The sequence below is a fragment of the Hakea prostrata genome, chromosome 10 (genome assembly GCF_041222555.1).
Source record: "Hakea prostrata isolate BN-2017 chromosome 10, UWA_Hpros_2, whole genome shotgun sequence".
In the NCBI taxonomy this organism is placed as follows: Eukaryota; Viridiplantae; Streptophyta; class Magnoliopsida; order Proteales; family Proteaceae; genus Hakea; species Hakea prostrata.
The window spans coordinates 8630475-8774653 of NC_142609.1; the positions used below are offsets into that span (position 1 = coordinate 8630475).

The 144179-nt window shown below is 40.3% G+C and overlaps 5 non-coding genes and 1 pseudogene across 5 annotated transcripts; 5 read left to right on the top strand and 1 right to left on the bottom strand.

The window, feature by feature from the left end:
• Positions 1-14298: 14298 nt before the first annotated feature.
• On the top strand, positions 14299-14416 carry LOC149001805 (U5 spliceosomal RNA). Its single transcript, XR_016170465.1, has one exon. It is a non-coding gene; the product is annotated as a U5 spliceosomal RNA (small nuclear RNA).
• Positions 14417-73066: 58650 nt separating this feature from the next.
• Positions 73067-73262, top strand: LOC149001806 (U2 spliceosomal RNA). Its single transcript, XR_016170483.1, has one exon. It is a non-coding gene; the product is annotated as a U2 spliceosomal RNA (small nuclear RNA).
• A 474-nt stretch (positions 73263-73736) lies between these two features.
• LOC149001807 (U1 spliceosomal RNA) lies at positions 73737-73884 on the top strand (annotated as a pseudogene).
• A 4682-nt stretch (positions 73885-78566) lies between these two features.
• Positions 78567-78728, top strand: LOC149001808 (U1 spliceosomal RNA). The gene has a single exon (XR_016170609.1). It is a non-coding gene; the product is annotated as a U1 spliceosomal RNA (small nuclear RNA).
• Positions 78729-101818: 23090 nt separating this feature from the next.
• LOC149001809 (U5 spliceosomal RNA) lies at positions 101819-101937 on the top strand. Its single transcript, XR_016170469.1, has one exon. It is a non-coding gene; the product is annotated as a U5 spliceosomal RNA (small nuclear RNA).
• A 33917-nt stretch (positions 101938-135854) lies between these two features.
• On the bottom strand, positions 135855-135973 carry LOC149001810 (U5 spliceosomal RNA). Its single transcript, XR_016170466.1, has one exon. It is a non-coding gene; the product is annotated as a U5 spliceosomal RNA (small nuclear RNA).
• Positions 135974-144179: the final 8206 nt, after the last annotated feature.

Here is a 144179-nt window from a genome sequence, read left to right on the forward strand (position 1 = left end):
AATAATAAGGCAACATAGACTGGACTGGAGAGCCATGGCAGCACCTATGAAGATTTTACATTCGTCATGAGCATTATGTTCTCAGTTTCGAGATACGAGTAGATGAGATTGCATCGCTTGAGGTTGATATGGCAGTCGGCAATAATGGTGGCATATGTATCACTGGATGGTCAATGATGTGGTTGTGAAGACCATTGAGGTCATCTAGGAATTACAGTGGACTATTGGTAGCAAAAATTGTCTATGAACAGCTGATCGAGCTTGCATTATGGCTGATACGGTATGTTAAGGTGGTCAATGTAATGCTCTTGTGTTACAAGATATTGCAGGAGAATCTAGAATGTGTAATGTGTAGCTATGTGGCAGCCTAGCAGATTTTATGGGGCAGATGTGGAGATAATGTAGCAGCAACTTCAAGATTTTTTCTGGTCATCATGCAGTTGGAATTAGGACGAGCTGAACAGAAAACAAATGAGGAGCAGTGATGAGCTATGGGATAATCTTAGGCAAAGTGTGTGCACCTTCTGGACATCAGTCATGTTCAATCAACATTATGGAATGCACTCACGTTCAGGTTGGGTTGAGGATTTCTTATCTGAATTGAATCTTCTTTTCAATGTTGCTGGAATCAGTTAAAATGGAACTCAGATTAGGGAGTTATGGCCAGTTCTGTAGAGATATATGCATCTGGCTTCATCAGTCATACATGGCTTTAATTGATAATCTGCAAACTCAAGGAAAAATGTTCATGATGTGAAGGTCAAAGTCAGGATGGATTTCCATGGGTTGTTTTTCAGTTGCAAGCAGTCATCTTTCATATAAAGCAAAAATCAGATAATGTGAGGTACACAAAGAAGTTATGCGCCCAACGATGTCAATCTGTCCAACAGTCTTTGTCAAATTGGGTGTGATTCTTTTCTTGAAACTTCTGTACCCACTAATGAGTTAGCCGTGTGTTCGAAGTTTTTGAACTCTCAAAACAGAATCAAATGGAATCTTCATATTGAAATGCAATTGTCTGAAGTTCCAGTCGAAGTCAAATGCTGGAAATTTCAGAAATTTGGGTGATATGGAGGAAATATGATGGAACCCGGGTTCATACTTGGTTTGACCCTCGACCCCGGTCGAGACGGGAGGGAATCGACTCGCTTCCGTGCGAGCCAGGTCTAGGAGATAGCTTGCTGAGGAAGAAAACTAAATCTGCCACATGCACGCCATAATCCGACTTATGGATTATGTTAATTACCTTAATGATGGCAGACTCAACTTGGCGGCTGTCATTTATCGCTATTGAAGGGATAATCATCGGATAACCGTGAGGTTATCTCAGGAGTCCTCTACTAGTTCAAACTAGTAGAAGTCTATCGTTCAACGGTGTTAGAAAAAGAAAATCTAGTGTAATCAGGAGCACGAGATACCAGTATGATAGCTGAAGCTTCTAGGCACGTTACTATGTCGCTGTCCTTAAGACGTAATTCACCCCTCACGGAAGGTGCTATGAGGTACCAGCGAACCGTCTCCCAGGATACAAAGAAGCCCAAACTCAAGGTTGTTTCTCGAGTTTTGCAAAGCACAGACAAAACTCAGAACAGAGAAAACTTCGGATTTTCTTCTCTACTGCTGTTGAGAAACTAGAGGGGATTTATAGGCATTTAGGTGCCTCTACTAAACAGTTCATGACTCTGTTCATATGGGTGCACCTCTCTGTAGGGATACAAATGCCAACGTTCAGATCTGAGCCTTTGGATCGTTCGGCCGCACGATCTAACGGTCCAGATTGAACCATCAATATGACTTTTATGGATCTACCATACTATTCCTACTGATGTCCAAGGACAGAAATGTCAAAAGGACATTCCCCAGTCCCAAATCATACATAATCAATCACATTCCCAATTTAGTCACAACATACACAGCCGATATCTCATCATATAGAGAGATACGTATAAACATGATCAATTGCATATGTAAATGACAAGGATAAGTAATCATACATGAATCAAGTAATAAAGAAATACATGAACAAGGTACTACTGTACTTGAAGTACTTACAGCAGTAGCATCATACTATGAAAGTATAAGAATGGTATGAATCTATGAAAATCCCAAAATTGAAACTAAGATTCACGCAATCTATGTTAATATGGAAACAACTGTCCTTACCTTAATTAACTTCAATGGATATCCGAAGATCAAAGAGAATGGTTCCAAACTTAGCAAATAAACCCTAAACAAGCATAGATACAACATTAGGAAAGAGGCCTAGAAGATCAGAGGTCAAACGAATCAAATCGGACAAAGAACACAACTACTATCAGCCTTGGTTGATTGGGTGGTAGCTTGGTCCAATTGACCAAGCAATCGACCACCTAAACAGTACGTAGTAGAAATCTGATTTTTTATCCAAAACTCATCTTCCAGGATTCAAAACACTCTGAAATTTCAAGGGATCATTAAGAACATTAATCTAAGACTACCTAGCATAGATTAGACACTAACAATGGTAAAAAACAATACTTACTAATTTGGAAACATGACTTTCTAATTCGGTAAAAATCATAGTTTTTAATGAAAATAAGCTGTGAACTCAAGAGAGAAACTAGAGATGATAAGATCTCATTCTAGTAGAACATAAACAGTAGATCATACATGAAACTAACATGAAAATAGATCGAACATGCTAGAGGAATCAAATAGAAAGAATGATCATGGCTTCATGAAGAAATCATAAGAACCAAGTATGAATATCATAGCATGAATGGAATGAATGGAGATTCATTCCCATCATAGGAGATTGTAGAAGAGGTGTTTGCAAGGTTGCAATACCTTCTTCATAATCACAATAATAAGAACTTGATTATGCAAGAGTAAATCAATAAGAAAATAAGAGATTAGTAACCTTGAAGATGAACAAGAGATGAAGAACTTGAGATCTTGCAAAAGTTCTTCACAAACACCAAGGAGAGGCTTTAAGAGAGGCTTTCCCCGTTCTCTGAGGGTTTTAGAAACAAAGGAGGCTAAGAAACACGTACTTCTATTATATAGAGCACCAAAAGACCTAAATAGAGGATCTTGGCAGATTCTGTCCTTGTTGGTCGATTGGCTGGTCGACTGGCCCAGTCGACCAAGCATGTCAGCAAGGCCAAAATAGGGAAATGAGGGCCTAAACCAAATCTAAATCCAATGAGCTTCTCCCAATACAACATATGACTTACCTAGTATAGAGGAATGCCTTCAAATCATGTCCAACTACACTTTAAGTCCATCAACTAGTCTCATCTTCATCAAGGTGCAATTTCATTTCCAAATCTGTCAAAGCTTCCAAGTATGGAACACCATCATCAACTTACATGGGTTCTGGGTCGAACACCATGTCTTCCACTGAGATGGCCCATAGTTGGCTTCTTCCTTTACGGTCTTCGGACCTACAAACAACAGGGTTTCCGAGTCAAAGTTAGGCTGTGTTTCACAAGTAAAGGATCCTAACGAGTCAGAATTTATGGCACTTGTCCAAGGGTCAACGTTATTGCTGGAATACCAACAAAAGTTTGAAGAACTATTCTACTTTGCTCCTGAGTCAATAAAACTGGATATAGAGAAATGAATTTTTGTTTTTACAAAGGACTCTGACCCTCTATTAGGACATATCTATCAGTCTAACCTATAGAGAGCTATTCCTAGATTGCTCAGAATTCAAGAAAAGTGAAGAGTTAGAGAAGAAAACCTAACGTCTACAGTGAGCGGTGCAGAATAGGAACACTGGTTATGTGGATAGAAATGATAGGGGGTTTAACCGACCTGCTCCGTACCCCACTCTGTCTTTTCAGCCAAGGGGTGCATGTTATAGTTATGGAAATGGGTAGAGTGGATACAGTGGTGTCAGTCGACGTGTTGGTACTGCTCAAGCTCTAAGGCTTGTTTATGCTAACCCAAGGCCTATAAGTCAGAGACCTCCTGTGCGAGTGCAAGATATAGGGCAGAAATATAATACATGTTTCATCTGTGGACTGACAAGGTGTGATGCCCTGCATCTCGTTATATTATTATTTTAATGTTGTGTCAGTATGCCCCAATACCCTAGATTAATAATGACGTGTGGATCCTTGGTCTATAACTGGGTCAAAATGTGTTTTCATCTGCCAGTCTCCCTTACGACGAAATTAGACTGAACTCAATGACCATTGTGATTTTTTGCACTCAGAGGTACTAAGAGGTTAACTTTGAAGAGACCAAATAGGTGGACCATAAGGTGGGCCCACAACTCTCTAACTAAGGTCCATTATTGTAGTCATAGATTTTACTACATAGATGATATTATATGTGGGTTGACCAATGATTTAGACGATGACATGTGGCAAGGGAAGAAAGTGTAGGAGAGTAGTAGTATCATGAGACTAAAATTGGAAGGCTATAGTGATTACACATACCAAGGATAGGTGTCACCATGAAGAGAGATAGAGATTGAGGTATCAAGAAAACTGAAAAAGTAAGCATACATGTGTCACTTAAGTATTATTAGTAAAGTGATAAAGTGATAATGAAAGAGAAAATGTGTCACATTCCCCTAGCCGGTACCCTATTACCTGAATACCCGGAGGTGTGATCCACAGCCCCAAAGATCAAGTCTCAGACAATCATCCAACCATTCCACATAATAATCCAATCATAGTAAGAAGAAATCAATGCATTACTATAATTAAATAATTAAATCAAAGGGTAAGGATCTCAAAACTAATATCAGAGTGCGGAAGTGAAAATAAACCTTCCTTATACAACTGAAAGAATAAAGGAACGATCAAAACTACCCTAAGTATTCTAACAGTACGCTATCTTCTAGTTTTACTTTTTTCTCCGATGGCTTGTACTGTTGCATCATAGGATCAATGTCCAGCTCGTAGTCCCATCGGCGTATGAGGTGTCTTCTACCGTTGTTAATCGGAGCCGTAATAGTGCTCATACTGGTACATGGACAGTACCACGAGCTACCGTTAACTCCCATTACTTACTTAGCTGTATGATGTATGGAAAGGATCTCCAAACTGGAGCTTGGGATCTCTTCTTCACTTGCAAAGTCATCTAAACAAACGGTGTCCCCGAAGGGTGAGCTCAAAAGAACTTAGTGAGTAGTTCACATACAAATAAAAAATTACAATCCAAATCAAGACATAATATGATGTAATATGATATGGGACAAAATGCAAGAATGCAACTAGACTCTAACAGATGCTAGTCTATAATGGCAGATATACATTAAGATCGAACAACAGCCTCCTTTGGGAAGGTATCGCCACTCTAATCTATCATGGGTTGGTTACCGGTCTTGAGATCCTGGGTAAGGGGTCAAGGCATCCTTCTCGGACTATAACCATGGCTAGGGTTTAAGTCACCACTCTCTTACCACACCATTGGCATGAGAATTGGCTCATGTCAGTGAGAAGCCTAACCTAATGCAAGTCATCTACTTAGTCACATCATACTAGGTCCAGATACCTCACCTCATGCTTCTTGCCTTCTTGGTTCAATATCCTTTCCTATCTAGAGTCAACGTCTTCTTCTCGGACTACGCATCCCCTTAACCCTATTGGTCATCCATATATAATGGGCAGGAAGCTCTCATGTCCCCTCATGCTTCTCGCATTCTTGGGCACCCAGGAGCCTAAGCATATTATATGCAACCTTACCAATGAATGACCCCCACGGCAATGTTGCATGTCCCCTTATGCTTCTTGCACTCTTGGGTGCCCACCAACCAAATACTATTGCCACAGGTCACTCGGCTTCAATACCCTGCCGATAGGGTGATGATATGATGGGGTTTCTAACCAAACACAACTCGACTTCCTAGTTTTGTCATCTAATAACTGTGAAAAGTGCCAAGGGACATCACAAGATTGTGACCCATATCACCTCTACAGATGTCCCAAGACAAAAACACCCGAACGAGGTATTCCCCAATTCACAATCACAACCTACAGTCGCATTACAAGATGTTTTCAATCACAGTATCAAGTCACATGAAATTCCAAGTCCAAACAGTCACGTAATGATCATATAAGAGTAGCATCATTAATTGTCTATAATCTAAAATTTTAGAGTCATAGTAATCATGCCTAAACCCTAAAAAACCAATATGTAATCATGTATTCAAATTTCACAACAATGAAGAATGTAACTATGGTTATGTATAAATGAACGTCCTCACCTTGTTATCGAGTCACAACCTTTGTGAAGTAGGCCAAAGAATGAGTTCAAACTTGTCAAAGAGTCCTAACAACATGATGATTCAAAGTTAGAAACAACCCTAGAGGTTTAGAGTTGAAAAGAGAACAAATAAGGCTCTGGGCAATGGGTGGTTGCTTGGGTGGGTGGCCTGGGGCGACTAGGACAATCAACTCAGCCACCAATCTACCAAAACCAGGCTTGGTCGCCTGGAGAGACCAGGGTAGGCAACCACTGCTCTGTGTACGAATATAAAATGTTCAGATCGACATGAAACTTCTCGTTTGGGTTCCAAACTACTCTAAAATTAAATAGAAAATTCTGAAATCATGGCAAGACATTATTTAGCATAGTAAAGAGATCATTCATAGCATAAAGAATGAAAACCTAACGAATCTTGTATTAGGTTTTCACCGAAATCATACAGTAAGATTCACAGAAGAGATAGAGTGAATGGGGATTCACTTTAGAGTAAAGAGAGTAGAAGATACGGGTCTGAAATCATAATAGATCATGGTTTGACAAAGTTTGAAGATCAAATCAAACAAAGAGGATTAAAACCTAATGGATCTATACTAGGTCTTGGCCAAAATCTTACCGTGAAGTTCACGGAAGAGCTAGAGTGAATGGGATCACTCTAGAACCAAGAGAATATAAGAGATAGGTCATAACAACCACTATAGATATTCATCTAGGTCTATATATACAATACGTAGAAACAAGCAAAAGAGAAGAATTAGAACGAAGAAGATGAATACTAACCTTTTAAAAAGAGAATCGACGATCGAAAACCTTGATGGATACTTCCACAGCTTCCTTCACCTTGGAGAGGGTTCTCTTGAGAAGCTTTGACATTCTTTGATGACTTTAGAACATTAAATAGGGCTTCGAAATCATCAATTTCCCTAAATAACCTTTTGCCATGAAACTGGCTAGTCACCTGGGGCAACCAAGGCAGGCTACCAGAGCCTAGTACTTTTGTTCCAAGAATGGTTTTGATGCGCCGAAAGCCCCAGCTTCTTCTTGGGTCATTTTCTAAGTTATAGAGAGTCTTACCTGGTTTGTCAGGACCTTTTACTTATGTCATTATTGTACTCTTGATCCATCTACCAATTCTGTCATGTCCAAGATAGTTCTTCTTCCATATTCTGATAGAATTCCTAGCTTAGCATCATCCCATCTACTTCCATTGGTTCAGGGTTTAATCCAATGGTTTCAATTTGGATGGTCCATAATTGCCTTCTTCCCACACTCTGGATTTTCGAACCTACAATATGGATTTTTGGATTAGGGTTTTGTGGGATTTCACAAAAGGGGAGACACCTAAGTGTACTTGTGTCACCTAAGTATCATTAATAAAGTGACAAAGTGATGATGAAAGAGAAAAGTGAGAACACAGAAGTGTACATGTGTCACCTAAGTATCATTACTTAAGTGATAAAGTAATAAAATATAAAAGGAGAGATGTAGTATGCTGACACCTAGCAAGGATGATGTTAGCAACCAACATAGGTATCAACAAGAGAGAAACTTGAAGAAGAAAGTAGACACTTTTTAGAAGAGAAAGAAGTTTAAAGAAAAAAGTAGAAGAATGTAGAAACTTGAAGAAGGAAGAAGTTTGAAGAAAGTGGTAAAAACTTGAACAAATTATTATTATCAAATTTCCATCCTTTTTAAATAGGAACGTATCTCCCCATTTGGAAGGAAACATTTCTAATATAGATCATAGAGTGAGAGTTGCATGGAGAGAAATTTGAGAGAGAGAGAGAGAGAGAGAGAGAGAGAGAGAGAGGATTAAAATGATAATTTGTGAAGGATAGCGTTCGGTTTAAAAGACAAGAACAAATTGACATATCTTTGGGTATTATGATTAATTTGTGCATTGCCACATTGGGATCCAACCGGGCATTTCGAGGATTGCTTTACTTGGAGCATTCCTTTGAAAAATGGTCATCGGTAGGGAAGAAGAAGAAGAAAAGGCATTCCATTCAAAATCCGCCAGGTCGAGTAAAGTAGGGCAAGAGGATCAAGTTACTACATCCAAAACTAAAAAAGTGTTTGTTGTTTTGGGTGCTATATAAAATTTTACTGTATTTTTAACTATCATGACTTGTTTAAAAGATATGCATTTTGATGCAATGACATATATACAATAATAATTTATTGATAATTAATTGTTTCAACATATAATTATTCTATGCATGATTTATGCACATACACGCATGTGTTTTACAGTTTTTGTTATGATTAAATTACTTAGGGGATTTTTTTAATTATGATTATTCATTATTCTTGCATTGGCAATGATTAAGTGAAAATTTTAATAAATACAAGGTTGAAATTGAATAAAAGATATCATATTAATGAGTATTGTCCTTGTAAGTCTTGTTAGGCGTTGTGGCCAGAGTTAAAGTGGAAAGATTGGATAGTAAGTTATGAGGTGTACATGGCCTTGTGCCCAAAGAGTGAAACCATTTTAGTGGTGTAACTATTTTTGTAGTGTAGAGGTAGTCACTTCAGTGGTGCAGAATAACCACCTCGATGGTATCGCTACTTTTTTTGTTTAGGGAGATGTATATAATGCATTTTCTTAGGCTTATGACTGTAATGAAATAGAAAAAGAAAAGAGAATATTTTGAAAAGTTTGAATATTTTATTTTAAAAATATTTTTCAAAACATATATTATGAGATTGAATGTTTTTATTATGGCACATGCATCGACACGTATTTGAAAAAGACTAAATATTTTTATTTTGAAAATATGCATGTTATGTTTTATTCTTGTATGTAGCCAAGGGCGGAGCCAGGATTGAAAGTTGGGGGGCCGAATATACGTGGGCCAATGATGGACCCACGGTGGGTCCCACAATTATAAGTAAAGTATAAAAAATATATTAAAATAAAGTAAGGACTAAAATTGTGGGGGAAAAATTTTGAAAAATCTTAAAATTTTAAATTGCTATTAATAGGAATCGAAACTTTATGAGAAAGTTAAAGTATTCAAAAATAAAATTAAATGATTTTTAGATATGATAAAATTGATTGCTGAAATCCTAAATGAGATTTAAATTTCCATTAATAGGAAATGAAATTTTAGGAGAAAAATTTAGGATTAAAAAAAAATCAATGATTATGATTAGATATGATAAAATCAATAGCTGAATTCTAACGAGATTTACATTGCTATTAATAGAATAAAAAATTTAGGAGAAAGAAAGAACAACGGAAAAAAAATTATACTTTATGAAAAGAATATTAGAAAAATCGTAAGTGTGTGAAAGAGAGGAATAATTTGAGAAAGAGAGAGTGAATACATGATAACTGTGGAGAACATTTAGGAAAATTCGAATGTCTGCTAACTAACTACTCCACTATTTTGTCAGATGTGTGAGAAAAAGAAAAGAGAAAAAATAGAAATAAAAGAGGATATTCATGAGAGAATAAATATGAATGAAAATATATGAGAATATATAGGGAGAAATTCATGGATCGTGAGTTAGTTTTTAATTAGAATTTAACCTTTTATTCCTTAAAACTAGGGATTTAATGAAAACCATGATTAAGAATGACATTTGTACCCATTATCTTTATCTTAAATTTTTATTTTTAATTTTTGGAGGGGGGCCAAATAGTGGTATTTCACATGTAAAGTGAGAGAAATAACGAAAAATATAGGTATAGTTTAAATTTTCAAAAAATCCGGGGGGCCATGGCCCCCTCCTGCCCCAACGTGGCTCCGCCACTGTATGTAGCATGATTGTTTTATAATATTTACTGGGCTAGTTTAGCTCATACACCATTATCATGTTCAAATAGACAACCAAAGAATAAGGGTAAAGACATAGCCATCTAGAAGTAGGATTTAGAGCCGATATCTCTTTTGATTATGCTAGCTATTTGAGTTCGTAAATGACAGGTTTGTTTTGAGTATATATTTTTTAAGGTTCGTATAGGGCAATAAATGTTTAGTTAGTAGTGTGTGTGGTTTTGGAATATGGATGACTATATTTAATGGTAAATAAAATAAGAGTTGTAGTTGCCATTAGATGATCTATTTTTTGTAGTTATTTACCCACTCTTGATAAATTAATGTTTTCATTGTGATTATTATGATATTTTACTTGTATTTTAAAAGAAAGGTTAAAAAAGAGATAATTGTCATGTCACACAATAGGGTTTAGGTGCCATGGGCCCCGCCTTGCCCTAGTAAGTGGGGGCGTGACAGAAGTTAGTATCAGAGCATAGTTTTAGGTCTTGTAGATTTGATTAGCTGATGGCATAAGAGAGAGGGACTGAACTAAATTAGATTTTATCACTTTAATTTGAGGTTGACTGAACTTAAAAGAACTAGATTAAGATTGAAACCTAGAATGTTTGACTCCCAATTGTTTGTGGCCACGCCATCTAGTGGCATTGTGGAAACTTGGGAATTGATTAAAGCCTGTGAGTTAAATTTTGGAGACATGAAGTTGACTGCAGACTTAATGATCCTTGATCCTAAAGGATTTTGACATCATCCTGGGGATGGATTGGTTGATTTGTAATCATGTCAATCTTTTGTGTTTCGAGAGAATGGTAGTGTTGAGACCCCAAAATGAACCGAAGATTAAATTTTTGGGAATGAAGTTGGGATCCCCAGCATGAATGATAATTTCAGCCTCGTAGGCTAGGAAGTTGTTAAAGCAGGATTGTCAAGGATAACTGTTAACTATAGTGAACATCGAAGCTCAAGAACTAAGTTGATGGATGTTCCTGTTGTGACGGAATTTCCTGACGTCTTTCCAAAAGACTTGTTAGGTTTACCTCCAGAAAGGGAAGTGGAGTTTGCCATTGAACTGATTCCTGGTACAGCTCCAATCTCTAAGACACCGTACATAATGGCTCAACAAAAGTTGAAGGAATTGAAAGAACAATTACAAGACCTGTTAGATAAAGGTTTTATTTGGCCTAGTGCTTTGTCATGGGGAGCTTCTATCTTATTTGTAAAGAAGAAAGACGGGTGTCCATAGACTATCAAGAGTTGAACCTGGTAACTATCAAGAATAAATACCCATTGCCCAACGTCGATGACCTATTTGATTAATTGCAAGAGGCAAAAGTTTTCTCGAAGATTGATCAAAGGTTTGGATGTCACCAATTAAGAGTGAAGGAAGAGGATAAACCAAAGATGACTTTTAAGACTAGATATGGACACTAAGAATTCTTACTCATGCCATTTGGATTGACTGATGCATCCGTGGCATTTGTGGACCTAATGAATAGAGTATTCCGTGATGTTCTTGACCACTATGTGATTGTCTTTATTGATAATATACTAGTGTACTACAAGAATGAAAAGGAGCATGAAAAACACCTAAGGGCAGTATTACAAATCTTGCGGAAGGAGAAAATTGTTTGCCAAATTTCAGAAATGTGAATTTTGGCTTGATAAAGTGGTATTCTTGGGTCATGTGATTTCTGTAGAGGGTATAATGGAGGACCCTAGTAAGGTTGAAGCAGTGATAGACTGGCTCTACCAACCAATGTAATAGAGATAAGAAGTTTCTTTGGATTGATTGGCCATTACAGGCGATTTATTAAAGGATTCAACATTGCTATTCCATTAACCCGCCTCACTAGGAAGGGAGACAGATTTATGTGGACTAATGAATGTGAAAGGAGTTTCCAAGAATTGAAGCAAAGATTGGTAAAGGCACTTGTTTTGAGTCTGTCATCTAGCGCTGGAGGATTTATTATCTATAATGATGCATCTATATTTGACTTAGGGTGTGTTCTGATCCAAGATTTACACCTAGGTTCTGGAAGAGTTTGCAGAAGGCATTAGGTACTCAACTAAATTTCAGCATTACATTCATCAATAGATTGATAAACAATTTAAAAAACAATTCAGATTCTGCATAGATATGCTTAGAGCTTGTGTGATTGACTTTAAGGGAGGTTGGAGTGACCACCTATATCTGGTAGAACTTTCATAAAACAACATCTACCAGTCTACTATCGAAATGGCACTCTATGAAACATTATATGGGAGGAAGTGTAGATCTCCAATATGTTGGCGTGAAGTTGGTGAGAAGCAAGTGTTGGGGCTATCTTATACACGAGACTAGTGAGAAAATAAAAATAATTCAGAAGAGAATGAGGGCTGGGTCTATGAGGACCATGATTTTGCCGCTTTACACTATTCTTCCAAAGAGGTTATTTTGCACAAAAATTTAATTAGAATGGAACAACCTTGCCAGTACCCTCTTTTATTGTACCAATCTCAAGAAACATTTGAATGTAGGGTCATAAATGGATAACCTAAATTCATTTTTTTTTTATTTGCTTCCATATTGATTCAGGGGTATATGAATTTGTCTGATTTCTAGTAGGATATGGATATGATTATTCCCCTTTCCGATCAACAATTATTTGTCCGACTAGTTATACGGTTAAGTTAGTTTGGGTTTGTTTTCTTATTTTCTTAAATTTATAACTTAAAATATCTAAATATTTTTCTTGGTTTGCTATTAAAATAATATAAAGGAAGATAAAGAGTGAAAAATGTAAGAAAAATTGAAGATTAAAAATAATAAAAGAAAGGAAAGTTGCTAAATTCTTCAATTTCAAAGCATTTGTATTTCCACCCAAAAATAAGAAGACAATTTACATAAACAAATTAATCATTTGAATGTTATTCGAATCTAGTTGCGGATGCACTTCTAGTTCATTGGGAGGCAGCCTCTTGTCAGAGGTCTAAAGTCCTAGGAGGTATGTGATTTGATTATCCGTTCCCTCCACACTTCTCCCCCCTCCTCATTCCCATCCCCAAAGGGCTTGTGGGCCCCTAGTCACGATGACTGGCATCAACTTGGTAAAAAAAAAAAAGAATCTAGTTGAATACGTCTAATTAACTAAATATTATCAAACCCCATTCAAATATGGATGTGGATATGATATTGCCATCATCCCATCCATTTAATAGTGAGAGACTATCTTAACTCTTAATTCCCACAATTTTTTTTTTGCCAAAAAAAATGACTATCTCAATTCTTAATTCCCACACAAATAACATGATAATCTTCCTTGCTCGTTTACTTTAGAGAAGTAGGGGTGTCAACAGGTTGAGTTGGGCCGAGCTAGCCTTGAACCCTAATTCTAGTCTCGAGATTGAAATTAAAACCCAAGTCCAACCCAACCCAATCATGGTTCCAAAATCCTCAACCCTAATCCGACCTTGACAAGGCCCGACCCACCTTGCTTGCCCTGATTAACCCTGATAGGGTTGGGTTGGTTTGGGTTGGCTTGATTAATCCTGACGCTGACCCTAATTTTTAGTGGAAACAAAATTAATAATAATATTATTGCCAAGTAAAATCAAGCAAATAATCATTTTGTTGAAAGTTGTTGGTTTTACCAAGCAACACTACATTGACATGCAACTTTAGTATTAGGGCCTGTTTGGTTACATGAGTCTGGAGATTTCAAATATCTAGAGATTTCAAATCTATAGACTTCAAATCTATGGAGTCATAATTTATAAAATTAAGTGTTTGGTTGTGGAATGAAATCTGTAAATTCATCCTAAAAAACTATTTGATCGGCGTGATTTTTGTGAATGTACAAATGTATAGCTTTTTTGAAATCTCTGGATTTCACCCCTTACCCATAAATCTACAGATTCACGTTTTTAGTGTAAAAAGGTGAATCTATAGAATTCATGAATCTAGAGATTTTTACAACCAAATGGGTATAATTCTCACATTCATGAATCAGGAGATTTGAAATCTCTGGATTCATGTAACCAAACAGGCCCTTAATAACTTTTATTAAATTAAACTAGTATATGGTCAGGTTTGGCCCGAACTTGACCTAACACTATTAGGGCTCATTATTTTTTAACTTAAGTTTGCCCTCAGGGTTGAAAAAATTGAACTAAAATCGAGCCAGATTTGGGGCAAATTTGGGCTGGGCTGAGTCAATAGGTTTTTACTGACACCTTTCAAGGAACTAGAAATTTGTCCCACATTGAAACAAGAAGTAACTTTGTCCTCCGAGGACCCTATTTAGAAGCACTCGATTTCGACTACAAATCACGCAGCCGCGCGGTGAGCACAGAGCGAACTATTCTTTCGCCTTTTACTAAAGAATACCGTGTGCTCGCCGCACAAAGCGGCATACGCCAATTTTTGCAGAAGTTCTCTTTTGGGGAGAACTTCACAAATACTCTAGTTTTGAAGATTTATTGCAGACCCTCTTTCTCTCTGTAGCTGTTAGCCAACTCTCCGTCGCTGTGAGCCAAAGAGTTTAAGATGATCATGAAGCGCTTGTACGAGTTGAATGTGCCCAGAATTGACCCTTGGCTTCATCGCTGTGTCCGGGGAGGATTCATCTGCGAGCTACCCCTCTGGGGTTTTGGACAGGCAAATACCTCTCAACTGATTCTCTAAGGGCAAGCTGAGCGATGAGAAGATCGAAATTTTTTTTTGGGTTGAAAGGAAGAACTCAACTTGCTTACTCTGCTTCAATGTGTTCATTGTCAGTTGTGGTTATCACTGGATTCCAGTACACCTCTGATTGTGTACGCTGCTTACTTTGCTTCGGTGTTTCCATTGGCACTTTTTTCACGTTTTTGGCTTCTCCACAAAACACCAACATGTCACATAATGTTAAAACTCCTGTTGTCCCTTTCAAGGACCAATGTCTAATTTTGATAGGTTTATTCATCTTGCCAATTCCCAAGCACTTGCAGTTGTATTACTATCCCTTCCAACTGATTGCTCTCCCTTTGCGACAGTGTGATTTTCTGAATAACCAGCAAAAGTGAAGTCCCCGTAGTTGCATTTGCTCTGTTTTAGGCCGATGAACCCCTTGGACTTCCTTCCTTGTAAGAGGAGTAATATTCTTATCCCCTCTTCTGTTGAACCGTTGTGTCTATCCAAGTGATGTCAATCACCAAACTTCTTTCCAGAGGCTCAACATTACACCGGACCTTTACTCCATTTTCAACTAATAGGGGAACTCCTACTCTTATCCTAGCTACCCATCATGGAATGCATATTACCAATTAGTGATTGTCGAAACTGAATTAATAAAACACATTTTCCCTGAAAAAAGAAGAAGAAAATATTCACTTCGGTTCTTGGACAGACATTCTTATAACTGTGGTCTACAAAGTAGTATTTATTTTCTTTTGGTTATACAAAAATAAAGTTTAGGGTTGGCATTATTTGGCCCATTTCTTCATTTGGGTTCAAGTAATGCATTCTGCATTAGAGTCTCTTATGATAGAACTCTGTTTGCATATGAATTGTGATGTTGTTGCATGTCAATAGCATTTGTATTGTGACAATCCCTGAAGGCAGCATGCAGGAAACTGGTGTAGAGAGATTTATTTTTATTTGTTCCATTTTGGTCAGGAGCTGCAATGGAACAACTAGTTATTCCAGTATCCATCTTTCTAAGTGTATCTGGACTGACATTGATAACAAAAAAATTTCTGAGGAGTATATGATCAGGTTTAGTTGTAAGAAAGCTCTTCTAGTATCTTAGTTCACTTGATCATATTGAGAATAGATCCTACTTGGCAGCTGGATTTTGTTTTTCCATGAAGTCCTGATGTAGCACATAGGTGCTTATCTGGGATTTCTGACAATGTCTATTTCCATTTATTTCTTTATCGGTGTATGACATGTGTCCAAGTAAAGATTCAATGGACATAATAAATTTCATTCAAAATTATTTTTAACTCTTGACAATTCTGTCTCCTCTTTATAGCCGATTTGCAAATCTTCACCACTGCTACTCCAAGATATGAGAGACTACTGAGAGACTCGTCGCTGCCACCACTCCTGTGACCAGTATTGGTAACATTAGTAACAACAGAAACTGAAGGCAGACATCTCCATTTATTCTCTCAGCCTCTTAGTGTTGGTTAAAATCAGGCAATATAGTTTCTTCAAAGTTATTGCTTCCGTTTCTGCAAGTATCCTCCTGCTCAGTCTCCTTCTGATTAGCCAGTCCTGAATGACAAACTCAGTAGAATGACTATGGATTTTCCTATTTCTTCTATGTTTCTGCTTCAAATCATATGATCAGTAAAATTCTTTGCCTGTTAACTGATGAACCCCTAATCAAAGATTCAATTCTCAAACCACCACCCTTGATAAGAAGACAAAGCCTTTTAGCAGAAAATTGAAAAAGAAGAAGACAAATCCAATGATATAATAAAGCCCAAACCTGAGGATATTTGCACCCTTCACATGTATTTTCTCCACCCAGCAATGATTGTTCGTGACCCTTCCCCCTCGAGATTTCTTTGTTTGTAGAGGAAACATCAAAGAGAAGCGAAAAAGCAGGGAAAGGAGTGAGGATTTTAAAGGTTAATAACATTTTTGAAGTGAAAAAGCAGGGAAAGGAGTGAGGATTTAAAGGTTAATAACATTTTTATGTTGCACTGATGTTAGCCATGCCGGTCATGGGAGTAGAAGCAGTGCTAACCGATAAGTCTCTCAGTAGACTGCCTTAATTTTGGGTGGTGTTGGAGATTTGCAAGTCGCCTCCAATAAGGAGGAGAGAGAATCATTAAGGATTGAAAGTTATTTTAAATTTTTTCATGCCCATTAGATTTTTACTTGGACACATGTCAAAACATCCATAAAGAAATGGATCGAAATGGACCATGTCAGAAAAGGACTAAATATATATCTGCTTGTAGTTCTTTTATTATGAAACGCAACACTGTAAGTAAACCTGATGTTCTCCTCAACATTCCTCTTTTTCTGCTCAGCAACCTGATGTTCTCCTTTGGAATAGTACCTCTATCAGGGTCTTTACTGTTGCCTCAGCCTATTCATTCTCTTTCCTGAAGAGGAGCCTTATATGGAGTTCTGTTGGTTAAAGTTGACACCTGCCTTTGCCACCGAAGTTGATTACCTTCAGCTGGAATCTGCTTCTTCAAAAACTTCCTATGGCAAGTACTCTTAGAAGGAAATGATGGAATATACCTGGAGTCTGTACCTGGTGCATGGCTCAAGATATTGAACTTGATCACTTGTTTCTAAGGTATCCTTCTATCAAGACAGCCTGGAGTTACTTGAATACTCATTTCTGGACTTGTGACTTCTAGGTTCACTCTCAAGTTCAACAAGTCATTCCTGATTGTGGTAAGCAAAAAGAAATGTCCTTTGGCATCTTGCTTCACTTGAAGATGTTGTGGACCATTTGGATCAACTATACTTTTAAACTCTTTGTGAGAAATGCAATATCAGCCTTCAGTTGTTTCAGACATGCTACGCAGCTCATGCAGGAGTTTTTCTTGGTATCTTCTCATCCCGAGATTCCATTTGATAAGAAATTTGTGAAGTGGGAAGCCTTAATTTGTGATTGGATCAAAATTAACGTGGATAGATCTCCCCTCCCAGATTCTGATAAAGCAGGCTTTGTTGATGTGGAAGGGACAATTCAGGTGTTATGAAGCTCTGCTTTGCTGAAGGATGTGGATCCCAGAACTCTCTAAGGAACATTGTTGAGAACATATGGACATTGATGTATTCTTTTGATGATATCCCATTCAAGCATACTCTGTGTGAAGGGAACTTTGTAGGGGACAAGTTGGCCTCATTTGCAGCCTGGACCCAAGATGTTTTGTTTTCTGATACTTCCCCTCCCCCTTTCATATGTTTCCCTAACTTGTTTGGTAACTTAGGTTGTAAAGTTAACTGATGGATTTAAATTCAAGTAAGTTTCTGTTTCACCATAAAAGAAGAAACACAACATTGTTTTGTGCTGGTAATTATAACCACAAAGATTGATTCTAACACAGCCCATAAAATTCGTTTCCTCCATGCAGGTATAGCCATGATGCTAGGAAGAGAACCAATCTGAATCAGATTGTAAAAGATCTGGATATGTATAATCACCAATCAATGCTGAAATTTTTCCTGGTATCCTTCTTGGTGGGTTTCTTTGTGCTCACTGCATTCACATTGGGCCACCCATCTTCAACCTTTCTGTGTTCTTCTAGCAGAGGTAGAACCTCCTGTATGTCAACCTGGGATCAGCTCTTAGCTTCTACTTTAATGGCTCTGCTTGATGGATATGGTGATGCTTTGTTCTCTCTGGTAGAAATCAGCTATAAGATTTTTGAGGCTGTGGGGCGAGAGAAAATTGCTAAACAAGAAGAGGGCTTTGAGCACAGTTGGTGATTAGGATAAGGGTCTTCTTTGTCGGTGATCAGGATAAGGTCATCAGTCTGCAAACCTATGCTGCTGAACCTGCAAACCTATGCTGCTAAACCTACAATCTAAACCTGCACTTGTGGTTTAGCGGTAACATAGAAGTGAAGAAAAAGAGCTTGCTGTACCAACTTGTAGCAGTTGCTATTCTCTTTAAAAATTCTCCTGAACATCTTTACGTGTCATAAAGCCTCTAAATGATGTTGACTCTCCTTTCTGCCAAGTCCTATTTTTGTTTTATTCCTACCTATCTTCCCTATCTTGCTTGTGGTGCAGCTCTTCTTGCAGGCTAAAGGATCAGGCCTGAGGGCCATGGAGATGGAGTGCCTAATTCCAAGTCAGTGATGGCTGAAAATCGGTGACACAATGGAGGATCGGAATCTCTGATGCGTGGCTTCCCAGTATGGCTGAAATGGATAAGATTGCAGTGCTATCCCAATCAACCTGTTTTGTCACCACCATTTATGACAAGCATGATTTTAACCTCTCATTTTAACCAACCACATCGCCCTCTTCCATCCACTTGTTCCATCAACCCAATGTTCTCTCTGCAACTCGTTACCCAAAAAAAGGAAACAACTTCTTTTACTTTCGGTCACTACATTTTATCGTCTTGCTACTAAAGAGCTAGTACATTTCTGTTGGTTACCCACGCTGGTCACTATTCTTACATGAAGATTTAGTACATTTTTGCTGGTTACTCACGCTGGTCACTATTCTTACAATTGAAGAGCTAGTACAAATCGTACCTTTACGGGTAAATTTTGGTTTTTCATTTGCTACTCTTCTGTGATCCCCAGGAGCTGTCCTTTTGTTGAGATAAATCGACAAAGTGGACGCGTACATCACAACTACCCTCCACAGCGTCCTTCATCTTCACTTGGTCCCCACAATATTGGTGCTAATCGATATCAACATCCTAGAAATTTGGATGGAAGGAAAGGCGTTGAGGCTGACACCTGGATGGCAGTGGAACCTTCTGGTGGTCATGCTCGCCTAGTCAACTTGCAGTCCACTGATCCCCTCTCTTTTGGTTTCGTTCTACACAGTTACGCACTGGGTTTTCCACGGGAACTAATTTCTGTTACCAGGAAGAGACTCATGGACCTCTGGTCTCCTTTGGGAGCCACCTCCGTGACCTACACAGGAAGGGAAAACTTCAAAGCTTCCTTTACAGTGGAAGAACATCAGAATCATGTCATTTCTCTATCCCCATGGTGGAGTGGGAATCATGTTTCTACACTTGGCTATGGAGCCCATACCGGAATGTAGGAAAAATACCCCTCTGCCCTCGATTATTATCTGGATTCAGCTAATAGGTGATCGAGCTGAACTTCTTACGTATGAAGGTATTCTTATGGCTACTTCAAAAGTGGGTAAGGTGATTGAGGTTCAGTTGAACCCAAGAAATGTCCGAATGCCACGTGTTACTGCCAGAGTCAGAATTGCTTTTGACATCAACAATAAGATCATGACGAAAACTGCGTTCAGATCTTTCAATGACGAATGGATATCTCTAGATGTCAAATATGAGGTAAAAGTGCTATGCCTCCGTTGTGGGAAAATTTCCCACCAAATTGGCTTTTGTAAAAGTATGAAACCGAAGTTACTCTCCACCCTTTCGATGCTCATCTCTCAAGAGCCTATGAAGGAGCGATGACAGACCCTCTGACTCGTGGATACCCAAAATTATCATCCACAGAATGTCTTCGCAGCTTACTGACTCTGGAGTAGGAAAACACAGCAAATAACAGTATGGAGGAGACGGATGAAATGGAAGGCATTCAGCTGGTACCTAAAATGCAACCTGCCGGAAGATCAAGTCTCACCATCTGAAGGAGAAGAATCGGCAAGCAGCCACATGAGGATTGATGAAGGAAAATCAGGGAAAGGGGCCAAACTTTTTCATCAGCAAAAAACGAAAGGTAAAAAGAGTGTAGGAATTAATTTGGCAAAGGAAGTAAATGATCGAGGGGATGCTGCAGAAGAAATCATAGTTAAAGAAAAAATAGTGAATGGAGTGGAAAAAAAAAAAAAAGGAAAGCAAGTCATGATCAAAACTGGTGAAGGATCTCAAGTGGATTGGCAATTCATTATTGAAAGGCAAAATGAAATTGAAGCTTTGCTACACACTCACGCTCGGCCTCATCAAGCGATAACTGCTGAAACTGAGAAGAAGGATCAAGCTACCAACCTTTTTGTTCTAGCACAGTTGATAGATAGAATTGATTGTTTAGAAAAGAAAATGGCTCATAATGAAGCAATCATCGACAACACCAAGGAGAAGGAAGAAGGTTTTAACAGATCAGATTAGCCACCCATTGATGAGTTACAAAAAGACCAGCAAGGTAGGAACTCCTCGGTATTGGGTGACCCAGATGATAATCTCTTTGATGGTGATTTAGGACCAAACCTGCGCAAAAGAAGAAGAGCCTCTGAATTTTCTTCATCCCAGAGCGCACTAGCCTCCCTCTGCTCCAACTTAGACCAAACCCTCCACAACTGCCCTGAACCACTAACTGTATTCTACATGTTTAAGACTGAAATGGAAGCCCGACATCAAATATTCGAGCATCTCAATAACATGCATAACATGACCCAGCCTAGGCAAACAGGAGATGAGCAAGTCATACAGGGTCACACTGATATTTAGCCAACTATTCACCAGTCAGAGGTTAGGACTCCGGCTCCCATGGCCCCTCAGGTATTTCCTTACCACTTATATTGTGAATTTTTTGATCAGTGCCTAGTATATTTTATGCTTTTGTTAGCAATCATCCTTAGCTAGTTTAAAGCATGAGTCCGATTTTTCTACTGTTTTAACTTCTTCCAGTAATCTTGCTTTAGTGTATTTGTTCCTTGTCTAAATTGGTACCCCTGTAATAAAAATCTGAATTTTTTCATCCGTTCCTAAATGTTGTTATTTCGTGATTTGTGCCTAGCATCTTGGTTGGTCAAGTAATATTTGGTAAATTCTTTTTGTTACTGGTGATGTTCCATTTTTAAAGATAGTAACTGCAACTTGTTGGTGGCACCCTCTTTTTTCATAAAATACTTATATATATATATATATATATATATATATATATATATATATACATATATATATATATAATGAAAATCTTGTCTTGGAATGTAAGGGGTCTCAATGGAGTCTTCGCAACTCAATGTCTCTCTAAAATTCTCATCAAGCATTATCCCAATTTGGTCTTTTTGTGCGAAACAAAAAGTAGTGACCATGAGACTCTTTTTATGAAGAAGAAAAAGATTTTCAAGAATTACTATCCTATTGGTTTTACCAATAGTTTAGGGGTGAAACAATTGAAAGGTGGTGTGTGGATGTTGCAAAGGATCGGATCTGGTTGCACCCTCTTAAAAAAATAAGATTCCTTCATAGCCATCAGCTGCTCTGTAGGAGGAAAAGAATGGATAACAATCTTCATTTATGCACCTCCTACCTACGCTCCCAGAAAATTGTTCTGGATAAACCTTCTTTCTTTCATCAATTCTGTAACCAAACCTTTCATCATTATTGGCGATTACAACAAAGTCTTGAACCAAGATGACAAATTCGAAAAGCCTTTCAAACCCTCTCCAACCCTACCAGCTCTTCAAAACTTAATCTTCTGCTTAGACCTGCAAGACATCCCCATTCCTGGGGTATCTTTCACCTGGTCCAACCAACAAAAACCCCCAAACTTAATCAGAGAAAGACTTGACAAATGCTGGGCTTCCCCTTCTTGGTTTGGCCTCTTTTCAGATGCCATCCTCAAAAAATTGCCGGCGTCTGGATCGGACCATAACCCAATTCTTCTCTGCGTTGCCAACCCTAAACCAAATTGCATGGCATTGTCACCCCCTTTTTACGGATGCAGTTGAAAAAGCTTGGGTAAGTGAAGGTAATTTCTCTTTAAATTGTAAACTTGCCAACCTATCTAGAGTTTTAATGCAATGGAATAAAAATGTGTTTGGAAACATTGACAATATTTTCCACAATATCTCTGATGAAATTGAGGTACTGGAGAACCATCTTTTACCAGACTGGGATAAAATCTTCCACAAAAAGCAGCCCTTTCAATGGCACTCACTGCGGAGGAACAATTTTGGTTCCAAAAGTCAAGAGGTAAATACATCTCAAATGGAGTCAGAAACACCAGGTACTATCACCTTTCCTCTAAAGTTTAGCTTCATAAAATGAAGATTGAAAATATTGTACATAATGGCAGAACGGTAAGTACCCCCTTCAAAATTGCTGACGCTTTTTTGTGCCATATGCAACAGCTTTTCACTTCCTCCAATCCCTTGGATCCTTCATTCATAGAATGTTTATTTCCAAATATGTCCAACCAAGTCTGCCTTGAAGAAATATCAGGGCTTCTTACTGTGGAGGAAATAAAAAAAAACCATTTTTTCTTTGGACCCTTTCAAAGCCCCTAGCATGGATGGCTTTAATGCTTTCTTTTACCAGAAAAACTGGGATTTAATTAGCTATGACCTCTATGAGTTTGTGCTATCTTTCTTCAATCATGCTATTCTCCCTTTTGGTGCTAATCACACTCTTCTGTGTTTTATCCCCAAAAAGGAACAGGCAAAGTTGGTTGTCGACTTTAGACCAATTAGCCTATGCAATGTTTGCTATAAAATTGTGGCAAAAGTCCTAGCCTGTAGGCTAAAACCCCTCCTGAAGGATTTCATTTCCCCTTGTCAAGGGGCCTTTGTGGAAAATAGACAAATTTCGGATAACATTATGTTAGCCTAAGAAATTTTCCACTTCATGAACAAAACTAGAGAAAAATCTAGATATGTGGCACTCAAATTAGACATGTCTAAAGCCTACGATAGGGTTGAGTGGAAGGCTTTAATTAAACTCTTTGAGTTTTGGGGGTTTGATAAAAAATGGTGTTCATTAGTTGAATCTTTAATCTCCAATGCAACATTTTCCATTAAACAGAATGGAAACCCGTACTTTTGGTTCTCTGGAACCCGAGGATTGCGTCAAGGATGCCCTTTAAGCCCATATCTTTTTCTCTTTAACATGGAAATCCTCTCTCGGTTGTTAAATGAATACATAGCCCTTAATCTTTTCAAAGGAATTAAGGTGGCAAGAAGAGCCCCTGAGATTTCCCATCTCTTCTTTGCGGATGATACTTTCCTTTTTTGTAAGGTGGAAAAGGAGGATGCAATGGCACTCAAAGTTATGTTAGAACTATTCTCTGATATTACGGGCCAATAAATTAACTTTGAAAAAAGTGAGGCCTTTTTCAGCAAAAACGTTCCCGTTAATGATAAGAATGTGATCTTAACATCTTTGGGCATCAATGAAATGAGAAAAGATTCAATCTACTTAGGCTCGCAATTGATACACGGCTGGTCAAAATTGAAGAATCTTCAGTTTGTAACCAACAAAATGAAGAAAAAAATGGCAAGGTGGAAGGCGACAAGTCTTTCTTTTGCTGGAAGAGGGGTACTGCTACAATCTGTTTTGCAAGCACAATCCTTATATCATATGCAGTGTTTCTAATTCCCAAGGAGTCTATGCAAAAAAATTGATTCCTTATGCCAAAAATCTAGCTGGGAGACCCAACAAAGCAAAGGCAACTAACACTCATCTCCTAGGACCGATGTTGTCAATCAAAAGAAAATGGAGGGTTGGGGTTTAAGAAAATGGAAGAAAGTTAATGAGGCCCTATTACTTAAGCAAGGCTGGAGAACGCTCAAAAACCCAGATGCCTTGTGGGTACAGACTTTAAAAGTGAAATACTTTCCAAACACTACACCATTCGACCCTAAAGTACTGAAAGAAAAGGGATTGTGGGCTTGGAATAGCATTTGCGGACATCGTTCTGGTTTGATCCCTGGATAAGAAATTCGACATTTCGTTCCTACTCACCACCGGACACAGGAGCTCGCCAAAGGAAATCAACAGTTGCACAGGCTGCAACCATTCTCAACACTCAAAGTAGGGAGTTACCTTTTCCTCAAACTTCTCATTTACGCAATCTCCAATATAATTTAGTCTAATGAGTTTGATGCTTGGATATCTCTTATTTCAAACAATGGAGATTTCTCTGCCAAATTGGCAAGGAAAACCCTATCACAAACTAGACAAATTTCAACATCTTTGAACCTCAAAAGATGGTGGAAATTTTTCTGGAGTTTACCCCTTCACCCGAAATTCAAGACCTTTTTTGGCATCTTTTAAACTCGGGGTTACCGGTCAAAGAAATCCTCGCTAAATGGATGCGAATGGATCCAACATGCGAACTCTGTGGAAAAAGTGCCAAAACTTTATGGCACGTCTTCATTTCTTGTGATTGGGCAAAACGAATCTTGGCAGCTGGTTCTTTAGGGTTAAGAACTGAAAGATGGATTTATTCATCTTTCACGGATCTGTGCTGCTCTTTCTTTTTAGACAATGGAATTGATAGAGGAACAAAAAAATGGATGGTGTATGTCTTTTTAACAAAATCAATCTCAACCCCAATAAATTGTTACACAACACTTTAACTTGGATCCATGATTTACAGCTTTTTGTAACTAATGTTGTGGAAAGAACAAACAACATGACTCTTGTCACAATTGATAAACCATCTACTTGCTTTTGGAAAAACATCTCTAATCTAAATCTTTTATCTTTTATGATTTGTGCAGGGGCATACAATCCAGTATTAAAAAGCACAGAATGGAGTGTTGGACTTTTTTGGAAAGGAGAGCTCCTGTACGTTTGTACTTGCAACTTAGGGAAAGGAAGCATAGTTGAAGCCATGCTTGTTGGGATGAAACATGGAATAAATCAAGCAAAGGAAAGGAATATACCACTAGAAGAAATATGGTCCAATGAACAAGAAGTGATAGATCTACTCTCATCACGGAATCACAACAAATGGCCAGTAACATATGTCCCGATTTTGGTAGATATTATATGTAATATTGATGCGTTCAAAATCTACTCAGCCCCTAGATCTCCTCGTGATGACCTGCAAAACGAAAGCGTCAGATGTGGCCCGAGTGTGGGGGTCGGGAGTCCACCTCTGAAGGCTAAGTCAGTTGATGAACTTAATCACAAACGGCTCTACTAGAAGCACCGAGCTAAGGAATGAAGAACTGGGAAAGGTGATCTAGATCGTAAGCCGCTGATAGTTTAAGTCTATCAGTATGTATCTGAACCTGAGTCTCAGATTGTGTGTTTTCGATCCTTCCATCTCGTATGGTAGTGAGGTTTATATAGAGTGTACCTTCGAATCTCCTTCGTTGGATGCGCTTGAGCCTTCTTCGGGTAGTCGTTGGATCTTAACAGATAGATCCGTTGAGCAACAGACTTCTACTAGTTTGGACTAGTAGAAGACTCCTGAGATAACTCTTTAGGTTATGCGATGATTATCCCTTCGATAATGATTAGCCGCAGCCGTCAATTCGAGTCTGCCATCATTAGGGTAATTACCCTAATCCTACTCATAAGTAGGATTAGGGCGTGCTTGTAGCTGAATTAGTTTTCTTCCTCAGCAAGCCATCTTCTGGATTCGGTTCGCTCGGGAGCGAGTCGGTTCCCTCTGCCTCGACCGGGGTCGAGGGTCGAACTAGGTATGAACCCGGTTTGATCATAATTTCTCCGTATAACGAGCCCCCCAGACCAAGCGTTCGGTCGATCCCGAGGGCTTGGTTTTTAACTGGGTTCTTTGTCAGGCGATAGACTCTGCGTGCTCCATTAAATGTCATATCACATTTAATGCGGTGGTCACTTTTCCTCGAGTGTTGTGAGGGTAAGGCCACGTGTCACCTTGCAGTCGATTTGTCGTGGCTCAAGTAATCCAAGCGACGGTTTCCGAACGCCTGTTTCGGATTCGTGAGTTCAAACTTTCAAAACGTCTTTCAATCTCGATCGTTTAGATTCCCGAACACTCGTGCAGGTGTTTTAAAAGCGGTTCATTGTCTTCGTAGGTTTCATTATTCCTGTCTGGAATTTGAACCTTTGTTGTCTGCTTCGCGCCTTCTTGCTCTCAAGCTTCTGCCTCACTGAATCAGTAAGTTTACTGGTCTTTTTCTTTTTGTAGTTTACTGAAACAAGTAATGGCGGATAATAGGGCTTCTCTGGTATCCAGTGTTGGTAATAGTAGTGAAGCTTTTGCTTCTCCTCCTTCCGAACAGTCGGATAGTGATAACAAAACCCTAACTGTCCTCTGGCGTGAGTTTGCTGAAGTTTCTTAAAAAGGTTTAGAGAGAAAAACTGAAACTCCTTCTGCCTTCCTCGAGTCTGGATCTTCCAAGATTGTCGAGTCTTCTAGGCAGCCTCAAACTTCCAGGTCCGATGGTGGACCTGGCTCTGTTCCCTCCATTTACAATGAGGAAACCCTTCTTTCAACCATCCAAGATTTTGATTTTCCTTCCTCTTATCAGGTTAGGGCTCCCCTTTCTGATGAGAGGGTTGATTCAACCCTTTCGGGTGAATTTTCTCTGTACATAGATGCACTGGAAAGCGGGGTTCGCTTTCCCTTTTTTAATCCTTTGTTCTCCGCAATTCTGAATCATTGGGACATTTGTCCCGGAATGCTCCTTCCCAATAGCTGGCGTCTCATCGTCGGCTTCTTGGGTTTGTGTTTTGAACTTGGCATTACGCCATCTCTTTCTCTCTTTGTACATTTTCATGTTCTTTCTATCTCCCATCCTCCTGGATGGGTTTTTCTGTCCAAGCGCAATAAGGCTGAACTTGATTGGAGGGGCAGCATCCTTGCCAAAGGAACTTGCCCTTCTAACCACAAAAGATGGCGCGAACAATACTTTTTCTGTCGAGCGCCTCCATCGGATCTTAACTTCCCAACCGCCTGGAGGCGGTGTACTTCTTCTTCCGAGAACAACCGAGGCCTCCCCTTATCCAAAGAAGACGAGGCGGCCGTCAGGAAGATCAAATCCATTCCATGGTATCAAGAGATACATGGATTTGAGGTGGAGTATAACTCCATTCTTCAGTATTGGGGCTTGGCTCATTGTGAGCTTCTAACCATCATCCTTTAATTTTACTGAAGTGATATGTCTTTAATTTCGACCCTTGTTCTTCTTTGCAAGTGCCTCCAAGGATGAACCCCGAGAACTCGCGAGTGAAGGCTGCTAGGGCCGTTGCGACGACCCGAGCAACGATCACCCGTGAGCCTTGACCGTAGATCAAGAGGCTTCTGCTCCCTCTCCCGACCCCTCTTATAGGGGTATCAGGAATATCAGGCCCGTGGCTGATGCTTCGGGTAAAGGGAAGAAGCCAATGGTGGAGAGGTCCAATGTCTCCTCCTCCGCCAGAACCAAAAGGAGGCATGATACAATTGATGCTTCCTCCTATAAAAAATCCAAAGCTTCAACGGATTGTGAGGAGGTCTTCACCCCCCAGTGGACTCTGAAGTTGACCGACAGGGTGACTCGGGACCCTGAGAAAGCGGCTGAGTGGAGCTCCCTCAGTCTTGTTCCTTCTGATCGCCAGGAATTTGAAAACCTGGATGATGTTGCCCCTGTTAGTCAATCCACAAGGTTCCAGTCTTCTTGCTTACTTATTTTTTTCATAATTTCTTATGACTTCTTCTGATATTTTTCGCCTTCCCAGGAATGCCGTGTTGAGCTTCTATCAACACATGGAAGCATTGAGCCGGGTTGGCCGCAACAGCTCTTTGCTGCAAACCTGTGAAGAGAATTTGGCCAAGGCCAATTCTGAGATAGACCGGCTGACTGCAGCTGCTGAGGAGCTGCAGAGAAAGCATGAGGAAGAAGTGATCTCCCTCAAGGAGGCCCTTGATGCTTCGAAGGCTCGGGCCGCTGCTGCCGAGCACGAGGCCAGGAAGTAAAAGGAAGCTGCCACGTTGTTCGGTGACAGGCTTGAATTCCGATGTAGGGAGAACGAAGAATATCTGAAGTTGGCGATCCCTAGCAAGCCCGACCATATAAAGCCAGAGCTTCGGAAGGAGTGTGTTCGGAAATACCTGAACAGCGTACCTTTCTCCGAGTTGCTAGGTGCCTACAACATTCAAGCTTATCGCTTGGGGCAGAATGACGTTTGGGAGCGGATTCTCGCATCAATCCCTTCCTTTGATACTGCTCCCTTTCGTGAGGTGTGCCATAAAGAGGTCTTCGGGAAAGTTGGCATGGATCTCCCAGACTGGGCTCGGGAAGAAGATGACCCTTTTCCAGCTGACCCTCAATATGAGGCATACCTGGCTGACGAGCCGGTGCTTCCAGAGGAGAAATCACAAGCCGAGTCTTAAGTTGCTGCTATAGAGGACTCAGCCAATGTCATTCTTGAGGAAGGCTCTTCTCAAGATCCTGAGAAAAGTCCTCCCGACTAGGGTCCCTCGGGCAACAATGAAGAAGAGGCTTAGGGAGTTATCTTTTGTTTCTTTGTAAAGATTGACCTCCTTGTTAATGAATAGACATTTCTTTTTCATGTTGGCCTTTCCATTTCCCTGTCTCCTGCCGAAATCTTGTCTTGAATATCAAAGTATAAATGATAAAACTTATCACTTAACTTTACATTCCTCGCCGAATAATAATATTGTAGAAATATTGTGAAGATGCGTTTCAGAAAGATGCATTAATCTTCCCCACTACTTCATTTATTGCAAAGTCCACACGTTTCCCTTCTGCGAAGTCCAAACGTTTTCTTGCTTTTGTACACCATTCACCGTTTCCAATGAATCGGAAATACTCCCATAATTATAATGGCGGTGCAACGATTGGAGGTATCTCTGCATCGGGTGCTCGCTTCCACATGTTTCCATGTGGCATCCCTCCGACCGTTGATCTTGCTTTCTGCGGATTTCGAAGCGTCATTTCGATCTGGGTCGTTGGTTGTCCTTAGCCTTCAACCGTCGTCTTAATACCTTAGGCTATTTAAAGCCTTCATGGGTACTCTCCATCTATCCTGCTATCTGCAAGTTAGATTTGCTAAAGTGCTAAAGCGACATTCCGTCCTTCTGCCTGCTTCCGTATTCCTCGTACTCCAACAATAGCTCCATCAACTTCTGAACAAGTGAGTATTTTTGTTTTTAGTCATCTCTTTCCCCACTTTCCCCCTTGAGTAAACTGCATAGTAGTATTACTTGGGGTTTAGTTAATCGGGTTTTTCTGAAGTGATAGAGAACTAGGGTTTTCCCTTCTTTTTTTTTTTGTTGTTGGATATCTGTATTGATACGGCTTTTCTGTTTGCATAGTGGCTCCCAAGATCAACCCGAACTTTATCAGAGCGAAATCTAGCAAGAAAATCGTTCCGTCGGTGGTGGTTGGGGCCAGTGAGGTGGTTTCAGCTAGTGAATCCTCCAAGCGTAAGGCGACTGCTGTTGCTGAATCTTCAAGTCAGATTCCCACAGTTTCTATTGATGCCGCCCGTACGCCTCTTTTGCCCGAAGTGATCGCTTGTCTTTCTCAGGAAGATCTTGATCACTCCGTTGTTGATGGCGCTGCTGACGCTCCTGCTGCAGAGACCGTTGGTGCACCCCCGAAGGAGACTCTTCGGGCATCTGAGGCAACTATGTTGGCATCTGACAAAGGTGTGGTCCCAGCAGGCGCTGCTCCTATTTCCAACTCCAGTGCTTGTTTGGCATCCTCCTCCTCTCCTTTGGAGTTGGAGGATTTTGCCACCAGGAAGCGCCGTCGGGTGATAGGTGATGCAGCTCATCCTTCTCTTGATGTAGCTCATACTTCTCATCCTTCGCCCGAATTAGTGTCAAACGAGTTTGACAGAGCGTTGGAATGGTGCACTGCTGCTCGAATGACTTCTGTGAGTGCAGTGCTTTCCAAACTCTCGGGATGAAGTCTTTATGAAGTCACTGGTGATGTAAGTCTTTCTTCATTATCTTTTGATTCTGAAAAATTACTCTTCTGCTCCTTTTTAACTCGGAAGTTGTTTGCAGGAGTATTACTGATAACTTCCACAACCAAGTGGAAGCAGTTTCTAGGCTCAGTAGGTTGAGCAATGAAGTTTCCAGGCTTCGGGAACTCTCTGAAGCTAAAGATGCTGAGATTGCTTGCCTTCGGAAACTAGCTTGGGAGGTTGTAGGAGAAAAGAATTCGATGATCGGTCGTCTTCAGTCGGACTTGGATGATGCCAGGGAGAAGATTCGGCAACTGGAGCGAGCAGTTGGAAAGTCAGGAGCCAAAGGATCTGAAACGTTACCCCAAAGGCAAGCTGTCGTTCCTTTGCCCGAATCCCTTCCAAGCGATGTTCGCAGAGCTGCGTCTTCAAGTATTTACACAAGTAAGCCCTTTGTTGATATGCTGAATGCTTATAACTTGCGGGCGCATCGGGATGGTGAGAACGAAGTATGGGAATCAATATTAAGGAAGGATCCTCATTTTGATACGACTCCCTACAGTGCTGTTTGCCATCCTAAAGTATTTTTCGACCTGGGTATTTCTCCTCCTGACTGGACCAAAGATAAGATTGATCCTCCACCTTCCGATCCAGATATTATGCATTATCTGGAAAATTCTCCTGTTTATTCTCCCCTGGAAGAAGTCAATTATGACGAGCTCGTCTTGAATGCAAGTTTGGTCGAGGACCATACTTCTCCTGGACAAGCTGGACAAAGAGTATGAAATTGCGGAGGATTTTATGCATACCGAAATATTTTTTGTAATCCTCATTTCTCCTCTTCTTTTCCTTGAATCCACACCAATGGTTGACTCATATGCTTGTTCTAGCAAAGTCGTGTCGATCTTGTATAACTTCTTAACAGTCACCGATGATGACTTTCTTTTTTGACCGAAGATTGTATCCAGCTCTTGTAATTGTTTTGATGCTGGCCTCTTTCGATCTTTTGAAGAAATAAGAAATTAACTTCATCTTGAACTTTGCTAGCCCCTTGAATCGCTGTTGAATTAGGTCTTAGTTGTTTAAAACAATGCCTTTACTTAAAGATTTCCGGAGAAATACAGTAAGTCTGAGAAGGAACTCACTCGGGTTTTAAACCGATGCCTTTACTTAAAGATTTCCGGAGAAATACAATAAGTCTGAGAAGGAACTCACTTGGGTTTTAAACCGATGCCTTTACTTAAAGATTTACGGAGAAATACAATAAGTCTAAGAAGGACTCACTCGGGTTTTAAACCGATGCCTTTACTTAAAGATTTCCGGAGAAATACAATAAGTCTGAGAAGGAACTCACTCGGGTTTTAAACCGATGCCTTTACTTAAAGATTTCCGGAGAAATACAATAAGTCTGAGAAGGAACTCACTCGGGTTTTAAACCGATGCCTTATAGTTGGATCTTGTTCTTAAATGTGGTGTATGATGCCCCCCAATCAAAAGATAGTTTGTTGAAAGCCAAAAATTGCATTGATTGAGTTGAAAATGTTTACATCGTGAACAAAATTGAAATAATCATCAAGGATAAAACTTTTTGAGATGCCTGGCATTCCACGACTGATCCAACTCTTTCTGGGTGTTGATGTTCTTCAGCCTGTAAGCTCCTGAACCAACTGGTTTTACAACCATATAAGGTCCTTCCCAGGAAGGGTCCAATTTTCTTTGGTGACGTGGGTCGGAAGCTAGGGTGTTTCTCAACACCAAATCTCCGGCTAAGTATCGGCGATTCTTCACTCGAGTATTATAATGAGACGCTATCCTTCTTTGATAATGTTGAGTTCGTGCTATTGCCTTTGCCCGAACTTCGTCCAACAGATCAAGACTATCAAGCAGTCCTTGTTCATTTGCTTTTTCCTCGAACTCACGATCACGTAATGTCCCCGCCATTATCTCCACTGGTGCCAATGCTTCGGATCCATATGCCAACCTGAATGGAGTTTCTCCTGTGGGTGTTCGAACCGTAGTTCTATAGGCCCACAGTACATTATGAAGTTCTTCGACCCAAGAAGCTTTGTCAGCTTCAAGTCTTCTCTTTATTCCTTCCAGTAGCGTTCGGTTAGTAACCTCTACCTGTCCATTGCTCTGGGGGTATGCCACTGAGGACATACGATGCTCGATCATATATGTTCCGCAAAATTGCTCAAATTGCGGACAGTCGAACTGAGTACCATGGTCAGTGACGATAATCTTTGGAATCCCAAAGCGATATATGATTGATTCAAGTACGAATTTCTCCACTTTTTTCTTAGTAATTGCTGCCAGTGCACTGGCTTCAACCCATTTCGTGAAGTAATCAATTGCTACTATCAGATATTCCCGTCCTTTGACGCCTTGGTGAATTTGCCCATGATATCAATTCCCCACATCGCAAAGGGAATGGGATCTAGAATTGAAGTCATGGTTTCCGCCGGGCGCTTCGATACTGTAGCATGAATTTGACAGTTACCACACCGACGAACATATTCCATAGCAGCCTCTTGGACCTTAGGCCAATATAACCCAAGTCTCAGAATTTTGTGAGCTAGGGCTCGTCCACCCATGTGAGCTCCACAAATTCCTTCATGAACCTCAGCAAAAGCTGATTTTGCTCCTTCGGGGCCTATACATCTCATAAGGGGTCCAGAATAAGATCTTTTGTATAGTCTCCCATTCTAAATGACAAATCTAGTTGATCGAATCTTGATCAACCTTGCCTCTACTGGATCCTCGGGTAACTTGTCATCTCTTAGATATTCAATTATTGGATCCATCCAGCAACGTTCTGCTTCAATATAAGAAATTTCTTTCTCATGATAACTTGGAAAAGTTACCTCTTCAATGTAGACCGAAGGGTCTAGATTCTTTTCCTTGGCATTGGCTAGTCGGGATAGATCATCTGCCACTGAATTTTCATTCCTCGAAATCTGAGATATCTTCAAATTCCGAAATTGGTTTTGAAATGCCTGCACTATCTCTTGATATTTCTGCAAGCGAGGTTCTTTAATAGCATACTCCCCCTAGACTTGGTTGACTATAAGTTGAGAGTCACTATAAATAGTAACATCTGCAATAGACAATGCTTTTGACAACCGAAGTCCAGCTATCAGAGCCTCATATTCGTCGTTATTACTTGCTTCAAATGCAAATCTCAAAGCATATCGAATAATAAATCCTGCTGGACTTTTTAATAGAATTCCAGCTCCTGCTCCATCTTTATTACTCGAATCATCCACATATACCTCCCAAGTGGTTGGTATAATGGGATCCTCGATGGTGGGTTCCACCGGTGCAGTAGTTTCTACTACAAAATCGGCTAATGCCTGAGCCTTGATTGCAGTTCTAGGCTTAAAGCTCACTTGGAACTCACTGAGTTCAATTGACCAGGACACCATCCTTCCAGACAAATCAGGTTTATTAAGAACTTTACTAAGAGGAAAAGTTGTAAATACCTCAATTGGATGAGCTCCAAAAATATGGCCTTAGCTTCCTGGCGGCCATCATGAGAGCCAGAGCCTACTTCTCAATCTGCGAATATCTTGTCTCCGCATCTAGCAACATGTGGCCTACATAGTAAATCGGCCACTGTTTTTTATCTTTTTCACGAACAAGTACAGCACTGACCGCTGAAAGGGACGTCGCTAGATATAGCTGTAATACTTCCCCCTTCTCTGGTTTGGACAAGATCGGTGGTTGTCCAATTGCTTCTTTTAACTCCTCGAAAGCTTTCTGGCACTCTTCAGTCCATTTTGCTTCCTTGCTGCCCTTCAAGTCTTTAAGTGCCTTGAAGAAAGGCAAACATTTTTCTCTAGACTTGGAGATGAATCGATTCAAAGCAGCAACTCTCCCTGTTAAACACTGCACATCACGAACAGTTTTGGGAGCCTCCATATCAACCAGAGCTTGTATTTTGGCAGGATTAGCCTCAATTCCCCTCTGTGATACTATGAAGCCCAAAAATTTGCCCGAGTAGACTCCAAAGGCGCACTTTTCTGGGTTTAGCTTCATTTGATACTTTCGCAGTACTGAGAATACCTCAGTCAAATCTGCAATATGATTTGCTTTTGTTAAGCTTTTCACTAGCATGTCGTCAACATAAGCTTCAACATTCTTTCCTATTAGCTCTTTGAAAATCTTGTTGACGGCCCTCTGATATGTTGCTCCTGCGTTCTTCAGGCCAAAAGGCATGACCTTATAATAATAGCTTTCACGATCAGTCATGAAAGCCGTAAACTTCTCATCCTCCTTATTCATAAGGATCTGATTATACCCTGAGTAGGCATCCATGAAACTTAAAGTTTCATATTCTGCAGTCGCATCTATCAAGAGGTCAATCCGAGGCAACGGATAGAAATCTTTAGGGTAAGCCTTGTTAAGATCTGTGTAGTCTTTACACATCCTCCACTTCCCATTCGCCTTTTTTACCATTACCACGTTGGCCAACCAAGTTGGGCATTCAATTGGTTCTATGAAACCAGAATTCTTGAGTTTTTCAACTTCGCTACGAACGGCTTCATATTTTTCAATGGAGAAATTTCTCCTTTTCTGTATCACTGGTTTCGCCTTAGGATCTATCCAGAGTTTATGCTCTACGACAACCCGATCGATTCCTGGCATGTCTTCAGTAGACCATACAAATACATCTTTATTCTGTTGAAGAAATAACTTCAACTTATCTTTAAATTCCTCCAGCTGTTCAGACCCGATATAAGTAATCTTTTTCTCATCCTCGGTACACAGCTGGATTTGTTCCAGCTTCTCCACTGGTTTGGGTCTTTGCATCTCTGCCTCTTCCCGATCGTCTCGAACTTCTATAGGTAGGGCAATTACCTTCCTCGGGCCCTCCTTGTCTTTTAAATAGGCAACGTAACATTGCCGAGAGATCCTCTGGTCAGAGGAGACTTGACCAATTCCCATATTAGTCGGGAATTTTATCTTTAGGTGTTTTGTCGAAACAATAGCACCTATCTTGGATAAAGATGGTCGCCCGAGGATAATATTATAAGCTGGCAGTTCCCGAAGCACCAAAAAGTTGATTCGGACGGTTGTTTCCTTAGGAAAACTTCCAATAGATAAGTCCAACTGGACCGATCCTTCCGCCACTGCAGATGACCCTGCAAAACCATATAGATGTGTGGATGAAGGTTTCATCAAGTCCTGATCCACCTTCAATTTTTGATACACTTCGTAAGAAATTAGGTCAGCTGCAGACCCTATATCAACCAAAACTCTATGCACTTCCCGACGTGCAATCTCTACCTTGATGACTATGGCATCATCATGAGGTAAACAAACATCTCTTTTGTGCTCCTCGCTAAAGGTGATAGAATCTTCACCATTCAGCTTTTTTCGCTTCTGCATCTCTCCGGGTTCCAACAAATTTGGATTTTGTTTTCAGACTCCGGAGTGATTCGGGCTCTGGTCCCCCGAAGATGGTAAGGATCGGTGACCGAGTAGCTTCAATCACCTCCTTGCCCTTCTTAGACTTCGGGGCCTCCCTTGATCGTTCTGAACTAACCGAACGATCCCTTTTAGGAGCAGCCGCACGTGGCTCACGTGGCTCCTCCCTCCTTCTGCTAACAAAACGGACAAATGTCCCCGAGATATTAATCTCTCAATATCTCGCTTTCGATGACGACGTCATTTGTATAATGACCATAGTCCTTGTGGAATCGGCTATACTTTTCTCGATCCTACTGCTCTCCGGGTTTCAAAAGAATTTTAGGCGGCCACTTCAAGATATATTTTCTTTTGATGATATTTAAAATATCAGCCCGAGGAACATTCAATGGAGTATACTCACTTTTACCGGGAGACCTTTGGCGCCAAGCTTGAGATTTTCCAACCCGATCATGGACATTTTTCTTTGGCTATCGTTTCCGCTCAGAGCCTTCGTGTTCCTTATTGGAGACTTTATTATCTCCTTGGTGCGCGTCTAGAATCTCCATGACTTCAACCTGCTTCTGGCATCTCTGTACCAACTCAGCATAAGTCGCAGGCATATCCTGTAGTAATAACTCCAGGAGTTTCCGATTAGTGAGTCCCGTGAATAGAGCAGTTTTGGCTACTTGCTCATCCAAATTTTCTATCTCCATCGTTACTTTGTTGAATCTTTTCAGAAACTCTCTGATTGATTCGTTCTTTCCTTGTTTGACAATAAACAAGGTTTCTTTCGTTTTCTTGACCTGTATTCCACTCTGGAATCGCCCTATGAATTTGTGCGCCAATTCATCAAAGTTTACGATCCTTCCAAAGGGGAGGTTTGAAAACCACTTTTGTGCTGCTTCAGTTAGAGATGAACCAAAAACCCTACATAAAATTTCATCAGAATTACCTGAAACTGCCATGGTCTGTTGGTAATAGCCGATGTGAGCTGTTGGATCTCTGGAGCCATCGAATGTAGAAAAGGTAGGCAAACGGAAGTTATGGGGAAACTGATATCCCATAATTGGCTCGGCAAAGGGGGTCTTCCGAATGACTGAGTAAATATCCTCAGTGATCCTGCCCTTAGCCAACTGCCCTAATTTCTCATTGATGTTGGCCAATTCCTGACCAATCTGGGTCGGGTGATCTTCAGCAATATGATCACGACCTCGATTAGCACGATCATCTCGTGCTATCCGATCATCACGAACAGCCCGTCCTTCCCGAACATTCCGATCGTCGCGAACGATACTTCTGATAGTTGGTGAGTGAGTTCTTACCCCTGTATCCAACCTTGTATTTGAATCAATTGTACTCTCTTGCGGTCTGTCGAACAGATCGTCTCGCCTAGGTTGATCATCAGTCCTCCTAGGTCCTCGGTCTCCTTCACGAAAATTTTGACCGATATTCCGGTCTTCAGCCAATCTTTGATCACGTGGTAACGCACGTCTCCCTGAATCGCGTTGATCAAGTTCTTGTGGTAAAACCACTCGTCTGGTGAGCAGGCGGAGTGCTTGGCTCACCTCCAAAAGTTGAATCTTTACCTGATCCAATTGATCTTGGAATGTATCAGGAGGATTACGTCCTCTCTGACCATCATCTACCTCGATAGGACTTTGGCTTCCCTGGGGAATATCTGGATTATTCGCTCCAGGGATCTGAACACCGGAATTGCGCTGTGCAGCGGCTGTTGCGGCTGCTGATCTAGTCACCATGGCTTTTCAAGTCGTTTCCCACAGACGGCGCCAAATGATGCGTTCAAAATCTGCTCAGCCCCTAGATCTCCTCGTGATGACCTGCAAAACGAAAGCGTCAGATGTGGCCCAACCGTGGGGGTCGGGAGTCCACCTCCGAAGGCTAAGTCAGTTGATGAACTTAATCACAAACGGCTCTGCTAGAAGCATAGAGCTAAGGAATGAAGAACTGGGAAAGGTGATCTAGATCGTAAGCCGCTGATAGTTTAAGTCTATCAGTATGTATCTGAACCTAAGTCTCAGATTGTGTGTTTTCGATCCTTCCATATCGTATGGTAGTGAGGTTTATATAGAGTGTACCTTCGAATCTCCTTCGTTGGATGCGCTTGAGCCTTCTTCGGGTAGTCGTTGGATCTTAACAGATAGATCAGTTGAGCAACAGACTTCTACTAGTTTGGACTAGTAGAGGACTCCTGAGATAACTCTTTAGGTTATGCGATGATTATCCATTCGATAATGATTAGCCGCAGCCGTCAATTCGAGTCTGCCATCATTAGGGTAATTACCCTAATCCATAAGTAGGATTAGGGCGTGCTTGTAGCTGAATCAGTTTTCTTCTTCAGCAAGCCATCTTCTGGATTCGGTTCGCTCGGGAGCGAGTCGGTTCCCCTGCCTCGACCGGGGTCGAGGGTCAAACCAGGTATGAACCCGGTTTGATCATAATTTCTCCGTATCAAATATTAAACATATTAACCCCAAGGCCCTAGGACGCCCAACACTCCAACAATAGTTTAATCACTTTGCACTTACAGCATCAGTAGACTATCCACAAACATTTGCTGTACTAGATATTAACAAACTATGTCTTTGCTACCATAATTAATAGAATCTTTGTTTAGCATATATAAAAAAAAAACTGCCAAGACTACGAGTGTCGACAATGTGTGTTGCTGTTTCACATTCGGATGACGATCCAAATCCGGTTGACTGTGGTTGCAACTTAAAAAGGGCAGGTAATTGCTGGGATTCTCCGCGGAGAGTCATGTCTACAAGCACAACCATTAGTCAAAAATTTAGGCCCTGTTCCTAACAATTTGAAGTCTTTCCATGATCTCCAGATTTCAAGCTTGCCAATGGTGTGGATCATACCTCCTTGCTTTTCCAGTTGTGTGGCAAGCTAAACGGTCATATAATCGGTATGTTTGGCCAACTATTTCTCAACTGTTCCTAGCTGCGCGGCGGGCTAGACACTATATCAGCTCATGAAATGTATCATTTATTCTTTGTTGATGACACTTTTGTTTTTCGTTGAGTTATTACTGACGACATTCTCACAATCAAAGTTGTGTTAGAATTGTTTGTTACTAAAAAAGTGAAACATGGAAAAAGAATGGATCTCCAGAACATGGTGTGAAATGGATATAGTTTGGCCTTAGACTTGCCCATCTCCTTTCCTAATCATATATCTCAATTTATTTTGATTTTCAATCTACAGCCCTCTCCTAGTACTTGGGAATCCAGGATTTCTAGAACCAGTGTTTCTCTACAAAACTAGTTAGAAAAGATTTGTTCAAAATGAAGAAATTTGCTAATCCTAGGCTCTTTTTGGTATCAATTCTCATTTTCTCTTATGCCTATTTAAAAGAAATAAGTACAAGAATTCATTATTGGTCAAGAATGAAAAATGGTTTGGTGAATTTTATCGAAAATAAATTATGGAATGAAAAATAAGTTTGGTATGTCAAAATAAAAATTGTTAGTAAATAAAAGTGAGCAAGTGTGAAGAGGAAAAAAAATATGGTTTTTAGAAGAAAAAAAATGTGTATTGACTATTTTAACCTCATCTTAATCATAAAATTTTAAGTAAATCTGCATAAATGAAGATAATGAAATTCTTACCATAATTCATAATAGACAAAAAGTTCATTATGGATTTTGAAAGTTTTTCTATTATTTTAAATAAAAATAAAACTGATGATTGATGCCAAACAACTTAAAATAATGAAAATACCTCATAATTGAAAATGATAATTGATACCAAAAAGAGCCTTAATAATGAATTTTCGGCTTGGTGGAGTTTCTTTTGGAAATTGAATCTTCATCCTATACTCAAGTTTTTATTTTTTTGGGCGCGTCTTACATACGTGACTTCCAATTAATGACATCTTATCTCAAATGGACTTCAATTCGATCTTTTAGTGTTTTTTGTGGCGATTGTGTAGAGGCCGTATAGCACCTTTTTATTTCTTGTGAATGGGCTAAACTTATTTGGGTGGTGGGACCCTTGGAATTGAGAACCGAGTTTCTCTCTCAAAGGTCACTACTTCACCTTTGCAACTGAATCATTTATGAATTCCCTCTTGATGATCTTGATTCCTTGTGGATGATCTTTGTTATTATTATAACTTGTTACTTTATATGGTGGTTGTGTAAGATATGGTGTTCAATAGGGGATGTCTTGAGGTAAGGGTTATGAATTTGGTTTCTACTTGGTTAAGAGAACAAGATATTCATCCTCTTATCCATATTGAGAGTAACTATTATAGTTTTCATCCTATCATGATTGAACTTTGTTTTGCAAATCATTACTGGCTCTAATTACTGTTGGTTATACTATTATAATGTTGCAGGAGTTCATAATCCACGGTTAAATTGGATAGAGTGAGTTTGTAGACTGTTTTTGAAGGGCTCTTTCCAAGATATGTCTATGGGGTATTATACTTCTGAAAACTTTTTCTAGGACCTGCTTTCGTGTATTTGATAGGGATTAGACCATGTTCAATTCCTTCTCACCGAATAAATTTGGTGTAACGAGAAAGAAGTTCTTGATCTTTTACCTATAATTGAAAAGCAGCCATAACCTCTTAATCTAACTGAAAAACTTTCAAGTATTTTGGTTTTGTCTAAAGATGTTGAATTTGGGCCCGTGGGGATGACTTCTTGCTTATATAGTTCTACAATTTGGATGAGCAAGCAATGTATAGCTCTAGGGGTGTTTTATGGAAAGATGTATCCGCATTTGACCTATATATATGTTTCTAAAGGTCTTTTGGGTATCAATTCTCATTCTCATTTGTGTGTGTGTGTGTTTGGTATCCATTTTAAACTCTATTTTAGTTTAGAAAAATAAAAAAAAAACCCAAAAAAATCCATCCATGACAAACTTTTTGTCTAATATGAATATGAATTCTAGGTCAAAAACTCATTCTATTCATTTTTGCGCAGGCCATTTAAAATCCAAACGCAAATTGAAGGTATAATAAGAAATAATAAATTATTTTTTGAATTTTTCACATGAGGCCCCTCTATTTCCATTGAAAACAAGACACACCTCCGTTAGATTCAAAACATTACATAGACCCACTTCCATCCTTCACAGTGTTAGTGATTGTACATGATTAATTGTTTAAATACAAATTGGTTTTTTGCTATGACCATATCATCCCTATAGGGTTAAAATGACCACAATACCCATTATCTTAGATTTTATTTTCCCTTCACCCAATCTTCTTCCTTGCTTTCTTCCACCATTGGATAATAACCTGATTGACAAAAGCAAACATGCTCAGATTCATTGTTGGAGAAGATAATCTCATTCAAGCTACAAAATCAATTTTTTGCCACCTTTAGACCCTCATCGGCTTCCTCCATCTCTATCAACCACCGTTTTCCTTTTTTCATTCATCTTCGCTTCCTACAGCCTTATTGCCCCCCAATTCCATAAGCTCAATTTTTTCTCTTTTTGTTTTATTAGAATTAAAACATATGTCACAACCATGGATTCACTAGATGCGATTGCAAAGCTTACATTCCATCTAGATTATATGGATTTCATTGAGTACCCCTTTCATGATTGTCAACTGAAGCTCCACCTGTTTCAACACTTCCTGCAAGCCTATACAACTTACTAACCATATTTTCCAGCATTACAACCATGGATCCTCTTAAAACCTTGAAAACTCCACCTTCAGATGACCATCTGAAACCTTTAGAATCCAAAGTACTCAATGAAATCATATTCTTCTTTAGATCTAGCACATTTCTAACCCCAGTTAAAGTTTGCAGAATCCCATAAAAAAGGCGAATTCACACAATCCCAACTCCGACAACCCTGTGTTCTGCATTATTTGTCATCTTGACAGTACCACCCTCACATGCATGATATGTAGTAAATTAATCCATGATGTGAAATGAACACCTAGGGTCTAAAATTCAATTTGAAGTATCCAAACCTGGTGATGAAGTCAGAAGGACATCATCTCCTCCATCATCACTCCATAACACAACAGTAGATGATTCATCACTCTCCTTGTCCTTCCTTTTCCTATCCTCCTTACGCCTTGGACAATCATTCTTCATATGAAATTCCTCTTTGCAATAGTAACAAGCTACTTTGTGACCAACAGACTTTGAGTGACCCCTTGACTTGCTTAACCCCTCCATTCTCTCACTTGATCTTCCTCTATTATGACCACCCCTTACAAGCAAGGCACTACTTTCATCTGACTCCCTATCACCACTATTTTTCTGCCTTGTTTCATTCATCAGCAATGCAATAATAACATTGTTAAGTTCAAAGTATCTTCAACAAAAAGTAGTGTGGTCACAAATGTGATCAAATGACTAATGCAATGATGCCAACAAGAGTAACGCCTTGTCTTCCTTCTTGGTCTCCTCATCAAGAACCGACAACTCTATCAAAATCCTGTTGAACTCATCCAAGTGTTTGTCAAAATTTGCTCCCTCTGACAACCGAGGGCCATATAATTGTTTCTTTAAAATGACTTGGACTTATACTTGCTCTCCAAGTTTGCCCGGACTTCCTTTGGATTCGCCAAGCCGATGACTTTACGAAGAACATTATCATTAGATACAACTGGATTGTACTATTTGCTAGATCCCACAACTCTTGCCACTCGTCTTCTCTCATCTCCGCTGGCTGTTTGCAAAATAAAATAACCGCAAGCGCACAGTATCGTGTAGCTAACGGGTCGATCTCAGGGAGATATGCCACCTAGAAATTCAACTTCTTAATAGTAATGCGAGAGTGGAAAGATTCAATTTTTGTTAACTAATTACTTAAACTAAACCAAAAATCCTAATCCATACATCTAATGCAATCGAATTGAAACGAAAAAATAAAGCAAACATAACTAATGCATAAATAAAAGACAGGGGAAAAAAATGCAAATGCAACACCACCCGTCACCAGAAACAGAGGCACGACTGTAGGCTTGCTCCGGTTATGTGGTCCAAGATAATGAATGAATAGGCAGAAAGTAAATAACATAAAGTAAATAACAAAGCAATAAAAGGAAAAGAAAGCCTTAACCAAAGAGAGGCACGACTGTAGGCATCTCTGATCAAGGATCCAGGGGAAGGGAGAACAGTAAGTAAATGCTGAAATTTAAATCCTAAATTAAGAATATGGAGGGGTAGATAGAAGCGGGAATGGAGGGGGGAGAGAAGACTATTGAAGAATCTTACTTACTTGCATCTTCCAAACAAAACTTGAATAAACGATTCGAATCTCAACCAACCCTAACAACCAGATCTAGAATAAACTAGATCTGCAATTGCTAGACCCAGAGAGAAAGTGAATCCTCTTGAAACTTGAACTTGAAATTGCATTGATAAAACTAAAGGAATTACACTTGCATAAAAGAAAAATTACACAACTTCAATCTTCCTAAACATTCAATCTAAAAACTAGAACTAGAGCCCACAAATTAATCAAAGAACTAGAGCAAACTAGAGCAAACTAAAGAGAATAGAAAGTGCAAGACTAAAGTAAAACTAAAGAGAAAGTAAAAGTGTAAAACTAAAGTAAACTAAAGAGAAAATCAAGTCCTTTAGACCTAAGAGGGAGGTAATATTTATAGAAGAATGAGAATAATTTACAAACAAGGAAAAATAATGATAATAATAATAATAAGAGTAAAATAGAAAAAGAAAAAAAAAACAAATAAAGAAGGAGCAAAAAAAAATTCGTTAGAAAGAAAGAGAGAGAGAGAGAGAATAAGTGGAGAAATAAAATAAAATAAAATAAAATAAAAACTTGCTTTTGAAGTTCACTTGGAGACAAGGTGGAAGAAAGAAAGAAAAGTGGAAGAAGGAAAGAGAAAGAAAATAAAATAAAACAAAAAATATATATATTTTGTTAACAAAAATATAGGTGTGTTGGTTATTAAGGAAATAAGAAAGTAAATAAAATAGAAAGTGGGAAGAAAGAGAAAAAACTAATTAGAGAAATAAATAAAATCTAACAAAATAAAATATTCTAAAAAAATAGAAAATCCTAGTCTTTGATTATTTGTGGGCCCCATACAATTCTCAATTACAATAAACAAAAATAAAATAAAAATCATAATCTAATTTTACAAGATATTCTGGAGTTGGCCCATAATTACATCTCTAGCCCATCATGCTCCAAATCAGGTCCACTTTCGCACTTGAGAATTTGAACGGACCTCTTGACGTGTAAAACTGCATGTTTAATACCCAAAACTCCAGATATTCGCTCAAGTCTTAAAAATTCATAAAATCTGCAAAAACAACATAAAACCCAAGGTAGCTCTACTCAAAGTGTTAAAAATGCATGATTTATGTCCTAAGATTTCACACATAAATGTGCTCATCACTGGCCTTTTTTATTTTTTCCTAAAAGCCTTAACAGTCCCTTCCTGCATAAGGATGTTCTTCACCTGTTGTTGCCACAAGGTGAAATTGTTATAACCATTAAAAAGTTCTATGGAGAAATTAGAACTCTTCACCACCATTTGATTTTTGCCCTTCATACTTGTCATCAACCTAAAGACCTGTCCGTTGATCTCTGTATGAACCCACAAAATCAATACCAACAGAGCAAAATTTCCTCGATCCGTTACTTCCACCGAGTCCGAAACACCCAAAAACCTCAAGAATACTTGACCCAAAGAATATCTAACACAGTACAAAACGCCTTCACGCAAAATCCTGTGGAAACAACCTGTACGGCACCGATGCGATAATAAAAAACAAAAAGAATCTTTCCTTTTTTGTCTTTTCTCCAACCAAATTTTTTTTCCTCACTATTTTTGTTTCTATTCCTTTACCTTTTTAGTTCCACATTCCACCACCAACAAATTCTTCTGCAAACTTTTTTTTCTTCTAATTTTCCACTATAATCATAACATTACATTAAACAAAGAAAGAAAAAAAAAATTCCAAAACCACATCAAGCGAACGCTAAAAGTCCAACCGTCTCACCTCACGATCAAGCCAATCACAGGTCTTTCCCTTTTTGCACTATTGATCTCAAACCAGATCATTTGCGACTTTTTTTTCTTTCACCAATCCAGTCAAATCTAACAAAAGACAAGAAAAAAAGATTAAAAAAAATTCACAATTCTAGATCTAGAATCATACCTTCGATCAATCCGTCAAAGCCTTCCTTGTTCCCCTAGCACCAATCCTCTCCTCCCTAGATCTTCACACACCTTCGGTGATGATCCACCAAACCTTGCTTTGATACCACTTATTGGAGATACAGATGCACAACCACAAACAGAGAAGAACCACAAGCAAAACACACAAGAAGGATTTAGCGTGGTTCGACAAAACCTTCCCTACGTTCACCAGTGAGAAAAGAAATTTCATTATTTTCATGAAACCTCACACCACTCTCACACCAATAAAGTGCTACCCTTTGCTTGCCTTGTTGCCTAGGTTATCCCACAAAGACTATTTATAGAGAGACCTAAAACCCTAATCCCATATAAAAATAATTTTAACCCAGTATTAGTAATTGAACCAAACCTTGTTTCAATTATAAATACAACTAAAACTTTAATTACATAGACTCACAGAGTACAAGACATCCAAACCCAACAACAGCCTGGATTACTTTATGATTTTTGAAGTTTTAATTGGATGTGTGATTAGGTTTCTTTTGTGGTCCTTTCAAACAATGTATTCCTTCAACCTATCAATCACTACACCACATTCCCCTCTAGTTAGTATCCTTTGAAACGACCTTTCCAAGACTAAAAGTACATGATGTACGAAATCCTCAATCTCAGTAAGCTTGCAAACCATGAAGTCTTCATTTTTCTTTGAGTTGGTTTACCAAAAATTAGTAACTATTTTTTAATTGCAAAAGACTTTGCAAGATATTCAACGACATACTAAAAGGTTGGATACCTACTTTTTCTGACTAAACTAAGATTCTGTTGCATACACATCTCTCATGGGACTAAGGATGTACTGGTTCCAAGAATACAATAAGAAAAGAACCTTAACTGTTTGTGGAATCATTGAAGAACCACCCTTTTCAAACTTGGTTTTAATGCAAGAATCAGGGCCTCTACTGTCACATCCTCCCAGCCGGTACCCTAATTGGCATACCCGAGAGTGTGATCAACAGCCCCGAAGATCAAGTATCGAGGAAATCATCCTCCCACATATACAATAACATAATCATAAACAGGAAATAATAAAGGTTTAATATTATAACAAATGATTAAAGTCAAGAAATGAATAATCAATATAATCAGAGTGCAAAAAATATGATACCAGATGTAATCACATCAAAAGAAGTAGGGTGAGGCGGAAACTCACTCCACAAAATACAGCGGAACGCAATATGTAAGTCTAAAAGAGATAACAACTAAATCAAAGGAACTAATAAAGATAACTAAACATCGGAGTTTTCTATTCTATAGATGACGTCTTCAAAATAGTGGACTTCATCAATCCATTTGAGACGTTCCACATATACGTTGTCTTTAATCGTAGTACGCAGCTTAATCAACTGAGGGATCATCAGAGTAATCTTGATTGTTGCCAACACCTTGCGTGAAGTACGCTTCATCGGCTTGCACTTCATCGTACTGTTTGCCATAGTAATCAATACCTGTAGAATAATCTAACAAAAACAATGTACAAAAGGAATGAGTTTCGAAGAAACTCAGTAAGGTAGTTAATCCATAACAACATAAATAACATGAAATCAAACCATAATAAGATGCAATGCAATATGAAACAAGTAATGTATGTATGCATCTAAACTCTATGTATGCTGGTCTTTATGGCAGACATGCTTTAAGTCATAGCACCGTACTTCTTTGGGTAGGTCACGCATACGGCTCCTGTTGGTAGTGGGTCTGACATCCCTCAGGACAAACCATGGCAAGGGGTTAAGTCAACACTCTCTCTCACAACCATTTGGTATAAGTACCGGCGCATGTCAGGGTAAAGCCTAGCCCAATGCAAGTCATCTACTCAGTTACATCAACTCAGGTCCAGATACCTCCATTCTTCGCCCCGGGCGATCCTTTCCGGTATCCTTTCCACTAGAGTCCTAATAGTCCCGGACTACGGATTCATCAACCCTATTGGTTATCCACATATGGTAAACGGGAAGCTCTCGTGTCCTCTCACGAATATAACTCACCGGTCTTAAGCGCCCATGAGCCCAAGTCTAACCATATGCAACCCTCCAATACATGGCCCCCACAATGTGATTCCCGTCCTCTCTCGGATATAACTCACCGGTCTTAAGAGCCCGTGAATCCCCATTGTTGCCACGGGTCGTTCGGTCTCAATACCCTTCCGAATTGGGTCTGATATAATGGGGACATCCTAGCCAAACACTGCTAGACAGCCCTAGGTATGACAATCAATAACTCGGGAGAGCGTCGATGGACAACCCCGGAAACATCCCATACTATTTCCGATAATGTCCAAGGACAGAAGTGTCAAAAGGACACCTCTCAATCCCAAATCATACCTAATCAGATACAATCTCAGATCAGTCATGACATACATAGTCAACAGTTCATCATATACCAAAGAGAATATAAAGTCATGATCTAATCATTAACAACATGATAATAACCAATTCATATAAGTATGAATAATGAAAAGACAACCTAAACAAGTGCTACTGTTCTCACAGTAGTATATCAGAAGTAAAAGTATACAAACAGTAATTAATCTCATAGTTTCATAAAGATAAAAACTAGAGAGTATGTGATCTATGTAGTTAAGGAGATAACTGTCCTTACCTTCTAACTTGTAAAGGAACTTAGAGAATCAAGTAAGACCTTGACTAAACCTGAGAAAAGAGTCTTAAAAAAGTGTATACAATAAGTTAGGAAAGATACATAGAAGGAAAGATCACAATTCAATCAAAACAGACCGAGAAAGGGGTTGCTGTACCCATTGGTCGACTGATTGGTCTCATCGCCTGATCAACCAATGAGTCGACCAACAAAGACAGTAGCCTTAAAAAATCAGAATTTTTAGAATATGAATCCGAATTTGGTGGTTCAAAAGGGTACAAAATAAGGGGGAAACTTTAATGGAAGCATCTAAGTCTATAGAGGACATCAAACCATAAGTCAATTCAAGTTTCCAAGTTACAACTTAGGAACCAGAAAGTTAACCTAATTAGGTCAAATCATAGATCATGAAGGAAATATAGTATGGATCAAGGGTAAATAATTAGAGGATGATAGGATACAATTCTAGTAAAGAAAACACATTGATTGGATGTTAACAGGGTCAATAACATGTATCCAAGAAATTAGGGTTTCACCCTTTTTGGCTCCCATGGAAAAGGTTGAGATCACAGGAGGGAGGGAATTAATGATAGGCCAATTACAACAAGAAGAATTAAAGAATATTGAATTTAGATCAACCTCCACGTTACCCATGAGGTTTCCCTCACATGGGGGTTTACCAAAAAGGTTCTCATGATGACCACACAAGGTTAGGGTTTCAAGGGTTTCAAGGGTTAGAGTTTCCAGGATTCAATTGGCAAGGGTTGAGATCATGATGATGATCATAGATCTCAAAGAACATGATGAGATCATGGAATAGATGGTTGCAAGAATGCAGCATCATCTTCCTGATCTCAATCAAGAATAGATTAAAGGAAAGAAAATCAGAGATAGAGAGGAAAGAGATCATAAACATACCTTTGATGCAGGAGGATGAAGATTACTTGAGTTCTTGCGAGATATCAACCAAGGATGCAAGGGAATCGATTAGAATAGGGTTCTAACTCGTTCCAGAGGCTTAGGAGGCAGATGAGGTGGAGTATTCCTGAGACTAAACTTAAATAGAGTAGCCATGACCTAAATTTCAAAAACAGAATCAATTGGTCGATTGATTGGTCGACTGGTCCAGTCAACCAATGAGTCGACCAATCAGAATAGCAACTTTAAAACAGGGAATTGAAGGCTCAGATCAAGTCCAAACATCAATGGGTTTTGCACACACCTAAAGTGACATACCTAGTAGGTAGAAATGCCTTCAAATCAATACAGAGGGCACTCCATGTCCATCAACTAATCCAATCTTCATCAGGGTGTAGTTTTCATAGAAGGGACATTGACATCCACACTCAAGGATTCCACTCTAGCCATCAAGTCTTCAACAGAAATGGCCCAAAGCTGAGTTCTTGCCTTACTTCGGGTTACTGGACCTACAAACAACAGGGTTTCCGGGTCAAGGTTAGGGCTGGGTTTCACATTCTCCCCCCTTAAAGAAATTTCGTCCTCGAAATTGAAAGCATAACTGTGCTTCCAAAGAGGTGAGGAAACTTCTCCTTTATATTTTCTTCCTTCTCCCAAGAAGCTTCTTTAGGGGTATGGTTCTTCCAACCAATCTTTACCAAAGGGATGGTGCGATTCCACAATTGCTTGTCCTTCTTATCCAAAATTTCGGCTGGCTCTTCATCATAGGTGAGATCAGCACTAAGTCATTCAGGTTCTTGCTGTAGAATGTGTTCCGGATTCTTTATATATTTCCGGAGCATCGAAACATGAAACACATTATGCACAGCAGAAATAGACGGAGGTAATGCCAATTGATACGCAATAGGTCCAACCTTCTCCAAAATCTCAAAAGGTCCAATGAAATGGGGGCTAAGTTTTCCTTTAACATTGAATCTCATCACGCCCTTCATTGGTGAAACCTTCAAGAAAACTTTCTCTCCAACTTGAAATTCTTGATCAGTCCTTCTCTTATCAGCATAAGATTTCTGTCTTGACTGAGCAGACTTAATCCTTTCCCTTACCATATCGACCATTGCGCTAGTAGCTTCCATCATCTCAGGACTTAAGACTTTTCTTTCACTAGTCTCAGTCCAGTACAATGGTGTCCTGCAAGTACTACCATACAAAGCCTTAAACGGAGCCATGCCTATTGTTGCTTGATAACTGTTGTTATAGGCAAACTCAACCAAAGCTAAGTGTTCATCCCAATTTCCACCCATATCCACCACACAAGATCTGAGCATATCTTCTAAAGTCTGAATTGTCCGCTCAGATTGTCCATCAGACTGTGGATGATGAGCTGTACTCAAATTCAATTGGGTTCCCAAGGCCTTCTGCAAACTGTTCCAAAACCTTGAGGTGAACCTAGGATCACGATCAGAAACAATACTCATTGGCACACCATGCAGACGAACCACATTATCCACATAAAGCCTTGCTAGCTTATCCAGAGTATGAGTGATCTTCATAGGAATGAAATGGGTTGATTTGGTCAACCTATCAACAATCACCCACACAGTGTCATTGCCTTTACTTGTCCGAGGCAAGCTAGTCACGAAGTCCATAGAGATATCTTCCCACTTCCAACTAGGAACAGGAAGGGGCTGAAGTAATCCAGATGGAGGTTGATGAACAGCCTTCACACGCTGGCAAGTCTCACACTTGGCAACAAAATCATCAACATCGGCCTTCAAACCAATCCACCAAAAATGTTCCTTCAAGTCCTTGTACATCTTGGTGTTTCCAGGGTGTACAGTAAAGATCGACTGGTGTGCTTCCTTCAATATTTCCTTCTTAACTTCATCATTTTCCGGCACACACAATCTACCTCTAAACAGTAAAGCACCATCCATGGATATACCAAAGTCGGGGTCCGACTCAGGATTCGAAGAAATCTTCTCTAACTTATCCTTAAGTTCTTGATCAGAACACTGCAGAGTAACAATCTTATCTCTAAGACCAGATCTTGCCGTCATGGTAGAAAGAACAAAGTCATAATTCTCAAGGACAACTTCCAAATCAAAACCCTTAATAGAAGACAACAATGGTAGACTCAAAGCATTCAAATCCAAAGTCTTCTTCTGAATCTTCCTACTAAGAGCATCCGCAACAACATTTGCCTTCCCAGGGTGATACTGAATATCACAATCATAATCCGAAACCAATTCCAACCATCTTCTTTGCCTCATGTTCAACTCCTTTTGGGTAAAGAAGTACTTCAAACTCTTATGATCTGTGAAAATGGCAATTTTCTCACCGTAGAGGTAATGTCTCCAAATCTTTAAAGCAAAAACCACCGCGGCAAGCTCTAAATCATGAGTGGGGTAATTCTGCTCATAATCTTTCAATTGCCGAGAAGCATAGGCTACAACCTTACCATGCTGCATCAGTACACAACCCAAACCGATCATTGACGCATTAGTGTAGACTGTTAGACCACCGGAACTATCAGGAATAGTTAAAACTGGGGCACTTGTCAATCGATCCTTCAACTCTTGGAAGTTCTTCTCACAAGCGTCAGACCAAACAAACTTCTCTTCTTTCCTGGTTAGCTTAGTCATAGGAGCAGCCAACCTAGAAAAGTTTCAATAAACCTTCTGTAGTAACCCGCCAATCCAAGGAAACTTCTTATTTCCGTCACCATCTTCGGTCTTTCCCAATCAGCCATTGCTTGGACTTTCTTAAGATCAACACGAATACCTTCAGCTGAAACCACATGGCCGAGGAATACTACACTCTTGAGCTAGAAATCACACTTGCTAAATTTAGCATAGAGCTTCTTTTCTCGCAGTCTTCGCAAAGTGAAATCTAGATGCCTTGCATGCTCTTCTTCACTCTTCGAATAAATCAGGATATCGTCAATGAAGACAATCACAAACTTATCAAGCACATCGTGAAAGACTCGGTTCATGAGGTCCATGAACACTACAGGAGCATTAGTCAATCCGAAAGGCATGACTTGGAACTCAAAGTGGCCGTGCCTTGTTCAGAAAGCTGTCTTGAAAATATCACTAGGCTTCACTTTCAACTGGTGATATCCAGATCTTAAATCAATCTTCGAGAACATGGCTGCACCCTTCAACTGATCAAAAAGATCATCAATTCTAGGCAGCGGGTATCTATTCTTGATAGTCAGCTTATTCAACTCACGGTAATCAATGCAATGACGCATACTACCATCCTTCTTCTTGACAAACAAAACCGGAGCTCCCCAAGGTGACACACTAGGTTGCACGAAACTTCTATCAATGAGCTCATTCAACTGGCTTTGCAACTCCTTCAGCTCAGTAGGAGCCATCCAATATGGAGCCTTACATACCGGAGCGGCACCAGGGATGAGATCAATAGAAAACTCAACATCCCTATCTGGAGGCACTCCCGATAGATCATCAGGGAAGACATCAACAAAGTCACAGACAATTTTGACTTCGTCAATTCTTTTCTCCACTTTACTCTTGCCTTCAGATGAAGCATCATCTACAAGGGCATAGATTTGCATCAGTGCGGACAGTATATTCCTACAAACTCTTCTTTTCTCACCTTGAAATTCAAAAACCGGACTTCCACCAACATGGAACTGGATCTTCCTTGAGGAACAAAGAAACACAGCTTTGTGGGCTGTCAACTCAATTCCCAAAATAACATCAAAGTCCTTCATCACAAGAAGTACCAAATTGGCTTCCAAGTTCATCTCACTAATCAACACAGGACATTTAACTAACCCTTTATCTAGTTTCACAACAAGACCAGTAGATGTACTAATCAATAAACAACTAGACAATTTCTCAGGGATTAGATCAGTCTTCTTGATAAATGCAGATGATATGAACGAATGAGATGCACCCGTATCAAATAAAACAAATGCAGGAATAGAAGCGACTAATAATGTACCTGTAATCACTTCATGGCTTGTATCCTGTTCAATACTAGAGATACTGAACACTCTACCAGAGGGAGGAGCAGGGGCACTCTTCACCACTGGGGCAAGCTGCTGGAAAGGCTTCTTCTAACATTCGCGAGCAAAATGACCAGTCTGCTTACAGTAAAAGCAAACAGGGTTGCTAGGTCCTACTGAAGTAGCCGCAACAGAGGGCTTCTGAACCAATGGCCTTGGATTCGCATTCACTGGTTTTCGATTCCTATCATACTGCTTAAACTGGCCGGGCTGCTGAAAACCAAGGTTCTGACCTAGACTCCTAGGCTGAAAAGCAGGAGTGGGATAGGGTGTAGGTCTCACAAAACGCCGATCGTTACGATCCACCAATCCAGGGTTCCTAGGCTGCCAGGGCCTTTGCACACGAGCATTCTCCTTCTCAGTTTCTTCCAACTTCGAGTTCTGCACCACTTGAGCATAGCTCACTCTAGGCTGGACAGTGAGGTAAGCTTTAATGGCAGGGCGCAGTCCTTTAAAGAATTTCTTCGCTTTGGCAAGATCAAGCTTTAGAGAATCAGGAGCAAAGAAATGAAGCTCCTCGAATTTCTGTTGGTACTCCAACACAGACAAAGATCCTTGCGCGAGAACCATGAACTCAGCTTCCTTCGCATCTTTCACTGCCTCAGGGAAGTAGTTCATGCAAAAAGCTTCCTTAAACAACTCCCAAGTTACCACACCTGCATGCAAACCTTCCAAAACAGGCCGGGTAGAGGTCCACCAAGCGTCAGCTTCATGTTGCAACTTCTGCTCAGCAAACAAAGTCTTCTGGGCTTCCGTACATTGCAAATGAAGAAAAGCCTTCTCCAACTCACGAAGCCACTTGTTAGGAAACAAGAGGTCTTTGGTAACACCAGTAAAGCTGGGCACTTGCATCTTCAGAAAAGTTTCCATCAGACGAGTATGAGGAGTTCCAGCTAAACCTCCTGCATTCGGGATAACAGTATGAAGATTTCCATTAACACCTGCACGAGTCTCATTACATAGAGTCATGAAACTGGTCATCATTTGGTTGAACTGGGCTGCTTGCTGCTGCATCATATTACCCATAATATTGGCAATATCACGAAAGCTTCCAACATTCGGGGCACCGAGTATGTCCTGGGTACCCTGGTCACCAGTATTAGTACGCTGATCATGACCATCTTCTGGTATCTCACCACGACCATGACCACTAGATTCCCCACGTCCACTTCTCAGAGTAACCATTCTGCAAAAACTGAAAACGTCAGAATACCAAATTTTGAAGTTTCAACATAATCCACAAGTCCAAATGATTTGAAAACTTAAATCATGCTTAAAATATATCCATTTAGTCATCCAACAACAAATCATAGGGCAAAAATCACATTTTCCAAAAATTCAACACAAAATGAGTTCACTGGGTCCATTGGTCGATTGATTGGTCGACTGCCTAGTCGACCAATGAGTCGACCAATCAAGACAGAATACGAAAATTCGCATTATAAGCCTCATTTTTCACATTCCAACATCATTTTAACTTCTTCCAAAAGTGAGAGAGCTCAGGGGAAAGACTCCAAAGGTTCTTCCAAGTGTTCTAAGAGTGATTTAGTGCTTCAACAACAACACCACAACCTACATTCATCACACACAAGGTATAACTCTCATTTTCTCTTTCACTTTCATCTTCTCATGCTTGCATTTCAATCAAATCCATGTTTTGCTTGTATCCATTGTTAGAAATCATGTTTAGGAATACTTAGAAACATATTCCCTAGGTTTTAAACACAATGCTATGCATAGACAACAAGTTCTAACACATTCTTGCACTTCTCGCAAAGTTTTCGTACCGAAATCGTTAACTTTAGAAAATTTTCGTTTTCTCACAAACCGCTTGGAGTTTGGGCATGAAATTAAATGCTACATGCTCAAAATGATAATGTGAATATGTCCATATAGTTTGATTTAACCAATTTCAACTTTTCAAAAATCCAATTTTGACCTAGAATGCAAAAATCCCCAAATTCTTCTTGCTGAATTTTCCACTTTAGACTGAGATTTCGATCGATTTTCTTCAAATAAACTTTATAGACATGAAATTCCAAGTATTGTGTACATGCTGGTATCTTCAAATCAAAAATTTCCCCAAATTTGAAATTTTCCGAAAAATTACGAAAATACCCTTTTGACTTAAATCTTGAAATAACACTAACAACAATGTCTTTTGCTTCTTCTATAGACATTCACCATGCCGAGGGGTGTACGAGGACGAGGTCGGGGTCGTATGGTAGGGGCACTCGGAGGCAGAGGTCAGGTTCCTTCAGAGCCTAGACAGATTCGACACTCCACAGGCCGAGTTCTTATACGAGGCCTACTTCAGTTACTGTAACATCGAGTTGGGACGTCTACTACACCTTCGCTAGCTCAGGGTCTTCAGGATTCAGCAGAGGTTCGACACTTTGCAATGGACACATCTTTTCACAGAGGATCTGCCATATACCCAGAGCTAGTAAGGTTGTTCTTCAGCAACCTAACTTATACTGAGGAGGCTAGAGGTCCAGGACATCCACTTTGGCTTGTCCTCAGGAGAAGGGTCCTTTAGACTCGGATCCGCTTCTCTACGAGATCATTGGCTGAGATCTTGCGGGTCCCTCACTACCCAGATCAGTGCATATGGATACCTGCAAGGGCAGACATAGACAGCTAATTGGATGTGTGATTAGGTTTCTTTTGTGGTCCTTTCAAACAATGTATTCCTTCAACCTTTCAATCACTACACCACATTCCCCTTTAGTTAGTATCCTTTGAAACGACTTTTCCAAGACTATAAGTACATGATGTACGAAATCCTCAATCTCAGTAAGCTTGCAAACCATGAAGTCGTCATGTTTCTTTGAGTTGGTTTACCAAAAATCAGTAACTATTTTTTAATTACAGAAGACTTCGCAAGATATTCAACGACATACTAAAAGGTTGGATACCTACTTTTTCTGACTAAACTAAGATTCTGTTGCATACACATCTCTCATGGGACTAAGGATGTACTGGTTCCAAGAATACAATAAGAAAAGAACCTTAACTGTTTGTGGAATCATTGAAAAACCACCCTTTTCAAACTTGGTTTTAATGCAAGAATCAGGGCCTCTACTGTCACATCCTCCCAGCGGGTACCCTAATTGGTATACCCGAGAGTGTGATCCACAGCCCCGAAGATCAAGTATCGAGGAAATCATCCTCCCACATATACAATAACATAATCATAAACAGGAAATAATCAAGGTTTAATATTATAACAAATGATTAAAGTCAAGAAATGAATAATCAATATAATCAGAGTGCAAAAAATATGATACCAGATGTAATCACATCAAAAGAAGTAGGGTGAGGCGGAAACTCGCTCCACAAAATACAGCGGAACGCAGTATGTAAGTCTAAAAGAAATAACCACTAAATCAAAGGAACTAATAAAGATAACTAAACATCGGAGTTTTCTATTCTATAGATGACGTCTTCAAAATAGTGGACTTCATCAATCCATTTGAGACGTTCCACATATACGTTGTCTTTAATCGTAGTACGCAGCTTAATCAACTGAGGGATCATCAGAGTAATCTTGATTGTTGCCAACACCTTGCGTGAAGTACGCTTCATCGGCTTGCACTTCATCGTACTGTTCGCCATAGTAATCAATGCCTGTAGAATAGTCTAACAAAAACAATGTACAAAAGGAATGAGTTTCGAAGAAACTCAGTAAGGTAGTTAATCCATAACAACATAAATAACATGAAATCAAACCATAATAAGATGCAATGCAATATGAAACAAGTAATGTATGTATGCATCTAAACTCTATGTATGCTGGTCTCTATGGCAGACATGCTTTAAGTCATAGCACCGTACTTCTTTGGGTAGGTCACGCATACGGCTCCTGTTGGTAGTTGGTCTGGCATCCCTCAGGACAAACCATGGCAAGGGGTTAAGTCAACACTCTCTCTCACAACCATTTGGTATAAGTACCGGCGCATGTCAGGGTAAAGCCTAGCCCAATGCAAGTCATCTACTCAGTTACATCAACTCAGGTCCAGATACCTCCATTCTTCGCCCCAGGCGATCCTTTCCGGTATTGTCACATCCACCCAACCGGTACCCCATTTGGAATACCCGGGATGTGATCCACAGTCCAAGGATCAATGATCTGAGGTCCATGCCTCCCATATACACGGTAACATAATCATGAACAGTAATAATCAATGGTAAAAACAGTTAATACTAAGTATCATGAATAAGATAAGATTAACTAAATCAGAGTGTGGAACACCATAACATTGAAGTATAAGCATAATCATAAGGGAGAGAGAAGGTATGATAACCACTCTCTCAGAGCAGCGGAAAAGAAGTGTGATAACGTCAAATACATGTCCAAGTGTCAAAAGATAATCCCAAAGATAAGTTAGTTACAAGATCCAAGGTTCCACAAATACACCAGGGGAATGGGGCACTATGCTAGGGTTTCTTCTATACTAATGGTAGTCTCCTCAACAGTACGGATGAAGTAAACCCAACGCTGCCGCTGCCGCACAACTGTGGGGCTAACCCTGGTGCGGATAGTAATCCTCCTCGGCTCCAATATACGGATCCTCACCGACTCCACTACCCGGAGGGTAGTATGTGGAATCATAGTTCACCTCATAGGAGGTGCCATCGAAATCTTCAGTACCTGGAATATAATCTAAAACATTTGCACAAAAGGAATGAGTTCGAAGAACTCAGCAAGGAAGTTATTCCATAATTAGAAATCATACACATTCAGAACATATAATAATGCAATGCGATATGGAACATATGATGTAAATATGAGTCTAACTCTATGAATGCTAGTCTCTAGGGTAGACATGCTTTAAGTCATAACACCGTACTTCTCTGGGTCGTCAGTCACTCTCCCATTTCCATATCTTGGGAATGCCCGGGGAAGATCGGTAAAGTCATCAAAAAATCGTGGTAAGGGGATCGGTCACCGCTCTCTCACATCACCATTTGGTCAAGTACTGGCGCATGTCACAGTAAAGCCTAGCCAATGCAAGTCATCTACTTAGTCGGTCAAGTCAGATTCAGATACGTCCATTCCTCGCCCCCGGCAATCCTTTCCGGTATCCTTCACACTAGAGTCAGCGAAATCCTGGATTTCAGACTCATCAACCCTATTGGTCCCCCACATATAGTAAACGGGAAGCTCTCACGTCCTCTCACGGATTGGTTACCGGTCTTGAGCACCCGTGAGCCCAAGTCTATCCATATGCAACTCTACCAATAAATGGCCCCTTTCAGGTATCCGTAGCATGGTTTATGTCCCCTACCGGATTGGCTACCGGCCTAGAGCGCCCATCCAACCATACACTACCACGGTTGTTCGGTCTCAATGCCCTTCCGATTCGGGTCTGACACGACAAGGATGAACCTAGCCACACAACTAGACAGTCCTATGTATGTCATCCAATAACTCGGGAGAGTGTCGATAGGCACCATCGGAGAACATCCTATACTATTCCCTCCAATGCCCAAGGACAGAAGTGTCAGTAGGACACCCCACAATCCCAAGTCATACGTAAGCAATCACACATCCAATCTCATCATTTCTCATGCATCCAATGCATATTCATAATAGTAATCAAATCATGATATGAAACGAATCATTATAAACATAAGCAAATCAAAATGATAAAGTAACACAACAAGAGTATAAAGATTTAAATGCTACTGTTCTAACACATATGTAACAGTCTTATAATGGTTGAAAGGAAATTAAGGGATTTCATTCTTTAAATAAATCACAATTCAATATTTGATGACTTATATGTTTATGGAGATAACCATCCTTACCTTGGGTGAATTGATGATGAATTGAGAATACCAAGAATAGTCCAATAGAATTGTTAAGGCCCTAAACAAACATCAATAATAAGTTAGAAAAGAAGTCGGGAGGATTGGATGTCATTTGGATCAAAACTGGCCAAGGTTGCTGTCAGCAACAACTTTGGTCGATGGTATCGACCAAAAGGATCGACCAAAATTGTCTTCGGGACAGAAATGTGGATTTTCATCCTAAATGAGTCTTCCGGTGTTTGGATCAATCTGAAACTTGGAGGCATACTTAACAACAGTAGTAGGACACTATAAATCAAGAAATTAACCCAATCCAATGGTCTAAATAAAAAGCCCCAATTTGAGCTATCAAGTTCAAGTGATAAACATCATGGCATGAGTTGGAATTGATTGCATTGATGAGGAATAGCATGTAATAGTTAGAGGAGCTAATAGAAATTCGATTGGAATCATATGGCAATGTTAAACATGAACATAATACACTCTATAGCTCAGTTTGGTATCAAATGGCATGATGTTAATAGGTAAATCATGGAATACATATGTTAGGCATGAGATAGAAGTATAGCATCAATGAATAGCTAAGGAAATCATGGATTGAACATGAGTAGACACTTGGAGTGGTGGTTGCAAGGTTGCAGCACCATTCCCAATGTCTCATCAGCAAGGTGACAATAGAAAGGAGTAGAAAATGGTAGGGTAGAGAGTGGAATGAGGAGTCATACCTTAGTGTGGAAGATGAAGACAAGAATCAATGATAAACTAAGTGTCTTTGATGAGGTACCCTTCACACTAACCAAGGAGCTGCTTTGGGAAGCTCTCCCCGCGTTCCCAGGTGAGAAAATGATTGCAAAAGGGCTCAAGGATCGAGGTTATATTAAATAGAAAAGGAATATTCCATGGAATCATTAACTTGGCAGACTGGGATATTTTGGTCGATGGTCCTTGGTCGATGGTATCGACCAAAAGGATCGACCAAAATATTTTCAGCAGAAAATTAAGGTTTAGAATAGCAACTTCAAATAGGGATTTGAAAGGCTATACCAGGTCAAATTGAGTGAGGTTTTCTTCCAAAATTCAATCAAGAAGTCTAGTTTCGGGGAATACCTTCGGATTGTGCACAGGAGGTACTTTGGTACATCAACCATATTAATCTTCTCTGATGCGCAGACTTTCCTTAAACACTGACAATGCGTTTAAGCAAGGGGTATCATTGTCAATGTCCATGGGCTCAGTCTCCGAATCATGATCATCAATCAGAATGGTCCATAAATCTCTTCTTCTACCACTTCGGGTCTTCGGACCTGAATACAACAGTGGATCCGGGTCAGGGTCAAGGTTAGAATAGGGCTAGATATTACAGGTATCCTTTCCAGTAGAGTCCTAATAGTCCCGGACTACGGACTCATCAACCCTATTGGTTATCCACATATGGTAAACAGGAAGCTCTCATGTCCTCTCACGGATATAACTCACCGGTCTTAAGCGCCCATGAGCCCAAGTCTAACCATATGCAACCCTCCAATACATGGCTCCCACAATGTGATTCCCGTCCTCTCACCTGTCTTAAGCATCCCCATTGCTGCCACGGGTTGTTCGGTCTCAATACCCTTTCGAATTGGGTCTGGTATAACGGGGACATCCTAGCCAAACACTGCTAGACAGCCCTAGGTATGACAATCAATAACTCGGGAGAGCGTCGATGGACAACCCCGGAAACATCCCATACTATTTCCGATAATGTCCAAGGACAGAAGTATCAAAAGGACACCTCTCAATCCCAAATCATACCTAATCAGATACAATCTCAGATCAGTCATGACATACACAGTCAACAGTTCATCATATACCAAAGAGAATATAAAGTCATGATCTAATCATTAACAACATGATAATAACCAATTCATATAAGTATGAATAATGAAAAGACAACCTAAACAAGTGCTATTGTTCTCACAGTAGAATATCAGAAGTAAAAGTATACAAACAGTAATTAATCTCATAGTTTCATAAAGATAAAAACTAGAGAGTATGTGATCTATGTAGTTAAGGAGATAACTGTTCTTACCTTCTAACTTGTAAAGGAACTTAGAGAATCAAGTAAGACCTTGACTAAACCTGAGAAAAGAGTCTTAAACAAGTGTATACAATAAGTTAGGAAAGATACATAGAAGGAAAGATCACGATTCAATCAAAACAGACCGAGAAAGGGGTTTGTCCCATTGGTACACTATTGGTCTATCGCTTTGATCGACCAATGAGTCGACCAACAAAAAGACGATAGCCTTAAAAAATCAGAATTTTTAGAATATGAATCCGAATTTGGTGGTTCAAAAGGGTACAAAATAAGGGGGGAACTTTAATGGAAGCATCTAAGTCTATAGAGGACATCAAACCATTAGTCAATTCAAGTTTCTAGGTTACAACTTAGGAACCAGAAAGTTAACCTAATTAGGTCAAATCATAGATCATGAAGGAAATATAGTATGGATCAAGGGTAAATAATTAGAGGATGATAGGATACAATTCTAGTAAAGAAAACACATTGATTGGATGTTAACGGGGTCAATAACATATATCCAAGAAATTAGGGTTTCACCCTTTTTGGCTCCCATGGAAAAGGTTGAGATCACGGGAGGGAGGGAATTAATGATAGGCCAATTACAACAAGAAGAATTAAAGAATATTGAATTTAGATCAACCTCCACATTACCCATGAGGTTTCCCTCACATGGGGGTTTACCAAAAAGGTTCTCATGATGACCACACAAGGTTAGGGTTTCAAGGGTTAGGGTTTCCAGGATTCAATTGGCAAGGGTTGAGATCATGATGATGATCATAGATCTCAAAGAACATGATGAGATCATGGAATAGATGGTTGCAAGAATGCAGCATCATCTTCTTGATCTCAATCAAGAACAGATTAAAGGAAAGAAAATCAGAGATAGAGAGGAAAGAGATCATAAACATACCTTTGATGCAGGAGGATGAAGATTACTTGAGTTCTTGCGAGATATCAACCAAGGATGCAAGGGAATCGATTAGAATAGGGTTCTAACTCATTCCAGAGGCTTAGGAGGCAGATGAGGCGGAGTATTCTCGAGACTAAACTTAAATAGAGTAGCTACGACCTAAATTTCAAAAACAGAATCAATTGGTCGATTGATTGGTCGATTGGTCCCGATCGACCAATGAGTCGACCAATCGAACAACAACTTCAAAACGAGGGAATTGAAGGCTCGAGATCAAGTCCAAATATCAAGGGGTTTTGCACACACCTAAAGTGACATACCTAGTAGGTAGAAATGCCTTCGAATCAATACAGAGAGCACTCCAAGTCCATCAACTAATCCAATCTTCATCAGGGTGCAGTTTCCATAGAAGGGACACTGACATCCACACTCAAGGATTCCACTCCAGCCATCAAGTCTTCATGAGAAATGGCCCAAAGCCGACTTTTGCCTTACTTCGGGTTCTTTGGACCTACAAACAACGAGTTTCCGGATCAAGGTTAGGGTTGGGTTTCACATCTATAGTCCATCGGGATCTCTTTTTCTTGTCCTTTCTGTTTCTCCAGTCTACTTCCTTCCTCCGGTTGCCTCATACAAACATTTCGTAACCGAGGAGAATGAGGAAATGAAAATAGAGGGAGGGTGGGCATGTTTGTAATTATAATTATATTTTTTGCTTTCATATAACTTAATCTTTTGGTAAATTAGTAATTATATTTTTAATAGTCCTCCAATGGTGTTAATGTTGGAGGAAATTCTTGTAAGGTTTTGATATTGGGGGTGGTATGCCCCGTTTCCAATGAAAATGGAGTGGGCTAATGTAATTTTTTTATTGTTTCTTCATTTTTTCACTTCCAAACACTAAAAATCTTTTCTTAATTTTTTTAGGGTAAATATTACTTACCTCCTCTCTTAGTTGACCAAATGACACTTGGACCCCCTCTTAGTCGGATAATATTACTTACCTCCTCTCTTAGCTAGCAAAGTTATCAAACACCTCCCTTCTATTAACTTTTTCCGTTAAATTCTATTTTTACGTCAAATACTTTTTAAAAACCCCAAATTACCCTCAATTAAAAATATGTTTTAATTTAAATTCTAAATTACCTTCAATTACTGGAGAGTTAAAATCTTAAATTACCTTTAGTTAATATTATTGTTAAAATCTAAAATACCCTCTATTATTTTAATAGTTAAAACCCCAAATTAGTTTTCCTATTAAAATTTCAAAATGCTCATATGTTCTTTATCTATATGTTTCTTTTTCATTAGAACCACAAAATAAAAACAAAAACAAAAAACAAAAAACAAAAAAAAAAAAGGGAAATCAATCAAAAGAAATTTAACCATCTTTCTTAGGTTTCCTTTTTCTCTCCTAATGAAAGAAAAACATCTAAATTAAAAGACATAGAGGTATTTGTGGGTCTTGGAATAAAATTAATTAAGGGTAATTTAATGTTTTAATTACTAAGGTAATTAAGGGTATTTTGGAATTTTAATACTAATACTACTTGAGGGTAATCTGGGATTTTATAAAAATATTTAACGATAAAGTTAGAACTTAACGGAAAAAGTTGACTGAAGGGAGGCATTTGATAACTTTGCTGGGTAAGAGGGGAGGTAATGGGTCCAAGTGCCATTTGGTCAACTAAGAGGGGAGGTAAACGATATTTACCCTTTTATTATTATTATTTACTTTTTTTAATATATCATACTTATTTATCGTCCATAATTTATTTTGGACAAAGTAATAAAATTGATTATTATATTTATTTCTTTTAAATAGACAAATAGAGAACCATGATTGATACCAAAATGACCCAAGGCAATCAACTTTGTTTTATCATAAGAAAAGAAAAAGTGTCAAAAAAAAATGGAGTTGCAAAACCAAGGGTAGTGTGTTGCTCCAAAATCTGATTGCAGATCAACTGGTTCGTTAAAAGACCAAACATGGTTCCTAAAAAAAAGAAGTGAGTGTGGGCCCCCCTGCGGGGACGGGAAGCCACCTTCAATGATTAAGTCGGACTACGATGAACCCAAATCCTCATAGGGAGGAGTAAATGCTCCCGAGAAGACGAAGAGAGAATGTTTTATTCGGTAGTTGCAGAAGAGTAATGTCCCAAAGTTAATGTTCATTAACTTACCATAATTCGTATAGAATGTTTGTATATATATCACGTTCATACCTCTGAGGTGGTGAAGATGCATTGTAGCCCTTGGATATCTTGATCCCCGAGGGATAGTGGCATGGCCTTTAATGAATAGCTTGATTAGCAAGTCATATGCCCAATCTTCCCGAAGAAGCTTCAAGACAATCGTACACAATCCCACCAAATCAGGTGGTTAGAATCATGTTGACATGGACGTGACAGACATCCCTTACTCCGGGAAGCCTTGAGTGAATGAGAAGCTTCTTTGTAGGCAATGAACATTTAATGAATCTTAGTGTATTCAATGCTGAAATTAATGCGTTGATTGACATCTCGAAGAAGATACATAGAATCCTCTTACAACGTAACTTTAGCCGAGATGTGACTAGCCGGGCCCTTAAAAGGAAGATCATCCTAGAAGTCCTCCATGATAGTTGGCCGTCACTATGAAGTGCTCTTCTTAGGAAAGTATTCTGTCGAGAAGTTCCATGCCAAGAAGTGCCCTACGTACTCCACGTATTCCATGAACAGGAACTAACCCAAACGCATTGGTTCACATGGTTCACCTTGGTTCAAGGGTTCAAACCACAATGTTTATAACATTAACCTCGAGTCTTCGTGGCAAATCTTGGTATTAGGATTCCTTTAGTAGAAACAAATTGAAGAAGGGCAAGGGTTCGCCGAGAAGCATAATTGTTCCTTGAGAATTGAAGGTGTCTTGATAAGCATTCGCTCATAATATTAATTGCACTGATGGTTGCGTCAGTTAATTGCGTGCTTCGTAATGATGTGCATGTTGCTCAAAGCATCTAAAACGTTGCCACATTCCTTGAATAATGAATCGACGCAGAAATGGAAATGTTATTCATTAATGGCCATGGATCCAAAGAGATCTGAGCCGCTGATTCCAACTCGTAATGCCTATAAATTGAGCAACTTCACATTTTCTTCCTTTTCTTTGCTTACTTCTACTGTAGAACTCTACAAATTCCTTCATTAGAAACCAAGTATCCAGCAAAGCTTCTTGCTACCTCCAACCTTGTAAGTCCCTTTTCGTAACTGATAGCATGGGTAGCAAATTGGTGAAAAAGTATGACTCCTACGGAAACCCAAGCCCTAGAGCCCCTCCAAAACCCTAGAAGGATGTAGGAATTAGTGGTGACCCGTTCGAAGGTAGGTTCCCATCTTCTTCTTCTTCTCCTTCTCTTGACCCAGCCTCTAGTTCAACTAGTAAACAGAGGGCTCCTGTGCGTGATGATGCACCCAAGAAATACTATTGAAGGAGAGTCTCTGGATGCAGGTTTTGAAATCCCCTTAGACAATAGGCATTCCTCATTTTCTTCCAAGTCTGGTCCTCTGTATTTTCCTAGTTTGTTTTGTACCCAACACCTCCAATTGATTAAGGCAACTTTTTGTATTCCAACTGACTTCAAGATTAGGCTCCCAAGACCCTGTGAGAGAGCCTATATGTTAAGAGAGGGGGAATTCCAACTGTACTTTGACTCCATGCTGGGAGGGATAAGAGTACCCTTTCATCCTTTTGTAATGTAGGTCCTATACCACTTCAACCTAAACCTTGGGATGTTGGCCCCAAATGGGTAGAGATGTCTTGTTTTGTTCATAGGGTATTGTCATAGTGTGGATGTTAATTGCAATCTGAACGTTTTCAGGTGCATTTTTGCATTGAGAACCATAGGGAGAGGGGTGGTTCAGCTTTAGTAGGCGAGGGACCTCTAGTACTAAGTTCCACATTTTAGAAGACGACACCATACAAGTTTCGATAGGTTTTAAAGAGTATTTTGGGGTGGGATCCTGTATTTAAGTTAATTAGAGTACAAAGAATACATTTGTTGTATTTTGCTAAAACAATCAATGTAGATATGTCATTCAATGTACATAACATCAATGTAGAGTTGTCTAAAAAGTACATTATAAACTTAACTACTTAAGCACATAACATTCAATATATAATTTCTAACTTCAAAATTGTTGACAATAAAAAGAAAATACAACTTAGTGTTAAGAGGAGTGCCAAGAGTGGATTCATCCTATGAGCTGAGTAGTACTATGCCTGTAACATCCTCTCCTCCAACCAACAAACATAGACATCCCATGACATTTTATGCCTATGGTTGTCAAGTTAATCGACAACTGTAACTTTATGAGTCTGGTCATAAATATGCTTAAGATAACCAACCTGAGGGAATATACACTTTGGATAGGGTAGTCCTGATGGAGGGGGTATTTGGGGAAACATGAAATAAACAAAAAAAATGAAAATTTGGGAAAACTACAAAATTTACAGGAAAAAGTCCCAAGTTTCCACAAAATTTCCCAGGGTTCCAAGAAATTTCCCAAGTTTTCACGAAATTTCCTAGGTTTCCACGAAATTTCCCAAGTTTCCACGAAATTTTCCAAGTTTCCACAAAATTTCCCAAGTTTCCCACAGAATTTTGGAATTTTTTTCCTCATGAACCAGCTGGTCCAACTGGGTTGAACCAAGTTTTGACAAGTTTCGACGAAATTTCGACAGCTTTTATTGAAATTGAGGACCTTTTTTCGGTCCCCATGAGTTTCGTTTCGCATTTTCCAAAATGGAAAATTTCGGTGGAAATTTCGCAAGTTTCTATGGAATTTTGTTCTATGGTAGTGATTGATATGTTCTTGTTGTATGCAGATCCAAGAATGGTGTTCAGTCGTGAGACTCTCGCCCAACAATAAAAGGCTACCAAGGCTGCAACAAGAAATGAATGTGAGAAAACTAGAGGTTACGGATATGGGCCAACCCTCCCAACCTCGGTTTGCCGCCATAGTCCGAAATGAAGACCTTGGCCAAGGGGAAGGCAACAAAGGCTTCTATTGAAGGGAAGAAGTCTGCTACTCCTCCTCCCCGAGAAGGTGGTCTTGCTCAAACTAGGGCCTAGGCAAGGGACTTGGTCATAAGGTAGAATCGCAAGTGTCCCAGTTCACATTCAGCCAATAAGGGCAAGGACAAGGTAACCTGGATTGGTGGGTCCACACCCTCCTCAACAGCTACGCCTCCAAGAGGTCTTGGAGGTCTCCCACCTCAAGCTCCTGAGAAGTCATTCCCGGGATAAGTATAGGTGAGGGACCTTTGCGGACACAACAACCGAGCATCGGGGATAAGTTCAAAGACCAACGACCCTACCTCTCAAGCCTCCAAAACCACCACCCCCACAACAATGGTACCATAAAAAACACCAACAGGTAGCAATAGCAGCCAAAGAGAGAACAACATCAAGAGTTGTAATGGTTGAGCTTGCCTCCTTGCCTCCTCCACAAGCTCCCCAATGGAATATTTTTGAGGGAGATGTCCTTATTAGAGAAGTAGGGAGAGCTAGACAGTGGCTAGAGCATGGGATCCCTACAATTGATAAGCAACACTGCAGTGAGCTATCCCTTGGAGGCCTCCACGCTCAACTATCTTAATAAGTCGATTATCTTCACATGGTTTGAAATTCTCCCACTCTCCTTCACTTGGATAATCACTAACTGTTTTGTGTTGTAGGAGTGTATATAACTCTGTTAGCCTGGTGGAGGCATTAATAAGGAAGAGTAGGAGCATGACCATAGATATAACTAGACTCAATAGCGATGTAAGGTAGCAACACAAAAGGTACGAGATCCTATAGGCCAAGCATGATGACACTTATAGGGAGTTGGGAAAGTTCAAAAGGACCTGGACCTTACGAGGAAAAGCTGGGTGAAGTTGGTGCCAACTGTGAACATTACAGACTTGGCAGGGACGATGCCCAAAAAAGAGAGGTAGAGGCAGTGAAAGCCAAGGAAGCTGCCATCCAAGATAAGGATAGGTTGGAGGCAAAGTTGACCAAATTGAGAGTTGAGGTGTAGAATTTGGAGGCCATAGTGGCGAAGTGACAGAAAGAAAATTCCAAGCTTTCTATCTGCTGCTCAAGACTTGACTTTGAGAAGCAAGAGCTGGAGTTGGAGTTGAAGGAAACAGACAAAAAGGTCTTGAAGCGACGGAGTAGGCTGCTACATTCAAAGAAGATGCGATAAAGGAGTTTAGAGTCTCTACTGAGTTCCAGCAGGAAGTGATGTAGGCAAATCTTCCAGGCTTTGAATGTGGCCTAGATGAAGCTTTCCATCTAATGGTGCAAAGGCTGCCTGAAGAGACTTTGAAAAATGTCTGTGAGGGAACCCCCTTCAACGTTGACACCTGTATGAGGCTGAAGATCCCTGTGTTCATCTATATGCTACCCTCCGATTCGACTCCTACTCCCATTAGTGAACCTTCAATAGATCAAACTCCAGCTGCTGCCTCCACACTGCCACCTCCAGAAACTCCTTATCCTGAAGCAAATAAGGACTCTCTCCCTGAAGAATTCATCAGCCAAGTCCTCTCCAACAATTCAATCTTGATGGCTCCACCATTGTCACAATTGAAAGTGATGATGCTGCTAAGCTAACCAGCTGTTGCTGAATGATCAAGCTTTGTTGCTTCTTTTTATTCCTTTCGTTTTTCTTTTTCTTTTTTTCTTTCTTTTTTTAGCCCTTGAGGCCTTTTTCGTACATGACAATGATCAATGAAATCCAAATTGAGTTACTACGTCTTGTGTCATGCCATTACAGCTTTTGCAATCATAATTGATTTACAATGCCTTATACATTTACATTTCTTGAAATTTTGCTAAGTATAAGCTCTTGGGAGAGGTTGACTGTTGATGTCACACCCCAACCAACCGGATCCGGTCATACCTGAATACCCGTGGGGTGATACATCGCAAGACTTAGGTTCAATGATAATTCCATACAACATATGATATAGTAAAATCTAATGGACAAGAATAAATCAAGTTTTAAATATAGATTATCAATTCTGAAATAATGATTATAATCATCCATTACTCCAAATCAAAACCTAAACATTAGAGTTCTAAGAAAGAAAGAAAGTGTCAGCGAGAAGAAATATTCTAAGGAAAGATCAAATGAAGGCAACTCCATAGGAACAATCCTGACACGAACACGAAGCATCATATACATTTGCTTCTTCTTTGATCATGCCCTCCTGGTAACCATCCAACAAAGGATCCTCAACAAAAGTGGGGTCCTCATAACCTGTAGAGAAGTCTAAAGAACAAAAAATTATAAGGAATGAGTTTATAGAACTCAATGAGGGTAACTAACATCCATGTCATACATTCATCTAATTTCCACATCATAATTCATAAGATAACCATGTAATTTATAATATAAACAAATAGATGCATGATGATGATATGATGTTCCTAACTCTATCATGTAGTCTCTATGGTAGACATGCATTAAGTTATACACCAGTCTTCTCTGAGCGGTCTCAGTCACTCTTCCCTCACGACACTCAAGCATGTCTATTGGGTTCTCCGCGGTTGTTGTAAAGTCCTATCAAGCCATGGTTGGGGATTAGATCACCACTCTCTCACATCACCATTGGTATAAGATCTAGCACGTCTGTTGGGTTCTCCGTGTCAAAGAAAATCTTAGGCCCAATGCAAAGTCATACGGTCTCATACTACATATGGACCAAATATCTCCCCTCTCGCTTAATGCTCTGTTGGTTTAATACCTTCCCACCTAAGAATGGAATCCTCAACGGGAGGCATCTATTGGGCCCCATTCCTTAACTCAGTGGTCATCCACATATAATGGACAGGATGCTCTCCATGTCCTCTCATGGGTTGGTTACCAGTCTTGAGCGCCCAGAAGCCCTTTTTTATTATATGCAACCCTACCTCTTTATGATGATAGTGGGCCTGCTTGACACTCAGGACCCAGCCACTAACATCACAGGTTAACTGGCTTTAATACCCTTGCCAATAAGGTAGTAGTACTCATGAGGTCACATAGCCAAACATTTCTAAACATGTCATAGGTATATCAACCAATAATTAGGGAAAGCGAAGGGCACCACAGGAATGCGTCCCATATCACATCCACTGGTGTTCAATGACAGAAACGCCAAAAGGGTATTCCCCATTCCCCAATCACAATCTAGGCAATCACATAAGATCACTAGGGCAATGGGTGAACCCACAACCCTAGTAAGCAACATAAAATAAAAGGAGTAATTTAATTCAACATCATCCATATATTTTCATATCAATAATTTAAGAGTTAAAAATAAAAGAAAAACTCATTCCATTAAATCTCATCCATCTCATACATTCTCATATCACAATTCAAAGGATATTGAAAAATAGAAAACATAATCACAAGATAATACTAAAGCAAATTAAGATATCAATAATAAAAATTAACTAACGTGATTATACATGTAATATAAGGTTAAGTATATTCATCACCTTTTACTTGATTCTTTTCTCCAAAATTCAAGAATTCACTCCCACAAGTTTGGTCACTAAAGATACATAAACCTATTCATGCAAGAGAATTAATAATCACAAATTAGAGTCAATTTTGGTTTCAAATGATATTCCAAAATCTTCCCATGAAAACAGAATCCTGACCACTAGTTTAAAAAGGGTAATTCTCAACCTCACTAGTAAATGGTCTCTAATTTGTCACCAATTCGAAGTTGAATCGAAATAAAACTTTGGGAAAGTCTAATTGACAGTAAAAGGATCCTATGGGTACCTTCAATTTGATCCAATTCAATCTAAATAAATTAAAAAAAAAAAAAAAAAAAAAAAAAAAAAAAAAACCCAAATTGGCTCTCCTTAAACACCTGTGGCAACTCGGAGAGTTAAAATGCAAAATCTTTCACAAGGGGACATACCATTATTCTCATACTCAAAAGAAACATTAATACAAGAAAACAAGAGCATCCAAGATACCTAACACTCTTCCTTTTCAAGATCTCACAAAAGAAGAGAATATAAATTCCCACCAACTATGATTAAAGAGAAGGGTTTAAGAATTCTCACTTCCTTCAACGTTCCCCAATGATCCAAGTTGCAAAGCACCTTTGATTGGATGGGAAATACTCTTCTCATTGGTTTCTCCTCTTCCCAAAGCCTTCGCCTCGTTCTAGTATAAAAAAATGCGTTTTCGGGTGAGTTACAACCTAGAATAGGGTTTAAAATCCTGATTCTGTAACTGAAAACTAGGTGGGGGGTTGGGTCACCCAACCGTCCAACCGACCGGTCCATAGTTGGACCCCCATACGAACTCTGATTTTGGTGATTTTTGGCTTGTTGGAAAGGTCATTCGACGATCTTCAATTTAATACCTTAATCTCATTAATCTCGGACTCTCCATCGTTGATCTGTGGACGTTCCAAAATCACCCTTTTTAAACCATCGTGATTAATCTTCTCCCTTCTCTTAAACTCTAGGAGAGTTGTTGAATCATCACAAAGGTCATCCTCCAACATTGGTTTCATTTCCAAACCTTCGGGCTCGACTTGAATGGCCCACAGTTGTCGCCGACTCGAGCCCTGGGTTCTCGGTCTTGATACCACGGGTTAAAGGGGTAGAAATCCGGAGGATTTCACAGTTGATATCTTATTTCTCATAAAAATGACTAAGTACATGTTCTCGAAAATAGTTCCAATAATGCATGTTTACAAAGAGAGAATGTACATGTAATACAAGATAAGTAATCAACAAGTAAACAGATTGTTAACTCTTACTTGTTTTAAGACATATTCCTTGCTCATTGATAAAACTTCTTTAAATGCATTGCATTCCATGTGTGGCAAGCTCTCTGTTAGCCTTCAAATCTATAAGCCTGTAGGTCCTAGGTTGAAGCTCATATACTACCAAGTAGGGGCCTTCCCATCTAGGAGATAATTTGTTTCTTCCTCTTGTGGCTGAGATGTCAACTTGTTTGAGGATTAAGTCTCCTTGCCAAAAAGTTTTACTGTGTACTCCGGAATCCTCAACGGGAGGCATCTATTGAGATGTCAACTTGTTTGAGGATTAAGTCTCCTTGCCAAAATTTTTTTTTTTTTGATAAGCTATATTTGGTATAACGTTGTTTTTCTCGACTTCATCAATGAACTCCAAATTAGCTTGAAGACCCTCTTCATTTGCTAATTCATCATAGTGGGTTGCTCTGGGTGATCCTGCTAACACCTCTACGAGAAACAAAGCTTCAATACCATAAGATAATCTGAAAGGTGTTTCCCCCATTGGTGTTCTTGATGAAGTTTTATAGGCCTAAAGAACATGAGGTAATTCTTCAACCCATTGTTGGTGACTTTTCTCCAAACGTCTCTTGATTCCATCAAGTAGGGTACAATTGGTAACTTCCACTTAGACCTGTAAATGGATAGCCGAAATCTTCCTCCGAATTGCATTCGTATTCATTTAAGGGTATCCGTATCCGAAAATTTTCTTACCGGAAAATATCCGTATCCATTCACTAAGCAACCAGATTCGGATAATTGCCTATCGGATTGGATAATATCCGGATAGAGTAAAGTATTTAACATTTTTTCTTTAAAATAGATGATAATCGGATTCGGATAGCGGTATTCGGTAATCGGAAATTAAAAATTTATAACAAAAAATGTAAAAAAGTGACAATTATCAATCAATAATCGGATATTTTATCGGATCGGATTATTATCGGATATCCAATAAAGTTTCGGATTCGGATTCGGATGCCTTCTCTAACTTTTTGCCGGATTCGGATTCGGATTCGGATAGCGGATTTGCTAATCGGAGCCAGTATCCGAGCCAAATCCGGTCCGTTTACAGGCCTACTTCCACTTGCCCATCGCACTGAGGATAAGCTACTGTAGCCCTCCTACAGTTAATGTGATAATTTTGACTGAACTCCTTGAAAGCTGGATTATCAAATTGAGTTCTATTATCTGTCAAAAGGATATTTGGCAAGCTAAAACGATAAATAACTTTGTTGAGGGTGAATTTTTCCATCTATTTCTTTGTGATGGTTGCAACTGGTTCTGCCTCAACTCATTTTGTAAAGTAATCAATGTCAACAATCAAGAATTTTCTGCCATCTGAAGCAGGTGGGAATGGACCTAAGAGATCCATCCCCCACTGGACAAAGGGCATTGGACTTAGAATAGAAACCAGTGGCACTGCTGGGGCTCTCGGTATGGATGAATGTAGTTGACATGGTTCATAATGGCGAACATAATCTTGAGCATCCTTCACCATAGTTGGCCAATAAATCCCTTGTCTTAGGATCACAGTGTTATAAACATTGTGATTTGAACACTTGAACCAAGGTGAACCATGATAAAGTCATATTCTAATGACAGGAAGCCACCTCCAATGATTAAGTCAGACTCTGATGAACACAAATCATTGTAGGGAGGTTCAAATGCTTCCAGAAGACAAAGAGAGAATGTCTTCTTGGGTAGTTGCGGGAGAGTAATTACCAAAGTTAATGTTCATTGACTTACCCTAATTTGTATAGAGTGTTTGTGTATATATCATGTTCATACCTCTGAGGTGGTGAAGATGCATTGTAGCCCTTGGATATCTTGATCCCCAAGGGAGGGTGGCGATGGCCTCTAATGAATAGTTTGATTAGCAAGTCATATGCCCAATTTTCCTGAAAAGTGTCCTACGTACTCCATGAATCAGAACTAACCCCATCGCATTGGTTCGCAACCCCATCGCATTGGTTCGCATGGTTCACCTTGGTTCAAGGGTTCAAACCACAACATTGATAACATAGTGAATCTTAATATAGTCCCACATCCGCCGGAAATAGAAAATGCATGGTATAAGACTCCTATAAAAGAACAGCTGAGACAACTAACAAAGCATACCTTTCTCGGCCTTTTGGCTAAGATCAAGTGTAGTATCTGTTCTTATCAGTTTAATATCTGATACGTGGGTCATCGACCCACATGATATTAAATTAATTTTTCTAGGGGGAGGGCTCGCCACGGTAGCTTGCTGCCGGAGTTCTCATGCGTCGCCCATGCGTTGCACTGCTGCACGGGCCTGGCGCACCCCATCAATTCTAGTTAAATGCTTGTAGGGAATATTTAATGCTATGGAGTAACGTTTAACAGTTAATAAAATAATATAGAAGCGGAAAGATTCAACATAATCAGTTAACAGCGACGCTGGTAACAGCTTGAAAACCCTTGCAGAACCGTCTCCGATTTGCTTCGTTGCATCATAAAACCTATTTGTAGACACAAAACTCAATCCCCACTCACATTGGCCAGATATACTCCTCCAAAAAGAGATGATCCGAAGCAGGTGTTTGTTCCAGAGCCAAAATCTTCACATTTACAGAGGAAGACATGAATTCGGTATTGCTAGGGGGCCCAAAGGTATTCCGAGAAAGGAGAAAGAATAGGAGAGATGCGAAGAAGCTTCGCATGGCGGACTGAGGTTGTGCTTTTTTAATCCCACATCGGTCATCTCAGAAGAAGCAAGTGTAGAAAGAGGAGATAAATATGGAAGAGGCCTGTATGGTGAACATACTTACCTGGACGGGATCGATGGCTGATCAAGAAGGGCCATGGCCTAGGTTGGTGACCTCCATTGCACTTGGGAGGGGTGCCCGCCTAACATCTCCGTGTACGTCATAATTTGTGGCAGAGGGGGTACGCGTTCGCGCGGCCCCTACCAATATTGTATCCCTCAAAGTTTTCCTGATTTATGTCTCTTCTTGTTGATTTTCAAGGGAATTGACCCAAGGAAGCCGCAGCAATGTTTGAAATTGAAGGTATAATGATCTTAACAGGAATTTCAATAGTGAGTCGTTGTTTTTTCATGGTTTAAATATGATTCCAACTTCATTGATGGCAGAGAATTGTTTTGCTTCTTCTTGAAGGTTATTAAACCCTGAAGAGGAGCGGACTCTTCATTGATGGTAGAGAATTGTTTTATCTTTTTACGATATAATGCTACCACTCTTATGTTCCATGATACTTCTACCCCCCAGCCTCTTATTCTCTGAGGAATGACAAACATCTGGTTGCCTTACCGACTGCATATAATCCTCTCTTTGCTCGTACAATAGATCATTCTAAGGGATCCACTGTTTTCTGTTGTTTGATGTAGTCCTTGTCCGCTTTCCAAGAATAGCAATCATTATGGGTAGGCTTTCTTTTTCTTTCATCTGTTTCATATTGGATGCGATGAGGATTTGATGTTCACCCATTTATTTTACATCCTCAGGGTTCAGAAATTTTGTGATCCTCGCTGACTAGTATAACCTTATCACAGGAGTATAATATGGTTTTCAGCTGCTATATTTTGTGTTTACTACTCTAATGCCCTGGCCACTTTTGGAGTATGCAAGGCTTTTGTCCCATCCAGTGAAGCTGAACAGATGAATTCTGAGCTGCTAAAAACATACAATCTTGCTGAGAAGAAATCCAAGGGATTGGATCAAAATTGAAATGCACAACCAAGCATTAATATTTTCTGGATGCATTTAGAATTCAACCATACCTGCTTATTTTTCTTGAGATGGGAGAGTGAGAATGTTGGAGATGTGCAAAAGAGTGGGGTAGAAGAAAAAATAAGAATGGATTGTGAGATGATCATAGCATGAGAGGGTACCTATTTGGCATGGGATGCATTATACTAGTATTTTAATTGGTGTCTACAGAGTTGTCAGTGTAGGGCAGCAACTGTAGATGTGAAAGACTAGCAAATAATATAGCAGCAAACAGTGTTAATGCTGGTGCCAGTGGCTTATGGTAAGTAACTAGGGGCAAGCATTGTCGGCAGACCACAGTTTAGCGTGAGGTCTGGGTGTCGAGACAAACTCCTAGCAACAAATTGCTGGGGTAAGGTTGCAGAGGAAAATGCCCCTTGGACTCTACTTGCGTGGAAGCTTTTCAGCACTGGCTTCGTCTTTTTTGGCTATGGTGATAACTTTAGCTGCCAAGCACATGAGCAGATAGACTAGAGGGCCATAGGAGCATTTCTTAGCATGATACATTCACCATGCCATTGTATTCAATTTCAGTTTTGAGGCTATATAGATGAGATTGCATGGCTTGAGGTTTGTATGACAAATGGCTGTTGCAGTGGTAGGATGATATTTGGATCAATGGTATGTCAATGTTGTTGTAGCTATGGAGAAATTGATTTCACCTTGAGTTGACTTACCATGCTCAAGTGACAGTAACTCTCTATTTCTATAATTATCCAAATAACATAGAAGTTCTAGCAAATAAGATGCAAATCCGTAGACTTTTATTGAACCGAAAAGGGCAAGCTAGCTGGTTGGCTTTGACGGGGCTTGTTTGGCTTTTTGATTTATTCATTTTTTCTTATAGAGTTGGATGGGGCTTCCGAAGGTTTTTTTTAGTATAAATTTATTTGCAGGCAAGAAGCATAGTTTGGTCCAAGCCATCTGGAGTCGAGTTACAGTGTTACTAGATGAAAAGCATGTAAAACAAATATAATTGATGGTCATCTAAGGGTTGATTTTTTTTAATAGTTGTTGAACTTCCAAGCTTCCAAATGAGATATTCTTTTAGATTGGAGAAACTAGGTATTATTTTTTGATGTTTAATTAATATTATTTTAAATTTTTTTCTTACTTTTTAGATATCAATTATTAGAATGTTTTTGAAGCTGGAATCTATTTAATGTTATGTGGCTCAATTGTGATCTAAACCAGGTCTAGAGTTAGGGGTATTTTAATAATATCCTAGACCTAGGGCTTGCCCAGGAAATCCCAGCAAAGGTAGAAGGGTTTAAGGGTTTGTAAGGGGGTTTTAGAGCCTTCTAAAACTTTACTTCATATCTGAATCCTTTTGTAATTTTTAATTTCAGATTTTAAAAAACAAATCTGCAATTTTAAATTTTCTGCAATTCTGAAGGTTAAGATGAAGCACAGAATTTTTAAATCAATGGAATACAACAGAACTGCAGAAAATACTTGTAGGACTTGAGTCTATGACCTCCTGTGATCTTAATGGGAGTGAAAGGGGTGGAAGTCAGGGTGTCCTAATGGGGTTTGGATGTGGCTACTGTGGGAGAGGAGGGAGGCCAGCGGGTGCTACAGTAAGTGGGGGCAGGGGCTGGGGAGGTCGTGGGGGTTAGAGGAAGGGGTTTAGGGAGTCGTGGAACCTAGGCAAGGCTGCTAGATTGATGCAGTTGCAAGGTAGGGACTTGGGGAAGGATGCACAGGGCAGGGGAGGGGGGGGGAGGGTTGGACAAGAGAGGGAGAGCTGGGAATGGGTTGGGGATCTTCGACTTACTTGAATGCTTACTGGACTTGATGAATCACCAGAACGCGTGCAGAAACAAATTAAGAACTCTCAAAGAGAACTGCAAGGTCCCCCTCAAAGAAACCCTACCAATCACTCAAGCAATTTACAATCAAATTTTTAATTCATCAAATCTGAAAAACACAATGCAAGAAGAGGCTATTTATAGCCTAAATTAACAGATTCTGACAACAACTAGGATCTTCTTACTGATGGTATCCCATTACATATTTGACTGAAATCTTATCCAAAACTCTAACATATAAGATAAGGAATAAAATACCAAATAGGACTCCTTCAAAAAAAACTTCAGCCCAAAATAAAATACTCCAAACAAATCCGAACTTGACTCAAAATGATTCAACAAAATTCTGAAAAATTCCTAAATTAATTTTAGTGATGAATTAAGGGCTAAAATGCCCAAAATATCTCTTATGAAGGGTTTGGCTAGCCTATGGAGGTTTCTTAGTGCCATCCTGAGGGCCCCACTTGGACTGTTGTCCAGGGGGTCTTTGTGTTCACATTAAATTGGAAAAATAAAAATAAAGATTCAGTGCGAACTGTTTAGGATCCCAGGATGACTGTTTTCATTTTTCTTGTTAGTAACCATGGCAGTTGCCTCTGTTTTAGTTAGTAGGCCAAGTTGAAGTTCAGTTTAGAAACTTAGCTGGGACCAGACAATATTTTACTACAGTTGACCCTTGTAGGAAATAAGGTGAAGGAGAGACATTTGGAGTGGTATAAGCACTTGCATTGGAGGTTACCCAGTGCACTGCTAAGGGGGAGTGAGTTAATGCAGATTGGAGTTGAAAGACCAAAGAGTAGGATCAAGTGGCTCTGGAAAAAGTGATTGAGTACATATGTATCCGTTAGATGAGGTAACTTTGTCATTTTAGTTGGTTTAGTTCAAAGAGTTCTGCCTCTTGTCTTACTTGTGCTTTGTGTGGTTGTAATTTCTATGTAATTGCTTAATCTTTTGGTTTTTCTATAACTTGTATTCTATATGTTTGTTCTGTACTCTGCGAGGGTGTAATTACTTGTCTTCATCATACGACTGCACCATTATCTGTGTGGGAGGGGGTGGTGGTGTGATTCACTAGTTAAGCCCTGATTCTTGATGGCCAGATGAAATGTTGTTTAGAATAAGGTGGTCGGGATGGAAGGGTTGATGATATAAGTGTTGATGCAAGCAATTAAATTAACTTTGCTTTGTCTTTGTTTCATTTAAGATGATCTTTTTGGACTATATCTCTTGGATCAGATAGTGTTGACTTCCGAATAACAAAAACTTCGGTTATTGGCTATTCCATATCAACAATATCATGTGAATTTGATTGTTGGATAAATGTTTTCTAATTGAATAACGTGCCCTCTTAAATTCCATTGGCCAACTTGCCAAAGCTGTTGGTAAGTCCAGAATCCAGATACTGAATATAAAAGGATTTAATTATGTTTGAGATAGTGGTGGCTGTGTATGCTTGTGGTGAATGGTATCTGCTATCAATGTTTTCAGCTAGTAGATTCTTTGTGACAAGTGCTTCAGTTTTTGCTTATGCAAGAACGCTGATTTCTTGTTTTGTTGTAGTTTAAACTTCTGGTTGGTTGGGTTATTTCTTCTATAGATACAAAGATCTTAATATAATTGTTAGGTTGAGAACAAAATAGAAGAAAATTGAACCATTGAGAAGAACTTTTCAGTTGTTTTCATCTTTTTGTAGCTGCATTCAACTATTCTCTGGTTTTATGGTTAAATTTTGTTCAATGGACAAGACCCCTGATGGGAACAACCATGGAGCTGAGCACCTATCTCACATGTCATAGAAGAAAGGGAAGATGGAGGGAGGATATCTCCATAGCATATCAGAGGTGACGATGTTTTTATCAGCTGCTATTAAAGGGTTTTTTGACATGGAGAAGGCCGGTACTTATCCCTGTCAAATTCTGGCCATGCTAGTAGCTTCCTTTCTATTTGGGAAGCAGACCGCCCGAGGCTGTGGCTTTGATAGTCCCACATCAGTCAGCTCAAAAGGTGCAATGGTAGAAAGATTTTATAGATATGGCAGAGGCCTATTAGGAGAACATACATAGATGTGGTCGATGGCTGATCAAGAGGGCCATGGCCTAGGTCGGTGACCTCCATAGAACTTTGGAGAGGTGCAGGCCTAACATCTCCCCAAGTGAGAGAGTGTACATCCTAATTTGTAGCAGCTGAGGTATGGGTGTGCGCGCGTCCCCTACCAATTGTCTATCAACTGAAGTTTGTAATCTTGGTTCTGTTCGATTTCTTTGATGTAGGTGAGGTGAAGTAAGAAGCAGCAGCAGAGTTTCCCAAAAAATGCTCACAGGTTGTTCGAATGTCAAGTTTCTACTTTCCTTCGCTTAAGGGCCTAGTTTATGACCTCAACTTCACCGACAATGTTCTGGGAATCTTATGAGGGAAATAGTATCGTGCAGTGGGGTTTTTTTTACTTCCTTTTTCAGGTTAACTCATAAAGAAAAACAGACTTTCAATTCATTGAGAGGAATAGTGCTCTATTAGGTTAAATTTCGGAGAAAGCATATTATTCTTTTTTTCTTTCTTGGAGTTTGTAATCATGGTAGGTCCTAGATTATGGCAGGAGAATGTAAGTCATCTATTTCTGTTCTGTTCTGTTCATGGGGTTACTTCCCAAAAATATATAAGAGAACATACATGATATAAAGTCGGTTCATTGTCTTCAGTGAACTTTTGAGACTTTCTTCTTTGCAATTTCACCACCTTGCTTTCCATGCTCTTCATAGTTGTCATTTTGGCAAGAAGTCTCAGCGAATCTGATGTGTGTGCCAATTTATCAGGAACAAGAAGAATCTTGTTTGTAGATTATGCGTATTACCTATGCATGGGGATCCTGTGGGTTGTATTCTGCATTCTGGATTTTTGGTCCATGATGAATATTAGTTTTCGTGGAGGGAACTGCTCAGATTCTCATCTCTTTATTGGATTGCAGTTGTTGTATATTTCAGAGACGTTTGAATGCATGAGTACATTATTGAATAGCATGCTCAGAGTAAATTCGTTTGAATGCATGAGTAAAGTATTGAATAGCATGCCCAGAGTAAATTGGCAATGTAAATGGTGGATGACACATAAGCCTACGACCTTGCTATTCAAACCTCATGTTTCTACTGTTGAACTGTCAGTGTGAGGCTGTCGAGGGGGTTGTCTAAACTTTGTAATGAGAATGACAAAGTTAGTAGCAGAATTATGAACCCCCAATTCTTTGATGAAAAGAGAGAACCCACTCCTTTCTGTGGATTATTTATCTTCTATATTTGTTATAAGTCGTTTCTTCATTTTGTGAGTCATGCTTGAAAGCAAGCTTACCTTTGTCCTTTAGGGGGTTACACAAGTTCAATGATTTCCCAACTACAATGGATCTTGGAAATTTTGAGCTGCCTCTAACAAATTTTCTTTCTTCTATTTTTCACTGGGTGCTACAGATTCTTCTATTCAGCCTTTCTTTTCTTCCTTGGGGTTCTGAAATTTCATCATCCTTACTAGTTTGTGTGATTTCACTGTCCTTAACATCATTCTTGAACTTGGAACTTTTTTAAATGACCACCTCCTATTTCTTCTAGGCTTTCCCGTCTCATCTTCTACCATTCATTCCTCATTGGTGATCCCATATCGAGTTCTCTTTTCTTCTTTCTATCATTATTGGGTGTTCAGAATTTCACCATTCCAGCTAACAATTTCTCGTTTTTTTTTATAGCCATCTTACACATTTTTTTTGGGGGGATAATTTTTTTATATTCATCATTTATAACCTGATCATGGGAGTGTCAATTGTGTTGACTGTTACCGTCTATTTGCATTTTCCTACATTGTTGTGGTCGTGGATATCTCTGAACCAGAGGGATAAGTCTCGGAACCGGTTCTAGATAGCTAAGGAAGCCTCAAGACAGCTCATCCCCTACAAAGGGCCTACGTGGCAGGGGACCCACGTGCTTGAGCCGATTATCCAAATAAACCCAGCGTTTGGCATTATTTGAAATCTCCTCGAGCCCAGGGACGACAAAATCTCTGTCGAATCTTGCACGCCGAAGGACGGTGGCGGCTGAAGGGACCCTTGTCTCGCACGGCTGCCCAGAAGTCACGAAGAAGGGTAGGGATCTATGATATAATCCCTCCACACACCAAAAGAGGAGGTAAGCTCTACACACTCCAGCCACCATTTCTTTTAGCTCTCTAACCCTTCAGGAGGATGACCTCCATCGTCTTTTGGGGTCTTCACTCCTCTATGGAGTCCCTTATTAGCTGGCCTGTGCTAACTAGATCGCCGGAGGTGGCTTCCCGTCCTTAGAGCGGCTCACTTTCACATTGCTTTGGTCTCAGGAACAAGGGCTGGATCTGGAGCGAACCAAGGGGCCAAGATAACATTTTTTGCACCAACATACATCATTTAATTTTGTAGTCATTTTGTGTTACTATTGTAGTCCTCTGACCAATCTTAAGGTGCCAGACTGTTGTCAATCAATAAGCGAGCTGTACTAGATGAATTCCTTTTTTGGTCAAGTACTAGATGAGTTCCAAACTGCTAAAAAACTGCATTCTTTGTGCAATCGAAGTTTTGTGCAATCGAAGTTCTTTGATAAGAATAAGGCTGGCCGAAGAAGAGATTCCAACTAATTAAAACGCAGAAACAAGCATCAATATTTTTTCTAGTTGATTGAGTGAACATATTGCAGAGGGAGATTGTTTACATGAACAAAAGATGGACAAAGAAAAGTATTAGTGGTGTTCGACTCTTAACCATTGACCCTGTGTATCTGTAATTATTGTAGGAGCTTAAGGTATCTATTGAGCACAGAATACATCGTTCTAGTGTTGTAATTGTTGTCAAAATAATAAGGCAACATAGACTGGACTGGAGAGCCATGGCAGCACCTATGAAGATTTTACATTCGTCATGAGCATTATGGTCTCAGTTTCGAGATACGAGTAGATGAGATTGCATCGCTTGAGGTTGATATGGCAGTCGGCAATAATGGTGGCATATGTATCACTGGATGGTCAATGATGTGGTTGTGAAGACCATTGAGGTCATCTAGGAATTACAGTGGACTATTGGTAGCAAAAATTGTCTATGAACAGCTGAGCTTGCATTATGGCTGATACGGTATGTTAAGGTCGTCAATGTAATGCTCTTGTGTTACAAGATATTGCAGGAGAATCTAGAATGTGTAATGTGTAGCTATGTGGCAGCCTAGCAGATTTTATGGGGCAGATGTGGAGATAATGTAGCAGCAACTTCAAGATTTTTTCTGGTCATCATGCAGTTGGAATTAGGACGAGCTGAACAGAAAACAAATGAGGAGCAGTGATGAGCTATGGGATAATCTTAGGCAAAGTGTGTGCATCTTCTGGACATCAGTCATGTTCAAGCAACATTATGGAATGCACTCACGTTCAGGTTGGGTTGAGGATTTCTTTATCTGAATTGAATCTTCTTTTCAATGTTGCTGGAATCAGTTAAAATGGAACTCAGATTAGGGAGTTATGGCCAGTTCTGTAGAGATATATGCATCTGGCTTCATCAGTCATACATGGCTTTAATTGATAATCTGCAAACTCAAGGAAAAATGTTCATGATGTGAAGGTCAAAGTCAGGATGGATTTCCATGGGTTGTTTTTCAGTTGCAAGCAGTCATCTTTCATATAAAGCAAAAATCAGATAATGTGAGGTACACAAAGAAGTTATGCGCCCAACGATGTCAATCTGTCCAACAGTCTTTGTCAAATTGGGTGTGATTCTTTTCTTGAAACTTCTGTACCCACTAATGAGTTAGCCGTGTGTTCGAAGTTTTTGAACTCTCAAAACAGAATCAAATGGAATCTTCATATTGAAATGCAATTGTCTGAAGTTCCAGTCGAAGTCAAATGCTGGAAATTTCAGAAATTTGGGTGATATGGAGGAAATATGATGGAACCCGATTCATACTTGGTTTGACCCTCGACCCCGGTCGAGACGGGAGGGAATCGACTCGCTTCCGTGCGAGCCGAGTCTAGGAGATAGCTTGCTGAGGAAGAAAACTAAATCAGCCACATGCACGCCATAATCCGACTTATGGATTAGGTTAATTACCCTAATGATGACAGACTCAACTTGGCGGCTATCACTTATCGCTATTGAAGGGATAATCATTGGATAACCGTGAGGTTATCTCAGGAGTCCTCTACTAGTTCAAACTAGTAGTAGTCTATCGCTCAACGGATCTAACTGTTAAAATCCAACGACTATCCGAAGAAGGCTCAAATGCATCCAACGAAGAAGATTCGAAGGTACACTCTATATAAACCTTACTTACCTACAAGGTAAGGAGGAGATTAGATCCATACACACACCTTTGGACGTAAACACTCATATGCTTACGATCTAGATCATATTACAGTTATTCATTCCTTAGCTCTGTGTGTCTAGCAGAGCCGTTTGTGATTAAGTTCATCAACTGACTTTGCCTTGGGAGGTGGACTCCCGACCCCAGAGGTCGGGCCACATCTGACGCTTTCGTTTTGCAGATCATTCCAAGGAGATCTAAGGGCTGAGCAAATTTTGGACGCATCATTTGGCGCTATCTGTGGGAAAGATTTAGAAAGCTATGGTGACTAGATCATATGTCCAAATTCTTGGAGAAAATAATCCAGACATTCCTCAGGGAAGTTTACCACCTCTTGAAGTAGATGGTGGTCCAGGAGGACATGATCCTCCAGAGACATTCCAAGATCAATTGAATCAAGTAAAGATCCAACTTTTGGAGGTGAATCAAGCACTCTGCGTGCTAACCAGACGAGTGGTACTACCACAAGAACCTGATCATCGCGATTCGGGGAGGCGTGTATTACCATGGGATCCGAGATTTACTGAAGATCGGAATATCGATCAGAACTTTCGTGAAGGTGACCGAGGGCCTAGGAGAGTCGAAGATCTGCCTAGGCGGGACAATCGGTTTGACAGACCACAGGAAAGTACAACCAATTCGAATACGAGGTTGGATACAGGAGTGAAAGACTCACTCACCAACTGTTAGGCGAGCCGTTTGTGATGATCGAGCAGTTCGCAATGAGCGGAATGTTCGTGACGAGCAGGCCATTCGTGATGATCAAGTAGCTCGTGATGATCGTGTTGTTCGAGGTCGTGATCGTGTTGCAGAAGATCATTCAACTCATATTGGTCAGGAATTTGCCAATATTAATCAGAAACTGGGACAATTGGCTAGAGGAAGGATAACTGATGATATTTATTCAGTTATTTGAAAGACCCCTTTTGCCGAGCCAATTGCGGGATATCAGTTTCCTCACAATCTCCGCTTGCCAACTTTTTCTACATTCGATGGCTCTGGAGATCCCGGCCCACATTGGTTATTATCAGCAGACTATGGCAGTTGCAGGTAATTCTAACGAAATTCTCTGCAGGGTTTTTGGTTCATCTTTAATCGAAGCGGCACAGAAGTGGTTATCGAACCTCCCATCTGGAAGGATTGTAAATTTTGATGAGTTGGCACGCAAATTCATAGGGCGATTTCAAAGTGGAATCCAGGTCAAGAAGACAGAGGAAACCTTGTTTACCATCAGACAAGGAAAGAGCGAATCGATCAGAGAATATCTAAAAAGATTCAATAGAGTTACAATGGAGATAGGGAATCTAGATGAGCAAGTAGCTAAAATTGCTTTGTTCACTGGACTCACTAACCGAAGACTCCTGGAGTTATTACTATAGGATATGCCTACAACTTATGCTGAGTTGGTACAGAGATGCCAAAAGCAGGCTAAAGTCATGAGATCTTAGATGCGCGCCAGGGGGACAATAAAGCGTCCACCAAAGAACAAAAGGCTCCTGAGACCAAGCAGAAGCCAAAGCAGAATGTTCGAGATCTAGTTGGAAAGCCTCAGGCATGGTGGCAGAGATCTCCCGGTAAAAGTGAGTATACTCCATTAAATACTCCTTGGGCTGATATTTTGAATATCATTAAGAAGCGAAATATTTTGAAGTGGCCTCCAAAAATTCCTTTAAAGCCTGGAGAGCAACAGGATCGAGAAAAATATTGTCGTTTCCACAAGGATTATGGTCATTATACAAATGATTGTCGTCATTTGAAGGTAGATATTGAGAGATTGATATCTCAGGGACATTTGTCCAATTTTGTTAATAAAAGAAGAGAGGAGCCACGTGAAACTGGCCCCAAAAGGGATCGTTCGGTTAGTTCAGAACGACCGAGGGAGGCTCCGAAGTCTAAAAAAGGTAAGGAGGTTATTGATGCTACTCGGTCACCGATCCTTACAATATTCGGAGGCCCAGAACCCGAATCACTCCGGAGGTTGAAGGCAAAATCTAAATTTGTTGGGACCGGAGAGACGCAGAAGCGTAAGAGGCCAAATGGTGAAGATTCTATCACCTTTGGCCTGAAGAAGACGAAAGAGGCGTTTGTCTACCTCATGATGATGCCATAGTCATCAAGGTGGAGATCGCGCGCCGAGAAGTACATAGAGTTTTGGTTGATACAGGGTCTGCAGCTGACCTAATATCTTATGAAGTGTATCAAAAGCTTAAGGTGGATGAGAACTTGATGGAGCCGTCATCCACGCATTTATATGGCTTTGCAGGATCGTCTGAAATAGCGGAGGGATCTGTCCAGTTGGACTTATCTATTGGAAGTTTTCCCAAGGAGACTACCGTCCGAATCAATTTTTTGGTGGTTCGGGAACTTCCAGCTTACAATGTTATCCTCGGACGGCCATCTTTGTCCAAGTTGAGTGCTATTGTTTTGACGAAGCACCTGAAGATAAAATTCCCGACGGAGATGGGAATTGGTCAAGTTTCATCTGACCAGAGGATCTCTCGGCAATGTTATGTTGCCTATTTGAAAGACAAGGAGGGCCCAAGGAAGGTGACTGCCCTACCAATAGAAGTTCGAGATGATCGGGAAGAAGCATAAATGCAAAGGCCCGAACTGGTAGAAAAGCTAGAGCAAATCCAGTTGTTTACGGATAATACAGAAAGGATTACCTATATCGGATCTGAACAGCTGGAGGAGTTCAAAGAAGAGTTGAAGTTTTTTCTTCAACAAAATAGTGATGTATTCGCATGGTCTGCCGAAGACATGCCAGGAATCGATCGGACTGTTGCAGAGCATAAACTCTGGATAGATCCAAAGGTGAAGCCAGTTATCTAGAAAATGAGAAATTTCTCCATAGAAAAGTATGAAGCCGTTCGGGGCGAAGTCGAAAAACTGAAGAGTTCTAGTTTCATAGAACTAATTGAGTGCCCAATCTAGTTGGCCAACGTAGTGATGGTCAAAAAATCGAATGGGAAGTGGAGGATGTGTACAGACTACACAGACCTCAACAAGGCTTGCCCTAAAGATTGCTATCCGTTGCCACGGATTGACCTCTTGATAGATGTGACTGCAGGATATAAAACTTTGAGTTTCATGGATGCCTACTCAGGGTATAACCAGATCCTCATGAATAAGGAGGATGAAAAGTATACGGGTTTCATGACTGATCGTGAAAGCTTCTATTATAAAATCATGCCATTTGGCCTGAAAAATGCAGGAGCTACATATCAGAGGGCCGTCAACAAAATATTCAAGGACCTAATCGGGAAGAATGTTGAGGCTTATGTTGACGACATGCTGGTAAAGAGCTTTACAAGAGCAAATCATATCGTAGATTTAATAGAAGTATTCTCAGTACTGCGAAAGTATCAAATAAAGCTGAATCCAGAGAAGTGCGCCTTTGGAGTATCTTCAAGCAAATTTTTGGCTTCATGGTATCACAGAGGGGTATTGAGGCTAATCCAGCCAAAATACAGGCTCTAATTGACATGGAAGCTCCAAAAACTATTCGGGATGTACAGTGCTTAACGGGGAGAATTGTTGCTCTGAATCGTTTCATCTCAAAATCTGGAGAGAAGTGTCTACCATTTTTGAAAGCACTCAAAGATCTGAGGGGCAGCAAGGAAGCGAATTGGACTGAAGAGTGCCAGAAGGCTTTCGAGGAATTAAAGGAAACACTGGGAAAGCCACCGCTTTTGTCCCGACAAGAGAAGGGAGAAATCTTACAACTATATTTAGCAGCATCCCTTTCAACGGTCAGTGCAGTACTTGTTCGGGAGAAGGATAAGAAGCAGTGGCCGATTTATTATGTTAGCCATGTCTTACTTGATGCGGAGACACGATATTCGTAGATTGAGAAGCAGGCTTTAGCTCTCATGACAGCAACCAGGAAGCTACGTCCATACTTTCAGGCTCACTCAATAGAGGTATTTACAACTTTCCCTCTTAGTAAAGTTCTTCATAAACCTGATTTATCTGGAAGAATGGTGGCTTGGTCGGTTGAACTCAGTGAGTTCCAAGTAAGCTTTAAGCCCAAAACGGCAATCAAAGCTCAGGCGTTAGCCGATTTTGTAGTAGAGACTACTGCACCAATGGAGAACCTCGTTGAAGAGCCCACTATACCAACCATTTGGGAAGTATATGTGGACGGGTCGAGTAATAAAGACGGAGTAGGAGCTGGAATTCTTTTGAAAAGTCCAGCAAGATTTGTTATTTGATATGCACTGAGATTTGCGTTTGAAGTGAGCAATAATGAGGCAGAATATGAAGCCCTGATAGTTGGACTTAGGTTGTCAAAAGCATTGGCAATAGCAGATGTAACTATTTATAGTGACTCTCAACTTATTGTCAACCAAGTTCAAGGGGAATATGGTATAAAAGAACCTTGCTTGCAGAAGTACCAAGAGACTGTGCAGGCATTTCAAAAAGAATTTAGGAATTTAAAGGTATGTCAAATTCCAAGGATAGAAAACACAATGGCAGATGAGCTATCTCGATTAGCCAATGCCAAAGAAAAAAATTTAGACCCATCGGTCTACATTGAAGAAATAACATTTCCAAGTTACCATGAGAAAGAAATTTCTTATATTGAAGCAGAGCGTTGCTGGATGGATCCAATAGTTGAATATCTGAGAGATGATAAACTACCAGAAGATCAGAAAGAGGCCAAATTGGTCAAGGTACGATCAGCGAGATTCATTATGCAAAATGGAAGGTTGTACAGAAGATCTTATTCTAGACCCCTTATGAGATGTTTGGGTCCCGAAGGAGCGGAGTCGGCTCTGGCTGAATTACACGAAGGAATTTGTGGAGCTCACATGGGCGGACGAGCCCTAGCACACAAGATTCTAAGACTTGGGTTATATTGGCCTAAGGTCCAACATGCTACTATGGAGTATGTTCGTCGGTGTAGTAATTGTCAGATCCATGCTACAATATCAAAACGCCCAGCGGAAGCCATGACTTCAATTCTAGATCCCATCCCTTTTGCGATGTGGGGAATTAATATCATGGGCAAATTCACCAAGGCGTCAGGTAGACGGGAATATCTAATAGTAGCAATTGATTACTTCACAAAATGGGTTGAGCCCAGTGCCCTGGCAACAATCACTGAGAAAAAAGTGGAGAAGTTTGTGCTTGAATCGATCATATATCACTTTGGGATTCCAAAGATAATCATTACTGATGACGGCACTCAATTTGATTGTCCACAATTTGAGCAATTTTGTGGAACTTACATGATCGAGCATCGTATGCCATCAGTGGCATACCCCCAAAGCAATGGAAAAGTAGAGGTTACTAACCGAACGCTGCTTGAGGGGATAAAGAGAAGACTTGAGGCCGATAAAGCCCTATGGGTCGAAGAGCTGCATAATGTACTATGGGCCTACCGAACTACGGTTCGAACACCCACAAGAGAAACTCCATTCAGGTTAGCCTATGGGTCCGAAGCATTGGCACCTATGGAGGTAATGGCGGGAACAATGCGGGACAGAGAGTTCGAAGAAAAAGCGAACGAGCAAGGACTGCTAGATAGTCTTGATTTGTTGGATGAAGTTCGGGCAAAGGCAATAGCACGAACTCAACATTATCAAAGAAGGATAGCGTCACACTACAATACCCGAGTAAAGAATCGTCAGTACTTAGCAGGAGATTTGGTGTTGAGAAATACCTTAGCTTCATATCCACGCCATCAAAGAAAATTGGACCCTTCCTGGGAAGGACCTTATATGGTTGTAAAACCAGTCGGTTCAGGAGCTTACAAGCTGAAGAATGTCACCACCCAGAAAGAGTTAGATCGTTCGTGGAATGCCAGGCATCTCAAAAAATTTTATCCTTGATGATTTCAATTTTGTTCGTGATGTAACCAATTTCAACTCAATGAATGCAATTATTGGTTCTCAACAATTATCTTTTGATTGGGGGGCATCATACACCACACTCAAGAACAAATCCAGCTACAAGGCATCGGATGAAAGTCCGTGTGGGTCCTTCAACACTTATTGAATTTTTTCGAATTTCCTAAGTCAAGGCATCGGATGAAAATCCGAGTGAGTTCCTTCCACAAGGCATCGGCTTAAAACCCGAGTGAGTTCCTTCTTAGACTTATTGAATTTTTGAAAAATCCTTAAGTAAAGGCATCAGTTTAAAACTCGAGTGAGTTCCTTCCAAAAGGCATCGGTTTAAAATCCGAGTGAGTTCCTTCTCAGACTTATTGTATTTCTCCGAAAATCCTTAAGTAAAGGCATCAAAACCTGAGTGAGTTCCTTCTCACACTTATTGTATTTCTCCGGAAATCCTTAAGTAAAGGCATCGGTTTAAAACCCGAGTGAGTTCCTTCTCAGACTTATTGTATTTCTCCGGAAATCCTTAAGTAAAGGCATCGGTTTAAAACCCGAGTGAGTTCCTTCTCAGACGTATTGTATTTCTCCGGAAAACCTTAAGTAAAGGCATCGGTTTGAACCCGAGTGAGTTCCTTCTCAAACTTATTGTATTTTTCCGGAAATCCTTAAGTAAAGGCATTGGTTTAAAACCCGAGTGAGTTCCTTCTCAGACTTATTGTACTTCTCCGGAAATCTTTAAGTAAAGGCATTGTTCTGAACAACTAAGACCTAGTGCAATAGCGACTCAAGTGACTGGCAAAGTTCAAGATGAAGTTAATTTCTTATTTCTTCAAAAGACCGGAAGGGGCCAACCTTTACATCAAACATACACATGAGATTACAAGAGTTGGGATACAATCTTCGTTCAGTCAAAAAAGAAAGTCATCATCGGTGATCATTAAGAAATCAAACAAGATTAGAACAGCTTTTCTAGAACAAACACAAGAGTCAAGCAGCAACACGGATTCAAGAAGAAGAAGAGGAGGAACGGGGATTACAAAAGCATTTCAGTATGTACAAAATCCTCCCCAATTTCATACTCTTTGTCTAGCTTGACCAGAAGAAGTATGGTCCTCGATCAAACTTGCATTCAAGGTGAGCTCTTCATAACTGAATCCTTCTAGGGGAGAATAAACAGGAGAATCCTCAAGATAATGCATAATATTCGGATTCGAAGGCGGAGGGTCGATCTTATCCTTGGTCCAGTCAGGGAAAGGAAGACCCAGCTTGGCAAACACTTCAGGATGACAATCAGCGCTGTAGGGAGTCGTATCAAAGTGAGGATCTTTCCTTAGTATTGATTCCCATACTTTGTTCTCGCCATCCCGGTACGCCTGCAAGTTATAAGCATTCAGCATGTCAACAAAGGGCTTACTGTGTAAATACTTGAAGATGCAGGCTCTGCGAACGTCAGTTGGAAGGGATTTGGGCAAAGGAATGACAGCTTGCCTTTGAGGTAACGCTTCAGATCCTTTGGCCCCTGACATTCCTGCTTCTCGCTCCAGTCGCCGGATCTTCTCCCTGGCATCATCCAAGTCTGAACAGAGATGCTCAATCACAGAGTTCTTTTCTCCTGCAACCTCCCAAGCTAATTTCCTAAGGCGAGCAATCTCAGCGTCTTTGGCTTCGGAGTCTTCCCGAAGCCTGGAAACTTCATTACTCAATTTATTGAGTCTAGAGGCTGCTTCCACTTGCTTGTGGAAGTTCCCAATGAGACTCCTGCAAACGACTTCCGAGTTAGTCAAGAGCAAAAGAATAATCTTCAAGCATCAAAAGGAAAATGAAGAAAAAATTACATCACCAGTGACTTCATAAAGTCATCGTCTAGAAGTTTGGAAAGAACTCTGCTCTGGCTAGACATTTGAGCAGCAGTGCACCACTCCAATGCTTTGTCAAACTCGTTTGACACTAATTCAGACCTCCTCAAAGGAGGAGAAGGATGAGCTACATCAAGAGAAGGGGTGAGCTGCATCCTCCACCAACCGACGGCGCTTCCTAGTGGCAAAATCCTCCGGCTCCAAAGAAGGAGAGGAAGAGGATGCCAAACAAGATCTAGAGTTGGAAATAGAAGCAGCACCTGCTGGGGCCGCGCCTTCATCAGATGCCAACATAGTTGCCTATGATGTCGGAAGAGTCTCCTTCGGAGAGGCCCGAATGGTCTCTTTTGCAGGGGCATCAGTAGCATCATCAGCGACGGAGTGATCAAGATCTTTCTGGGAAGACCGAACGATTTCTTCAGGCGGAGGGAGCAGAGGAGAAGCATCAGTAGAAGCTGTGGGAATCTGACCTAAAGATTCACCAACAGTAGTCTCCTTATGCTTAGAAGATTCACCAGATGAAATCACCTCATTGGCCACAACCTCCGTCGATGCTGGAATAGTTTTCTTGCAGGACTTCGCCCTAATAAAGTTCGGATCGATTCTGGGAGGCACTGCAAGCACAGAAAAAGCCATATCGGTACGAAAATCCAACAACATAAGGAAAAAGGGAAAACCCTAGTTCTCTGTTAGATATGAACTACTCAGAATACCCATTAAGTAAACCCCAAGTATTACTACTGTGGAGTTCACTCAAGGGGAAGGAGAGGAGATTTGTGATAGACAATGCAAAAAGCTCAATTGTTCAGAGGCTGATAGAAAATATTGTTGGAGTACGAGGAATACGGATGCAGAGCAAGAAGACGGAATGTCATTTTGCAAATCTAACTTGTAAATAGCAGGATAGATGGAGAGTACCCTTGAAGGACTTAAATAGCCTCAGGTAGTGAGGCGACGATTGAGAGCCAAAGGCAACCAAAGGCCCAAATCGAAGAAACGCTTCGAATTTCTCAACAAGCAAGATCAACGGTCATAAGGAAGCCATGTGGAAATATGCACCTGATATGAGAATACCTACAACCGTCGCGCCACCATTGAAATAATGGTTGTATTACCAATTCATTGAAAAAAGTGAATGGTATACAAAGGCAGGGAAACGTTTGGACTTCGCAATAAATGAAGGGAAACGTGTGGACTTTACAATAAATGAAGAAGCAGTGGGGAATAGAAGCTAAGGTGGCATTTGGTTTCGTAATTCTGTTGAATCGGGTTTAGAATCATGTTTCTAGGGAATCATGAGTTTGTGGAAGTAGGTTCTGTAGAGTCATATTCCTAAAAAAAATCGTGTTTGGTTACCCTGATTCTGAAAGTGAATCTATCAAAATTAGCATTTGGTTACCCTGATTCTGAAAGTGAATCTGTTTGAATTAGCATTTGGTTACCCTAATTTTGAAAGTGAATCGGTTTGTTATTTTATTTGATTAATCAAATAGCATAACAATAATTTGTCAAAATTCAATACATCAACCATGAAATTATTGAGACACATTTTTTGTCAAGATTAAATATTAGTAATTAAACATTAAATTATTAGAACCCAATTATATGTTCCAACTTCCAACTCAGTACAATTGTTAACGAGTTCATCCTAAGCTTTTTGAACCCATGGTTGTTAGTAAGTTTTGGTGAAAGTGATGTCACTAGTAAGGTATTTGATCCTCTGGCATTAAAATGGTTTTTTTCTTGGCTTTTAATCCACAAACTTAAGAAATTAATTCAATCCAATGCATCAATCTTATTTACTTATAGTTTGAAAGAAATTTGATGGCTACTTCTGGTAATACCCAAACAGAGAAAACTTGGATTAAAAAAGGAATGCATAAATCATGATAGTTAGAAAGCATGCATTTCTAAATTTAGGTCATACTCAGACATTTAAATCATAACACCTATATTTAAAGCAGTAACTTTGAATCAAAAAATGTTTATGTTGGTTATTATGATCTTGGATTATCTGGATCCCACCTACTATCATAGCCTTCAAGAATGGAAATTTTTGAACCATAAACAAGATTTGCTACACATAATTTATAAACTCTTTAGTTGTAATGTATGCATATCCCAGATTAATCCTCCAAGGGAAAAACATTAGCCTGCACAATGTACATGGCAAAAGGAAAGGTGGGTTTCCTCATTAGCACAAGATTCAGTAACCCAACCATCTTTTTTCTTGTACCTTATACAAAAGTATTTGTACACATTCAATGAGTCTAGTTGGTTAACAAGGAGAATAAAATGTTCATATCAAACTCAATGTTCATAACAAACATCAAATCCAGACCTTCCCACCAACTGTGGGATGACGAACCAAGGTGTCAAAACTGTAGGAATTCCAACTGTAACCCTACATGTCAACCGCCAAAAATCTACATCAAGACATCGGTGTTGTCCAACTCCCATAAACCATTCCAGCCACCAGCAAGCAGAACAACTGAAATCTCCATAAGAAAAAAGGCCACACAAATTTAACAAACAACAACAACAGAACATGAAGTAACACAGGACATTGAGAAATGCTATCTTCAATGTCATCTTCAGCCTTCAAAATCTGTGCAATGATGAAACTGCTATCTCAAACCCAATCAACACTTTCTCATTTCAGGCATGAAGGCAATGTAGGTCCATGGCAAATAATTGCAACCACAATATAAATGACAACCAACAGGATGACTATCAATGCGACCCTGCAAAAAAAGTATATAAATAGTCAGCAAATTAATCAAGAAGCTGGCCAATGTAGCAACGAAAAAAATTCATTTCTCTTTTCACTTACACAATCTTTTGTTTTCTTGTTTTTTTTCTTTTTTTGGCAGGGGGGGGGGGGGTTGTATGTCACACACACACACACAGATTGCATTAGAGCTGAAAATAACCATCCATTTCCCTGGCATGCTTAACCTAATCTTGCATACAAGTAGAGTTATATATCATCTAATTCGATAGATAGAGACCATAAACCAGTATTTTTGTTTATGATGCATCAAAAATGGGGATCTATAAGATCTAATAAGACACTAGAGAGGGAATCGATCTGGAAGCCAGCCATGTGTTGAAAATCAAATTTGATAAAGGCCCATCCTCCTCAACACAACATGATGCTTGGGACCCAGCTACATCTTCATCTTCATCCTCTTCACATCAATTTTGGATAAAGATTTGAAAGCTTCAACAGGTGAACCAAAAGCTCTTAATTTTCTAATATCATGATTCCCTAGAACGAAGACATGCACACACAAAACCATGTAAGCAAAACAATGCATGTATGAATTTCATACTTCTGCTTGCTTCTCTTTGGAACATATACACATGCGTGCACGCATGCACACACACACCATGAAAAGACAAAAGTGAATTGAAAACCACTTAAGCATAACACTGCATGTATGATTTTCACACTTCTGGTTGTTTCTCTTTGGAACATACACACACTCACAAAAAAGAAAGTGAATTGAAAACCACACAAGCATAACTGAATGAATTTCACACTTCTACTTGCTTCTCTATGGAACATATCAACAGCTTTCAGTAATAGCATTAGACCAAAACTCATTGACTTGGCCCCCCATATTCAGGGAGTTAAAACAGTGAACTAATTCATCTTAGTCTCATCTCTTCTCCTCTCTCTCTCACAAAACTCCTTCTCATCCCCCCAGGAGTCTCTTCTTCTATCTACATTTACAGCCTGCCTAGATATCTCCTTCTTTACATCTTCTTCAACCCATCTCCACCAAACCTGCAGCTCAAACTTGACCCTTCATCTTCCATTCCTTTCAGACAGCTTAACAGCACTTAAACTTAGCTCCTTTTATTCCTCATCTCCTCCACATCACACCAACTCCCTCCCTTACGTATCCCTCAAAGCCTGGTCTATTTGAACTTGATAATTCACCTCCCAATAGCCTGCAATTTCTCTTCATCTAAGGTCATTATCTGATTTTGAAACCTTGCCTTCTCCCAATGTCCTATCTCTAGCCTCCCTATAAACTAGATCTGATCTTTCAATTACCGATCTGAACCTTCCACCTACACCATGAAGGTCGCTTCAGATTTTATTTCTATCTTAAGATTTCTTTACTTTTTTTCCCCTCTTCTAACAAAACAAGCTTTTCAATTTTAACATGGCAGATGCTTTTTAAGAGACCAACCTTTAAACCTTCAAACACATCAAAGAAAAGAATCACGCTTTAAACTCATCAAAATCAAACAGATCTGAACTCATTACAACCACAACCAAAATTATTCAAAAAACAAAAAATCAAACATCGATCAACAACTCAATTCGAGCGCTACTTGATTAAATCAGAGATAAATCCAACCTATCAGAAATGATAACCTTGAATATAGATCAGAATTGAAGAAAAAAGAACAAAATAACGAATCGAAGCAAGACTCACCGACATTGAAGCTGGATTTTGGAGATGTTGAAAAGGATTGAAACTGAAATTGAAATGAGTAAACAAACCCTGGATACGCTAAGGGATACACGAGATTTCCTTTGCGTTTGAATGGCCTTCTAACACGACGTGACAATAGGATTAAGTCCTCAAAGATATTTATAAGACAACGATGCAGTTCTAATAACGATTTTTGTTAACTGCATGTGGCGATTTGGTTGAAGCAAGACCAGCGCCGAACAAGAAGAAGATGCAGGACCAGCGCCCGAGATGTTGCAGAAGAAGAAGCTCGACACTGAACTTGCAATTCACCTCAACGATGGAGCACAAGGATGAGTTCCGTGACAGATGTTGATTTTGAAGAAGAAGAACCTGCAACTCGCGATAGGGCAGCAAGAGCTCAACGATGGAGCTGAACCAAAAGTCCACCAAAACAGAGGCAACATTTTGTAGAAATGGGAAGAAGAAGAAGATAAGATCCCAGAATGGAAGCCAAATCACTCTCACGATGGAGTCAAGGATGAGGTTCACGTGATAATGGAGCTCGGACGGAAGAAGACCCTGCGATCAAAGAGAACCCTAGACAAAATTTCCCAAAAATAGTGATTCTGTTTGAGTCTCCCAAATTTATACCATGGTTCGATTTGGTGAGTGTGTTTGGAATCCAGTGGATTCTCATATTTAGGCTAAAAAGTGGATTCCAGGTGATTTTGGGAATCAACTGGATTCCGACTCAATATTAAACCAAACACGATTTTTTTGTTGGACTCATGATTCCCTGGAATCTGATTCTAGGGAATTGCGGAACCAAACGCCACCTAAAGCATCTTTCCCAAACGTCTCTTCATGATATCTTAAAGATTATCCCCCGTCAAGGTATACGAAGTTAAGTGATAAGTTTTATCATTTATATTTGATTTCCAAGACAAGCTTTCGGATAGGAGATGAGGAAATATTGAGGCAATCATTGAAAAAGTCTCTTTTCATTAATGAGGAGGATCAATCTTTACAAAAAAAAGAAAGAAAGAATAACTCCCTACGCTTCTTCCTCATTATCGCCCGAAGAGTCCTGCACAGGAGAGCCTTCCTCAGGATTGTCATTATCAGGGTCCTTTTCAGCGGCAACCCGTGAATTTTCTTCTTGAAGGGGTGGTTCGTCAGCAAGATATTCCTCATATTTCGGGTCAGCTGGAAAAGGATCATCCTCTTCCAAAACCCAGTTAGGGAAGTCCAACTTAAGCTTCCCAAAGACCTCTTTGTGCACACCTCACGAAAGGGAGTTGTATCGAAGGAGGGGATAGATCCGAGGATCTTTTCCCAAACATCATTCTGCCCCAAGCGGTAAGCTTGGATGTTGAAGGCACCCAGCAGGTTAGAGAAAGGAACGATGTTCAGGTACTTCCGAACACAATCCCTTCGAAGCTCCGGCTTGATATGCTCGGGTTTGCTAGGAACTGCCATCTTCAGTATACTATCGTTCTCTATGGACTTAAGCTCAAGTTTGTCACCGAACAATGTGGCAGCTGCTTTCCGCTTCTTAGCCTCGCGCTCGGCAGCAACAGTGCGACCTTTGAAGAGTCGAGGGCCTTTTTCAAGGAGCTCATCTCCTCATCATGCTTCACCTGCAGCTCCTTGGCTGCTGCCGTCAGCCAGTCTATTTCAGAATTGGCCTTCGCCAAATTCTCTTCACAAGTCTGCAGCAAGGAGCCATTACGACCAACCCGGCTCAATGCTTCCATGTGTTGATAAAAGCTCAACACAGCATTCCTGGAGACGAGGAGATTATCAGAAGAAATCATAAGAGATTATGAAAAACAATCAATGAAAGATCAGGAAGGCCGATACCTTGTGGACTGACTAACAAGGGCATCATTGTTCAAGGCTTCAAAGTCCTAACGATCAGCAGGCAGAAGACTGAGGGAACTCCATTCTGCGGCTTTCTTAGGGTCTTGTGTCACCCTATCAGTCTGCTTCGGTGTCCATTGGGGCATGAAGACCTCCTCACAATCTTCAGTATTTTTGCATTTTTTATGGGAGGAAGCATCAACTGTATCGTGCTTCCTTTTGGTTTGAGCGGCGGAGGAGATATTTGGCCTCTCCACCATTGGCTTTTTCCCTTTTCCCGAAGCGTCAACCATGGGCTTTAAGTTCCTGATACCCTTGTAAGAAGGGTCGGGAGAGGGAACAGAAACATCTTGTTCGGTAGTTAAGGCTCGAGGCGACCATTGCTCAGCTTTCACAACGGCCTTGGCAGCCTTTGGCCGAAGATACTCAGGGTTCATTCTTGGTGGCACTGCAAAGAAGAACAAGAATCAGAATTGCAAAAAGACATATCACTCTTAGAAAATTGAAGGATGATGGTTAAGAAGCTCACAATGAGCCAATCCCCAATACTGAAGGATGGAGTTGTATTCCACCTCAAGTCCATGTATCTCCTGATACCATGGAATTGATTTGATCTTCTGACGGCCGTCTCATCTTCTTTGGATAAGGGAAGGACCCGGTTACTTTCAAAGTATGAAGTATACTATTTCTAGACGGTTGGGAAGTTGAGATCTGACTGAGGCGCTCGACAGAAAAAGTATCGTTCGCGCCATCCTTTGTGATTGGAAGGGCAAGTTCCTTTGTTGAGAATGCTGCCCCTCCAGTCAAGCTCAGTCTTATTACGCTTAGAGAACACAACCCAACCAAGAGGATGGGAAATAGAAAGAAGATGAAAGTGCACAAAAAGAGCAAGAGAGGGCGTAAGGCCAAGTTCAAAGCATAAACCCAAGAAGTCGACGATAAGACACCACCTATTGGGAAGGAGCATTCCAGGGCAAATATCTCAGTGATTCAGGATGGCGGCAAACAAAGGATTGAAAAAAGGAAAGCAAACCCCGCTTTCCAATGCATCTATGTATAGGGAAAATTCTCCCGGAAGGGTCGAATCAACCCTCTCATCAGGGTTGGGAACCCTAAGATGATAAGAAGGAGGAAAATCAAAACCTTGGATGGTTGAAAGAAGAGTTTTCTCCTTATAAGAGGAGGGAACAGAACCAGGTCCACCATTAGACCTAGAAGTTTGTTTTGACTGCCCAAAAGACTCGGCGGTCACCCTAGGAGTCTTGGATGGTCTAGACTTAGGAAAGACAGAAGAAGTCTCAGCTTTTCTTTCTAATATTTTCTGGTTAACTTCTGCAAATTCACGCCAGAGAGCAGTTAGGGTTTTATTATCACTATCCGACTGCTCAGAAGGAAGGGAAGCAAAGGCCTCGTTACCACTACTATTACTGACGCTGGGTATCAGGGAAGAAGAAACCCTATTATCCTCCATTACTAAAGCTTTAGTATGGTACAAAAAAAAAAAAAAAAAAACCTAGAGACAGGGAGTTTAACTTTACAAAGGGATCAGTAAACTTACTGATTCAGTGAGGCAAAAGCTTGAGAATGAGAAGGTGCGAAGTAGACGACGAAGTTTCAAAATTCCAGACAAGAAGAATGAAACCTACGAAGACAACGAACCGCTTTTAAGCACTCGCATGAGTGTTTGAGGACGTGAACGATCGAAATTGATTCAGCATCGACAATCGAGATTTAGAGTCGGTTTGAAAGTTTGAACTTACGAATCTAAAACAGGCGTTCGGAAACCGTCGCTTGGGTTACGTGAGCCACGATCATTCGACTACAGTAAGACGCGTGGCATTGCCCTCACAATGCTCGAGGAAAAGTGACCACCGCATTAAATGTGATATGACATTTAGTGGGATATGCAGAGACTATTGCTTGACAAAGAACCCAGTTAAAAACCAAGCCCTCGGGATCAACCGAACGCTTGGTCTGGGGGGCTCGTGATATGGAGGAAATATGATGGAACCCAGTTCATACTTGGTTTGACCCTTGACCCCGGTCGAGATGGAGGGAATCGACTCGCTTCCGTGCGAGCCGGGTCCAGGAGATAGCTTGCTGAGGAAGAAAACTAAATCAGCCACAGGCACGCCCTAATCCGACTTATGGATTAGGTTAATTACCCTAATGATGGCAGACTCAACTTGGCGGCTATCACTTATCGCTATTGAAGGGATAATCATCGGATAACTGTGATGTTATCTTAGGAGTCCTCTACTAGTTCAAACTAGTAGAAGTCTATCGCTCAACGGATCTAACTGTTAGAATCCAACGAAGAAGGCTCAAATGCATCCAACGAAGAAGATTTGAAGGTACACTCTATATAAACCTTACTTACCTACAAGGTAAGGAGGAGATCTGATCCATACACACACCTTTGGACGTAAACACTCATATGCTTACGATCTAGATCATATTCCAGTTATTCATTCCTTAGCTCTGTGTGTCTAGTAGAGCCGTTTGTGATTAAGTTCATCAACTGACTTAGCCTTCGGAGGTGGACTCCCGACCCCAGCGGTCGGGCCACATCTGACGCTTTCATTTTACAGGTCATTCCAAGGAGATCTAAGGGCTAAGCAGATTTTGGACGCATCATTGGGAAACCAATTATTACGATGGATCAAGGTGCTTCTTTACAATTTGGTGATCTGTATCCTATAAAAGGTACTCAAAAGAACAGTGGATAGTAATACACAATTATGTGTAGATTATAGGAGATGTGGAGAACATGATGTAAATCAATGAAAACTAAAAGCTAGAAAATATTTTAATCAAGGTGTAGAACGATGAAACACTTGAAAGTTGAAACCATGTAATATTACAACAAGAAGCCTTATCCAATTAAATGTGTTTGGTTACATGGATTCTTATCTTCAAATAGTTCTATATGAGATCATACAAAATACAAGATCTAAACCATACATATCCGGTCTCATTCACTTTTCAGAAGATTAAAACCCGAAAATGCGTCACTCAAATGTAAAAAATGTTGAACAAAAGCATTAATTTCAAAATTTACAACATCATTATCCTCAAATAGTAGTTGTAGATCTTGATCAATGGCACTCTTGTCATTATGAAGTGCTCACCTTTATGTTATGGTTTGATTCTTTCATTCACTTAACGATGTTCAAATTGCTTATCTGTTCCACACCTTAAACCATTCTTCTTAAATAGCTTGACCCCTTGAAACTTGCAACACTCACATATTTTTGTTGTGTCTAACATCAGCTTACATCAAGCACAATGCTTCCACCACCATGGGGTCACGCAGACTATGATTTTGCTGGTTTACCCTATTTTCCAAAGAGGTTATTTTCTACAGTAATTTGTAGCCACTTGATTAGAATGTAACAACCTTGTCGATGCACCTAGAGCTACCCTCATTTATTGTACTTGGAGTTTCAAAAAAGTCTGAATATATGGTTGTAAATGGATTACCTAAATCCATTTCTGAATTTGCATCCATATCGATTTAGGGGTATTTGAATATATTTGATTATTAGTAGAATGTGGATATAGTTATACTCCTTTTCGATCAAGGATTAACTTAAAACATTTGAATATTTTTTTTTTTTTTTTTTTTTTTTGTGTTTTCTATTACAATAAATACAAAGGAAAATTGAGAATGAAAAATGCAAGAAAAATTGAAGATTAAGAATAATAAAAGAAAGGAAAGTTGCTATATTCTTCAAGTTCAAAGCTAACACTTGCCAATAAAATGGTAAAATATATTAACAGGTAATCCAAATTTTGTTTTCACTTTGCATTCATACAGTTTAAGATAATTTGTTTAAAAAAAATTAACCATTCGAATATCATCCTGTTATGGTCATTACAGTTCAAGTCATTGAACTGGAGTGGACCATTCGAATCAAACCAATAGCCCAAGTTTGGTCTAAGATGGTTCAACTAACGCTTCTCAGATGAGGCACTTCTCGGAAGAGATGTCTGCTAAGAAGTTGAGAAATAGACATTGTAGTGACATAAACCACTCAACCGCCCAACTCGAACCTCTGGTTTGTCATTGGACCGATCTGTCAGCAAAAAGTAAGTTAAATGTGGGTTTATATTTTTGATAGAAGGATTCGAGTCAACCTCTCGATCTAATCGGTCAATCACAACATTGATTTGCGCATTAATTACGCAGGACCTTAGCAAAATTGGCTAGTAGGAAGCTTCTCATTCTTCCAAGGTCGACCTCAGAGGACTGTCTTCAAGTTTTGTTTCCCCAACTGGGCATTGATGTCACATCAATATCAAACTTAATGCTGATTCCATGATGAGATCTTTAGCTATCCATCAAATCATGTTGTTGGCTTGTTGAACAAGCCTCTCCAAGAAGCCATCTTCCCTTTATCCAAACAGATGATGATCAAAAGGTTGTAAAGTGTTCAAACCCACTTGAAGTATAAACTAGTTATATATATCATCACTATGCATGAGCAACAATAAGACTTGAAAACTCTAATCATTATTTTTCTGAAATTATTTCAAAAGAACATTCTCTTATTCATTTCTTTAAGTATTTATTCCTCAAGACGGAGGCTCTGATTTTCTTACTTGAACTAATTTAATCATTAGAAGTGACAATCCATCCCGAGAGATGTCCACTCTTACACTTATTTTGTATTCAAGAACCAAGTTCAAACTATATTTTGATATCAGCGAACAAGCTTGGGTGTTCCTTCGTGGGATAATTTTACGCGTTGATGGAGGGAGAGACCATCTCAGTTCTGGATTTTTAGTTTTTTACACAGACAATCTGATACCCTTCCTAAGCGTATTCCTTTTGTTTCTTCAGAGGAGAAGCCAGCAGGGAAAGAGGAACTAGTCCCACATCGGAACAATAAGCAACTTCGTCCTCCGAAAACCTTATTTAGCAAGCATTTGAATTCTTTGGCAAATCACGCAGCCGCGCGGTGAGCACAGAGCGAACTATTCTTTCGCCTTTTACTAAAGAATACCGTGTGCTCGCCGCAAAAAGCGGCATACGCCAATTTCTGTAGAGGTTCTCTGTAACTGAGAACCTCACAAACACAGTAGTTTTAAAGATCAAATTAAACAAAACTCTATCTTTGAGAGCGAGCTGATTATGACGAGACTTGATCTTCGGCTACATATTCGTTTTTGGGGAGGATTGATTGGCTTGGCGGGCTACCTAGGGTTGTTTTACATGATCGATATGGCCTAATTGTAATAGTGGCTTAACTTCGGGAAGGCGGGTGCGAATTCTCAAGATACCAATTCGTTTTGTAGAGTTCACGAGGTATCAGCAGCCGAGATCTAATTTGCAGGTAAAGCCCAATGAGAGTTTACTGGTAGAATCTATAAGCAACGATGCTGCAGCTGCTTTAAGATGTGGTTTCCGTTTTCAACTGTCGTGGAATCTCTGTTAGATCTTCTTAACTTCCCTTGACTGTATGTGCTGAGCTCTCCGTTTGACACTGTTTAACAAATCAGTACTGTTTTATACCTATCTGTTCATTCTTTTTCTTGCCCAATTAACAAAACTTTGTATTAACCTCTGATTTTCCCCTTCTTTTGTTTCTCTTGTTTGGGGTTTTGCAGTTGTTTTCAATATTAAATGGTGACTCAAATTTCAGTAAAAGAAAGTATTTTAGTTCCAGAAAAGTACCCTTTTCTATGGCTTAATTTGCAGTCAGATCTAAGATGCTGTAGCAACATTTCTAAATGTCTATGGTGCTTTTTATACTGTGTTTTGCTTCAATGCATTTATAATCACCTCTGGTCATTACCAAATTGCAAAACACCTCTTTGAATGTCTGTCTATGTTGCTTACTTTGCTTCTGTGTATCGTTGGCTTCTCCACCCAAATGCCAAATTCTCTGTTATCCATTGCGAGGGCCATGGTCTGCTTTGGATAGGTAGCTTATTCATAAACCACATGCGCTTCAGAAGTTGTATTATTGTCTCTCCAAACTGGTTGCTTGTCCCTTTGCTAGAGTCAAATCCCCATGGTTGCAATTTTCTGTCTTCCAAACCGCAGGTGCATACATCAGAATCCTTTGTAGGAGGACTAGTATTCTCATTCACACTCTCCATTGTACCATTGTGCCTATCCGAGTGATGTCAGTCACCACTTTTCTTCTGAGCCTTAACACTACAACTTGACTCCATCTTCAACTACTATGGAAGCTCAACTCTCCACCTAGTCATCCATGAATGCATATGTATGGCCAGTTAGTGAGTTTCAATACTCAAATCTATACAACAAATTTTCCTTGAAAAAAGGATGAATTCAGTTCGGTTCTTGGACTGAGATTCTCTTAGCTACTGATCTATGAAGCAAAATATATATTTTCTTTTTCCAGATAGAAATATGTGCCATCCTTATTAGACCCATTAATTTGTTTGGTTTTAATTACTACTTTAAGCTCTAGGGTCTCTCATGATAGAATTCTGTTTGTGTCTGAATTGTGATGTTCTTACATGCTGACAACTTTGGGACCACAAACCTTGTTGAAGAAAGCATGCTGGAGAACTGGTGTGATGATATCTATTCTCATTTGTTTCATTTCATCAATGGAGATTCAGTGGAGACTACTTAATGCAGCTTACAACCTTCTACAACAGAGAACTTTATCAGGTTTAGCTGTATAACAAAGCTCTTCTAGTATCTTCATTTTTTATTACATCTAAATATAGATCTCACTTTCCAGCTAGTGATGGTATTATATACATTTAAAACAATGAAACTATGGATTATATTTTTCCTGCAGAGGTGCTCATATGAGTATAATTTCTTATTAGGCACTACTCTGTTTTCTGCTGGTAATCATAGCCATTGTGAGGAATTAATGGAGTTACTACAAAGATTGGTTCTAAGTCAGCCAAGAATTATTCAATCGAGGGAAAAAAAAGCAGTGAATTTCATGTCATATATGCAGGGATCCATGATGTTCAAGAGAAAACGAAGTTGAATCAAATTGTGAAAGACCTATATGTATATATATAGATAGTGACCAATCCAAAACGATGGAAACAATACCCAAGTAGTGATTCAATATCCATGAATTTAATACTCTACAAAGTGTAGAAAACAAAATAAAAGACAACCCATTTACAAAAGAATATGAAAAGACAATCTAAAAACACACATAAATTCAGAAGAACCAAGCCACCAGTGAAACTATAGCTGCAACAATGGCTGGTGCTGACAGGGCAACTCCAACACTCTCCATGGCTGGTGAAGGTGCAATCCTTTCAAAATCTTGTACTGCAGTTGTGGCTCTGAGAAGACCCATCAAAACCAAAAGGCAGGTAGTGAAGATAATGGCCAACCTGAAGTTCTCCATATCTTGCTAAAACCTGGAATTCTTAAAAGGGAAGAACTAGATATATGCCTAGAGAACAAGTGCTCTATAGAAGTGGATTTTGAATTCTGAGAAGAGGAATGCGGAGGTTCTATGCTTTTAAAGGAGAGTTTCTGGAGAAAAGAGGAATCTGTCAGTTCTTTGAAGGTGGCTTAACAACAAAAATGATCATTCAAGAAGGTGGCCTGTCAAATTGTATTTTACACTTCCCAGGTTTTAATTCCCATCTCTTAACAGGCTGGACCAAGAATATAAACAACACAAGCAAAGCCACTGGATTCTGTACATCTGTCCCTTATCACTTCTTTAGTGATTCAGAGATTTTGCAGATTTCAAGGTGCCAATGATTTGATGCTATTATTCAGTAGGTGCCAATGATTTGTTCATATTATATAATTGATTGCTATTTCCAGGTAATCTCTACTGTTACTAAATTATAGGTGTCAGTGCTAATCAGTTAGTTGAATCGATTGCCTTGCAAACATGGCTATTGGTTTTGGGAGATCACACCTTTCAAGGTACATGGGACCCGAGAATCCTTTATGGCAGCTCTAATTTCATATCTATCCATGTAGATCTGAAGTCTTACAAACTTGTTAGCCAAGGCTTTAACAACAGTAAATAAATTGGAACAAATTACCTGTATACTGTATGTGGGTTATTATGTCTACACCTTCAGAAAAAGTCAAGATTTAAATTAAAAAAAAAAAAATAAATAAATAAAATATCACTGTAATAGTTTATAAACTCAATGGTGTGCTTGTGTGTCCCTTTGAAACTTCCATTACGTAATTTTACTTCTTGGAATGGTCAGGCTGGGTTGGCATTATTGAGCTCGCATTGATGTTGTAAATCGTATGGTAGGCACTGATGCTGTTGGTGATTAGTAATATGGTATTAAAAAAAATCAGTAATATGGTAGAGTATTCATTTTAACTTCTTTTTTTCAACTGCACCTTCTTCATGTCTTTCGCCACTCATAAACCTCATCTCTCAGCCATTCAAGCTGAAGCCGAAGCAGTGAAAGAAGCTATGCAATGGGCTATTAAGCTCAACTTCAAAAATCTGATTTTCGAAGGAGATAATGAGACAATCATCAAGTTCCTTTGCGATCCATTCGGCTCTATTCCGTGGAGAATCAAACACATCATTGAGGACATCCATCTATTGAAGCATAATCTGGACTCTGTCTCCTTTGTTCATACTCTTAGAGAAGGCAATAGTGTTGCTGATAAGCTTGCTTCTGAAGCAGCATACTCTCAATCTTCTTTATTTTCCCTTTCCACCCGGCCCCCTTTATCCACTGGTACTTGTATTTTGATCAAACTGGCTGAATGTTCCCTAGAGGTTTTCCTTTCAAATAAATGCATTATTGCACTAAAAAAAAAAAAAAATACTCCCAGCTTTTCCTGTTAAATGAAATCTATAACTCTGTCCCAGAAAAAACTCGAATACTTTTGTTTATAAGGCAAATCAAAACCCGAGTTGACTCAGACTCAGGCCTAGCTTAGTTCAAAAATCAAGATCATCAGTTGGAACAGATACAACAGGGAAATGAACTTCAATCTTATGAACATCATTGCTTCAAACTAAACACCTTATAAATGAAAATCGAAACTAAATCAGCTAAAATTTGGTTTTCTAATAAAGGGGACTGGTTGTTTTAGAAAGATTCGGTTTTGGGTTACATATCTACTGTGGAAGGGGCCTTGGATACTTCATGATATTTTTTGAAGTAAAATAAACATGAGCCTGAAATCACCCATTCGCTTGTTTCAAATAGTAATTTTTTGCATAAATGACAAGTATGTCCCTCTTACTTTGAAAACCTAGATTAAAGAAAAGAATACCAATTCTGTAACCATTGGTTGTTATGTGATAAGAAATGTCAATAATGCTCTTAAGTCATTAATAGATGTTGATCTAACGAAAGGATTAGTTTCTTCACCAATCTTCTCAACCATCCCTTGTGTGTTTTCATTACCTTTAACCAAGAAGCCCCTGTAGAACCCTAACAGCATTTGCCCATTCCTCATGGTCCAAGAATCTTCCCTCTGAAATATTCTTCCAGAGGGAATAGCAAATCTTCCTCATGAAGTATTGCATTATTTTCCATCTCATCCAGCTGGTTTCCAACATTGCCTCAATCATAGATTTGGCCTTCACTTCCATATTTATCATCACTCAAGAATGAAGCGGATGGTTTTGACACCTGCAACCAATTCAGCGTCATTAGATTCTGTAGGAAAAGGGACTATAGTGGTTCAGACAAAAATATAAGATTTCACCTTAAAGAGGTTTTTTTTTGCTTTTCAGCCTCCTCTATTAGGTTGCGCCAATGTTCACCTTCTCGCTTTAATGTTGATGCAGAGCCAACCACCTTGAGGCACACCAATTTCTTATAACATAAATCATTGAAATTCAACAAAAATGGGAAAACAAAATAATTTAAAAAAATATCCTACCAAAATGGAAAATGTTGCTCTAGTAATGCCGAGAAGTCACTCAAGAACCTAATTGTTTTATCTTTTCTTGCCCTAACACATGAAAAGATTGCAACATCCTTCTCCCTCACTCCCTTGTAAAGGAGGAAAAATGGTCTCATATTACAAACCTAAAATCAAGACGAATGGTAATGTGGATGAGAATTTGTCAACCAAAGAAACAGCTATAAGGCAATGCAATATGAAGGTGACCAACTATATGACAAGGTTCTAAAGATCTCCTTGGGTCAGAGGAGTTCAGGTGATCTTAACCCATTATTTGTTCTTACGTGAAGGAGTAGTTCTTGAACAGGTGTCAAGGTGAGCTTCTTCAGGCTCATTTTACCTCTGGTGATTGCCAAGATGCAGAATTAGTAGATACGCTTAGAAAACCGGAAGAATAAACCCAGCCTAACTTTGAAAGCCAAGGAACAGCGAAAGCCTCTGCAGTGCTTCATGACAAAGTTGTTGCACTAGTGTATGGCATCCTCAATCAGAGGACAAAGGGATCAGCACCCTATATGCATGACACCTCTCTAATTCCTAATTGTGAGATTTGCTAAAGGGAGTAATTAATTGGTTATTGTTGTTGTAAAAATGTGCTGGGAGCTCCTTGGTTCGTTCTTGGTCCAAACCTGGTTCCTGAAGGGAAAAACAAGAGTGAGAGTGGACTGCCTCTGGGGACAGGAAGCCACCTCCAATGATTAAGTCAATTCAGGTGAGGAATCTAGGGTCTCCCTCTTGAGGAGTAAATGCTCAAGAAGATGAAGAGGAGAGTGTTCTTCTAGAGTTATTGCAGGAGAGTAATGGCCGGAGAAAAGTCTTACCCTTACTCGCGCATATATATAGCTAGTCCATACCTCAGATGAGTTTGGACGCTTCACAACCCTTTGATAGTCATATGCTTGGATGGAGGGTGGAGATGGCTTCTTGGAGAGACTTGATCAGCAAGCCAACCGTGTGATTTGCTGGACAGTTGGAGATCTCATCATAGAATCAAGTGGTCAACACCAGATTGTCCTTGATGTGACATCAATCCCTAGTTGGGGAGACAAAATGTGATGATGCAGTACTCGAGGCTGGTCTTAAACGAATGAGAAGCATTCCCACCAACAACGAGCATTTAATGATTCTCAGTGCATTCAATGCTGAAATTAATGCTGTGATTGACATCTGGATAAAGATACGCCGAATTTCCTATCAGCGCTACTTTTGCCCGAAAGTCATACGATGACAGCTGGGTGTCACCACAATGCTCACTTCTCAGCTTCTCAGCGGACATCTCCTCCAAGAAGTGCCTAATCTGAGAAGCATCAGGTGAACCATCTCGGACCATATTTATGCTCTTGGTTTGATTTGAATGGTTCGCCTTGGTTCAGTGACTTGAGCCGGAATGAATATAACATTAGCCCCTATTCTTTATGGCAAATCTTGTCATGAAGATTATCTCATCAACACTTAAAGTTTTAAGCACAAGGGCTGGCTGAAAAGTGCAAATGTCTCCCTAGGAAATCGCAAGATCTTGAAGCATGCGCCTCAAAATATTAAATGATCTAACGGTTTTGTCATTTAACCACGTTGCCTATAATGATGTGCACGCGCTCAATGTGTCCTCTTTATTGCCACGTGTCTTGAGTAACATCACGTTTTGGAAACTGAAGCGTTGAGGCTAGATGACCATTAATTGAGAAGGATTTGAGGCGTTGATCTCATCTCCAAGGTCACTATAAATGGGATTTTCTTACGCATCCTTTCTTTTTCTTCTTGCTGCACTCACGAACTCTACAACTTCTTGCTCAAACCAAGTGTGTTTCCAGAACTTCCAACTCCTTTCTCTTCATAAGTTTCTTTGTCAAACCAATACTATGGGTAGGAAACTAGTGAAGAAGCACATTCCATATGAGAGGCCTAGTGTTAGAGCCACTCTAGAGCCATGGAAAGACGTAGGGATCAGTGGAGACCAGGTAGGTCTTCTTTGTCCTCTTCTTCTCCTTCTCCTGACATGGCCTTTGGCTTTGCTAATGAGCCACAAGTGTCCCAGCACGAAGGCGCTGCTCTTGGAAATCCTGCTAAAGAAGAAATAACCTTTGATGTAGGATTCAACATTCCCCCAGACTGTAGGTGATACGGAGAAATTATGATCAAACCGGGTTCATACCTTTGACCCTTGACCCCGGTCGAGGTAGAGGGAACCGACTCGCTCCCGAGCGAACCGGATCCAGAAGATGGCTTGCTGAAGAAGAAAGCTGATTCAGCTACAAGCACGCCCTAATCCTACTTATGGATTAGGGTAATTACCCTAATGATGGCAGACTCGAATTGACGGCTGCGGCTAATCATTATCAAAGGGATAATCATCGCATAACCTAAAGAGTTATCTCAGGAGTCCTCTACTAGTCCAAACTAGTAGAAGTCTATTGCTCAACGGATCTATCTGTTAAGATCCAACGACTACCCGAAGAAGGCTCAAGTGCATCCAACGAAGGAGATTCGAAGGTACACTCTATATAAACCTCACTACCATACGAGGTGATGGATGGATCGAAAACACACAATCTGAGACTCAGGTTCAGATACATACTAATATACTTAAACTATCAGCGGCTTACGATCTAGATCACCTTTCCTAGTTCTTTATTCCTTAGCTCTGTGCTTCTAGCAGAGCCGTTTGTGATTTAGTTCATCAACTGACTTAGCCTTTGGAGGTGGACTCCCGAACCCCGCGGTCAGGCCACATCTGACGCTTTCGTTTTGAAGGTCATCACGAGGAGATCTAAGGGCTGAGCAGATTTTGGACGCATCATTTCGCGCCGTCTGTAGGAAAGACTTGAAAAGCCATGGTGACTAGATCAGCAGCCGCTGCACAGCGCAATTCCGGTGTTCAGATCCCTGGAGCGAATAATCCAGATATTCCCCAGGGAAGCCAAAATCCTATAGAGGTAGATGATGGTCAGAGAGGACGTAATCCTCCTGATACATTCCAAGATCAATTGGATCAGGTAACGATTCAACTTTTGGAGGTGAGCCAAGCACTCCGCCTGCTTACCAGACGAGTGGTTTTACCACAAGAACCTGATCAACGCGATTTAGGGAGACGTGCGTTACCACGTGATCAAAGATTGGCTGAAGACCGGAATATCGGTCAGAATTTTCGTGAAGGAGACCGAGGACCTAGGAGGATTGATGATCAACCTAGGCGAGATGATCGGTTTGACAGACCGCAAGAGATTACAACTGATTCAAATACAAGGTTGGATACAGGGGTAAGAACTCACTCACCAACTGTCAGAAGAACCCTTCGCGATGATCGAGCAGTTCGCGACGAGCGGAATGTTCGGGAAGGACGGGCTGTTTGTGATGATTGGATAGCACGGGATGATCGTGTTAATCGAGGTCGTGATCATATTGCTGAAGATCACCCGACCCGGATTGGTCAGGAATTGGCCAACAGCAATGAGAAAATCAGGGCAGTTGGCTAAGGGCAGGATAGCTGAGGATATTTACTCAATCATTCGGAAGACCCCCTTTGCCGAGCCAATTGCGGGATATCAGTTTCCCCATAACTTCCGTTTGCCTACCTTTTCTACATTAGATGGCTCTGGAGATCCAACAGCTCACATTGGCTATTACCAACAGACCATGGCAGTTTTAGGTAATTCTGATGAAATTTTATGCAGGGTTTTTGGTTCATCTCTAACTGGAGCAGCACAAAAGTGGTTTTCAAACCTCCCCTTTGGAAAGATCGTAAACTTTGATGAATTGGCGCGCAAATTCATAGGGCGATTCCAGAGTGGAATACAGGTCAAGAAAACGGAAGAAACCTTGTTTACTGTTAGACAAGGAAAGAATGAATCAATTAGAGAGTTTCTGAAAAGATTCAACAAAGTAACGATGGAGATAGAAAATTTGGATGCGCAAGTAGCCAAAACTGCTCTATTCACGGGACTCACTAATCGGAAACTCCTGGAGTTATTACTACAGGATATGCCTGCGACTTATGCTGAGTTGGTACAGAGATGCCAGAAGCAGGCTGAAGTCATGGAGATTCTAGACGCGCGCCAAGGAGATAATAAAGTCTCCAGTAAGGAACAAAAGGCTCCTGAGCAGAATCAGAAGCCAAAGAAAAATGTCCGTGATCGGGTTGGAAAATCTCAGGCTTGGCGCCAAAGGTCTCCCGGTAAAAGTGAGTATACTCCATTGAATGTTCCTCGGGCTGATATTTTAAATATCATCAAAAGAAAAAATATCTTGAAGTGGCCGCCTAAAATTCTTTTGAAACCCGGAGAGCAGCAGGATCGAGAAAAGTATTGCCGATTCCACAAGGACTATGATCATTATACAAATGACTATCGTCATCTGAAAGCAGATATTGAGAGATTAATATCTCAGGGACATTTGTCCAGTTTTGTTAGCAGAAGGAGGGAGGAGCCACGTGAGCCACACGCGGCTGCTCCTAAAAGGGATCATTCGGTTAGTTCAGAACGATCAAGGGAGGCCTGAAGTCTAAGAAGGGCAAGGAGGTGATTGAAGCTACTCGGTCACCGATCCTTACCATCTTAGGGGGACCAGAGCCCGAATCACTCCAGAGTTTGAAAACAAAATCCAAATTTGTTGGAACCGGAGAGACGCAGAAGCGAAAAAAGCTGAATGGTGAAGATTCTATCACCTTTAGCGAGGAGGACGAAAGAGACGTTTGTTTATCTCATGATGATGCCATAGTCATCAAGGTAGAGATTGCACGTCGGGAAGTGCATAGAGTTTTTGTTGATACAGGGTCTGCAGCTGACCTAATTTCTTACGAAGTGTATCAAAAATTGAAGGTGGATCAAGACTTGATGAAACCTTCATCCACACATCTATATGGTTTTGCAGGGTCATCTGCAGTGGCGGAAGGATCAGTCCAGTTGGACTTATCTATTGGAAGTTTTCCTAAGGAAACAACCGTCCGAATCAATTTTTTGGTGGTTCGGGAACTGCCAGCTTATAATATTATCCTCGGGCGACCATCTTTATCCAAGATAGGTGATATTGTTTCGACAAAACACCTAAAGATAAAATTCCCGACTGATATGGGAATTGGTCAAGTCTCCTTTGACGAGAGGATCTCTCGGCAATGTTACGTTGCCTATTTAAAAGACAAGGAGGGCCCGAGGAAGGTAACTGCCCTACCTATAGAAGTTCGAGACGATCGGGAAGAAGCAGAGATGCAAAGACCCGAACCAGTGGAGAAGCTGGAACAAATCCAGCTGTGTACCGAGGATGAGAAAAAGATTACTTATATCGGGTCTGAACAGCTAGAGGAATTTAAAGATAAGTTGAAGTTATTTCTTCAACAGAATAAAGATGTATTTGCATGGTCTGTTGAAGACATGCTAGGAATCGATCGGGCTGTCGCAGAGCATAAACTCTGGATAGATCCTAAGGTGAAACCAGTGATACAGAAAAGGAGAAATTTCTCCATTGAAAAGTATGAAGCCGTTCGTAGCGAAGTTGAAAAACTCAAGAATTCTGGTTTCATAGAACCAATTGAATGCCCAACTTGGTTGGCCAACGTGGTAATGGTAAAAAAGGCGAATGGGAAGTGGAGGATGTGTACAGACTACACAGATCTTAACAAGGCTTGCCCTAAAGATTGCTATCCGTTGCCTCGGATTGACCTCTTGATAGATGCGACTACAGGATATGAAACTTTAAGTTTCATGGATGCCTACTCAGGGTATAATCAGATCCTTATGAATAAGGAGGAAGAGAAGTTTACAGCTTTCATGACTGATCGTGAAAGCTATTATTATAAGGTCATGCCTTTTAGCCTGAAGAACGCAGGAGCAACATATCAGAGGGCCGTCAACAAGATTTTCAAAGAGCTGATAGGAAAGAATGTTGAAGCTTATGTTGACGACATGCTAGTGAAAAGCTTTACAAAAGCAAATCATATTGCAGATTTGACTGAGGTATTCTCAGTTCTGCGAAAGTATCAAATGAAGCTAAACCCAGAAAAGTGCTCCTTTGGAGTCTCCTTGGGCAAATTTTTGGGCTTCATGATATCACAGAGGGGAATTGAGGCTAATCCTTCCAAAATACAAGCTCTGGTTGATATGGAGACTCCCAAAACTGTTCGAGATGTGCAGTGTTTAACAAGGAGAGTTACTGCTTTGAATCGATTCATCTCCAAGTCTGAAGAAAAATGTTTGCCTTTCTTCAAGGCACTTAAAGACTTGAAGGGCAGCAAGGAAGCAAAATGGACTGAAGAGTGCCAGAAAGCTTTCGAGGAGTTAAAAGAAGCACTTGGACAACCACCGATCTTGTCCAGACCAGAGAAGGGGGAAATATTACAGCTATATCTAGCGACGTCCCTTTCAGCGGTCAGTGCGGTACTTGTTCGTGAAAAAGATAAAAAATGGTGGCCGATTTACTATGTAAGCCACGTGTTGCTAGATGCGGAGACAAGATATTCGCAGATTGAGAAGCAGGCTCTGGCTCTCATGATGGCCGCCAGGAAGCTAAGGCTATATTTTCAGGCTCATCCAATTGAGGTATTTACAACTTTTCCTCTTAGTAAAGTTCTTAATAAACCTGATTTGTCTGGAAGGATGGTGTCCTGGTCAATTGAACTCAGTGAGTTCCAAGTGAGCTTTAAGACCTGAACTGCAATCAAGGCTCATGCATTAGCCGATTTTGTAGTAGAAACTACTGCACCGGTGGAATCCACCATCGAGGATCCCATTATACCAACCACTTGGGAGGTATATGTGGATGGTTCGAGTAATAAAGATGGAGCAGGAGCTGGAATTCTATTAAAAAGTCCAGCAGGATTTATTATTCGATATGCTTTGAGATTTGCATTTGAAGCAAGTAATAACGAAGCAGAATATGAGGCTCTGATAGCTGGACTTCGGTTGTCAAAAGCATTGTCTATTGCAGATGTTACTATTTATAGTGACTCTCAACTTATAGTCAACCAAGTCCAGGGGGAGTATGGTATTAAAGAACCACGCTTGCAGAAATATCAAGAGATAGTGCAGGCATTTCAAAACCAATTTTGGAATTTGAAGATATCTCAGATTTCGAGGAATGAAAATTCAATGGCAGATGAGCTATCCCAACTAGCCAATGCCAAAGAAAAGAATCTAGACCCTTCGGTCTATATTGAAGAAATAACTTTTCCAAGTTATCATGAGAAAGAAATTTCTTATATTGAAGCAGAGCGTTGCTGGATGGATCCGATATCGAGTATCTGAGAGATGACAAATTACCTGAATCCGAAAGAGGCAAAGTTGATCAAGATACGATCAGCTAGATTTGTCATTCAGAATGGGAGACTATACAAAAGATCTTATTTTGGACCCCTTATGAGATGTATAGGCCCCGAAGGAGCAAAATCAGCTTTGGCTGAAGTTCATGAAGGAATTTGTGGAGCTCACATGGGTGGACGAGCCTTGGCTCACAAAATTCTGAGACATGGGTTATATTGGCCTAAGGTCCAAGAGGCTGCTATGGAATATGTTCGTCGGTGTGGTAACTGTCAAATTCATGCTACAGTATCGAAGCGCCCGACGGAAACCATGACTTCAATTCTAGATCCCATTCCCTTTGCGATGTGGGGAATTGATATCATGGGCAAATTCACCAAGGCGTCAGGCGGACGGGAATATCTGATAGTAGCAATTGATTACTTCACGAAATGGGTTGAAGCGGGGCACCGGCAGCAATTATTGCGAGAAAAAAGTGGAGAAATTCGTGCTTGAATCAATCATATATCGCTTTGGGATTCCAAAGATTATCGTCACTGACCATGATACTCAGTTCGACTGTCCGCAATTTGAGCAATTTTGCGGAACATATATGATCGAGCATCGTATGTCCTTAGTGGTGTACCCCCAGAGCAATGGACAGGTAGAGGTTACTAATCGAACGCTACTGGAAGGAATAAAGAGAAGACTCGAAGCTAACAAAGCTTCTTGGGTCGAAGAACTTCATAATGTACTGTGGGCCTATAGAACTACGGTTCGAACACCCACAGGAGAAACTCCATTCAGGTTGGCATATGGATCCGAAGCATTGGCACCAGTGGAGATAATGGCGGGGACATTACGGGATCGTGAGTTCGAGGAAAAAGCAAATGAACAAGGACTGCTTGATAGTCTTGATCTGTTGGACGAAGTTCGGGCAAAGGCAATAGCATGAACTCAACATTATCAAAGAAGGATAGCGTCTCATTATAATACTTGAGTGAAGAATCGCCGGTACTTAGCCAGAGATTTGGTGTTGAGAAACACCCTAGCTTCCGACCCGCGTCACCAAAGAAAATTGGACCCTTCCTGGGAAGGACCTTATATGGTTGTAAAACCAGTTGGTTCAGGAGCTTACAAGCTGAAGAACATCAACACCCAAAAAGAGTTGGATTGGTCGTGGAATGCCAGGCATCTCAAAAAGTTTTATCCTTGATGATGATTTCAATTTTGTTCGCGATATAAACATTTTCAACTCAATCAATGCAATTTTTGGCTTTCAACAAATTATTTTTTGATTGGGGGGCATCATACACCACATTCAAGAACAAGATCCAACTATAAGGCATCGGATGAAAATTCGTGTGGATCCTTCAACACATATGGAATTTTTTCGTATCTTCTTAAGTCGAGGCATCGGATGAAAATCCGAGTGAGTTCCTTTTGCAAGGTGTCGGTTTGAAACCCGAGTAAGTTCCTTCAAGACTTATTGAATTTTCGAATAATCTTTAAGTAAAGGCATCGGTTTAAAACCCGAGTGAGTTCCTTCTCAGACTTATTGTATTTCTCCGGAAATCTTTAAGTAAAGGCATCGGTTTAAAATCCGAGTGAGTTCCTTCTCAGACTTATTGTATTTCTCCGGAAATCTTTAAGTAAAGGCATCGGTTTAAAACCCGAGTGAGTTCCTTCTCAGACTTATTGTATTTCTCCAGAAATCTTTAAGTAAAGGCATTGTTTCAAACAACTAAGACCTAATTCAACAGCGATTCAAGTGGCTAGCAAAGCTCAAGATGAAGTTAATTTCTTATTTCTTCAAAAGATCGAAAGAAGTCAGTATCAAAACAATTACAAGAGCTGGATACAATCGGTCAAAAAAGAAAGTCATCATCGGTGACTGTTAAGAAGTTATACAAGATCGACATGACTTTGCTGGAACAAACATATGAGTCAACCATTGGTGTGGATTCAAGGAAAAGAAGAGGAGAAATGAGGATTACAAAAAATATTTCGGTATGCATAAAATCCTCTGCAATTTCATACTCTTTGTCCAGCTTGTCCAGGAGAAGTATGGTCCTCGACGAAACTTTCATTCAAGACCAGCTCGTCACAATTGACTTCTTCCAGGGGAGAATAAACAGGAGAATCTTCCAGATAATGCATAATATCTGGATCGGAAGGTGGAGGGTCAATCTTATCTTTGGTCCAGTCAGGAGGAGGAATACCCAGGTCGGTAAATACTTCAGGATGACAAACAACACTGTAGGGAGTCGTATCAAAATAAGGATCCTTCCTTAATATTGATTCCCATACTTCGTTCTCACCATCCCGGTATGCCTGCAAGTTATAAGCATTCAGCATATCAACAAAAGGCTTACTGTGTAAATACTGGAAGACGCAGGCTCTGCGAACATCAGTTGGAAGGGATTCGGGCAAAGGAATGACAGCTTGCCTTTGTGGTAACGATTCAGATCCTTTGGCTCCTGACTTTCCAACTGCTCGCTCCAGTTGCCGGATCTTCTCCCTGGCATCATCCAATTCCTACTGAAGATGACCGATCATCGAATTCTTTTCTCCTGCAACCTCCCAAGCTAGTTTCCGAAGGCGAGCAATCTCAGCATCTTTAGCTTCAGAGATTTCCCGAAGCCTGGAAACTTCATTGCTCAACCTATTGAGCCTAAAGGCTGCTTCCACTTGGTTGTGGAAGTTACCAGTAAGACTCCTGCAAATAACTTCCGAGTTAAAAAAAAAAAAAAAAGGGAGCAGAAGAGTAATTTTTCAGAATCAAAAGATAATGAAGAAAGACTTATATCACCAGTGACTTCATAAAGACTTCATCTGAGAGTTTGGAAAGCACTGCACTCTCAGAAGTCATTCGAGCAGCAGTGCACCATTCCAACGCTCTGTCAAACTCGTTTGACACTAATTCGGGCGAAGGATGAGAAGGATGAGCTACATCAAGAGAAGGATGAGCTGCATCACCTGTCACCCGACGGCGCTTCCTGGTGGCAAAATCCTCCAACTCCAAAGGAGAGGAGGAGGATGCTAAACAAGCACTGGAATTGGAAATAGGAGCAGCGCCTGCTAGGACCACACCTTCATCAGACGCCAACATAGTTGCCTCAGATGCTCGAAGAGTCTCCTTCGGGGGTGCACCAACGGTCTCTGCAGCAGGGGCGTCAGCAGCGCCATCAACAACGGAGTGATCAAGATCTTCCTGGGAAAGACGAGCGATCACTTCGGGCAAAAGAGGCGTATGGGCGGTATCAATAGAAACTGTGGGAATTTGACTTGAAGATTCACCAATAGCAGTCGCCTTACGCTTGAAGGATTCACTAGATGAAACCACCTCACTGGCCCCAACCACCACCGACGGAACAATTTTCTTGCTAGATTTCGCTCTGATAAAGTTCGGGTTGATCTTGGGAGCCACTATGCAAACAGAAAAGCCGTATCAGTACAGATATCCAACGAAAACAATAAAAAGGGAAAACCCTAGTTCATTATCACTTCAGAAAAACCCGAACTAAACCCCAAGTACTACTACTGTGCAGTTTACTCAGGGGGGAAGTGGGGAAAGAGATGAGAAAAAAAAAAAAAAAAAAAAAAAAAAAACTCACTTGTTCAGAAGTTGATAGAGCTATTGTTGGAGTACGAGGAATACGGAAGCAGGCAGAAGGACGGAATGTCGCTTTAGCACTTTAGCAAATCTAACTTGCAGATAGCAGGATAGATGGAGAGTACCCATGAAGGCTTTAAATAGCCTCAGGTATTAAGACGACGGTTGAAAGCTAAGGACAACCAATGGCCCAGATCGAAATGACACTTCAAAATCCACAGAAAGCAAGATCAACGGCAGGAGGGATGCCACATGGAAACATGTGGAGGCGAGCACCTGATGCAAAGATACCTCCAATCGTCGCACCGCCATTATAATAATGGGTGTATTTCCGATTCATTGGAAACAGTGAATGGTATACCAAAGCAAGAAAATGTTTGGACTTCGCAGAAGGGAAACGTGTGGACTTTGCAATAAATGAAGTAGTGGGGAAGATTAATGCATCTTTCCGGAACGCATCTTCACAATATTTCTACAAGATTATTATTCGTCGAGGAATGTGAAGTTGAGTGATAAGTTTTATCATTTATACTTTGATATTCAAGACAAGATTTCAGCAGGAGACAGGGAAATGGAAAGGCCAACATGAAAAAGAAATGTCTATTCATTAACAAGGAGGTCAATCTTTACAAAAAAAAAAGATAACTCCTTAAGCCTCTTCTTCATTGTTGCCCTAGGGACCTTGGTCGGGAGGACTTTTCTCAGGATCTTGAGAAGAGCCTTCCTCAAGAATGACATTGACTGAGTCCTCTATAGCAGTAGCTTGAGGCTCGGCTTGTGATTTCTCCTCTGGAAGCGCCGGCTCGTCCGCCAAGTATGCCTCATATTGAGGGTCAGCTGGAAAAGGATCATCTTCTTCCTGAGCCCAGTCCGGGAGATCCATGCCTAATTTCCCGAAGACCTCTTTATGGCACACCTCACTGAAGGGAGCAGTATCGAAATTAGGGATTGATGTGAGAATTCGCTCCCAAACGTCGTTCTGCCCCAAGCGATAAGCTTGAATGTTGTAGGCACCAAGCAGCTCGGAGAAAGGTACGCTGTTCAGGTATTTCCGAACACACTCCTTTCGAAGCTCTGGCTTTATATGCTCGGGCTTGCTAGGGACCACCCACTTCAGATATTCTTCGTTCTTCCTACATTGAAATTCAAGCCTATCACCGAACAACGTGGCAGCTTCTTTTTGCTTCCTGGCCTCGCGCTCGGCAGCAGCAGCCCGAGCCTTCGAAGCATCAAGGGCATCCTTGAGGGAGATCACTTCTTCCTCATGCTTTCTCTATAGCTCCTCAGTGGCTGCAGTCAGTCGGCCTATCTCAGAAATGGCCTTGGCCAAGTTCTCTTCACAGGTTTGCAGCAAAGAGCTGTTGCGGCCAACCCGGCTCAATGCTTCCATGTGTTGATAGAAGCTCAACACAGCATTCCTGGGAAGGCGGAAAATATCAGAAGAAGTCATAAGAAATTATGAAAAAATAAGTAAGCAAGAAGACCGGTACCTTGTGGATTGACTAACAAGGGCAACGTCATCCAGGTTTTCAAATTCTTGGCGATCAGAAGGAACAAGACTGAGGGAGCTCCACTTTGCAGCTTTCTCAAGGTCCCGAGTCACCCTGTCGGTCAACTTCAAGGTCCACTGGGGAGTGAAGACCTCCTCACAATCTGTTGAAGCTTTGGATTTTTTATGGGAGGAAGCATCAATTGTATCATGCCTCCTTTTGGTTCGGGCGGAGGAGACATTGGACCTCTCCACCATTGGCTTCTTCCCTTTACCCGAAGCATTAGCCACGGGCTTGATACTCCTGATACCCCTATAAGAGGGGTCGGGAGAGGGAACAGAAGCCTCTTGATCTACGGTCAAGGCTTTGGGTGATCGTTGCTCAACTGTCGCAACGGCCCTAGCGGCCTTCACTAGCAGGTTCTCGGGGTTCATTCTTGGAGGCACTGCAAAGAAGAACAAGGGTCAAAATTAAAGACATATCACTTCAGTAAAATTAAAGGATGATGGTTAGAAGCTCACAATGAGCCAAGCCCCAATACTGAAGAATGGAGTTATACTCTACCTCAAGTCCATGTATTTCTTGATACCATGGAATGGATTTGATCTTCCTGACGGCCGCCTAGTCTTCTTTGGATAAGGGGAGCCCTCGGTTATTCTCGGAAGAAGAAGTACACCGCCTCTAGGCGGTTGGGAAGTTAAGATCCGATGGAGGTGCTCGACAGAAAAAGTATCGTTCGCGCCATCTTTTGTGGTTAGAAGGGCAAGTTCCTTTGGCAAGGATGCTGCCCCTCCAATCAAGTTCAACCTTATTGCGTTTGGACATAAAAACCCATCCGGGAGGATGAGATATAGAAAGAACATGAAAATGTACAAAGAGAGAAAGAGATGGCGTAATGCCAAGTTCAAAACACAAACCATAGAAGCCGACGATGAGACGCCAGCTATTGGGAAGGAGCATTCCGGGACAAATATCCCAATGATTCATAACTGCGGAGAACAAAGGATTAAAAAAGGGAAAGCGAACCCCGCTTTCCAGTGCATCTATGTACAAAGAAAATTCACTCGAAAGGGTTGAATCAACCCTCTCATCAGAAAGGGGAGCCCTAACCTGATAAGAGGAAGGAAAATCAAAATCTTGGATGGCTGAAAGAAGGGTTTCCTCATTATAAATGGAGGGAATGAGCCGGGTCCACCATCGGACACGGAAGTTTGAGGCTGCCTAGAAGACTCGACAATCTTGGAAGATCCAGACTCGAGGAAGGCAGGAGGAGTTTCGGTTTTTCTCTCTAAAACTTTTTGAGAAACTTCAGCAAACTCGCGCCAGAGGGCAGTTAGGGTTTTGTTATCACTATCCGACTGTTCGGAAGCAGGAGAAGCAAAAGCTTCACTACTATTACCAACACTGGGTACCAGAGAAGCCCCATTATCCGCCATTACTTGTTTCAGTAAACTACAAAAAGAAAAAGACCAGTAAACTTACTGATTTAGTGAGGCAGAAGCTTGAGAGCAAGAAGGCGTGAAGCAGACAACAAAGGTACAAATTCCAGACAGGAAGAATGAAACCTACGTAGACAACAAATCGCTTTTAAAACACCCGCACGAGTGTTCGGGAATCTGAACGATCGAGATTGATTCAAAATCGACGATCGAGATTGAAAGACGTTTTGAAAGTTTGAACTCACGAATCCAAAACAGGCGTTCGAAAACCATCGCTTGGATTATGTGAGCCACGACAGATCGACTGCAAGGTGACACGTGGCCTTACCCTCACAACGCTCGAGGAAAAGTGACCACTGCATTAAATGTGATATGACATTTAATGGAGCACGCAGAGTCTATCGCCTGACGAAGAACCCAGTTAAAAACCAAGCCCTCGGGATCGACCGAACGCTTGGTCTGGGGGGCTTGTGATACGGAGAAATTATGATCAAACCGGGTTCATACCTGGTTCGACCCTCGACCCCGATCGAGGCAGAGGGAACCGACTCGCTCCAGAGCGAACCGGATCCAGAAGATGGCTTACTATCATCTTTCTTCTTTACAAACAAGACCGGAGCTCCCCAAGGTGACACACTTGGCTGCACGAAACCTCTCTCTAAGAGTTCATTTAATTGAGTTTGCAACTCTTTGAGTTCGGTAGGTGCCATTCTGTAAGGGGCCTTGGATACAGGAGCCGCTCCAGGAATTAAGTCTATAGAAAACTCAACTTCCCTATCAGGAGGCAAACCTGACAAGTCCTCCGGAAAAACATCAGGGAATTCACTAACAACTCTGACTTCTTCAAGTCTCTTCTTCTCTCTGACCTTGCTTCCAGACGAAGCATTTCCCAAAAAGGCATGGACTTGCATTAGAGTGGACAAGGTCTTTTTACTAAATCTTCCCTTCTCTCCTTGAAATTTGAAAACTGAATTCTCTTCTACACGGAACTGAATCTTCTTTGAGAAACATAAGATCACGGCATTGTAGAAGGTCAACCGATCGATTCCCAAGATTACATCAAAATCTCTCATGTCAAATAATACAAGGTTTGCCTTCAGATCTCTTCCACAAATCAAAATAGAACAATCCTCTAACACTTTATCTAGTTTAACAGCAGACCCAACAGGGGTACAAATAGATAAATGACTAGATAAACATCGAGGTGTCAAGTTAGTTCTCAAGGCAAAAGTAGATGATATGAATGAATGTGATGCACCCGTATCAAATAATACAAACGCGGGAAGAGAAGCTACTAACAGAGTACCTGTTACAACATCGTGGCAGGGGTCTTGCTTGGTACCAGATATGCTAAACACTCTGCCAGAGGGAGGGGCAGAAGTAGCAGCAGGAGTACTCTTCACTACAGGAGCTTGAGATTGCACAGACTTGTTGGGGGCAAGAACGAGCATAATGGCCTGCTTGCTTGCAGAGGAAGCAAGTAGTATCTTTCGGTCCAATAGGAGCTGCAGCAGGGGGAGGTCTCTGATAAGCTAGTCTAGGATTCACCATCCCAGGCCTAGGAGGATAAGTAGCTCCCTGAGGTCTGGCTCCACTGGACTGACCATAATAGCTCACAGGAAGGGAATTAGGATTCGACCAACATGTCTCGGCTGAAAGGCGGGTGCGGGGATAAGGAGTAGGTCTAGCAAAACGCCGATCAGTGCGGTCCACAAATCCAGAAGATCTAGGTTGCCAGGGTTTCTGAACTCGAGCATTTTCCTTTTCATTCTCTTCAAGCTTCTTCGAGTTTTGAACCACCTGAGCATATCCTTCAAGAGGCAAGACAGTGAGGTATGCCTTAATAGAAGGTCGCAAACCCTTGAAAAAATTTTTCGCCTTGGCTTCTTCAGACTTAACAGACTCGGGGGCGAAGAAGAAAAGTTCTTCAAATTTCTGCTGATACTCAAGCACAGACAAAGTACCTTGTACTAAGGCCATGAACTCGGCCTCCTTTGCGTCCTTTACAGCTTCCGGAAAGTAGTTCTTGCAAAAAGCTTCCTTAAACTTCTCCCGGTAACGACACCACCATTCAAGGTCTCAAGGATAGGCCTAGTGGAAGCCCACCATGCATCGACTTCTTCTGTGAAGCTACGCTCGACAAACAACACCTTCTGAGCATCATAACATTGCAAATGTCTGAAGGCCTTCTCCAACTCACGAAGCCACTTGTTCGGAAAGAGGGTGTCCTTTGTTACACCAGTAAAGGAAGGTACTTGTAACTTTAGGAAACTTTCCATCAAACGGGTGTGGGGTGTCTCGGTGAATCTTTCCATAAGAGGGGCTGCGGCTCCAGAAGTTCCAATTCCGGCACGGTTTTCATTGTGAAGGGTAGCAAAACCAGTCATCATTTGATTAAATTGGGCAGCTCTGCTGTTGCATCATGTTGGTCATGACGCTGGCGATATCTCTAAAGCTTCCGATATCGGGGGCACCGGGAATGCCATTCGTGGTGTGGCTATACGTCTGTGTCTCTGATCAAAGCCCCCAGCGAGGGGTTTCTTCGTTTCCGTTGCTTCCGGATCCGACGAAACGATTTCTAAGTAAGATCATTCTGCAAGGATCAAAGATAAGGATACCAAAATTTCAAATTTGACAAAGACAACTTGGCCAACGAATAGGATAACCAAATCATGGTTAGAATTATCAATATAATAGTAAAATAAATCAGCATTGATCAAAATCCAAAGGAAATGAGTCCAAGAATCAAAAACTCCCAAAATAACCCAATGCAGAAAAATGAAGGATTTTGGTCGATGCTTTTGGTCCATACCATCGACCAAAATGATCGACCAAAATAAATTCAACGCGAAAAATCAGATTTAAATGGCCCACTTCTCATTTCATTTTCATTTCTCACTCAACCATTTCGAGTTTAGCTCTGGAGAAAGCGATTTTCTAGGGTTTTCAAGAGTGCTAGGACTTGATTCAAGGCTTCAATCATTCTTGATCATCTCACTTGATCATCTACACAAGTAAGTTCTCTTTCTTTTTCTCTTTTCTTGTAAACTTCATTCACCATTGTTGTGTTCTTCAATGAAACTAAGTAATACTTGTAGCTAATGGTTAGAATCATACATATAAATGATTAGAAACATGTTTTCATAACTTTTCAAATAAGATTAAGTTTCAAACACAAGATTGCATCCATTTTGGTTACCAAAACACTATTCATTTCACAAAAACTCAACTTTACAAGCACTTGTCTCATTTTCAACCCAAAAGGAATTTTGACATGAAACAAATTTCAACAACACTGATCTACTAGGGGTAAAGTGTTCCCACTCTCCATTCGGTCAAATTCCAATTTTTTCAAAAATCACAAATGCAAGCCAAAAGAGGGATTTTTCTCTCTCTTACTTGCTGAATTTTCACTTTGAATATGCCAAAAAGATGGATTTTCACCAAATAAAGTATTCTAGCATGCTTGTATAGATCTTATGCATATGTTAGAATGATCAAATCAAAATTTCACCAAAAATCGAATTTTCTGAAAATTTACGAAAATACCCTTCATCTAACAATCATACACTGAGACTAACCCAAATGAGTTTCTTTCCTTGTTTCAACAGATACACCATGCCTAGAGGAGGGAGACGAGTAGACAGGGGTAGAGGACTTGTTCCCCGAGCTGAGGTCATAGACGAGGAGCATTTCACTACTCCTATGGCGGAGTTTCTATACGAGCACTATTTCCATGATATACCGATCGAGCACGGACGATTGGTGGATGTGGATGATTTAGAGGTATTTCGCATCCGAGAGAGATTAGAGGCTATGGATTGGCTTCACTTATACACTACGGCACAGCCAATCTACCCAGATCTTATCAGATACTTCTATAGTAATCGACTTACCGTATAGAGGATGATCCGAGGGATGGTTCTAGGATTGTCATAGATTCCATGGTCGGAGGTAGAGAGATCGGTTTCACTACGAGGACACCGGCTCGCATCTTAGATGTACCGATCGTACGAGATTCCCGTTGGTGGATTCCCGCTGGTACAGATATCACAGAGGTGCTTCTTCCTTATGAGGTATACGAGGTGTGCATGACTCTATGGGATGACATTGATTGTTATATGCCCCGGTGTGGTACCGCGATGCGTCCTTCAGCTAGAGTTATCGCTCGCATCGTCGGGCGAAACATCCTTCCGAAGGCAGGGCATCATAGCAAAGTGTCGGCAATGGAGGCAATGATCATTTATAGTATGTATACTGGAGTACAAATCGATTTAGCATACATCATGCAAAATGTCATGATTGATCGGATCGAGTTTCCTGGGGATAGGAACTTGGCTTTCGGTCGACTCTTGACTCATATCTTTGAGTACTTTGGTGTGGACTTGGAGCATACACCTACGATTCAGGGTCGAGATTTAGGTGAGCCCATTTGTGCATGGTTGATCAGGAAGATGGGGCTCCAGGATGCAGTCAGATCAGAGGATGAGGATGATATCGATGATGCATCAGGAGATGACCTCAGAGGATGATAGTACTGATGATGATGATGATGGTGGTGACGATGATGAGCATAGTGAGGATGATGATCAGGGTCATGATGATCAGGGTCATGATGAGGTTCCGAGGCATGAGGAGGTTCCCGCTCCACGATTTACTGAGGTTGAGGCCCATCACACACGACTTCTGAGGCTCCAGATGTGGCTTCCCATCTGTCGTCAATTTACTCTATTCTTGAGAGGATCGAGGCTCGGCAGGAGAGGATGGAGTTACACAGGAAGAGGGGTTCAGATCTAGGAGGGATCAAATAGATCGCAGGAGTCGTTCACCTACATAGACATCACTAGGAATTTTCTTTTATGTCATTATGGATGTATGTCTCTTTTTCAGACTTGTAAAAATTTCCCTATGAAATCAATGAAGTTCAGTTATTTTGTCTATATTATTGTGTCTTATTCATGAGTCAAATTATGTTTCCATATTTTGGTTTCTAGTCCAGGTTATCTATTATTCACTTCTAGGAGCACTTGAGTCACTTTCGGATCTGTGACTCGGAATGTTCCGTCACCGTTTCTGTGTTCGGGGTTCCACTTGATCTTGGGCTTTGATACCAATCTGTCACATCCACCCAGCCGGTACCCCATTTGGAATACCCGGGATGTGATCCACAGTCCAAGGATCAATGATCTGAGGTCCATGCCTCCCACATACACGTTAACACAATCATGAACAGTAATAATCAATGGTAAAAACAACTAATATCAAGTATCATGAATAAGACAAGATTAACTAAATCAGAGTGCGGAATATAGATAATAAATAAGGTATGATCAAAATCATAAAGGGTGAGAAGGTATGGTAGTCACCCTCTCAGAGCAGCGGAAAAGTATTAAATCAAGTTAGTTAAATATCCAAGTATCCCCAGAATAATTCAAGACAAGTTAATTACAAAATCTAAGGTTCCACAAATACACCAGGGGAATGGGGCACTATGCTAGGGCTTCTTCTATACTAATGGTAGTCTCCTCAACAGTACGGATGAAGTAAACCTAGCGCTGCCGCTCCCGCACAACCGTGGGGCTAACCACGGTGCGAATAATAATCCTCCTCGGCTCCAATATACGAATCCTCACCGACGCCACTACCCGGAGGGTAGTATGTGGAATCATAGTCCGCCTCATAGGAGGTGCCATCGTAATCTTCGGTACCTGGAATGTAATCTAAAACATTTGCACAAAAGGAATGAGTTCGAAGAACTCAGCAAGGAAGTTATTCCATAATTAGAAATCATACACATTCATAACATATAATAATGCAATGTGATATGGAACATATGATGCAGATATGAGCCTAACTCTATGAATGCTGGTCTTTAAGGTAGACATGCTTTAAGTCATAGCACCGTACTTCTCTGGGTCGTCAGTCACTCTCCCATTTCCATATCTTGGGAATGCCCGGGGAAGATCGGTAAAGTCATCAAAAACCATGGTAAGGGGAATCGGTCACCGCTCTCTCACATCACCATTTGGTCAAGCACGGCGCATGTCACGGTAAAGCCTAGCCCAATGCAAGTCATCTACTCGATCGGTCAAGTCGATTCAGATACGTCCATTCCTCGCCCCCGGCGATCCTTTCCGGTATCCTTCACACTAGAGTCAGCGAAATCCCGGATTTCGGACTCATCAACCCTATTGGTCATCCACATATAGTAAACGGGAAGCTCTCACGTCCTCTCACCGATTGGTTACCGGTCTTGAGCGCCCGTGAGCCCAAGTCTATCCATATGCAACTCTACCAATAAATGGCCCCTTTCAGGTATCCGTAGCATGGTTTATGTCCCCTACCGGATTGGCTACCAGCCTAGAGCGCCCATCCAACCATACACTACCACGGGTTGTTCGGTCTCAATGCCCTTCCGATTTGGGTCTGACACGACGAGGATGAACCTAGCCACACAACTAGACACTCCTATGTATGTCATCCAATAACTCGGGAGAGTGTCGATAGGCACCATCGGAGAACATCCCATACTATTCCCTCCGATGCCCAAGGACGAAGTGTCGGTAGGACACCCTCCAATCCCAAGTCATACGTAAGCAATCACACATCGGATCTCATCATTTCTCATGCATCCAATGCATATTCATAATAGTACTCAAATCATGATATTGAAACGAATCATTATAAACATAAGCAAATCAAAATGATAGAGTAACACAACAAATGTATAAAGATTTAAATGTTACTGTTCTAACACATATGTATCAGTATCATAATGATTGAAAGAAATTTAGGGATTTCATTCTTTGAACAAAGCATAGTTCAATATTTAATGACTTATATGTTTATGGATATAACCATCCTTACCTTGGATGAGTTGATGATGAATTGAGAATACCAAGAATAGTCCAATAGAAGTGTTAAGGCCCTAAACAAACATCAATAATAAGTTAGAAAAGGAGTCGGGAAGATCGGATGTCATTTGAGTCAAAACTGACCAAGGTTTCTGTCAGCAACAACTTTGGTAGATGGTTTTGGTCGATAGTATCGACCAAAATGATCAACCAAAATAATCCTCGGGCAGAATAGTGGATTTTGGGGATTTTGGTCCGAAATGAGTCTTCCGGTGTTCGGATCAATCTGAAACTTGGAGGCATACTTAACAACAGTAGTAGGACACTATAAATCAAGGAATTAACCCAATCCAATGGTCTAATTAAAAAGCCCCAATTTGAGCTATTAAGTTCAAGTGATAAACATCATGGCATGAGTTGGAATTGATTGCATTGATGAGGAATAGCATGCAATAGCTAGGGAAACTAATAGAAATTCGATTGGAATCATATGGCAATGTTAAACATGGACATAATACACTCTATAGCTCAGTTTGATATCAAATGGTATGATGTTAATAGGTAAATCATGGAATACATATGCTAGGCATGAGATATAAGCATTAGCATCAATGAATGGCTAAGGGAATCATGGATTGAGCATGAGTAGGCACTTGGAGTGGTGGTTGCAAGGTTGCAGCACCATTCCAAATGTCTCATCAGCAAGATGACAATAGGAAAGAATAGGAAATGGTAGGATAGAGAGTGGAATGAAGAGTCATACCTTAGTGTAGAAGATGAAGGCAAGAATCAATGATAAACTAAGTGTCTTTGATGAGATACCCTTCACACTAACCAAGGAGCTGCTTTGGGGAAGCTCTCCCCACGTTCCCAGGTGAGAAAAATGATTGCAAAAGGCTCAAGGCTCGAGGTCATATTAAATAGAAAAGGAATATTCCATGGAATCATTAACTTGGCAGACTAGGACATTTTGGTCGATGGTCCTTGGTCGATGGTATCGACCAAAATGATCGACCAAAATGTTTTCAGTAGAAAACTCAGGTTTAGAACAACAACTTCAAGTAGGGATTTGAAAGGCTATACAAGGTCAAATTGAGTGAGGTTTTCTTCCACAATTCAATCAAGAAGTCTAGTTTCAGGGAATACCATCGGATTGTGCACAGGAGGTCATTTGGTACATCAACCATATTAATCTTCTCCGATGCGCAGACTTTCCTTAAACACTGACAATGCATTTAAGCAAGGGGTATCATTGTCAATGTCCATGGGCTAGGTCTCCGAATCATGATCATCAATCAGAATGGTCCATAAATCTCTTCTTCCACCGCTTCGGGTCCTCGGACCTGAATACAATAGTGGATCCGGGTCAGGGTCAAGGTTAGAATAGGGCTGGATATTACTGTTGTTGACTGCTTCTTGATGAAATTAAGGTAACATGTCCTAGAATGTTTCTGATCAGTCTTGCAGACTCCCACGCCTTCGAGTATTGGAAACTTCATCATCATATGTCTTGGAGAAATTATTGCTCCATCTCAATCAACATTGGGCGACCCTGAATGATGTTATAGGCTGACAAGTTGCACACAACCATGAACATGGTGGGCAAATTCACTTGTTGGCGGAAGGTTCCCACAGTCAAATCCATCTGTATATTGGTGGAACTTCCCGTAAAGCCATAGAGCAAAACTGCGATTGGTCGGAGTGCTTCATGGTCGATCTTGAGTAGTCGGAAACCATCCAGAGACAGGATGTTTGCTGATGATCCAGTATTAACCAAAAATATGTAAATCATGTGATTAGCCAACCTAACTTTGATCACAATGGCATCCTCGTGTGGAGTATAAACATCCACCAACTCCTTCTCGGTGAAAGTGATTGGTTCACTTTGAACAAAGCGTGTCATTGCTGAAGGCTCAACAACACCTATGACATGTGTTCCTTGTTTGATCTGCCTTAGTGATTCATGAGTGGGCCTTCCTAATATAGTATTATTTATGGGAAGGTCCTCGTCCCTATGTGCCATTAGAGCTTTCCCTTTTGACTCAACCCTATCTTGGGGGGGAGTCCTACTATGCCTTCTCGGCGGAGGCAAGACCTGACTACGGTGAGTGGCCTTCACATGCTTTAGATGTCCTCTAGCAATCAGCTTCTCAATCTCCACCTTTAACATATGGCAATCATTGGTATGATGCCCTCTGTTCTTGTGGTATTGACAGTATTTTGACATGTCAGCCCTATTTTGAGGGCGCTCATGTAGTCTTCCAGGGTTTTTAACAACCCTGAATCTTCTGAGTCTCGGATCTGCATCAGGACTGCGATCATGACATATTCAGAGGAGTGAATGCTTTTTCATCCTCCTCTACCACCTGCTTGCCACACCATTCCTACTTGGACTTTGGATCCCTCTTTGGGAAGCGTGTCTTAGAACTTGATTCAGGAGTCTATTGGATGGAAGGCCTGTCCTGATCTTTGTAGTGGCTATGGTTTGCTTCCAGAACTTCTTCTACTGGGGCAATCTCATACCCTAAGTCCAGCAACTTAGCTAAAGTCTTGGGCTTCTTTTCCACTAATAGAGGTGACTAACTTTTCATTGGTCACAGCTCTTTTAAAAGCAGTAAAAGCTACCTTGTCATCAAGGTCTTTGATCATGATGCAGATGTTGTTGAAACGAGAGATGAAGTCTCGATAAACTCTGACCGTCCTTGCTTAAGGGCTAGCAAGTTGTCCTCTATCTTATCCTTCTTGATTCTACTCTTGAATCTAGCCACAAAGGCATACTCCAATCCCGTAAAGTAGTGAATGGAGTGTCTAGGTAGCCAGGAGAACCACGTGGTTGTTGGTCAGGTTAATAAAGGTGGGAAGCATATACTCTTGACGGGGTCCCCTCCTCGGCACATAGTCATGATGGATGTGAAGTGATTGATGTGCGCCATGGGATCTGTCGTCCCATTATAGGATGTAAAAGTGGGGGTACGGAAACCTACTGGTAAAGGTGTTGCCATAATCTCAGGTACAAAGGGATCTTGGCTCAGCACCAATTTTTGTCTAGTTGAAATAGACATTTGTTCATGTTCTAGACCTGACGATACATACTCTCATCATCAGCAGATGCAGAAGCCTTAGAGACCTTATCATCAAGTAATGGACCCTTGGACACAGCCACACGCTCCTTCAACTCTTCCCGAGGCTTTGAAGTTTGAGGTAGCTTTGTCGCAGCTCCAGGAAAAGAGTGTCTGTCTACATGGGTTCCTAATCTGTCAAAGAAATTTTTGTTTCCACCTTCATCAGTCAATTTGGCCTTTCCCTTGCCTTTTTGTTTTGCCTGCTGAGCGAGAAGCGTGTTTGCTCCGTCTCCTTGGGCCCTGCCATTGTAATTGACAGGGGAAGGATTCACAATTCCAGGCAAAACAGTAGCTGGAATTGAAGAAGATAGGAACTAACTCCATTGGTTCCCCATTGTCTGGAAGGAACCCATCATTTCAACATTTGTTGTTGTAGATCCATTAACTGCATAGGATCTGGGATGGAAGTGGGAGTGACACCTTGAGGGGGAAGCTCAACAGTATTTTGCTAACGCTCCCGTCCCACAAGAGCTTGCATATCTTTTGAGGTCCCTCCTTAGCAGTTAGCCCCCTTCTTCTTGGCACAGGGGTTTTCCTGAGACTTACAACCAACAATCTCCTGAGTTTTCTCCAACCATCTTTTCTTTTTCAATATTTTTTTTTTATGGAAAAGCTATTAATGCCTTTTTTTTTTAGTGTTTCCTATAGACGGCACAAAATGTTGTTGTAAAAATGTGTTGGGAGCTCCTTGGTTCGTTCTTGGTCCAGACCTAGTTCCTGAAGGCAAAAACAAGAGTGAGAGGTGGGCTGCCTTTGGGGATGGGAAGCCACCTCAAATGATTAAGTCAGTTTAGGTGAGGAATCCAGGGTCTCCCTCTTGAGAAGTAAATGCTCAAGAAGATGAAGAGGAGAATGTTCTTTTGGTGTTATTGCAGGACAGTAATGGCCAGAGAAAAGTCTTACCCTTATTCACGCATAGTGATTATATATATGCAGCTGGTCCATACGTCAAGTGAGTTTGGACGCTTCACAACCCTTTGATAATCATCTGCTTGGATGGAGGGTGGAGATGGCTTTTTGGAGAGACTTGATCAACAAGCCAACCGCGTGATTTGCTGGACAGCTAGAGATCTCATTGCAGTATCAAGTGATCAACATCAGGTTGTCCTTAATGTGACATCAATCCCAGTTGGGGAGACAAAACGTGATGATACAGTACTCGAGGCTGGTCTTGGACGAATGAGAAGCATCCCCACCAGCAATGAGCTTTTAATGATTCTCAGTACATTCAATGCTGAAATTAATGTTGTGATTGATGTCTGGATAGAGATACGCCGAATCTCCTATTAGCGCACTACTTTTGCCCAAAAGTCACACGATGACAGCTGGGTATCACCACAATGCCACTTCTCAGCTTCTCAGCAGACATCTCCTCTGAGAAGTGCCTAATCTGAGAAGCATCAAGTGAACAATCTTGGACCAAATTTATGCACTTTGTTTGATTTGAATGGTTCACCCTGGTTCAATGACTTGAGCCGGAATGAATATAACAGTTTGAAACAACGATGTTCATAAGATTGAAGTTCATTTTCCTGTTGTATCTGTTCCAACTGATGATCTTGATTTTTGAACCAAGCTAGGCCTGAGTCTGAGTAACTCGGGTTTTGGTTTGTCTTATGAACAAAAGTATTTGATTCTTTTCTTCTTTTTTTTTGCTGGGTCAGAGTATTTGATTCCAATTGACAGGAAAAGCTGAAATGATAGGGGAGTATGTTCTTTAATGAACTTACTAGCAAAAAAGGAGTTATAAATGAACTCATTTACCAAAAAAAAAAAAAAAAAAAATGAACTCATTTACCAAAAAAGGAAAAAAAAAGAGAGTTATAAATGAACCCAAAATATAATTAGTATAAGATGTTTTTGTTCTTAACATTGTGCCGGTTATCCATCAGTTCCATAATGGCTACCTGTTCCAATGCATGGAACTTTTAAAATTTTATACTTGAACAAACAATATTAAAGTGGACTTCAACCACTTTAACCCCGATCCCTCCATCCATACTCTACCATATTACTGATTTTTTTAATACCATATTACTAATCACCAACAGCATCAGTGCCTACAATATGATTTACAACATCAATGCGAGCTCATATTAAAATAGGTCTGCGATATAAAAACAATTTTCGAAACAATAATGCCAACTCAGCCTTCCAAGAAGTAAAATTTTGCAATGAGAGTCTTCAAAGGAACACACAAGCACACCATTGAGTTTATAAACTATTACCGATTCTTTTTTTTGGGTTGTTGTTGTTGTGATAAAATCTTTACTTTTTTCAAGGTGTAAGCATAATAATCCACAAACAAAAAGGTATACATGTAGTTTGTTCCATTTTTTTACTTCCATTGAAGCCTTGGCTAACAAGTTTGTAAGACTTGAGATCTACATGGACAGGTATGAAATTAGAACCGCCATAAAGGAACATCGGGTCCCATGTACCTTGGAAGGTGTGATCCCCAAAACCAATAGCCATGTCTACAAGCAGCTAAATCATCAGCACTGACACCTATAATTTAGTAAAACAGAGATTACCTGGAAATAACAATCAATTATATAATATGAACAAATCATTGGCACTTACTGATAATAGCATCAAATCATTGGCACCTTGAAATCTGCAAAATCTCTGAATCACTGCAGAAGTGATAAGGGACAGATCGATGTACAGAATCCAATGGCTTTGCTTGTGTTGTTTATATTCTTGGTCCAGCCTGTTAAGAGATGGCAATTAAAACCTGAGAAGTGTAAATACAATTTGACAGGCCACCTTCTTGAATGATTGTTTTTGTTGTTAAGCCACCTTCAAATTACTGACAGATTCCTCTTTTCTCCACAAACTCTCTTTTAAAAGCTTAGAACTTCCCCATTCCTCTTCTCAGAATTCAAAACCCACTTCCATAGAGCACTTGTTCTCTAGGCATATATCTAGTTCTTCCTTTCTCAGAATTCCAGATTTTAGCAAGATATGGAGAACTTCAGGTTGGCCATTGTCTTCACCACCTGCATTTTGGTTTTGATGGGTCTTCTCGGAGCCACAACTGCAGTAGAAGATTTTGAAAGGATTGCACCATCACCAGCCATGGAGAGTGTTGGAGTTGCCCTGTCAGCACCAGCCATTGTTGCAGCTATAGTTTCACTGGTGGCTTGGTTCTTCTGAATTTATGTGTTTTTAGATTGTTTTTTCATATTCTTTTGTAAATGGGTTGTCTTTTATTTTGTTTTCTGCACTTTGTAGACTATTAAATTCATGGATATTGAAGCACTACTTGGGTATTGTTTCCATCGTCTTGGATTGGTCACTATCTATATATACATATAGGTCTTTCACAATTTGATTCAACTTGGTTTTCTCTTGAGCATCATGGATCCCTGCATATATGACATGAAATTCATTGCTGACTTTTTTTTTTTTTTCCCCTCGATTGAATAATTCTTGGCTGACTTAGAACCAATCTTTGTAGTAACTCCATTAATTCCTCACAGTGGCTATGATTACCAGCAGAAAACAGAGTAGTGCCTAATAAGAAATTATACTCATATGAGCACCTCTGCAGGAAAAATATAATCCATAGTTTCATTGTTATAAATGTATATAATACCATCACTAGCTGGAAAGTGAGATCTATACTTAGATGTAATAAAAAATGAAGATACTAGAAGAGCTTTGTTATACAGCTAAACCTGATAAAGTTCTCTGTTGTAGTCTTCCTGTCAATGTTACATCCCAATAAATTTAGAAAGGTTGTAAGCTGCATTAAGTAGTCTCCACTGAATCTCCATTGATGAAATGAAACAAATGAGAATGGATATCATCACACCAATTCTCCAGCATGCTTTCTTCAACAAGGTTTATGGTCCCAAAGTTGCCAGCATGTAAGAACATCACAATTCAGATCCAAACAGAATTCTATCATGAGAGACCCTAGAGCTTAAAGTAGCAATTGAAGCCAAACAAAGTACTGGGTCTAATAAGGATGGCACATATTTCTATCAAGAAAAAGAAAATACATATTTTGCTTCACAGATCAGTAGCTAAAAGAATCTCTGTCCAAGAACCGAACAGAATTCATCTTTTTTTCAAGGAAAATGTGTTGTACTGATTGAGTAATAAACTCACTAACTGGCCATGTATACGCATTCACGGGTGACTAGGTGGAGATTTGAGCTTCCATAGTAGTTGAAGATGGAAACTAAGAACTTTTTTTTCGATCCTCATGAATTTCATTTCGTATTTTTCGACCGAATTTTGTACCATGATGGAGTCAAGGTGTAGTGTTAAGCCTCAGAAGAAAAGTGGTGACTGACATCACTCGGATGGGCACAATGGTACAATGGAAGAGTGTGAATGAGAATACTGGTCCTCCTACAAAGGATTCTGATGTATGCATCTGCAGCTTGGAAGAGAGAAAATTGCAACCATGGGGATTTGACTCTAGCAAAGGGACAGCAACCAGTTTGGAGAGACAATAATACAACTTGAAATGCATGTGGTTTATGATTAAGCTACTTATCAAAAGCAGACCATGGCCCTAGCAATGGATATCTGAGAGTTTAGCATTTGGGTGGAGAAGCCAAACGACACACAGAAGCAAAGTAAGCAACATACACAGACACTCGAGGTGTTTTGCAATTTGGTAATAACCAGAGGTGATTATAAATAAATTGAAGCAAGGCAAAGTAATTAAGCACCACAGACATTTAGAAATGTTGCAATTTTGTGATACACAGCAGCATCTTAGATCTGACAGAAAATTAAGCCTTAGGAAAGGGTACTTTTCTGGAACTAAAATTCTTTCTTTAACTGAAATTTGAGTCACCTTTTAATATTGAAAACACTGCAAAACCCCAAACAAAGGAGAAACAAAAGAAGGGGGAAATCCAGAGGTTAATACAAAATTTGTTAATTGGGCAAGTAAAGAATTAACAGATAGGTATAAACCAGTACTGATTTGTTAAACAGTGTCAAACCGAGAGCTTAGCACATACAGCCAAGGGAAGTTAAGAAGATGTAACAGAGATTCCACGACAGTTGAAAACGGAAACCACATGTCAAAGCAGCTGCAGTATCGTTGCATATAGATTCTACCAGTAAACTCTCATTGGGCGTTACCTGCAAATTAGATCTCGGCTGCTGATACCTCGTGAACTCTAGAAAACAAATTGGTATCTCAAGAATTCGCACCCGCCTTCCGAAGTCACAGCCACTATTACAATTAGTCCATATTCATTATGTAAAACACCTTAGATATAGAGCGCCAAGCGAATCAATCCTGCCCAAAAACGAAGATGCAGCCCGAGATCAAGTCTGGGCATATTCAGCTCGTTCTCAAAGAGAGTGCTTTGTATTAATTTGATCTTGAAAACTAGTGTATTAGTGAGGTTCTCTGGTAAAGAAAACCTCTACAAAAATTGGCGTATGCCGCTTTTTGCGGCGAGCACACGGTATTCTTTAGTAAAAGGCGAAAGAATAGTTCGCTCTGTGCTCACCGCGCGGCTGCGTGATTTGCCAAAGGAATCAAGTGCTTGCTAAATAAGGTCCTCGGAGGACGAAGTTGCTTCTGGTTCCGATGTGGGACAAATTCTTAGTTCCTCTTTCCCTGCCGGCTTCTCCTCTGAAGAAACAAAAGGAATACGCTTTAGGAAGGTTATCAGATTGTATGTAAAAATCAACAACTGAAATGGTCTCTCCCTCATCAAGGCGTAAAATTATCCCACGAAGTTAACACCCAAGCCTCTTTTGTTTTTTGGGTAATCAACACCCAAGCTTGTTCGCTGATATCAAAATATGGTTTTCATTCTTTTGTGCATGTATTGATATCCGCATTCTGATAGGGACATAAATCGACAATTTTGCTTCTGTAGTGCGTAATAAATGCGCACTACGGTGGAGCGAGCCGTCCGATTAGATCGGACGGCTTGGATCATCCTCCCTGTTAAAAAATCAAAAAAACCCATTACCCACCTCATTAAGTGTGTGAACAGAGTTCGATCTGTTTGGTTCGGTCTGATGCAAACCAACCGGTCCATCTGGGCGGTTCGACTGGGTATAGTATATCTTATTAATGGTGTATTACATACTACCAGTCTATACGTATATACGGTTGTACAGTAACCGTATATACAACCAGTTCAAATTCTTTTGAAATTTACGAAACAAACCCCTGTTCTAAACCACCCCGCCCATTTCATTTTCATTTGTGTTTTCGTTGTTGGCTAATCTGAAGCAGACCTTACCAAGCTGGAGAAGAAATCGCAGGAGAGAAGAAAAAGAAGACCCCTTTGTGTTTTCGTTTTTGGCTAATCTGAAGCAACCGTACCAAGTTGGAGAAGAAATCGAAGGGGCGTCGTTAGTTGAGAACGAAGAAGAAGAAGAAGCAGAGGAGAAGAAGTGGCAGTTGAGAACGAAGAAGAAGAGAAGAAGCTCCACTGCGATTTTGAGAAATCGAAGGGGCGTCGTTATTGTCTCGTCTCGTCTCGTCTCTCGCGATTCTTCGTTCAAAAGGTAATAACCAACTCTTAAAACCCTTACCAAGGAAATTCCTGATGATGTGGTCGAAACCCTGATTTTGTCGTTGATTAAAGCTGAAAAATGCTCTGTAATAACTTGGTCGGTTTCTTTTAGTATTTGTTGTTTTACCTTTTTGTGGGGTTGTGGAGGGGTTTAATTTTGTTGTTCTGTGTACTGCATAAAATTGATGCATTTGGGTATGTGTGTCTTAATGGTTCTCATTTCAATTGGTAAATCCTGTAGAGAGAATGGTTAGTTTAAATTTTTCGAGCTGCTATTTTGAACGGTGACCTTGTATAATGAAGGGTGACTGTGTGTATCTGGGTTGTCATTTGTCTCCTTGTTCAAGTGGGTTTAATTGGTGCAATTTGTTTATCTATTTATTGTAAGTCTTGTCTTGAACAAGTTTACCCCTAGGTCGGGCTTGTTTGATAGGTGTGGTTAGTGGCACATTTCCTTTCTAAAAGTATGTCAAGAACACTTGTGCATAACTAGCATAACATCTGTTCCTTAGAGACAAAGATCTATTGCAGCTTGTTACAACTTTATTGTAAATGTCCCGAAGTTTTATCGAGGTTCGTTGTTCTATTCTTGAGTATCGTGTTAATTGTAATTTCATCGAAATCTTGTATCACAAAGAATGTAGCCAATGAATGGAATCCTATTGATTGGCTACATTTTGAGGAGAGTACCAGCTTGCAATTTCGAAGTCAAAGTAGAATTGAAGTGTCTTTGCCATGGTTTCAACCCCTACATGCATGTAATGCCAAAGGTTAACCTCATATCCCTCGGAGAGTTGTATCTACATCCATTTTATGAACTTTGAACTTGAAGTGAAGAGTAATCGGTTTTTATATAACTTTGAACCTCATAATCTTTTTGAAGGCTATAAATAACCTACTCATGCAATGTAAATTTCAAATATGTTGACTGAAATTTTTATTTGAAAAGATACTTGAGAGGAGTCATGGGATCCCAAGGTAGGTGACCTGTGGCTGGATTTGTGACTGTGTTTCTTCCTCCCCGCATTTTATTTCCCTTTATGTGGACCTAAGTTTTCCCTATTTGGTTTTGAAAGGATCCATGTAGCTGGCCCCATTTAGTTGGGATAAGGCTTAGTTTGTTGTTGATTTTTTGTTTTATTCATTTGTAAGATTTAAAAAAATTAATCAGATGATGCTCTTCCACACACTCAAAATTGTGTTGGACCATTTTGTTTGTTATTTTACGGTTTAATGCTATTTTGGGTTTCAATGAGCTTATGGGTATTGATGTTGGAATGACAGCCTTCCTTTAGTTAACCATTATTTTAATGATTACATATTGTTTATCTATTTAAGTTGGTAGTGTTAATGAGAAAAAAATAAAATTGATAGTTTGAGTTGGTATTATTGATGAAGTTTTAATCTTTGCCGATGATGGCTTTGCATGTTGAATGTGATTAGTCAACTTAAAGTGTTCGAAAGTACAGATTACCTTTTCGGTGATAATTTTCTGCATCATCTTAAATGGAGCATCATTGTGGTCCCTTCCGAAAGAAGCCTAATCGGCTTATACTGAGATACCTGAGAGATTTGCTGCCAATTCTATTTTGTATGGTTGATGCACATGGTTAGGTTGTTTCTATGAATAAAATTTTATGGTGCCAGCCTTTGAATGAGAGCCCTTTCCTACCACTCTTCAGATTGCCATCGTTCTCCAGATGTTTAAATATGAGTTGATAGTGATCAAACCTGTTTTGTCAAGTAGTAGTTGTTATATATTGTATTCCAAGATCTCTTACTTTTGTGATATTTTTCTTCTTCTTCTTTAATGTGGTGTCTTGTTTAACCATGTTGTTGAAGGAATGTGGTTCACTTCTCTTTGCAATCTTTAGGATTTGTTTTCACCTTTGTATTGCTCCCTGCTATGCTATTATTTGGTGTCCTTCCACCAAAGAATAGAAAACTTATCGAGCTTCGAAGTCGGTAGAATGTTTGAGTGGAATAGAGCTGTATCATCCTGGGTTAGGAACTGGTCGATAGGATACATGAGTGCTTTCTTTAAGTTACTAAGGTGGTAAAAAATGTGAACACCCGGTCTTGGACACCTATCTGAATTTTTTTGCTCTCAATATCTTGATTTTGAAATGAAATAGGAATTCGGTTTGTCTTCTCCTCTGCTTCTTATTGTTCCTGAACCTGCTGCTTCTCGAACTTCTCCAAGTCCTTAAGGCCTCGATCGTTGTCAATATCTTGGGAAGAGCGGAGAAGCTCGAATAGCAGGCAGTTGACGCGGCGGAGAAGACAAACCAAAGTTGTGTTTGATTTCAAAATGTAAAGCCCCAACATTCAGAATCAGCCGTCCGCCTAGGCAACAGCTCCTGTAATTTGCTCTGGTCCGGTTACAATTGCGAATTTATCCCTAACAAGTTCTATTTCCTTTGCTTTGCTGTTTCAGTGCGAATTTTGCTTCTTCTTAATTTTTTTTTGTTCATTTGAAATTGTTCACTTCCGGCTGCTGTGGTTTCTCAAAATATAGAAGTGGTTACTTTTGTGTCTATGTTAGTTTGTTAAGTTGTAGTGGTTCTTCTACTTTTCTCCAGTGTGATTCGAGATATGTGTGTTAATGATTTTCTGCTGTGTTTTCTTTTATGTGGATTTCATTTTTTTACCTAAGTTTAAGCAGTTGACAGTGTCTTTTGTTGAGTCGATTACAATGTTCACAAATATAATTTGTTTGTGGTTTTTAGACCTCCTAAATGACTACGACTTGTGGTTGAATTAGTCTAAAATTTTCTATTTCACTCGCATAAAGCCACAATTAGCTCCACCCAAGTTGTTGTATGTGAGAATTAGTATGGAAGCCTTTGCCGCCTCACTTTTGCCTCCCTCTATTCTTATTTAGGAAAAAGAAGGTTGGAGCTTCAACCAAGAATTCCTTTTTGAAAACCTTCCTCCCCATTGTCGTTACTATGAAGTCTTTTATCCACCCCGCTTTTGCTTGCTCTAGTAAAGCCCCGGCAATTAACCGTTCCTCCCTAGTCCCTTGGCCCCCGATGCCACTACAAACCATTCCTCCCGTAAAATCCTTTAATCCCTCCCCCCGTACCTCCCCGAACGACTCCCTTCACCGCCGTAGACCCACTCGGAATCTCCCCGCCTATTTGTCACCCCCTTCCCTATCGGAGAGTCCAAGAGGGGAAGCCACCGACACCGTTAATGCCAGCAGAGTCATTGTCCATGGCTAGAAACAATGCATGGCCACTCTACCATTGCTTATGGTTAGTCTGCTACCCCCGAGATTGCTCCATAGGGCCTTATCTCTTCAGCCGACTCCCTACGTATCCCTAAAAACAACCCTCTACCGTACTATACGGAATGTTGGACCGCAACAGCTTTATTGCAAAGTGCCGAGGTCAATCGGATTCCGCATTGCACCGCCCCCGCCGCCGCATTCCCCCGATACAAGTGTTTTTATCTCTTTGTAGGTTGTGACACCACGAGTCACCGGCCTTTACTCTCCTTAAGGAAGACCATATTGCTATTAATTATCTCGTAGGATCTATTGCAATTTCAATTTACAGCCTCTCCCCTCGAAGAACTCAGTTCTACCTTGTGAGACATCGATGTGTCTTTGACCGAAGCACTAGTTATAGATGCTCCATTGGCATCTGTACCCTTGTCATCCACCTCAAAGAAGAATACCATGTTGGCCTTGTCGCCCCTGCAATCCTCAGTCCAGCACAAGGTTCCTGCAAGATTATTGTTGCTCCCCCTCCCTCCCTCCTTTCTCTCTCTCTCTCAAACACCCTATCTAACTTCTCGGGCTTCTTCCGTCTTGCCTACCGTCAATGGCGCCCCTTGTCTCCCCCCCTCGTCCCAGCCCTCCAACCCCTCCCTCCGCTGACGTTTATCCTTTCCAACCATGCCCATTGAGCCTAACCCACAACCCCGCTCCTCCTCCCAACCCACGCATATTCATTTACAAAAAGTGTGTTGAGTAGGTTTGGTTTCAGTACACTTATGTTGGATTCATAAACAGTTTCTTGTTCTATTTGGAGTTTATACAGTTTAATAGACCATATTTATAATATATATATTGGTATGTTCTACTTAAAATCACTATACATGGTTTGGTTAGGGAATAAGTAATTTAGTACTTTACGGTTTGGCTTTTGCTTTAGATACTGAATCTATATTGAATTGTATTTGGTTTGGTTTTTGGTTTAAAAAGTCAGTTCTGGTTCCAAATTTACTCCCTTGAATTACCTAATAAGAAGAGGTAGGCATCATTGTGAACACTGGAATATGTCATTTTCATGGAAACCGAGGTTGTCAAAATCGTTAGCATACTTCTGAGCAAGGGTGGACAGATATACATACTTTTGTGGGATCCAATTGTATGCAGTGGGCAGTGTCTTTGTTTTTCGCATTCTGATATTATGTAAATTCATGGCCTCCTTATGGGGTCTATTTAACCGCATTTCATGTATTCATGTATAGGTTGACATCTTTGCTTTTCCGGCCCTTGTCTGTTACCTCTATCGTAAAAAGAAGAAACCCCTTTGTGGGTCAGTATCCATTCGTTTGTTGTTTGTTGGTTGTATTTGGCATTTTTCGAATACAATCCAAACGAGTGTGTGTTGTTTTATAGGGAATACTTTTTCTCTCAGCCTACCGAATGTGTAATTGAACTGTTGTATTGCACAAAGCAAGAAGTTGTTGAGATTGTTGGATGCAAAACCTTGACTTATTTATTGTGATTAGGCACTTGGAAATCTTTCCATCACTTTCTGCACATTGGAAAAATTTTACAGTTATTTAAGTCTTCATGTAAATGTCTCAACTTCTAGGGATTAGCTCATCTAGCAAGGACATACCTCATAATTAAAGAGGTCAAGAGAGAGAGGGGGAAAAAGATGTAGGCTTTTGATGTGTGCTACTAACAAGGTTCGAAATTTCGGTTCATCCCCGCCATCTTGCCCTTTAGCGAAATGACCGAACCTTTTGATGATGCAACTTCGTAGGACAATATTGAGATATATGTGGTTTTCATTCCCTGTGGACCTTGGTCATCACCCATGCACTCATATTTTATTATTTTTTTTGGATGAAGTCCTTTCATGTCGATGGCTATAGTATAATTGATTTATGTTAATGCATACCTTCGTATAAGATCCTATCTTTAGCATATTCACTATTCAAACCAATGCATTTTATTATTTTGGATATACAACTATTTAGTGGAGTGTCGTAATTCTCAATGGAGTCATTTACAATGACGAGGTTATTGAATAAATTTTGAAAACAGAATATTTGAAACAATGATAACATCCATTATTGGGCAAACATAAGTTGGTTTTCTCAAATAGGGGAGCAATAAAAATGGTGGTGACGAGCATTGTTGATGATATTGTGGCATTTAATAATTTGGTTGTTTGTTGTCATACTGTTTTTGTGATTTGGACTTCCTTTATTATTTGCTTTTGATAGGTGATGATGCTGTGGATGTACTTTAGCCTAGGTTAAGATTATTATAAGTGCGAATAAATGTTTTATGACCTACAAATTATAGTGATGTACCTTTAGTAACATGTGGAATGTCAAGAAGTGGGTCCTCGGCCTAAGATACTCAAATGCTGATGTTGTTATGCAATCTGTGGATATTTTATCACTTCATTCGTTAATGTTTAGAACTTAAAGTACTTCACTTTGATAATTTTGTGATCAAACCCGTTTTTTTGTTAATGGTTTGTATTTTAACTTGGTAGGGTTTGTACATTTGAAGCATTTTTGGTGTTAACATTAGAGGGTTATTTCCCTCTGTTTGTGATGTGTTGAGTGTGGGTGGATGCTTGGCACATGGGCGTGGAAATGTTTGTCTATAATATGACTTGTTGGGGCTAGGTTTCAATCCAGTGCCAATGGTTGGCATCCAATTTTGAATAACTAATGTCTAGACTGAATGTTTTTCATGCTTAGATTGTTTGTGTTCTCTCTTTAATGTTGTCTCATGACTCTCATCTCGTATAATTAGTATTTGTTTTGTTATACTTTAGTTTCATCTTAATAATATGTTGTTTAGCTAATATGTTTTGTTGCATCTATGCAGCCAAAAGTACCATAAGTCTCACCGGAAAATGGCTCCTAAGGCAACCACTCAACAGAAGGCCAAAGGGGCTAAAAAAGGGAAGCAAAAGCAACAAAGCAAGGCGAGGCTTCATATTTGGTGGATGACAAAGCAAAAGCGTCATATAGTCTGATTAATAAGCAAAGTATAGAAGAAGGAAGGGATGTAGACATCCCTTCCTTTCAGAGAGAAGGTGTAACAAATAGGTTTAAGCAGATTGGGTGGGATAACATACTTAAGTTACCTCCTAAGTGTTATTACCAGCTGGTTAAAGTTTTTTATTCCAATTTGAGATTCAAGGAGGAGGAGGGAAACTTATATGCCTTGTCCAATGTTAAAGGGGTGGAGATTGCCTTGAATATTCGTGAGCTGGGTGAAAGGCTAGGAGTCTCAAGTGAAGGACAATTATATTTTTGGGAGCCTAGGAAGAAGTTTGATCACCTCATTGATGTTGGTCGGACTTATAGTGATATAATGGTTCACTACACGGGTAACACCCGCGTGAAGTTGAAGGACCTGAAACCAATTCCTCATGCAATTGCTTACATAGTGCAACACAACATTATCCCACGAAGAGGTCACCGTGAACGGCTGAGTTCTTTTGAAGCCTATGTCACCCATTGCATTCATTCAGGGAGGCAGCTCAACATGCCGTACATTATTCTCAAAATGATGAAGTATGCGAAAGATGCCCACAATCATGCTCTCCCATATGATCGACTCCTTACCCAAATCTTTACTACCTATGGGATTGATCTTGAGGGGGAGGATTGTGAAAGTGGGAAGAATAAGAAGAAGAACAATGAAGTTAAAATCCATGGAAAAAAATTCCATCTTGAGATGGCGGATGTAGGAGTGCAGCCTCCAGGTGTAGGAGCACGTGCTGGTGTTGATCCATACATGAGTCGAGATGAATTTGAGGGTGTTTAGAAAAAATTATCACGAACCTCAAGACATTTGCGGAAGATTCTTCGGCGCGTGGATCAAGTCGCCAATAAGCTGGGCATCCCAGATATTTCGGACTCGTCACCACCTCCTGCTGAAGCTGAAGGATCTGCATCACAATCTGAATAGGTTGACTAT